Below are 144,179 nucleotides of genomic sequence, written 5' to 3' on the forward strand. Positions count from 1 at the left end.
ACTCTAAGGCCCCACTGAAGCGACGGACTAGGTGTTCCTGCAACATAACATACAGCTGCACATTCAAAACTATGGGCATTTAAAAACAGAGACAAGTCCATGGAAAGGCTGTCACAAATCTTTGATATAGAAAGGAATGGGCCTTAAATACTTAACGAATTTCTAACTTAGTATCCATCAATGCTCACAGTAACCAAAGAAACAAGAAAGCAAAGACTACAAAGGTTAAATAACTTCCCCAGGACCACCCAGCTTGTAAATAGCGCATTAGGATTTGAAATCAGGCCTTTGTGACTTCGAGGACTATTCTCTGGTCGTATGGTTAAAAGAAATGTTTAGAATATCACTGGGGGCTGAGAATAGTGACAGAAAACTGGCTTAGCATGTGTGCAAGGCTCTGTTTCATCTTTATCACCACACACACACACACACACACACACACACACACACACACACAGAGACAGAGACAGAGAGAGAGAGACAGAGAGAGAGAGAGAGACAGAGAATAATCACTCACATCTTTTGGATATCAGCAAGTCAATTTCATCACTATACAGGGATGAATGAAGGCTGTGGGTTTTTTTGTGGTTTTTATATAATATCAAATAAAATCTGGGAAACAGTGAGGAGCCAACAAGCTGTTTGTTATAGAATAAGTTCCAGAAGGGAATTTCTGAGGTTCACTGAAGCAGAGCCAGGAGTCTCTCCTGCAACCTTAACTAACATTGTCTTACAGACCGAATGCCCTGCAGTGAGCGGTGTCATACATGTCACTAGCTTCTCTGAGTGCTAGAAATGGCAACAGAGGTCAACGTACCTGTGTAGAATGCAATCGAAGCACAGCCTACAAAAGGAACTTTTTACACACACAGGAAACGCTCAAATCGTCTAACAACAGTTGTTATACTGTCTGTGTTAGACACAGGAGATCCTGATACTTATTACACCACTCCTAAGCTGCCTATTTGTTCCTAGTGACTTTGGTAACAAAATGATGTGAAGATAAAAGTTACTGCCAAAAAAATTAGGTGGAGATAGGGAAAGGATCTGCATAGTAATATACATCAATTTGAGGACACATAAACATACCCTCCCCACTCCAATGAACAGAGGGCTAGAAATGTTACAAGGCAGAAATTTAACTGACACAAACAAGCGACTACAAACTATATGCCTAACAGTACTGATACGATTATATACAATTTCCTCATATGTTTTCCCTTTAATACTATCTACACATATATTTTCTTCATTGACAATGCAGCAATAAAACAGGACAATGGGAAAACACATATTTAGTATGAAGGCATGCTCACATCTGTATTTAACCTGGCATATTAAACGGACTGAATTTAACATAATTATTTTATTCTACACATCCAAACCAAAACCACTTGGAGGCAAAAAGTATTTTCTTGCATAAATGGGCTCTTTATAGTCTCCTACAGAGATGTATGTCGCCCTTGGGAGGCTCCTCTTGTCTACCTGGTGATTCAGCCACTATTCTTTTGTACAGTTTCTATATGAACAATGGTGAAAAGTATGTTGCCATGTTAAAATGTCAATACATTGTAGAAGTTATAACACATGATCCAAATCTGTACTACTTTCTTGTCTGCCTAGTTCTGGATTGCCATATAATAGAAAAACGACGTTAAAAGTTTAAAATTAGGAATTAAGCACATTGTGGACTCCAGTTGACTCTGGAATTCTCAGAAACTTTTCATTCTGATGTATGTAGCTCATGTTTAGGTCTCAATACTGAATAGTATAGGAAGATACATTTTGGGCTTAAGGCCAGTAATAGTCATATTAGTTGAATACCTTGGGGTTGAGAATATAACTCAGTGCTTAGCCCTGGGTTGATTCTCAGGACACAACAAATACAACAACACACATGCACACACCACACACACCCACCCACCCACCCACCCACCCACACACACACACAGAGGAAGCCCTTTTGGTACAAGCATCACTAACCACCTCTGGTTATTGATTTGCAAAAGACACATCAGAGGACTGACCTGCTTTATTTTAGATTCATAAAAAATTTCTCATTATAGAAAAAGGATTTTTTTTATTAATTCTAAACTATGAAATAATAAATGTAGGATGCTCTGTGTTACAGAAAAAGGGAATGAAATAAGAGATTAGCAATTTGTCTTGATAGTGAATCTAAGAAAAAAGTCCTTTAGAATTTAGCCAATACACAAGGGATTATATACTGAACTTGCAATCAACACCACCTAAGGGATGCAGGAGAGTATAGCACTTTAACTTGCATGTGTGTATACATGTGCAATGCGTTTATGTGTATACAAGTGACTGTGGCCACACACATGGACCCCGGAGGAGTCATCTCCCTTGTTTTTTGAGACTCAGGCTTTCACTGCTGCTCAGGCTTAATGTGCCCAGGGATGTGCCTTTCTCTGCCTGTCTAGAGCTGGGATTACAAGCACACGCCATTACATGGTGGCTTGTCATGTGGACACTGGAGACCCAACTCAGGCCCCCAAGCTTGTGCAGCGAGCATTGTTTACTGCCCGAGCTACCTCAGCCCCCAGCCCTTTAATCCTTATTAAATGCTGTACTAGTTTTACAATCGAGAAGTAATTTCTATTGCTCATATTAGAAAAATCAGTGATGGTGGTGCACGCCTTTAATCCCAGCACTCGGGAAGCAGAGGCTGGTGGATGTCTGTGAGTTCGAGGCCAGCCTGGTCTACAGAGAGAGAGAGAGAGAGAGAGAGCTCCAGGACAGCCGGGGCTACACAGAGGAACCCTGTCTCAAAAAACAAACTCGAACAAAAACATTAAAGATGAACATTCTATATTTTTGCCAACTTGCTCATTTACTGGTACAAATCCTACTTATTAAACTTTCAAATGTCAGGGTGGCATGTATGTTATACAATGACTGCTCCGTTCTCAGTTTAATTTGTATGAGGAAGCTCAAGATAAATGTAGCTCCTAAGAGTCCCCACACTAATCTGGAAGTAGCTGTCCAATACACATTAATACTAACCTGGACAGCCATGCCAAGGACCGTAATTGTTTTCATGTTGTTATTTTTAGTGTATTAAGAAATAAAAGATTCACTTAAACATAATAGTTTCTGAGAGGAAAGTCATACAGAGGACTTGGGAATACGCAGAATGTACATGAGTGAGGGTCCCTCACCCTGAATGGGATACATTTTTTTAGAGAAAAAAAAAATACAAGCAAAAGTACTATTCTGTTTAAAAGCCATCTGTCTGTACAATGTCTAAGTAACTGGTTTTTACAATCAGCTATGCAGTTTTAATCCTCTGAAGAGCAGCAGGCTGCTTGAAGAGGCAACACATATACTTTGAACACTTCAATAAACACAATGTAAACATTCACTTTAATGATGTTTCCTTTGTCAACCCCAAACAGTGTGCGTTCCCTTTGCCTCTGGCTGAGCCATGACTAGGAGAGTAGCAACAGCGGAGCACTGCAAGAATTTTCAATCGTCATCTGCCTGTTCCAATTTGCTTTTCAAGGTTGATGATCAGAATCATTACACTGCTTGCAAAAAAAAAAAAAAAACCCTGTTTCTATGAATCTGATCCAGTCACTTCTCTTGTTCTCGTATTTAGCTTCCCCTTGCTAAGTTAATTGAAGTTCCAGTAGCACTGCAACTCTGCCGATGAGCTATATCTTAGAGATGAATCTGCTGTGCCCAAAAGAAAGGAAGCAGACCCTAAACTGAGGGACTCGTGTATACTCTACACCTCGGAGAGGAAAATGTTGCCTTCGACTAAAAATATTCTTATCAGTTGGAAATATCAAAGCAAGATTTGCTGGGTCCTTTTTAAAATTGAACCTTAACATGGCATCGCCAGATTACCTGTGCAACTTTTAATTTTTTAATTCATGAAATTATTTAACTTTATTAAAAGCCGTAAGTTTTAGAATTCATGTAATTTTACTTGGTACAAATTGAAAAAACAGGTCTTGCTATTTCAAATGTATGATTTTAAAAAAAGATAAAAGGGAAAGTGAAGCTATTCTCAAAGCTTTGAATAAATTTAAATCTATTTAAATATTCCCCCATATTTTCTTTCAGTGAGGGAATGTGTGCTATTGTAGGTCCAACATCTAAAGAGCCCTAGATAAAATTATGGAAATTTCACTGGTATGACATTCCTTGTACTGACCTCAACAATAAAACTATCACAGAAAGGAAATTCTCAATTTGATCACTGCCTATTAATTTGATCACTTCCAATTAACATTGAGCAATACAAATGGGATCACTTTTTTTTTTTTGAGATTTGAGATTTGATGTTTTTTTGAATAGGGAAAAGCCACAATTTTAAATTATACTCATTAATTATCTGCTTATAACCTGCAGAGGGCACTCAAGTCCCTTGAAGAAAAGGTAAAAATTTTAAGGATTACTATTTTTAATTTCTAAAATTATCACAAAATGAATTTTTTAAACAGAAACCATCATCTAAAAAAGGACATTTAAAGGAAACTTGCAATTTGGAAATTTTTACCTCCCATAGCAAAAACCATCTTTCCATTCCTGGGCATTCGGCCATCATCTGTTAGGGCTGGAGCATCAAACACTAATCCACACTGATGTAAATCACACAAATTATTCATTGCTTAAGAAAAACCTAGACCTCCGAGTATTGGGCATACAGGGAGGCTAGTGAATGAGAGTTATACCACTGTCCTTCCCCAGGCTACCCATATTACACTGTGTACATGTATAAAACAGGTGGTAAAGAAAAAGGCTTTTAACCATTTTCTAAGACAAATCTCATGGGACCCTTAACAATTTTCATTTTAACCAGTGTCTTCAATATTGTAAACTAATGCTGTTTGCAGAGATGTCTGAATAGACAACTTTACAATATTCTTCCTGAAACAATGCTGAAATGGCTCACAGGTAAGCTCAGCTACACAGGCATGGAACATATTGCAGAAACACACAAACACCTATGTTGTATATATGTATATTCCATAATTGCATATTTTAAATTAGAGTGAATACTTTATTACCTCACTATTTATTACATGGAGCAGTTAACTACTAAAAACAGGAGTTTCTTAGCAACATAATCATGGAATCTTGCCCTCCAACACTACCGTTTACATTTTTTTCTGATCTTCCAAAGTATTTGAAAACTGGTGATTAAGTTAGAACTACAGGAGGCCAGTATGTCACAAAATTACATATGCATTTCTTTGAGTTGTTTTGGTTTATAAATTAATTATAAAACGTTTGAGTAAAAAAAGCATACAAAATTATGTAAACCCTAACTTTTATTGTAGATTACTACTAGGATAATAAGCAGCTATACAACATTTCTTAGAATGTTTTGTCTTATTTATAAAGTTATTCATTAATAAAAACAATTAAGAAAATTTTGTTACAAATAATTGTGTGTACATCATGAACACATGATAAGGAATACATCTTGACAATTTGAAAAATAAATACTACTATTGATAAGTTTCTGAAAGTGAATTCTTTGAAAAGCAGCATAAAACACATTAGAATTTTTTTCTTAGACCTGCACAGACTATTTCAAAGTTTATATATATGGGAGGAAAGATAAAGTCAAAGGCTGGAGCCACTTAAGGGAATGACTTTCACGGAGTCTGGCGATGATAGCATTAATGGGAAAAGAAATGCAGCTATTATCTTAATGAGAATATAAGGCCCTACTTCCTCAAGAGAAGAAAAGCTAACAAGATTGTGCTGCATGCTTCCCTAACTGGGCTTCTGCACCATGCATGTATTTCCTAGTGGTGCCCGGGGTGGCGGGGTGATGAGAAGACATTGCAGACTCAGAAACACAGGCGTTTTCTCAGCATAACTGTGGCCACCCCCTTGAGTCCTGGGTTATCTGGGGCAGTCAGCATGCACAGCAGCACAGGAAACAACAAGAAGCTGTACTTGGGATGTAGCCTTTGTTTCCCTCTCTTCAAAGCCTATGATTCCTAATATCATTGTTAGGCAGAGCGAAAAAGAAATGTTTGTTCTCTTACGTAAGAAATAAACTTCATTTGATATTCAGTTGACTTTCTAACTCAGCAGACAGGACTTTGCATCTTCAAAAACTGAGTATAAATTGCATTCTTGGCCCTTGCTTTCAAAGGTTACCGAGAATACACGCACGGGCTGGTAGTGTTCTAGTGATCTCCCTAATCTCAGCTGCACTTTGTCACAACGAGGTAACTGGTAGTTAAGTGAAATACCCTAGATCAAAGGGGGATTAAACACCGATTGAATCCTTGCTGAATCAACCTGTCATTCAAGAAAATTATTTCCACGGAACTTAGCAGAGGATTGAAGGTATTTGCATAACAGCGACCAACGTACTTCAGCCAGGTTAAAAGGTTCAGAATTCATCCCATGTTTAGCTTTCTGCCTCCTTTCCCTTTCAGCAGCGGGCACAATGGTTTCTAATCTGATAATACAGCTAACTATCTAAATGATGTCGGAACAGGAAAGTATTGCAAAGTTTGGATGAGGGATGGATCAATTTCACTTGCAGCAACTCCTAAATCTGATTTGTTGGAATTTAAGATGTAATCCTAAAAAAGTCCCTTAAACCTGAGGACTGTTTATTAACATCCCTTTTTTGACCTTTGTCTTAGAAACAACGCCTCCGCTATGGTGACGATCCCTGCAGAGGAGCTCAGCCTTTCTACCTCCCAGGCGCAGTAGAGGGATTTTAAATATTGTAACAACGAAACAGAAAGAAAAAAACAAAACAAAACCAGCAATGGTTACTATGTGCGAAATGTCTGCTGTCAAGCATGGCACATGAAATCTAAGACCACAATATTGTAACAGTAGAAATACTGAGATGGCATGAAGAAAGAAAAAAGATTTTGAGATAGTCTAAAGTTTAAATAAAATTCTCCTGAGATTCCTGAGGAACCTGTTTGCTTACTTCCAAGTTGACAGGCTTAATTATTTTAACAGTATAAAACATCACCACTGTTTAATACTACACCGAGGGCTTTACAATATTGCTTAGTTAAAAAAAAAATGGAGAACAGGTACCCAAGATCATGACCCATCTTTTCTAGAGTTCATTCTCAGACATCTAAAACTTTCTTTAACCCTTTGGGTTGAGTAAGAATAATTAAGGCATATATACCAGATCTCCTAACTGCATTTTGGCACTAAAAGAGAATTTAGCAATGCTGGACCTAGAGCAGGTCTGACACCATCCGAAGCTGTCACAGGAAGTCGATGCTCATATTCACTGCAAAGCACCTTTCAAGTTAAAAAAATGCAAAGAATAGCTATCAAAGAAAATGAATAAAATCCATAGTGAGATAATTTTTTAGAAAATGATTGAAGTTTTAACCAAAGAAAGGACTCTTAGAGTGTCTTATAGCTTAGAATAAGAACATGTCAATCACGATTAAGCTTCTGGAATCGGAATCCCTTTGAAATGCAGCTGTTTCTTCTTTAATTGTGGCAGTGGACTCTGAAGAAAAGAAAGGTCCAGCCTTAAAGATGAGTAAGGAATACAAAATAGCTCAGGATTAGTTGTGGAGTTCAAAGGTCGCTAATTACACTAAGGAGTTCCCAGACACAGGGAAAACATTAAACAGGTCACCTACCAAACTGGGAACAAGCTTTGTCTTCAGAAATTATCCTGAAGTGACAGGTTTCTAGACAAAATCAAAAGCATCAGTGTGCCCAGCTGATCTCAATGGGATGAAATGTGGGCTGGTGTTTAGTTCCCTAGTGTCGTGTTGGAACGGAACGGCAACAGATGGCACTAGTTCGCCATCACCCCCATGCTTTTCTAGGAACCCCTAGGTTTGCCCCAGGTTTCTAGAAATGTCAAATTAGAGGTCACTGGTTTTTCTAATTTGTTTATGAAGAGAGTTTGCCTCAAGGATTATATACTGAATCTTTCCCTACTCAGTAGATGAATGTGTCTTGTCTACCTTAGTATAATTTGCTAAGCATTTATACAGTCAAAATTTCCAAACAGCTCCACTAATAAAGTAAAATGTTAAGCTTTGAGTTGAGGAGTGACAAAAACCCATTATGGAGCAGTGCTTTCTTCTCACAAAAGAACTTCTACCGCTGACTCCCATCGGGTGAAAAGGGACAGTAAGTTAATGTCCTGGTCAGGCAATTCCTCTCTCCTCTTTACTTAGGATGACTGTGAAAACAGAACTTTACTCTGTAGCAGTGCTCTGCAGGCAATGAGGGTTCATAATGAGGAGGACTGATCCTAATTGAAACTTTATTTCAAGTCCTAAGTTTATACACTTTGCCTCCAGTGACTGTGACTCTCCTTCAAAGGGTCAGCAGCTTTTTCTAAGCCTGTTTTTAGAAGATTCATAAAAAAAGACAAAAAGGAAATAGAACCCAGGGTAAATCTAATTAGATATTAATCTGTAACTTTTTTGGGGGGTTAGGCTTCTAACTTTGACATCAATTAAAGTCTAGGATTTTGAGACTTCTTTTTTATTTAAATGGTCACTTAAAGTCCAACTTGATGACAACACACGGCTCTCAAGCAGACTATGATGTGTGGGTAAAAATGGGTAGACGATAAAGAGATGGTTTTGAAAGACTCAAGAAAATGATAAAAGGAAAACAGCAGGGACAGACTTAAATACGTGTAAATGATTATTTTTGCCCATGAAAAGGCTTTTGAGCATTTACCTGAGTTCATTCATTAACAAATGTTAAGTAAAAAATAAAGAGTATAATATCTCAAATTATTTTTAATACTTTGTCCTAGGACACTCAATAATCATAGATCACCATGCTCATCTTCTGAGTTACTGCAGCCTTCTTAGGCCGACAGGCACCCTAAATGCACAGCATTCTGGCAGATTATTAAGTTAGTTAAAGGAGCCTGAGGGGGGTTAGCATCATAACTCAGCTGGTACGGTGCTTGCCTGGCATGCCTGAAGCTGAGTTCAATCCCTACAAGGGCCTAAGTTGGACATGGTGATACACCATTTTAAACCCAGCACTAGAGAGGAAGTTCAAGGTCATCCTTAGCTACACAGTGAGTCCCAGGCAGTCTGGGCTGCATAAGACTCAGTCTCAGAAAGCAAGTAGCTCTAGAACAACAAATAGAATTATGCAGGCTCTTTATTGGCCAGTAGGAGATGAGATGAAGAACAGGTTACTATTTGAACATTATCTGGCTGCTTTGAAAGAAAGGATTTATGATTATTTTACCAAGATCCTGGGTATTCTGCAATAGCATGATGCATGATGTCTGTGTTGCGGTTGGATAAGCACAGTTTACTTGCGAGTCGGCGACAACCCGCAGGACAGCTGCCTGAAGCTGCACTAGGAGAAGGCTGAGCTCTTGGTCAAGGAAGGCACTCAGGTTGATTAGCACTGTCTGCCCCACAGGACGCCACAGATGGACCTGTCCTGGCTGGGACTGAGCCGGATAGAGGCACAGGAAAGAACACATGGCGTGGAGAACCAAGCCTGGTCTTAAGTCAAAATGAATCACTACTTTTATGTGTGTGTTCTGAGTCATAATGGCATGAAGTCAAAGGGTAACAAAAAAATGGAGACATTAGCCTTGAAAATAGTCTTTCACACTTTATCAGACTAAAAACATTAGGTATGACTGCTTTGATAAAGGAATCACTCAGTGATTTTTCAGTCACGGGTTATACAAATACATGTAAAGAAATAAAAATACTAGGACTCTACTACTGAAGGTTACCATCATATAAATCCCATTTGAATATAAAAAAAGTCATGGTAACAATGATGCATATGTTACTGGAGCAGGTGCTTTAGAATTCCAGATAAAATAGTCAGAAGAAATTAGCCTCCGATCTACAAAGGAAAAAGAAAAGAAATTAATGACAGTAATGTTTAATCTTAGCAAAAACCCAATTAGAGAACAAAGCTATCAGTTTTTGAGTTTGTGGAGTACAGTCATGTCATGGTAATAACTTTGAAGTGTTAATATTTATTTTACTCTATTGAGGCTTTATTGCTACTTATATCCTATTAAAATGAGCTCATAAACATTTGAGCTAACCACACTACAACTTATATGAAATCTTTTATTTATACCAAATGTTTATTTTTCCCATATCTCTAACTGATTTTCTAATGAGCCATTACTTTCTTCTTGGTTTTCTTTTATGACCTCTACCAAGTCCCAAATTCTAGTCATAGTCATCACTCAAATCAGAGAGCTGGAAACACTAATCACCGGACTTTCTCACAACACTCTCAGGCTCATTTCCTGGTTTCTCATGGATTGGCTCCAATTTAAGCATTGTGTTTTTATCAGCTCTGCAACTCTTAACAAATGGCAACCTCCTTGAACTAGTTTCTTAGCTATAAAACTGATAAAACTATGCTTACTTAGAAACATACACATTTTTATTACTGTCACCGACTACATAATCAGCTTCTCTACCTTTCTTTATGCTCTTCAAAATGAACACAATAGAGGCTACCTTAGTGACACAGGGAGGCAGCATAGTACACTGTTAAAAGGACAGGCACCATGCCTAGTTGCCTGTGCTTGAATCTTAGGCATGCCATTTACTAGCTATATAACCCTTACCTCATCTCTGTTCCATCAGTGTCCCCAGCCATAAAATAGGATACCAACATAGAAGGTGTGACGAGACTTACTGAGTTAACGTACATAAAACACACACACAGTTGGTGAAAAATGCTACTATTAAAATTAACATTTCCACTAAACTATTTGCGGAACCAAGTTGTTTACTCAGTATGAGGCAAAATCAAAGTTTGAAGGAATAAAAGGATAGGTACAATGATTCATTTGAAATGAACTCTTACATTCAGTATGTTTGGATGAAGGGCAAGTAGAAGCTGTGCCTGGTAGTATGCGTCTATAATCCCAGTACTTGGGAGTCTGAGGCAAGAAGATTGTGAATTGGAGGCCATCCTGGGCTATATAGTTGAGATCTTACCTCAATAAACGAATAAATAAATAATCAGGCATATTACTGATGTATTAAAGAACAGGTATATTATAGGAACTTCCTATTCATTATTATGCTTTCTGAAACATGTGTTTAGTAAATATTAAAAAAATACTTCAACATATTTTAGTTATTACCTTAAGAGATAACACCTCTCACAGAAGATGAAAACTATTCACCTGTATTTAGATCAGTGATAATTGTTCACTATTACACTTCCATAAAAGAGCATACACACTAGGAACATGCCTTCACCAATTCATCTAAGAACAGCAAAAAGCTCTAGAGGACATCACAGAGATCACTATGGTGTTTATCTGACCCCACTGCACAGAACGCCTGCCACTCACAGAGACTGCCTAGACCCTGTGCTTCAGACGTGCCTACTTCTTTTGAAGCATTCAGGCACAAACTCTTGTCCCACCCTTCCAATTTTTAGGGACCTTAATGCTGAGTCTTAGACATCTAAGTCTGAGGCTAGGGGTGTAGTTCAGTGATAGGACACTTGCCAGGCATGCACAAGGCCTTGAGTTGCTTCCCAAGCACTGCTCAAACCAACCAACAAACAAATGTACTTAAATTTGAGAACTTTTACAAATGGGGTTATTCCTATCTATCTATATAATCTGACATTCTTCTCACGCCCTACCTTTACCTATCTACTTTTCTATGCCACCTATATGAATTAAATAATTTTAAGTTTTGCTTTTCATCTCCTGATGTATTCATCTAAAATATACATATTTTTTCACATAAAGTATTATGCATATGTACATATACATGCATTTTACAACCAAAAAAGTCAATGAAGTCAAGAAATCATCTTTCTATTGCTTGCCCATTGGTAGGGCAGATAAAGTGATAATGTTTATTGGCTATGGGATTTACTAAAAATAACTTACATTTTAAAATAATAATCACTTCTATTAATTATTAAATTTTATGTTAAGCTACATGCTCAATAAATGTAATTTATTCATAAATATTGTCATTTCTACTTCAGTAACTTTTTTATCACATTAAAAGAAACCTAGTATGTATGGTGTATTTGTGTGTATGTGTGTGTGTGTGTGTGTGTGTGCGCACATGAGTATCACAGGTCAACTTTTAGGAGTCAGTTCTCTTCCACGGTGTGGGACCCATGGATAGAACTCAGGCCATCACACTTGACAACAAATGTCTTTACACATGAGCCATCCGACTGGTCCTGTTGGAACATAGTTTAAGAATGGAGTTGTGTGATGGGAATTTTGAGTGAAAACTCCATGAAAACAAGACAAAAGTTTTGTGACCTCAGTTTCTTCAAAAAGATGGAATTATTCTTGGAATGTGTCTTTATGACACTCCCAGGTCTGTAGTGGATGAGTCGAGTTTACTTTGGATTATTCATGACAGTTGGTTATTACTGTTTATACACCACTATGGAAAAATAGGTTTGCCAATGTGTGGCTTGTCTACCACATGTGGCTGTCCTTGCGAATGACACTTGCGACTCCTCTTAACCTTAGCCTATCAGCTGTCTGATGCTCTGAATAAAGTTGGCTGTTGGGTGAGACTTTAGTCACCCTCGTTTTTAAGCTCTTCTCCTAGGTCCCACCACTTTTAGAACACTAAAGGGTCCCCTATTACTTCTCCTTAATAAAAGCTTAAGACATTCACTACAGCTCTAAGGCATTCACTAGCATTTTCAAAGTTACATATATTGGAGTCAGACGAGAGTTTAACATGACCAGAGCAAAGCAAATTCATATTTACTATATACTAAGGCCACACCAATTGGGTCCTGCTTCTCCAGACTCTATTTAAACAGAAGCCAGAGGTCAACATAAAGTGCATGAAGGGCCATGTGGGAGAGGACCAAAGCAGACATTTTCATCAAACGGGATTCGTTTCCAATGTCCAAGTCCCATTACACTGTGATTGTGCCATAGGCAGAGACAGTGCAGCACCGTTTCCACTCTGCGTAGTTTGGATCCGTACAACTTACATGCACTGATCTTTGCTTTTCCTGACGCAAAAACTTGAACTGAATGCTGATCTGCGTAACAGCCAGTGAGCGTATAATCTGAGATCCTAAAATGAAGCTAGGAAACGAGAGAGCCCATTGAGTGATTATTTGCAAGAATCCTGACCACCCTTTCCCTCACGGTGGTTAGAGCTTCACCCGATAGTTCACGAAGTTCAGACCCACACACTGAAGAACAGTAGTGCAGACACATAGTAACACGTGCATACCTGCTCTGACCAGCGCATTTCTTTGTGAGTGCCCAGTACACAGCACACAGTGAGGTACTTAGTGCTCAGTACACAGCAGCACACAGTGGGGTACTTAGTGCTCAGTACACAGCAGCACACAGTGGGGTACTTAGTGCTCAGTACACAGCAGCACACAGTGTACTTAGTGCTCAGTACACAGCAGCACACAGTGAAGTACTTAGTGCTCAGTACACAGCAGCACACAGTGGGGTACTTAGTGCTCAGTACACAGCAGCACACAGTGGGGTACTTAGTGCTCAGTACACAGCAGCACACAGTGGGGTACTTAGTGCTCAGTACACAGCAGCACACAGTGGGGTACTTAGTGCTCAGTACACAGCAGCACACAGTGGGGTACTTAGTGCTCAGTACACAGCAGCACACAGTGGGGTACTTAGTGCTCAGTACACAGCAGCACACAGTGGGGTACTTAGTGCTCAGTACACAGCAGCACACAGTGGGGTACTTAGTGCTCAGTACACAGCAGCACACAGTGGGGTACTTAGTGCTCAGTACACAGCAGCACACAGTGGGGTACTTAGTGCTCAGTACACAGCAGCACACAGTGGGGTACTTAGTGCTCAGTACACAGCAGCAGAGCATACATCTGAACTCAGAACTGTCCTTTCTGCTGTGCCGTCTGAGAGATCATAGTGTTTTCCCCTTAGAAGACTATCTGTGATAAATTTAGACCACGTTCTTCTTTTAATTAATTGATTTTTACGTATATTGGTGGCTTGCCTGCACTGGGTCCCTGAAACTGGAGCTGCAGCAAGTATGAGGCACCGTGTGGTGCAGGTGGGAATGGAACCCGAGTCCCCTGAAGGGTGGCAGCACGCGCTCTGTGTGACTGTGCCACCTCTCCAGGCCCAGTCACACTCTTTCACATGCAGGAATCTATGTGCTCTCTATAAAGCACATACATGCAATCATGACAAGAACTATCAGTTTATTTCATGCATGGGGAAGTGGGCTGCTCTACTTCATTTTTTTGATAGCCAAAATATACCTTTTACAGAACTATTATCGAGTTATCCCTTCCCTCATCTAGAAAACCTTTCTAAAATATAACCCACAGCTCTTGGATTCCATAGGTGATGCTGGGCTGTCAATCATGGTGAAGGCCAGCTCTACACTGTGCTGTGATGATGAGGTTCTAGTACCTTTCTAGCCAACTTTTGCTGTGGTCCTCATCTGTGTTGGTAAACACCTCATTTAGCAGGATCCTGCTATCTTTTCAACACCTCCATCTCCACTAAACCAAGAGCCTGGCACATTCTTGGCAAGCCCTCCATCTCTGAGTTACGTCCCAAATCATATACTTTTTCTCCTCTCTTCTCTGCAGATTTCTCCCATTTTGTGTGCATGCAAGTATAGCAATTTTTAGACTGTGACAACCTCTTTCTTACAGCAGTTCACATAGTTTGAAAGCGAGGAGCTTGTGCTTGCTTCAGGGTTAGAATTCTCAGTGCTGAAGTCAGGTCTATAAGGTCCATTTCCATATGTATGCTTTTATTATATATTATATGCCTTTGATTACACTGAAACTGGTTAAGTGAAAGAAATGAATAGAAAATTCTAAAAACTACCCTTAGTTTTACAATGTAGTAGCATTTCATTTTTTTTTCTGAAAAAAAAATCAGGATAATAAGCCTTAAAACAAGTAGTAGGCAAAGTCAAAGCTAACACAGGAAAAATTAATTCTTTGCAGTGTATTCCCAAGCTCACTACTGTTGCTTTTATAGATATTTATCTTGCATCTTCAACTTCTCTGAGAGCATCCTCTTTTCCTGTAAACTTTCTGGTTATTCCTTCAGTTTCCCTTATCGATTCTTCTAGATATTTCCTTTATTTCTATGATCTTATTTATTTCCTTGTATCAACCTTTTCTTTTCAATGGGTACTCCTAAATCCTTATACAAGGTGGATCTCCCATGTGAATCAAATTTTGGGGTTTTGTCTATCTGTTAGGCACTTACATTAAGACATGCTTCTATTACCAAATATACATGCATGCATGCATGCATACACACATATTCAGCAGGTATTTATGTACTAGGCACTGGACCAGAGTTGAGGATAAAACAAAGAACAAATAAGACTCATACAGTATCTGCGTCATGCACTTTACTTGAATCCATTGCAGATTAACTCATAAACGAACCATTTGAAAAACTAAATAAAATATCAACCAAAGGAATAGAAGATGCACATCATCTATACCCCCAACCTAAATCACTTGTCCTTCCTACGTAGAACTTACATTCCTAGCACTGGCTTCTGAACCCTGTTTACCTCTTTTCACTCTCTGAATCCCTTTAAAAAATATTTACTGTTTACAGGCATGTATATTAACACGTGCTGTGCTATGCGTAAGCACAGGCACAAACAGGCCATGTGTGGATGTAGAGGTCAGAGGACATTCTTTCCACTCTGCGTTCCAACTGAGGTTAATGCTTTGACCACTCGGCCATCCTGCTGGCCCTTAACCCATTTTCCAGATGAGGATATTAGTCAGCTTTCATGATTATTTTATTTTGTCCTAGAGTTTCCTGTGGTCAGGACTCATGGTTTCTCTGAGGCACCAAAAGCAGCGAGTCCTGACCAGTCAGTCACCAATCTGCACTATTGACAATGCCCTAGAGATCAAGGGCTGCATCTTACCTTTGAATACAAATCTAATCTGGTAACTAAGAGCTGGGTAGTTTAAATTGGAGTGCTTAGGTTATTCTTAACTACTTTCCTGAAAATTTGAGTATTTAATGAGACAGGAAAAGGACCACTACTGGTCAAGTGTGGTGTTTCATGATTATAATCTGAGGAGAGGCTTAAAGTCAGCTAGTGTTACGTAGAGATTTGGAGGTTTGGGCTAGGTTGGAGATTCTGTCTTAAAAAAAAAAAAAAGAAATTAAAAGAAGCACAGAACTGCCTCCCATCCCAACAAATGTTTCTAAAACGGAGCTTAGCTACACAAAAGGCACAGAATTTTTTAAAAATGCTAGAAAACACTAAAATTCAAATATACATGCAGTTTAGAAATGAATTCAGGGTTTTGATGCAGTGTCTCATAGTTTACCTTTACATATGCTGTATTTCCAATGCAAATGTGATCAAATGGCTGCTTGTTATGGCCCTTGACTCCAAACATTAGAGTCCCAGAAAGACTCATTTCCATTGATTTGGGGAACTTCTGACCTAAAACACAAATGTACCAATCAATTATTCTAAAACAGAAGATTCTACAGCAAATGAGAAAAAAAAAATCAATAAACAAAACCTTGCTCACCAATAATCCAGACCAATAAACTTTTTTCTCGAAATACCTCAAGTTGACCAAAACTAACTTTGTATTCCACATGGGTAATTGGACCTCTTTGAAAAAAGAAGAAGAAAACAGAAACAAAAAAATCTTAGACATAAATTTTAAAGTGATGAATCAAATCTTGTTACTTTTATTTACAGTAGAAAAAGCAAATGTGTATTCCAACTTCGGGAGAGAATGAATAATGAATACAGCTCTTAGCAAACAGCAGACATCACATGAACATTCACAGTAACTATGAACTACAATAGTATCTCTAGAGACAATCATAAAATATAGATTATATCCCTACCACAAGTATTGGTACAGCATTAAAATTGTAATTTTACTAATTAAGTGCACTTTGTAAAGAGCTACACTGCAGAATACATTGTAAAAATAGAACTGATTTATGCTCTAATTGGTGAATCCACCAGACTGTTAGTGGTTAAGACTGGTTTCTATGTAGACTTCAGGGAAACTGAGAGAAATAAAACCAGTGGCACAATAGTCCTTGAGGAAGTTACACTCACTTAAACTTGAAATTTACTTGAGAGCTTAAGTAGAAAGAATGAGGTGCCATTTAAAGGCAAATAGATTTTTTTCACAACTACATTTTAGTTCGGAATCAATATTCACTTAAATAACAAAACTATTTAGATTTTTAAAATATGCTAAGTGAAGAGACACTTTATTGTGGGGCAGTAGGATATACAGAGAGGACAGAAATCATGGTGTCATAGTGTTTGTCCCTACCTGTTGTAAAAAGGTATATGAGCTTCACAGATTTCAAAGTTATTTTTTACACTTTCATGAAGTTTTAAATTAACTGTTATTTTTAGTTGTGCTTCTTCTTCTTTCATGTGATAGGAGCCCAATATTGGTGGGACGGGGACCTGAAAACAGACGTGACTCTTAATGTAACTCTCATGCTACAGAGTCTGCGACACGGACGGTGGCAGGGGAAGAAAGGCCTGTCGTCATATGTTATTTACCAGATGCACACACATGTTAGAGACACAGAAAATGCATACTTTATAACGTATTTTAAAGTATAGTATGGACTTTGAAACTAGAGGGCTGCTCTGCATTGCTTTCACAGCAGCACTGGTGGGTCTACATTCATCCTGAGGGCAGACTCTTCTACCGCTCTGAATAGAGGTGAGGAAGCTGTCTTACAGCACACACTTGTTCCTGCTCTTGCTCTTCCGTGGAGCACAGGCTGTCTGTCCTCTACACATACTGATGACTGCTCGGCCCACAGTTCCAGACGCTCCTTTCCTATCCTGTGACTACTGTTTCTCCTTTCCAGGCCCTGGGTCAGTAACAGCTTAACTGGTCATTAACGACTGACTCAAGAGGCAATTGTCTGTTCGCTGGTGTGAGCTAATCATCTTACTGATGCATCTGAAACAAGACACAGGGAGATGCTGTCTTATATGTAGGTCCTAGAGCTGTGAGAGCATGCGCAAGCAGAGAAACCCAAAAGACAGGGAGCTCTGGGAAGGAGAGGCGAGACAAGGGAGCTGCCAGTGTAGAATGATTTTAACTTTGCTTCTAATTCTCAGGGAGCCTAGATCTATTTCTTCTCTTGAGTAATGAGAATTCTGTTGACCTTCCAAAATGAATTACTTCTAGTCAACTTGGCTTGAACAGGGTTTTCTAATCTAACTGCGTGTCAGGCTTCGGGGATTTGGAAGACCTGGGTTCAAACCCAGGCTCTGCCACTTATCAGAGGATTGTGTGCAAATCATTTAACTTCTCTAAGACTTTCACCATCTATAAAATGGAGATAATAACATCTATCTTACGATTTGTGGAAATTACTAGAAAAAGACACACAAAGAGTCCCGACCCTCGCTCCCACTCGCCCCAGTAAGCATAGATAGCTACTGCTAATATTACATGTTTAGTTAGCTAAGATTTCCTGGGGTTAGAGTTATTTTGTGTTTGTATTCAAAACCATGATTAAATCATACCAGGGTCTATCCTGTGACCTTGGATTCTTAGCTAAAGATTAAAAAGAAAAAACTTCATTGACTTTGAAAATTAATGCTGCTGCAGACATCAGATATAAGAAAGTAGCGTATTCAAAGAAGCAGACTTTTATCTTCACCCATCCCTTCCCGTCTTGTAAAAACTCATGGAAAATTCTCCTCAAGGAGCATTTGCCAGTGCATCAGCAAAGTCTCGACTTTTCCGAGACAGGTTACCTGAGAAGTGTAGTGACATAGGTTGAAGGACTCTAGAGGCGGAGTGAAGGGGAATTTATAAGGCCCACTGAATGCAGAGTCGTCCATTGTGTCAATGCTGCTGGAAGTCAGAATGGCCGAGTCAAGAGACGTCACACAGGGATGAACGATGATATCCTGAAGTGGAGATCCATTGGTGGGAAGATTCAGGCTGACGGTAACGTTTGGCATGATTCCTTCCAAATCGCACTGCAACGCAGGCAGAAACGGGTATTAGCAAGGTCTTACCACAGGGCCGCTTATCTGAGGCTTCTCTGCGTTCAAGCCACTTCCCCCATTTAACTCTTCTCTCTAGGCATTATTCTCTTTGCTCTGTTTTCTGATTATCAATTTGATACAGCTAGCCAAGTCAGTGGTGGGGGAAGCGTCACAGACCCCTTGGCTCACCTTTAAGCTCCTATAAAAGCCAGTTCAAATCCACTGGTCTCTCTCAGGCCCCTCTGCCACCAGGCCCTTACAGTATTACAGCTAACCTGTGAGTCACCACCCGCTTGGGGGGCAGAACAATGGCTTCTACAGGGGGAGCATATCAGATATTCTGCATAACAGATATTTACATTACGACTCATAACAGTAGCAAAACTGCAGTGATGAGGCAGCGGTGACAGTAACTTTATGGCTGCGGGTCAGCACAAGAACCCTATGAAAGGGACACAGCGTTAGGAAGGTTGAGAACCACTGCTCGAGTCCCTCCAGCCTTCATCAACGCCAGTCACGTTGACGAATGATAATTCAACCTTTGTTATGTTGAATCCAGACTAGACATTTCAATGGTTCCTCTTTCATTTGGTATACTTAAGTCTTTCACTGCTCGGTTCCCATCTAACTGCAACCTTCTACCCCTTGGTGTATGTCACAAACAGAAGTCTTGCATTTTTTCTGAATAAACCATCCACACTGTCTTGTACTTTCCCATGTCCCTTAACTCCAGTCCTTGCAGATGTGTTTCCTCCCTCCACGGTATTTCCCTTAGTCTGGAGTGATCACTTTCCGGGTGAGCGCACTTGCAGCCAATCTTGACCGTCTGAGTTTGATCACCAGGACCCATAGAGGAAGAGACCAACTCCCCCAAGTTGTCATCTGACCTCTCACACTTTTAACCCACACACAAAAACAGAAGGTTTGAAAGAAAGCCTTGCCCTCTTCACGCCTAGTTCATTTTGTGATTGTGTAAGCCTTACGCTGAGCCACAATGCTGATGTCTACTTTTGCCTGGAGACACAGGGTCTTCTTCCCTGTGTGTTGGGGTTAGTTTGCCAATGACAGGGTAACCAGGAAGGATCTCATTATCCTTGGAGGTCAGGGAAGGCAGGCAAGAGAGCTCCATAGGTCTTTCCATGAGCTCCTACATTACAGCCAACAGGGCCAGATGGAGTGCTTTTACAGCCCTCTCCTTAAACTCCTGCTTTGAGGCCCAACAGACTGAAATGGCAGCTCGCAGAGACTTGTCTGCGAACTCCTCTGCCTATTTCAGTCTCCAGAATGAAGTCCTGAGTGACTTGTTTCTGTGATCTAAAGAGATTTATTCCCCAGCTCCTCCGGTACTTGAGCAGTCTTAATGTCTTCATAAATTCCTTGTGTGCGTATAAATGTGGGTATAGGGAGAGGAGTCTTCCTTTGTACCTTAATTCTAACTTGACATTTACTTTGTTTTAAATTATGTTTACGTGTGCGAGTCTACGTGTGGGTATGTGCAGGGAGAACAGTGTCTGTGGAAGCCACACCCAGAAGACAGTGGATTCCTGGGAGCCGGAGTTACAAGCCATTAGTTGTGAGCTGCCTGGTGTGTGTGCTGAGAGCCAAACTTGGGTTCTCTACAAGAGCAGTAAGCACTCTTATTTGCTGAATCGTCTCTCCAGCCCTTATTCACTTTGTAAAGTACTGGAGCCAAGTAGGCAAATGAACCATAAAAGTTCAGTGGCATTGTTTGGTTAGACACACAAGGCATTTATTTAATAGTAGGCCTCAGCAGGCAGAATGCTTACGTCTAGATGTTATACGGTCTGCACCATGTAGTGACTACTTGTAACTATGCAATTTGTGCTTCTTTCTATTTGTTTCCCTCTTGTAGATTCAAAGCAAGAGATGTTCTGGGCTTCTTTGTATATCCATTGCTATTCATAGGAGATCCTAAAAACGTTTCCATTTTATACCCTTTTTAAATTTTTAGCCTTATTCTTTCCCAATGTTAACATAGAGTCTTTCACTTTGGAATGTTTTAAATGTGTGCTTAATTTTATGGTATGTGTGTTTGCCTAAGTGTATGTATGTGCACCACATACAAGCAGGAGCCCCCAGAGGTCAGAAGAGGGGTCAGATCCCCAGGAACTGGAGTTAGGGAGTTGTGAGTACCATGTGGGTGCTGGGATCCCCAGGAACTGGAGTTAGGGAGTTGTGAGGACCATGTGGGTGCTGGGATCCCCAGGAACTGGAGTTAGGGAGTTGTGAGGACCATGTGGGTGCTGGGATCCCCAGGAACTGGAGTTAGGGAGTTGTGAGGACCATGTGGGTGCTGGGATCCCCAGGAACTGGAGTTAGGGAGTTGTGAGGACCATGTGGGTGCTGGGATCCCCAGGAACTGGAGTTAGGGAGTTGTGAGGACCATGTGGGTGCTGGGATCCCCAGGAACTGGAGTTAGGGAGTTGTGAGGACCATGTGGGTGCTGGGATCCCCAGGAACTGGAGTTAGGGAGTTGTGAGGGACCATGTGGGTGCTGGGATCCCCAGGAACTGGAGTTAGGGAGTTGTGAGGACCATGTGGGTGCTGGGATCCCCAGGAACTGGAGTTAGGGAGTTGTGAGGACCATGTGGGTGCTGGGATCCCCAGGAACTGGAGTTAGGGAGTTGTGAGGGACCATGTGGGTGCTGGGATCCCCAGGAACTGGAGTTAGGGAGTTGTGAGGACCATGTGGGTGCTGGGATCCCCAGGAACTGGAGTTAGGGAGTTGTGAGGACCATGTGGGTGCTGGGATCCCCAGGAACTGGAGTTAGGGAGTTGTGAGGGACCATGTGGGTGCTGGGATCCCCAGGAACTGGAGTTAGGGAGTTGTGAGGACCATGTGGGTGCTGGGAACCAATGGCAGATCCCCTGCAAGAGCAGTGAGTGCCCTCAACCACTGAGCCATCTCACTTTGTAATAGGCACTCCACCATTTAACACACAATTCGTTAGCCTGTCTACTTCAGACGTAAGTATTTCAACAGTAAGCAGGCATTCTGAACTTGGCTGGGGTTCAATCAGTAGTTTAGAATGGTATTTTCTTCCTTCTTTGTGACAATTACAAGAATATCAATCAAATTTCAAATCCGAAAGTTAAAATGTCAACTCTTTTTAATAGTGAATTTAAAAATATGTGCTATATATTATTACATTTGCATATTAGTAAGAATAAAATATTTTGGTTTTTGTTACTTGAGACAATAAACACAGATATTAATAGTAAATAGTATTAAAATTTAAAACATCATTTTTGTTCATTAAATTATTCCCTAGCAGTATATCTATCATTCACAATGGGATCAAAGAAACTGCACCATTATAGAAAGCTTCAATAAATTGCCTACTATCTAGTCACTTATAATACCATAAGCACAGGTTGAAGATTGCCATTCTTGAAGGAATCTCTATACTGCTTTTTAAAACAGTTTCGCATCTGTGAATCTGGACCTCAGAACTAGGAACTATAAAAGCAAAAGGCACATAAAAAGTAATTTTACATTAAAAAAGATAGAAGATTTATAAGTTATGTGACTTTGTAAGGACATGGGACATTTAGAAATAAAGGACAACTTCAGAGAATATTTAGTGTTAGGTTGAGGTATACTCCATTGTCCCTCCCCACTTCAGAACAGTTTTTAGAAGATTACATTGATTTATCTTAGTGTATTTGAGCATGTATGTGTGTATATGTATGTGTATAAGCATGTTGCAAGCAGATATTGAGCCTTAGTCAGGTCTTCAGGTGATAATGGCTCCAACAACATCCTGACTATAGGCTCATGGGATTCTACACTGGAGGTTCCCAGCTAAGCTGCTCCTAAAGTTCTGACCCACAGAAACTATGAAGAAAATGTCTATTTTAGAGCAATGGGACAATTCATTACATAATAGTCATTAAGTAAACAATGTGTGAAAACTACAGAAAGATAACATAAAATTTCATGGCTGCTAAGGATAACAAGCATATCATTTAAAAATGTAAAATACAAGCTGCATAATGTACTATCCTTCGGTTAAATGGTATGACAAGGCAAATCTTGGAGAAAAGCTCACCTTGCAAGTGACTGTTCCGACAACCTGCCATGTGTCTGCTATATCCTGTTTACCATACTGCATGCATTTTACTTTTTCAGTGATAGAAATAGAAATCTGTGGTTTTCCTTTGTATGTTCCAACTTTCCAGGCTGGCTGCTTTTGTGGCTGAGTCACAGGTGAGAAATTAATACTAGTCAATGAATTCTGCAAGTTAGCATCCAGTAAAGTACCCAATGGACAAGCCTGGAGAAGCAAGTCAGGCAACTGACTCAATTTTGTGTTCAGGTCAGTGTCATTTTTCTGATTTGAGTAAAGAAAATCCTGTATCCCAAAGAGCAGTTCCAAGCCTTGTGAAACTCCACTAATACTAATTAGGGATGGACGAGGAGACAGAGCTCGCTCAACTAGTGGAACACTTGCGTATATCATATCATCCCTCAGAAAAGCAACGACTGGCCAGAGTTCTTCACCGCCCACTAAGAGCTCATAGACGGGTGACTTATTGATGTGCGAACAGCTATCACGCCTCTCCACAAAGTCTTTGTCATCATCCAGTAACCTAAGTTGAAAGAGTAATGCCTTAAGAAAGGGACCGTCTTCGGGTACAGGAACATAACTCTTCCCATTGAAGATTTTGGCTCTCTTTTCAACAGTAGGATATCGTCTGCATTAGGGAAACAGAAACATTACAAATGGCTCTTCCAAGTAAAATCAATGAGAGGATTAAAAGGCTTTCAAACAGAAGGCAAACAGTCATAATTATAAAACACAAAGCAACAAATTAGTAACATATACTACCAAATGAAAACCCCTGAACCATTAAACATGCTAACTTCTGACTGGAACAAGAGCTTCATATTTACTATGTTATCTCCAATGATAAGATGTACCACGTACTATGGAAAATGACTGAACCAATTTAATTAGTTTTTTAAACAGGTAGAGTACATGCTTCTAATTCAAAACCTTTGCTTTTTAGCCACTCAGATTCCCTCTTGGTAGATGGCATGGTTAACCTGAATGTCAACTTGATGGGATTTAGTGTTGTGGGATATTTGATTGCACTGTGAAACTCAGACTGTGTTAATAAAATTAACGTTGCATCAGGCAGCGGAGTCAGAGACAAGTTGACAAGAACTAGCCACAGAGAGTATGGAGGACCCAGGAACAGAGATAGAGAGAAGCACAGAAAGGAGCAGGGAGGGACTTTGAGATTCAGGGTCTCTGGTTTGAGGTGAGTGGAGAGACGCTTCTCTTGCTGGGTCTCCAACCAAAAGGGAAGGGCAGCTGGTTGCTTCTTGGCTTCTTTGATCCAGCAGGTTTTCACCCCAACATCTGATTCCCAAGGCTTTGTTAGTAAATAGAACAATAGAGACTTAGTTAAAGCCTTTATTTGGTGGCTGCAGCCAAGCTAGTGGACCGGAAATCCCGCCAGGCTGCAGTCTGGTGACTGCCGGATGGCAGGATGCAGAGAGAAGTTAAAATAGCGGTAGATTGAAGAGCAGCCACTACGCCAACAGAAAAACAGTTTAGTCTGCATAGAAACCTGTTCTAGATTAGGCTGAGGTTGGAAGTCCCACCCTGAGCATGGATGACCTCATTCCATGGGCTGGGGTCCTGAGCTGAATGAAATGGAGAGAGTGGGGAGATAGTAGTCATTGTTCTCTGCTTCCTGATTATGGGTGCAATGTGACCAGCTGTCTTAAGCTCCTGGACCATGACTTCTCCAACATGACCGATTGTACCCTCAAACCTTGAGCCAAACTGAATCCCTTTTTTCTCTTAGGTATCTATAGTAAATTTTTATTTTTAATTCCACTTTAGATTATCACAAAGAAGTGGTTATATGTAACCTTCTAAACTTTTAGAATCATCTATTGAGATACTAATTTACATAATGAATAACAGATGCTCTAAATGTTCTTACCAACCTGTGTAAAAATATGGAGGATTATTTTGGTAATAATGACTTATCTCTATAACCCTGGTAGATATTTAGACATAATAAAGAAGAAAATTAAATTAATCCTTTACAGTTTATGTGCTCTGGGTAGAATATAAATTTACTAATCTATCTGTCCCCACAACAAAATAGAAGATGCTCAGGCAATTTCTGTCATTTATAAGAGCCCATTAATTACATCTACACCTCCCTCCAGGGCTAAGGACTGAGTCACCAGCTCCTAAACAAAGTTTTTTTATTCCTTTTACTTTAAGGTCCAGAATAAAGTTACCTACTTATTTTTGAGTAAATAAGCAAACTCTGTGTGATGACTGTTCTTGGTTGTCAACTTGACTATATCTGGGATTAACTAAAACCATGTGGCTGGGTACACCTGTGAGGGATTTTCCTCCCTTTAATTAAATCATTTAAAGTGGGAGGATCCACTTCTAATTCAGATCTCTGAGGAGGGAAGACACATTCACCTTTAGTCTGGGCCACACCTTCTGCTGACACCATATATAAAGGTCACGGAAGAAGGAAGCCTGCTCTCTTTGCCTGCTTCCCTTCAATCCTGCTGACAAGTCAGTTACTTCACTGGCACTAGAGCTTACTTCTTGAGGATTCCAGTGTACAGGGAAGACCAGCTGAGACATCCGGTCTCAAGGACTGAACAACCAGTGGACTCCTGGACTTTTCATTAGTAGACAGTAACTGTTGGACTAGCTGGACCACAGGCGGTTACCTACTTCAATAAACACACACACACACACACACACACACACACACACACACACACACACACACACACACACACTCTGTTCATTGAATCAGTTCTATTCTTCTAAAGAACCCTGACTAATATACTATCCTAAGGTCATTTTCTTATTTATAAAATAAACAATATGTCAAGGGATATACGTTAGTGGAAGAGAATGCATTTCACATGCATGGAACACTAGATTTAATTTCCAGCACCAAAAACAAACACACAAACCTAGTGAATGGGTAGTAACTACTAAGACTTTTTTGAAATAATTTCATAACAGTGCTAATGTCTGATAATAAATAATGCATTAAAATGATCTATTAGTGGACCTTCCCTTAGATTCTTATGTATTTTCTGATTGAAAGGGAAAAAGAATTAGCTAGTACACCACTAGTGATTTGTCTTACTCTCATAGTCAACTATAAAGAAAATATACTAATCTGGGACCTTAATGTCTCGATATGTGTTCAAAATTTTTTTGGATGACTTAATCTGTCATTTCAAACTAATCTAGGTTTTGCTTCATGTTGTGGGAAAATAAAGTTATTCCTTGAATCAGGTGGTGGATCCAGTGACTAGTGGACCAGAATTGGCCATAGAGAAGCCAGCAATTTGGATAGAAGAGATGCACAGGAAGGAAAGGGCAGGGTCTGGAGTTTGAGTTCTCTTGGTTCTAGGACAAGGGAAGAGACCACGTATGTCTCTCGTGTCTCAAGCCAAAAAGCAAGATCAGCTAGTTACTACTCAACCTCTCTCAGCTAGTCTGTTTTCACCCTAGCCTTTGACTCCTGAGTCTTACTGATGAACAGAACTATAGAGACTTAATTTAAACCTACATATTGCTGCCATAGCAGAGCCGGGGCCGCAGGACCAGAAGCCTAGCCAGGCGAAGCCCTGAGTGACTGAAGGGGCATTGCCTGAGGGGCCATGGCACAGGAGACCATAATTAAAATGTCAGTAGTTCATAAGCTGACAGTTTCAAGCCAGGACCCAAGCCTTAAGTGTCTGTATAGCTATGGGTGTAATATTATCTGAGATGCACTTAAGCTGAGTCTAGATGGTTGCATTAATACGATTTGCCCTCCTGTATCGTAAATGACAACCATTACTCTTTGGCATATATGTAGAGAATATGCAATAGTGTGGCTATTTCCTCTGGGTTGAGGCAGAGTAGCTATGATGACCCAACTGAGACCCTGACAGGAACCTCTCAAGGCCTGTTCTCCCTAAAACACCAGCTGCTACCACACAACAGGTTAGCAACAAACTCGGGTGACTTTGGCTGGTGTGTCTTCTTGTGAGTCACCCACACTCCCTTAAGTAACTCCAACAAACATGCTGGTTTGTCAAGCTCAACTTGACTAGATTCCTTTGGTTGCTTAGTGTCCTTTAAATCTAGGATTATTATCCATTTCTTTACATCTTTCCAGGAAAGGTTAGTGAACATATGTTAATTCATGTCTATTAGCCTTAACAACAGCTCCAAGTGGTCAGAAATCTGAAAATGAAGAACTTTACAAAAACTAGTAATTTATTCAATAAAGCAGAGTTAAAGAGACACAAAGATGAATCATGTGACCTCCTAACTTGCTACCTCCATAGAGATGTAGTGATATTCACCTAACTATATCTGAATGTGTCTTCTAAAGTATATAATATGCACACGTGGGAAAGCATTCCGAAAACTAACATGACTTTTCTTTTAAAAATATTTGCTTTTGCCATCTTTCAATTACGTGCATATATAGAGGGATGGGAGTGGGTATGTACATTTGAGTGCAGTGACTTTGGAGTCCAGAAGCAGATGTTGGATCCATGTGGGGCTAGGGCTCGTGGTAGCTTATGAGCTGCCCCATGTGGATTCTGGGAAGTAAACTCTGGTCCTCTGGAAGAGCAGTGTATGTTCTTAATTACTGGACATCTCTTCAGCTCTGCATGACTTCTTCAAAGACTTACTTTTTCAATTAACAAAAGTCTCCAATTACAATGTTGAGATACAAGTATCTACACATAAAATCAGAACATTGGCACAAAAAAGACAAAGCCGTAGAACAGAGATAGACCAATGTTTATATGAAGGAATATAGCAGACATCAATAGTGAGCCAATGAAGAAAAGATATGGGACTTACATGATGATGTTAGGAGAACTGTCTAATAGTATAAAGAAAAAGTGAAATTCCCACTTAACACCATATCCAAAGCTTAAATGTAACAGACATAATTATACAGAACAGATAAAATGGTATCTTTGGAAAGTAAGGTAATTCATAGAAAAGGAAACCCAAGAGACTAACAAATATTGTTACAGAAAGACATACAAATTAAAATTAAATCTTCTTTGTTGGTAAAAATTAGAGAGTCAGGAAAGTTCAGAAATTCACTAATTTCTAATGAATGTGTTAGCATTCAGGGAAGCTGCTTGTCAATATTTTGTCAACCTCAGTATAGACATGCCCTAAGGCCTTATGAGGATGTCTTCTGTAACACTATTCTGAATGGGAGAGGCAGTGAATGTGTCATTAAGGAATGTGACTTAAGGAAACGATCTATTCCTACAGATCAAGTGTTTAGATCGACAGTGCAGTGTCCAATATGATAGACACTAGATATATGTGCTATTTAAACTTAAGCAAAACTATCAACTGAGGTGGGGCATGGTGGTTGCATGCCTTTAATCTCAGCACTCAGGAAGCAGAGGCAGGAGGATATCTATGAATGTGTGGGCTAGCCTGGTCTACATAGTGAGTTCTAGGTTAGCCAGTGCTACACAGTGAGGCTGTTTCAAAACAACGAAAACCTAACAACTGAGTTCCTCAGTTACACCACCCTCATGTGCTCCCGGGTTTATAACAGTAGCACGGACTTGGAATTCATCCCCTTTCTACCATGCAGGAAGTTCTAGTGTATGGCGCTACTCTCCAAGAACACAAGGCTACTCAACAAGACAGGGTTCTCAGAAGCACTGCCAAGAAACAGGAAACAGCCTTAAGAATGACAAATATGACCACATGAAATCAAAATGTTTCTGCAAAACAAATAAAACTACAAGCAAAGTGGCAAGACAGCTAACAGACTGGGGGGGGGGGAACTTAGCCAGCTATAATTTATAAAGTGGTTAACATCTAGTATAAAGAACTAAAAAAATCTAAACACACAGACACAGACAGACAGACAGACAGACAGACACACACACACACACACGAGACCCCCTCCCCAACTTCCAAGCAATACATGGTGAAATGAACTGAATAATCAGTACTAAACATACAGACACAGACAGACAGACAGACAGACACAGACACAGACACAGACACAGACACACACACACACACACACACACACACACACACACACACGAGACCCCCTCCCCAACTTCCAAGCAATACATGGTGAAATGAACTGAATAATCAGTACTAAACATACAGACACAGACAGACAGACAGACAGACAGACAGACACACACACACACACACACACACACACACACGAGACCCCCTCCCCAACTTCCAAGCAATACATGGTTAAATGAACTGAATAATCAGTTCTGGAAAGAAGAAACAAAGCAGTTAAACCATATTTTTAGAAGACTACATGATTGCCTTTCATATTTTAAGTTACTGTATTGTCCTCGCCATAGAATTATTTGGTAAGATACAGCAAAGTCTTAAAATGGAATCAGATCGCTTACATCACTTAGGAAAAAGTGATTGCAATTTAATTTTTCGTAGTTCCTTCTATTTTATTCAACCACTAAAAGCTGCAAACAACGATTTCTAGCAATCACGTATACTGGTAAGATGAAAACGTCCGTCTATTGCTCAAGGAGGAGTTTTTGTAGGAATTAATTAAAACATCCTGAAATAATGCCTCTGAAAGTTGAAAAAAAATCTAAAACGTGTACTGCTCAGTAAGTTTTTTTTTTTTCTTTCACCATTTCTGTACCGGTCTCAAACAGACGGAATTCATTTTTCAGGTAAAATAATACAGTCGGCTACGGTGGCCCACACCTTTAATCCCAGCACTCCAGAGGCAGAGACGGCCAGATCCCTGTAAATTCGAGGTCAGTCTGTTCTACACAGCGAGTTCCGGGATAGCTAGGGGTTACTTTTGCCTAACGACAACAGAAAGATCCAACAATAAGTCATGGGTTAAGGTGACAGCGTGCAAAACGAACTTGCCCAACCAGGCCTGAGGATCCAGCCTGGCGATTGATTACCTGGAGAACTTGACAGTGCCACCGAGTGCAGTGCCCGGCTCGTGACGCAGGAGCCACACCGCCCGCTGGGCCATGGCGAGCCACCCGAAGCGTCAGATCCTCGCCGGGACGAGGGTCGCCGGCCAGCCAGCCGGAGCAGATCCGCCCGCTGGACGGACTCTTGCAGCGAGCGTCGGAGCTCACCCCGCGCCGCCAGAGCTCACGGGAGAGGCTCGCGGCTCGCTGATTCCTCGGGTCTCCCCAGTCCCTCCAGCCGGCCAACAACGCACACCCCCGACGGCCCTACGCCCCGGCCCCCGGAACCTGCGCTCCTCCGCCTCCCACTTCCGGGACGGCGGCCCGAGAGGCTCAAGGCGCGCCGCTCGCTCGCTCGCTCGCTCGCTGGCTGGCTGGCCGACGAGCGTCTCCGCGGCCCGCCCCGCCGGTCGCTCCTCTCGCCCGCCCCGCCAAGTCCGCCGAGCGCGCGCAGCGCCACTTCCGGCGTGCGAGGCGGTGACAATGGGAGCGGCGCGGGCGGCGCCGGGAGGCAGCTGACAGGCGTCTGCGGCGGCTCCGCTTCATGGCCGCTGTCCCGCGCAGCCTGCGCGGTGTGGGGACCCGGGCCGCGCTCGGTGGTCTGCAGCCGGGGCCGGAGGCGGTAGGGCCGAGCCGGGACGCGTGAGCCGCGCCGCTGAGGCGCAGCATGTGAAGCGGAGACGGCCTCGAGCGCGGGGCGAGCCTCTCAGCCGGCCGGCATGGCCACGACGGCCGAGCTCTTCGAGGTGGGTCCCCCCCGGGGGCTCCGCGGGCGGCGGCGGGGCGGGGACGGAGCCGGGGCCGGCGGGACGGACGCTGGGGGCCCCGACGTTCCGGCCGCGCGACGGGGAGTGGGCTGGGCTGACTCGGGCGCCCGAGGTGGGCGAGCCCGGGTCTCGCTGCTGCTGCTGCGGGGGTGGGGGACACCTGATCGGGGGACTCTGGCAGGCTTCTCCCCGGGGACGTTCCTACAGGGTTAGAAGCGGCGCCGGGGGCCCTGCCTGCTCGCTCCGCTCACAGTCTGCGAGGCTGGGAGGATCGTTTGCAGGACCGTAAAGGCCTGCTCAGCCTCACCAGCTCAGCCCCGCGTTTAATTGCCCTCCCTGCCCCACCCAGCTGCTGGTTAAGAGATTCCTTAAGGGGCGACTGGCTGTGGGCGTTCGGATGCGTGTCCTGAGTGTTTCGATGTTTAAACTTGAAAATTGCCTTTGATGGTGTTCATTGTAAGGAGCTGTGATGTTTGAGATGGTGGGATGGGCGTTACAAAACAGTGAAACGGTATTTCCTTATGTGGGGGAAAAAATAGAAGTAGAGGTATGGAGAAAAATGAAGGATACGCCTCATCTCCTTCTTTGGGGCGTGACTACTTCGTGTCAACAGAAGTGTAAGTTGTGGAGAACCCTGCGGTTCACAGTTACGAATGTCACCACGGGTGAAAATTGTGTTCTTTTGGTTTGAGTAGATTGTGGCATGAAGTTTAAATGCCGTGGTTTCCATAACAAAGTAAAAATTTTTCACTGTTACTTTTTTGTTGCTATATCTTGGCTTGCAGTCATCCCTAACATGCATACTGCGTTTCGTCGGAGAAAAAAGTGTGCTTAAATTGTCAAGTTATAATGAAAGTGATTTGAGTGAAGTGTTATAATCCCACTTATGATCAATTTACTGCTTTTTCTCAGACATAAGTGGAGATATATGTTATTGTCTCTAGTCACAAAATTCTGCCATCTGTTTATTTACAGTAGGCCAGGGAAACATCTTAGTCCTCTGAACGTTTACTGTGTATCCTAGATCAAAGTACTAGGTAGTTTTGTAATCCCTTGTGTATATCTTTGCATCTTTACAGGATTTGGGATATTAACAGAAAACCACAACATTATTACTGTTATAATGAGTTCTCTTTGACATTCATAGTTTGGTCTTGGATCAAGCTCTATTTCCTTCTTTAAATGTATGACCAGATGAGTCCAGTAACTCATTTAAAAATGTGTTTTTCTTTCCCAGGGATGAAGAAATGTATGTTTGTTCTCTAGGTCTTGCCATTTACTAGACTTGTTAAAGTTGCTTAGCTTAGTGAGACTAGTTCTGAGGTAGCTGTTGAGGAAGCCAATGATGATACAGTAACCAGAAGTTTCTTAAGACAAATAAACATATCGATAGGTCTTATAACCGGAGTGACCCCTGCCCCTGTCATATGTATCTTGTCTCTTCAAAATTGAAAACATAATAATAGTTACACTGAAATACCAGTTGTGGATAACTAAGAAGTCTATTTGTCTTTTTCCTGGATGGCTGTGAGTCTAACCCTGTAAGGACTCTGCTGGTGAATAAGCCTTCATTCCCCAAGTGAAAAATTGAGAGAGGGGGAGATAACAAAAGGCCTGTAGCCTCTGCTGCCATTTCCTGTAGCTACTGCCATAAATACAGGTTGCAGATCTCCTACTTCCCTTTCTAAGTCACAGCTGGAGAATCCGGGGAAACGGGACAGGATGTAGTCAAGGATATTTTGTTTTTATGCATCCTGGTTTTCACGTACTATTAAATAGAATTGTACTTTCATTTACCATATTAGAGAAATGGAAACAAAGTTGAGCTCTGAACCCATGAATTTCATTGTTAACTCATCTTCTTGTAAAAATCTAATTATTGGTTTGGTGACTCATCTTTTTTACCAGACAACTTCTGACGATAAAATCAAACTTTAGAATCTCTCATCAGTTGACAGAATGATTTATTAAAAGATGACTCAGTAACTGAAATAATGTATGTCCTGGAAGTTACCCAGAGTTCCTTCTTAGTTTCATTTCTTGTTGACAGATCTTTCTGAAAGAATCCATCTGTTGTGTTTTTAAACAATAAAATCAGGATGGCCTAGCTGAACTGAGATTCCTCAGTGGTTTGGATTAATGATATATTCAGCGTATTTAAAAAATGGCTTGAGTGGTAAATATTTTTCCTGTTGCTGCAGACACTGCTCTTCTATTTGTACTGCTGATACTTTCTTATTCCTTTGATGAATGTCTCCCCTGTCGCTCTTACAGATCCTTCCCATTTCTCTGGGCAGGTTACATTTTATAGGGTTAAAAAGTAGGGTCAGTTATTCATTCAGGAAATATTTTTGAGTACCCATCAACTTCAAGATAAAGTACTAAAATTAACAACACTACATGTCTCATCAGAAATGCCACAGAAACTTCATTTATGCATTGATACAGCTGACATTCCAGGCATTGGGCTTAAAAGATCACGAGTAAAATTGTGGATGGGGTAGATAGATGTCGTGCAGAGGGAGGGCAGACTCCTCTGTCCTGGGATAATTAGGAAAGGTGAGTTAGGTATTGATAAGATGAATGGAAACTTCATGCAGGAGAGAGGAACTCTATCTAAGGCAGTGACAGAGATAACTCCGATTTGTAAGGTGAAGGGTGTTTAGGAAATACTGAGACAAGGGAGAGGGGTGTGTGTGTGTGTGTATGTGTGTGTGTGTGTGTGTGTGTGTGTGTGTGTGTGTAGGGAGTAGTGGCTCAAGGCAAGTCTTGGAGATGATAGGAGTTTGAGGAAGTTTTGAGAAAGCCTTTGTAGATCATGCACAAAGGAACTAATAACTTTTCCCTAGTAGGCTCAAGTGAGTCATATGACCATGTTAGTGTGAAGATTGGCTGGCCTTCAGTGGGGGTTAGAGATACACAGTCTGCCACTGTCGTCGACATCTGTCCTTGTCATTTGGTAATCCTTCCAGAATTGTCTGTTGTTGATTGACTAACCTAATTTAATAGGGACAGAAAAGTCAGAGGACTTAGGGAGACATTTTGGAAAGAGAATTCGGTTACTAAGAAGTTAATTCATGTCTGTGAAGTTGGGAAAGTTGGTAATTAATGATATATTAGCTGCAGCAAAGAAAACTGGTAGGACCCTTTCGGGGAGAAGACATAATATATTAACTTTAAGTATATATCAAAGAGAGAAGGAATGCATTTTTTAAGTATGTTAGGCTGCATCTAGTGGTACTTGTCAATAACCCCAGCTACTATAGAGACCACTGCAGGAGGATTGCTACTTCAAGACCAGCTAGGGGCCACTTAGATTCTTGTCTCAAAATAAACAAAGCAACAACAAAAACAGGCTGAGGATATGCTGAGTGCCCGACTAGCATACAGAGGGCTCTGGGTTCAATCCCCAGTATTTCAAAAAGGAGGGAAAAAAAGGTATAGATTAAAGCTAGGTGTTGTAGCACATACCTGTAATTGCAGGAGTCGGGAGATGGGCAGGAGAATCAGGAGTTCAGGATAAACCTGATTACAGAGCGAGACCCTGTCTGAAAAAGCCAGAAATAAACACAGCTAAAACAACAAAAAGTTTCAGGACAGCCTCCAAAACAACACAGAGAAATCCTGTCTCGAAAAAATAAATAAAAGAAAGGAAGGAAGAAAGAAAGGATTGCGTTATGTGGATAATAACTTAGACCTGGGATGGATGACATCTCTCAACTGTACATCTCAGTAGTTGGGTGGTCTGAGCAAGTTACCTGTTGTCTTTGTACCTGTTTTCTCATCTGTAAAAGAAGGTTATTTTGAAGATTTCTTTAAGTTTCTATTTCAGGGGGGAAAAAAACCCTGAAGACTTAACTTAAATTTGATAAACTACTTAGAAGAATGGCAGTTGCTTTGAATTTAAGTGGATTAGTAGGACAGGAGGGACCTGGCATGGTAGGCAGTACATACTTGTGATTCTGGTGTCGAGGTTGCAGAGCAGAAAGGGTGTGAGTTTGAAGCCAGCGTGGTCTATATAGCAAGTTGCCCAAGCCTTCCAAAGTAGACTGAAAGTAGTCAGGCAGAGTGATAGCAGATTACAAAAAGGGACTGTGGAAGGTTATATTACTCATGATGCCTACAACAAGGTCTGTCACCCCACAGTGTGACTTACACTCATCCTCTTGGGTCTGTGCTGTTTTGTGAATCTGAAAATTTGAAGAAAGGCATTTACAGGGGGTGCGGAAGCACACACATAGCAACAGACCAGACAAAAAGACTCTTCTCAAAGCAGAAGTGGAACTCGGAAAGCTAAACAAAAATCCCTCTAATGTATTAAAACTCAGTAATTTCAGCTTGATCCAACTGAAAAAATTAGGACAAAATTTTGAGCTATCTTCTATTGTCCTCATTTCTTGGAATTGAAATAAGAAAGAAATGAGATGAAAGAGTTGGGCTAGGGTGATATTTAAAGACCATTCCTGCTTTAAAAGTTATAAATCTAATTCTTTGATTCTATTAAATCATATAAAAGATATCATTTAATTCTGTTACTTTACTTTGGAACCTAAAACATCAAGTATTTTTCCGAAATAAAACATATTCTGTCATGAAAAAGAGATTTTACCTAATCTAACTAAGAAAATGATATAGTTCTAACTACTACTGTTGAGTCTTTTAAAGCCTTGATACCGCCTTCAAGATTGTATTGGTAGTTTCCAAAAAACTTTTTAAAGTTTGTCTTGGTTTTGTATCTTAATGTGCTTTATTTTTCTACCTTTCTATATTAATTTGAGATCTGTCTTGGTAGCCTGAGACAAAGGATTTTATAGTGCTTTACAAATTAATAGTTTATTAATTTATAGGAAATATACAAGGAGTATCATTAACAAATCTAATGGGGCTAGAGAGGAGGGCAAAATCATTTACTTCCAGTGTTATCACTGTAGTAGGCTCATATTTCTAATATATCTTTATTGATAGCACCATGTAATACCATTCTTTTTTCTGGTTCATGAGCTAGTAGTTTGGGGTTTGTATATATGGATCAGGGTATGATTTTTCAGGGGTATTTACACACACCCCTAGCTACCAATGTTTTGGCTTGTTCAGCATTGTTCTTTCACTACAGATGGAAAGGAAGATCAGCATGTGACAGAGCTGGCCTTGCTTTTGGTTAAAATATGGAGAAAAGAACAAAACAGGAAAAGTTGTTATGAAACAGTGAGACTGGGCCTGGAGTTACAAAACTGTGTGTGTGATCCCAGCTACTTAGAAGTCTGAGGCAGGAAGATTTGAAGTTCAGTGTCTGGTTGGTCTATACGTGAGTCCAGGGCTAGCCTGGGCAACATAATAAGGCGGGGTCTCAAAGTCAGCGGAGGGCTGGTAATACGGGTCTGTGGAGAATGCTTGTCTAATGTGTTTGGATCCCTGATATATACAGAACAGAACTCTTTTCCCTCATTCCCTTTCCGGCTTCTTCCCTGGTCTCATCATCTCAGGAAAAAGTACCATTATATATTTTGTTCAGGCCATAAATCTCTTTAAGAAATTTCTGTTTCTTACTGGCAAAGTAAATAAGTAATCAATGAAATGACTCCTAATGATACCCTTCTCTATTCATATATCAGAACCTAGTGCAATTGTCATCAGAGAGATTTCTTCATTCAGTACCTGCTAAGAGCAGAGCTTGGGGAATCTCAAGGAAGAGGGGGAGGACGGATTATAGGAATCAGAACGTCCAGGCATACCATAAAATGGCCCACAGCATCAACTACCCAGGCCTCATAGGGGCTCACGGAAGATGGAATGACAATTAGGGAGCCTGTGTGGGTGTGACCTAGGTCCTCTGCATGTGTGTTGTGGTTGTGTAGTTTGGTCTTCGTGTAGAAGTCCTAACAATGGGAGTGGGGCTGTCTCTGAGTCTTTTGTCTGCTTTGGGGACTCTCCTCCTCCTACTGGGTTACCTTGTAGAGTCTTGATATGAGCGTAACGTGCTTAGTCATATTGTAACGTGCCATATTTGCTTGGTATCACTGGGAGGCTGCTCTTTCCTAAAGGGAAACAGATAAGGAATGGATCTGGAGGAGAGTAGAGGGAGGGAGGATGGGACTTGGAGGAGAGGAGGGAGGGGAGACTGCAGTCAGGATGTTATATATGAGAGAATAATAATTAATTAAAAAGAAATTCCTGTTACCTTTCCTTTCTTGTCACTTCTATCTCTTCCGCAGTATTTAATACATCCCTTAAAATTATATGAACCCATTGTCAACACCCTGACCTCTGCTGCTTTCCTCTGAATTGCTGTTATCTCTTGAAAGTGTTGTTGGGTCCTCTGAGAAGCAGATACTGAGATTTGTTATGCAGCACGTTTATTAGGAGGCACCCTGGGGTGAAGAAGTAGGGTGCGGAAGTAAGATAGGACATATGCAGAAGCAGAACATCTGTGGCCGTGTGCTGTGTTGGTGGCACCTGTGTGGGGTTACGACACAAAACTGACTTGTCACTTTGTCGGGTTTTGACTATACGCATCAGGCCGGTATGCACCTGTCTCAGTCATTGGAGTCATGTTACACTGAGAAAGGTATGATAAGATAACCTGTGAAATGGCACTCGGTAGCTGGGGGAATCCCTGAAAATACCACCAAGTAAAAGCACTACTGGCGGGCAGCTCTGCCCTTTGTGAGGCAGAGCTGGAGGTACATCACTGACTGCAATAGGTCACCCTGTGTCGCTAGATTCTACATCATATTCATTTGATGATCCTCCAGCACTTCTGTTTGGCTTCATTATGGAGGAAAGCTATATGATAATAGCAGAGTAAATCTCTGGTCTCCCTGTGGTAGCTAGATGGTTTCATGTTGCAGCTGACCCTGTATCTTCTGTGATCATGCTAATTCCATCTTACTTTTAGATGTTAGTTTTACTATTCCTCCTGTCTAAGCTGGTTGGCAAAGTCTTGTGAGGCTATGGCTGTGACACTTACCTGTGTGCTTTCAAAATTGATAGAGGGAATCTTCCTAAGAGAATTATTTCTGTGACACACGAGATGCTAGTCTCTGCCTTGAGAATTATTTCTGTGACACACGAGTTGCTAGTCTCTGCCTTGGTATAACAGCACCTCTGCCTCCTCTTGAGGATCACAGTTGATTGCCTTCCCAAAGGTGATCATTTTTATTTCCTTTTATTCTCTGAACCCAAGTAGCTGGGCTTATCAAGCAGCACTTGAAGCCAGAACTTAATGCAGTTCTACTTTTTTTCTCCATAATGTTTTAAGTATGTGTGTCTGAGAGAGTCTATGCTACATGTGTGCAGGTGTCTGTTGGAGGGCAGAAGAGGACATCGATGCCTTGGAGCTGGAGTTAGAGGTAGTTGTGAGATCCCTGACTCAGCTGAAACTGAACTCAGGTCCTGTGGAAGAACAGTGAGCACTGTTAGCTGCTGATCCATCTCCCCAGCCCCTTTAATATACTGCTTACTTCCTTTGTACTTGGCAAAAGCATCCCCCCCTTTGATAGCAAGATCTCTTTAACTGCAGACATGAGACATGAACAGATTAGGAGATAGGGTGGGCAGGGCAGTTTGTACTTCTCGTTCCTAATCCTGATAGTTTTTCCTGTCTAGAAAACATTAATGGTTTTTAATTTGGAATATACCCTGCAACTTAAGTGGACAGAGCTCCATTTCTATAGAGAGAGTGCCACTTTTGAACCACACCTTCAGTGTAGGTTGAGGTAGTCTATTATGAGAACCCCGAGTCCTCTATTCCCATATTTATCTTCTCTCTTAATCCTGGCCATTATTGAGAGTAAGAATTCCTATGCTCTATAACTTTTTCTGTTTGGTTCTCTCATGCCAAGACACACTAGGTTAACACGTTAAAGATAACCTTAGGACTAAAGATAACCTCAGGACTCGTGTCAGTGTTTCATAAGAAATGAAAACAGAACCTTCTTCTTGGATTAATTTAACCAAGAATGAATCCAAATTTCAATTCTCTGCTTCTTCCTGTGTCTGTAGTCTGGTTGCTGACCTACTTATCTGTAATCTGTCTGTCCTTGTTGCCTGTAAGTTGTGTCTTGTGTCTGTTATGTCCCTGAATCTGTGCCTGTCCCTAACAAAGGGCTTTGTTCTGTATTTATTGAACAGCACAGCAAACATGGCATGTAAATGGAATCAGTAATCAGGGGTGCTTTACAGAAGTCTGTAACAGAATTTTACAAGAGAAATTATTTTACTGGCCCCATCTGACTCTTGAACAGCAAACAGTACTGCAGGCATCATCAAGCTATATCCAGATTGCTTCCAATTGCTTCTAACATTTATGGTGGATATTGGCTGCTTCCAGCCTCTTGACTGCTTTTAGCAAATGGTTACAACACACATAGGCAAATAACATTACTTTGGTCCAGGTTATAAGACATCATAATTTAAGATTAAAACTCTGTTTAGCTTGGATTGTAAAAGTTGATTGCCTGAAAATCCAAGGCGTAGTAAGATTGGTTACATTGTTCTCTTAAAGGCAGGGTAAATTTGGGTTTTTGTTTGTTTGTTGTTGTAGATTTTTTTATTGTTGTGGTTTTGATTTTTTCTTTTTCTTTCTTTCTTTTTTTTTTTTTTCTTAGAGACAGGTTTTCTCTGTGTAGTCCTGACTGTCCTAGAACTCACTTTGTAGACTAGGCTGGCCTCAAACTCCGCCTCTGCCTCCTGAGTGCTGGGATTAAAGGTGTGCACCACCACTGCCCAGCAAGGCAGGTTAAATTAAAAAGGCTGAGTACAATCTTAAATGATCTCAAGGCTCACTATTAACTTTGCTGTTGGGTCTGCCAAAAGTTAAGATTTTTTTGAATTAGAGATGTTTTCATAAAAGTGTATCATGACACTGTCAGTGTTGTCTATATGTTTATATGTGGTTTCTCATTAGGTACTTAAATGTTTGTATCTTCTTACTAATTGAAACCTTTATAGTTTCAATTAGTTACCTGTTTATAGTGTCTTTTGTTACCTGTTTTCAAATTTCAAGTCCTCCTTTTTGGTCGATACTATATTTACGTGGAATATCATCTCCTGTCCTTTCACTTTGCCGCTCTTGCAGACAGTATGTACTTAGATCATCCTCTGCCTGTCTCTGGGAAGTTTAACACACCTCAGCAGGTAGCTGCTAATGAAGATGGACTGATGGAGTTTGCTGTTTGCTCTCTTTATCCCTTACAGCTTTGCCTCTCATTTCTGACCTGTCTTCTCAGTTCAGTTACTAGTTTGTTGGGAAACATTTATTTTTGTGTGTATTCTGTAGAAGTGTGTTTGTTGTTACCATGAGGCTTGTGTTTGAGTTATCGAACTCTATCTTGAATTTATATCAGATTAAATTCAATAAATTAATTGCTTTATTTGCATATCACTTATTGTTGACATCACAAAATTACCTTTATATATTGTATGTACTAAGTATAAGCTTATAACTTTTAAAGTATATTAATTTCTTAAACTATATATAAAACAAAATGTCAAGTTACGGCCAGGTTGTTATTGTTTAAGACTACCTACCTATCTGCTTACTTATCTTTTGCGGCTCTGCTTCTTCCTTGGGATTGTTGGCTGTCTTGGTTCACGAGGGTGGGGAAGGGCTCAGATGGCTGAGGTAAGATGGAGACCGCCCTCCAGAGACAGACTTCAGTGAATCAGCTCAGGTTATTACAGAATATAGGACCATGTAGGATTGAGGACCCTGGAGACTAACTCTAGTTTATCACAAGGCTTCATGTGGCAATAGGGTCCTGTAGCAGAGCTTCTAGACTAACCCTAGTTTATCACAAGGCTTCATGGGGCAATAGGGTCCTGTAGCAGAGCTTCTAGACTAACCCTAGTTTATCACAAGGCTTCATGGGGCAATAGGGTCCTGTAGCAGAGCTTCTAGACTAACCCTAGTTTATCACAAGGCTTCATGGGGCAATAGGGTCCTGTAGCAGAGCTTCTAGACTAACCCTAGTTTATCACAAGGCTTCATGGGGCAATAGGGTCCTGTAGCAGAGCTTCTAGACTAACCCTAGTTTATCACAAGGCTTCATGGGGCAATGGGGTCCTGTAGCAGAGCTTCTAGCACAAGTCTTCTAACAGGAATCTGTGCCAAGGGTCAAGCTAAAGGCATCGGACTTAGACAGCTTTCAGATACGGTCAGTCCTCCCAGAGACAGTCTCCACATAAGGTAGAAGCAGGGGGGGAGGGAGTCTCCATGTCACTGAGCTTTTGGAAAAAGCTGCCAGACTCTGATAGACTGGCCGTGATAGGCTGCAACCTCTGACCAGACAACAAGGCTTTGCAACAATCTTTACTAGGATTTTTATTTCATATGTTTGTAGGTTATTGTACAGCACCTATTTATTTCACCTTATATCCTGGGTAGGTCTAGTGGTAACAGAGTTTCTCATTCATTCATTCATTCATTCATTCACTGATATATTTTAATCTAGGAACGTCTTAATTTCTCCTTTGGTTTTTGAATGCTAGTATTGCTGTGTATAGGATTCTTAGACAATTTTTTTATTTAGCACTTTGAACTTATTAGGCATCTGGACTCCAGTATGATAACAAACCCTGATAATAATCTTAGGCGATCCCATGTTTGTGACCATTCTTTCACGTTGCTTTCACAAGTCTTTTGCCTTTTAAAAATTTGAAAGTACATCATTTTGCCCAACATGCATATTTACTATTTTTGATTGGGCATTCTACTTTAGTAACTTAATAATAATATAATAATGCTTTGTCTGAGAAAGTTTAATATACTTGTTATCAAATATTGTTTACATATTTATTTCATTGAATGTTATTTTATGTGATTTTAATAGGACATAGCTTTGCGTATAAGTTTACCCACTTTTTAAGTGCAGTTTTATTGAATCTTTTATATAGTTTTCAGCATTATAAACTGCAAGTTACTCTGGAATTTTTTGTTCATATATGCATTTCCTTGCAATTTTATTTTTAATTTGTGTTTTGAGACAGGCTTGCTATGCAACCAAGAATTTGTCAGGATCTTGCCTCAGTCTCTGGGTAGTGGGAAAATAAAATTATGGGGTTAGAGCTGAGCATTTGTAGCACTGGTGATGTTGCCAAAAGGTTGCCAGCACTCTTCCTACAAGGCTACCTGTTGGCAGCAGTGCACAGGCAGATTTCAGCTTTCTAGCCTCTTCCCACACTGCACTCTGCAATTTAAATATAGTTCTCTCTTCTGCGGCTAAAATAGTAATGTGCTGGGGGTCGTGTGGCACAGGCCCTAATCGTAGCAAGTTTCAGGCCAGCCAGGGATATATAGTGAGACCCTATTTGACCTAATGCCTCTGTCCATGTGCCGTTGTGGTCACCCTGTGTGGTCCGCCCCCGCCCCCCAAAAAGATTATTTAGATTACTTGACTTTGTTTGATTGCTAGTGAAGCTATACATCTCATGTGTGTTTTGTTTTGGATTTGGGTTTTTTTGTTTTGTTTGCTTGTTTGAATAAATTGTCTTCTTATATCCTTTCTGCATTTTCTATTTGGTTGTTCAAACTGGTCAGTAATGCTGTTCTAATATTTTAGTATACTACTTTTCTTTTAAAAATTAGCTTTATTTATTGAAGAATGTTAAATAATGACAAAACCCTTTTTGATAATAGCAGACATCAATTTTCAAGTTCTCATGTAGTAAAACCTGTTTTAGACTTGTAAATTGTTCTGTAAAGTCTTGTTAAAACATGTTTATTCTGTGAACCAGGAGCCTTTTGTGGCTGATGAATACATCGAGCGTCTTGTGTGGAGAACTCCAGGAGGTGGTTCTAGAGGTGGATCTGAAGCTTTTGATCCTAAAAGGTAATCTATAAAACAAAATTTCCATAGCCCCAATGTGCTACTACAAATTGTGTTTAGAGATGACTGTATTGGGATTCCTTTTTGTGTTCACATAAAACTGTTTTAATTAACAGTTTTCCCCATCTCAAACAGTTTCTCACAACATTAGAAGTCTGAAATTGTGTTTTTACTTAAGCACTTTAGCTGATTGGATGAAGGGATTTTATTGACATTAAGAATGTAATTTCGCTGCTTGGCATTAAATTAGGAAAGTCTGGTTATACTTACGAAATTAAAACATGGCTGAGCGTAGTAGTGCGCACCGGTGATCTCAGTACTCTAGAGACTAAGGCAGAGTTCCAAGTTGGAGGTTAGCCTAGAATACATAGCAAAACCCTGACTCTAAACAAATAAATAATAATAATAAGTTGGCTATGTTCTTTTAAGTTAGTAACTGTAAGTCAGGGAAACAAAGTCACTGAAGTATGAAATGCATATTTTTTATTGTACATGTATCTTCTTGATTTTTAAATTCTAAAGCTTGTTTTGGCATTTAATGGGAGTTCTTTAAGGTTTTCATTTACCTTAGAGATAATCCATTGCAGAGTCAATAATTAACAACTGGCTGTATTTCCAAATGCTATGTATTTTTAAAGCCACGTGACCTGTTCAAAGTGAAAAGAAAATTATGACATTACCAAAGTTTTTTTTTTCCATTGAAGAAATTACAGCAAGATACTATAAAGAAAATGAACATGCTTGTCCCTATCTCAACAAGACTTTCCTAAAGTAATTTGGTTAGTTTCTTTTGGTTAATAATAGGCAAATTGATTGTATTATTACTTTCCTCTATTAGGTTACTAGAAGAATTTGTGAATCATATTCAAGAACTCCAGATAATGGATGAAAGGATTCAAAGGAAAGTGGAGAAATTAGAACAACAGTGTCAGAAGGAAGCTAAGGAATTTGCTAAGAAGGTGCAAGAGCTCCAGAAAAGCAACCAGGTACACATTTAGTTAAGGAATAGTTTCTATAAACTGTAGCATATTTTCACTTTTCTTAGGTTACAATATCTTCATTCCTCTTCAGCTTTAGACATTTGAAGAGTCAAGTCAAATTATAGCAACTTCTAACTCTGGTCCTGTGGAATAAAATAGTGTATTGTTTTTGCCTACTGTTGACATAGGTGTGCTACTTGGGTGGTTTAGAATCTCAGCACTCTCCTTTTCAGGTTAGATGCTTGAGTCTGACCCTTGCTTCACCTCTTAATTGAGTAAGCGTTCCCAAGACTGACTACCTAGTCCATAGACCTGTACTTGGAGGAACTCCTTATTAGAATGGATATTTAAGAAGTTATTCTAATTCTATTTAACCATAAATAAGATCTGGATCAAGTTATCCTCTTAAGCAGTGGTTCTCAACCTTTCTAATGTTATGACCCTTTAATACAGTTCCTCATGCTGTGATGACCCCCAATCATAAATTTATATTGCTGCTACTTCATAACTAATTTTGCTACTTTTGTGAATCATAATGTAAATATCTGATATGCAGAATATCTAATAGGGGAGGGGCCACAACCCACAGGTTGAGAACTGCTGCCCTGAAGAAATTTGATTTGCGTAGTTTCACGAAAGGTAGTAGGATATGTCTCAGTTCTACTGTAACTGCAAACCTCTCTTCTTCAGTTCACTTTTCAATAAAACCAAACCACTAGTCTGGCTCCCAGGGCTACACATCCAAACTTCTTAGCTCCTATTAGGTCTTGGTATTGATTTGAATGTCTGGGTTTCCTTCCCTGGCTTGGTTTAATTTGGAATTTGTCATTTCTAAGTGTAGTTTGAAGAATATTGTTGAACTTTGCTCACTCTCGGGAAGCAAGCTCATTTCTACTAAAAGTTCTTTCATGTCCTTTTATTTAAGCATATATGACTATGGTAAAGTATTTGATTAATAAAGTCAATAATTTAAGTATGCTTTTGAATAATCATAATGATAGTTTCCATATACTCTTAATGCAATTTTGCTTTGATTAATAAAAATATTATTTTTATTGATGTAACATACTTTAGCAGGTCTGTAGAGTTTGAATTGTAGCCCGACCACTAAGCAATTTAACATCTCTGAGCTTTGTGTTTTTGTGTGTAAAATGAGTCATGATAACAATAAGTAAACCATATTGATAGTAATATATAATTAATAAATGATAGAATAATATCTGAGGCAAAGCAGGTCCTCAATAAATGTTTCAGCTTTTCCCTCTTTAAGATTGAAACAAGAGTATCCTTACTGAGTTGTCCGCAGTTATCAATTGTCCTGATATTGGCAAATCTAAGGAATTGGTTGCATTCAATTTTCATGTAGGACAAGGGAAAGAAAATTTAACTTTGCTATAGTAGAATAATTGCTGTAGTCTATCCTGTTTTCAAAATTTGGAAAGAACAAATTTATCACAAATATTAGTATCACTTACATTTTAGTAGGGAGTATTAAGGAAGGCAGAGTCTTGATATATAGTACAGATTGGCCACTTGCAATTTTCTTCCTATTTCAGTGTCCCATGTGCTAAAATTACAGGCTGTACCACCCACACCCAGCTTAGCATTGCTTTTTAAGTATTTTTTAATGGTAATACTTTCTTTTTAATCAATACCCTTCAACTTGTAATACGGTTTTTTTCTAATCTTTCCAGTTTAGTAGCAAGTGTTCCATTGCAGAGGCTCTTTGTCCCAGCTGGTCCCCACACCCTTCAGCCCCAAATGAACAGATGGACGCTATATGTTAGTTATAAAACCATTGGCCGGTGCTAGCGCTTCTTATTGGCTAGCTAGGTCTTAATTATTAATCAATTTCTATCAATCTAAATATTTGCACATGGTCTTACCTTACCAGAGAAGAGTGTAGACCTGTTACTCCTTTGGCGGCCTGTATGGCGACTGTACTGGCAGGCTCCCTGTGCCTATCTTTCCCAGAATTCTCCTAGTCCCTAGTCCCGCCTATCTTCCTGCTTTATTGGCCAACAGTGTTTTAGTCATCAGGCAATAAGAGAAACATATATACAGAAGGACTTCCCCATCAGTGTTCTTCAAAAGTCCAGTCCCATGGAGCTGGGGAGGTAGCTGGGGGGAAAGTACTTGCTGTGCAAGGTTGAGGACCTGAGTTCCTAAAAAACTGGATTTGATAGCATTCATATGCAGCCTCTGCACAGGGATGGCTTAAGGGATGGTGAAAACAGAGACAGGATTTTTGAGCTTGTTGGTTGAAATGACAGACAGCAAGCCCCAAGTTCAGTGAGACCCTATCTCACAAATTAAGGTGTAGTGCAGTTGAGGAAGGCACTTGGTGTTGACCTCTGACCTCTAACCTGCATTGCATAGGCAAGTGTATGTCACACATATATACTCTCCCCTCCCCCAGGTCTAGTCCCTTTGATACTTAGTTGTTTACACAGTCATTATTAGGGCCCTTGGATGCTTATGGGATAAAAGTTGGAAACTTGGTTAAGAGTTTACAGATCATGTCATGCTAATGAGTATGAATTGTTTTGTGGATCTCATATATAAGTTCTGTGTTGTGTTAGAGAGGTTGGTACGTAAATATATTTTTTGCTGTGTTGGGGGGTCAAACCTAGGGACTTGTTCATGATAGGCAAGTGATCTACCATTAATTCCCTGGGCTGGTAGTTTTGAAAGGTATTAGCTTATAAACTTAATTCTCTGATTGTATTTTCTGTATGCACTTATTCCTAGGTTGCCTTTCAACATTTCCAAGAATTAGATGAGCACATTAGCTATGTAGCCACCAAAGTTTGTCATCTTGGAGACCAGTTGGAAGGGGTAAACACACCTAGGCAACGTGCCGTGGAGGCTCAGAAACTGATGAAATATTTTAATGAGTTTCTAGATGGAGAATTGAAATCTGATGTCTTTACAAACTCTGAAAAGGTAAGCATTGTAAGAATAAAAACAATAATCAATTTAAATATTTCCTTATGCTTTGACTTTAATATTAATGAAATTTATGTAGTCTTAAATAGTTATATGGTATAGGGTAGTAGATCTGACCTAAATTGTTGAGGAGCTGAAATGTCTTTTTGTAAAGGAATCCGCAAGTCCTAGTTTTTACTTGCTTGAATAAAGATCCCTTATAAAGAATTAAAGCAAATTAGACGGTGATCATTGGAAACTCTTGAGTTGGTTATGTTATTCTTTTCATAACATAGTCACTTCGTCTTCATCTTAAGATATATGGTATTGGCCATTCTACAATTGAGAGAAGGCAACTTAGCTTGCTTTCTTCCCCTTAGAGGGAAAAACCGCAATATACGAGAAAAAAAAAGATAGTCTCATGAATCATATGCTTGTTGTATTGTTACCCACTCATATGTTGAATAAAGTTTTACTGATTTACTCCAAATTTACTGCGTAGAACATCAGATTTTAAGATGTTAAAAACCAACTATTAATGAGGTTTGCTTTGAATTAAACAACATATTCTTATGAGTAGGACTCTTTAAAGGATTTATAATATTTACATATAAAAATGGTTACATGTTCTTCTAAAAAAAGACAGGGTTTTAAAGATTGAGTTTTAATAATTATAGTATAAAATAGTCCTGATAAATATCAAGAAAAGTGATATTAAGAATTTATTAAATATTGGTAGTATCATTTTATATTTATGTGGTTTGTATACAAGAATGTATATGAGACATGAACAGCAAATTGTATTTCAAGATAGTTATGGATGTTTAACCTTTTTCCCTAAATACTAATAAATAGAGTATGAAAGTACCTATTTAAAACATGAAAATTCTGTTTTATATAGAATGAATTGGATATAGTAAGACTGATTTCTTAGATTACTTTTGATTGTACCTATTAGATTGTATGCTCTAAGCAAAATACAACTGTCATAACTAATATGTTAGCCTGTTTTTGTTTTCATTTTGGAAATAGATTGTTTTTAATCTGATATATTGTGGTTATGGTTTCTCCTCCCCCAGTTCCTCCCAGATCCTCCTCACTTTCCCACCTACAATAGTTCATTCCATTTCTTTCTCACCCATGATACAAACAGGCATCTAAAATAATAATTATTATGGTTATATAATTATTAATAGAAATCCTCCGATTATATTTTCTGTGTGCACATATTCCTAGGTTGCCTTCCAGTATTTCAAGAACTAGAGGAGCACATTAGCTTTGTAGCCACCAAAGTTTGTCACCTCGGAGACCAGTTTGAACACACCTAGACAGCTTGTAGTAGAAGCTCAGAAATTATTATTATCACTAAACTAAAAACAAACCAATATAAAACAAAACAAACAGAAAAAAAACAAGCCAAGGAAAAGCTCAAGAAACATACAGATTCAAAGATATACACATTCATACATGCAGAAATCCTATAAAAACACAAAACTGGGAACCATAATATATATACAAAGGACCTACAAAGTTAAAAAAAAAAAGCAAAAAAAAAAAAAAAACCCCAAAAGCCCAAACATTATAAGACAAGGTTAAAAGCGCAAAACAAACAAACAAAAATCCTTACCAAGTGTTATAAAGAACCTTCAAAATGCCATAGTGTTCATTGTTGTGTTGGCCATCTACTGATGGGTCTTAAGAGTGGTTTGTATACCCAGTGAGACTCAGTTAGAGAAACCTAACTTTTCATTTGTGAGTGGTCATCCTTGGAGATAGCTTCTGGGCTAGGATGTGGGCTCATGTCCCCTTCCCCTGTTAGCACTGGGACCCCGTCAGGCCCAGACCTGTAGGCCCTGTGTATGCGGTCACAGTTTCTGTGAGTTCATATGTATGTCAGAACTGCTGTGTCTAGAAGGTCTTGGGGATTCTGGTTGTTTTTTTGGTTGGTTTTGTTGTTGTTTTGTTTTGTTGGCTCTTACAATCTTTCCACCTCTTCTTCAGGGTTCCCTGAGCCTTGAAGGGAGAGAAAAGTAGGACCGAGTGCTCTGAGGTCTCTCACTCTCTTCAGGGTCCAGTTGTGGGCCAGTCTGTTAGTTCCCATCTAGTGTAGGAGGACGCATATCTTACGATGACTGAGTGAGACACTCATCTGTGGAAAGAGCAGAATGCTGTTAGGAGTTGTTTTATTGCTGTGTTCCTTTTGAAGCTCAGGATAAGTGGAAAGTATCTATATTTAAATTGACTTTTTAAACTTGATTTATACTTATTTGAATGTTTACTCTTTAAATTGTAGAATTTAAAACCCTTTAGGTTTTAATTGAAAGAAAATCATCTTTACATTGTTAGTACCTTCTTGGTAACTAAGTCATTGTAATTGGACACTCACAGTATTTAAGTTAGTTTCTCTCCTTTGCTTTACTTTCATTGTATTCCTGTTGTCTTTTTTCTCCTGTGCTCCGTATACTTTATTCTGCGTTCCCATTTGCCTTGTTTTATTCTATTCACTTGGTTACTGTTTAATAATTAAGAGTCATCTTTGTTTGGCCTGGTACTATAACAGCTAGCCGTATGCCAAGAATGCAAATGTGGGGACTTGAGAGTTGTCTTAGTTAAGAGTACATTGTTTCTCTTGCAGAAGACACGGGTTCAGTTCCCAGCATCCACATGGGTGGCTGACAACCATTCTTATTTCCAATTACAGGAGATCCAACACCCTCTTCTGACCTTTATGGACACCAAGCATGCATGTGGTACACATACCTACATGTAGGCAAAAGTCTTACACATAATTTTAAATAAATAAAAAATTAAATTTATATGTGACAATAGATTGACAATTATCGAATAAACTTCTGGCTATGTTAGTTTCTGGATTTTTGCCATTTACTTTCCAAATGGAAAGAAAAGGAAAATCACTCACATAGCTCTAAGGAGATGTAATTGCAGGAGGAATTAGAATTAAATAAAATGCCAAACATATCATATAACCCTCCCTCCCTCCCTCCCTCCCTCCCTCCCTCCCTCCCTCCCTCCCTCTCTCTTTCCCTCCTCCCTCTTGTGTGTGTGTGTAAGTCCTGGGTGTGTAGTTGTGTATCACCACACTAGTTTTTATAGGATGCTGGGGATGGAACTCAGGGCTTGTGTATGCTAGGCAAGCAGTCTACAAAGTGAGCTTAGTGCCTTTTGTATGTAAGATCTGATGACTGGTTAAAACTGTTTGAAACAGTTCAAATTGCAGGCACTCTATCAGCTGTTGTATAGTACTTTTGTATTTATTCATGCATATTTTAAATGATACTGTAAACAATTCTTACCAAACAATTAGCCCTGGGGATTCAGCAAAACCACTTGTAAAAAACAAAACCATGGTATTTCTACTGTATCAAACAAAGTTTACAAACAGCATGCTTCCTAAAAGGACTAAAAGGAATAAGAGCAAAACCCCGATGGAAGCAGAGCCTGCTTGCTGTTAGCTGTGGGCCTTTGGTTTTTGTTTGTTTTCTTTTTTTTTTTTTTTTTTTTGGTTTTCTGGGACAGGGTTTCTCTGTGTAGCATCCTGGAACTGGCCCTGTAGACCAGGCTGGCCTCAAACTCACGATCCACCTGTCTCTGCCTCCTGAGTGCTGGGACTAAAGGCGTGCGCCACCACTGCCCAGCCGTTAGCTGTGCTCTGAAGTGGATATTGATGAGGAATAATGATGGGCTTTGCTAGCAAGCCTGGATGGCTTGGCTAGTAGTGAGGTTGCATTGGCACTTACGCTCACATGTATTAGGGTGAAGAGAGCATGTGGCAGCTGAAAGTGAGTCACCTGCTGAATCAGACAAGGACACGTCTGAAGCAGGAATGCTACTGTTCACTGTCACATGGACTAAGCAAGAGCAAGCCCTGCTGCTATCCCTTGCCAAGGAATCACAAAATAAATCTATAATAATGTTCTTAGTCCTTCCTTCGTGCTTATATGACTCTTAATGTGAAATAGTATGAATCATCTTGTGTCAAAATAAAAGTACTAAGTCGAAATTCATAAATAAGCATAAATGTCTGTATTTAAAGAATTTTATTTAAAAAAATCTTAGAAACCTTGCCTAAGTTCCATTCTTCAACTTGAAAGTGAATATTTGAAAGTATATACATATTTCTATACTATGTTTCATTCAAGATACTGCATTATACTATCTATTTTTATATACATGTTATAAATTTATATGGTTAAGTTACAACCATTTTGTTATTTTATTCATTCAGCTTAATATATGCAGCAGTATATTTTAAATCTTCTTAAGTATTGTCTATTCATAAACTTAGAAGAAATTTCTACTTTGCTTTTGACAAACAAGGATTTTTAATTTGCTCAGAGAGTGAAATTGAATTGCAGATTTTCTTGGGGGAGGAATTGTGGTATCAAAAAATCACAATATTTTAAGCACCAGGAAGATACATGGTTGTTATGTATTGCCCCTAATACTTTAAAGGAAATGGTGACAGGCATTATGACTGTGTATAGGGCAGTATTACTCATTTCAGCTATATTATTTTTGAAATCTAATAATTCATTTTAATTGTTGCTTTTACTTATCTCTAATAGATAAAGGAAGCAGCAGACGTTATTCAGAAGTTGCATCTGATTGCCCAGGAGTTACCTTTCGATAGGCAAGTTTATACCTCAATAACTTACTTGTAAATATATATCATTTATGGGATAAAACTGCATTTTTCCTGTATTTTTCTTGCTCATTAAGGCAGCAAGAACTTACTGTACAAGATACAATGTAATATAGTAGTATATTTAATATAATATTATTAATTATGTTATAGCTAGTATAATATAATTAATAATAATTTCATTATTTTTTGAAGAACAAAATTGATGAAGGAGATATTTTAAATTGACAAAGTAAGATTTTGAATTTTCCTATTTAGGACTTTTGAGAACCAGTGTTAACTTGGCTACTCAACACTTTTTGTATTACCAGACCAGGCTTAAATTTGGGGGTTCTGGTCACCTTTGAAAAGCTGGTGAGAGCTAAATTGTTTCTTCAAAAATTAAGAAGTGTACAGATTGCTGTATATAATTGTATGGGATTTTAGACTACCCATAGAACCTATCCTTGAGAATTTAAGTTAAGAATGCCTTTGTAATGCAAGGTCCTGGGCTACCACTAACTAGTTTCTACCCAACAATAAATTTTCCACTGAGAAAGAAATGTCCTTCATGATCACTCATAAGAAGCAGTTCCTGGGCCGGGCGGTGGTGGCGCACGCCTTTAATCCCAGCACTCGGGAGGCAGAGGCAGATGGATCTCTGTGAGTTCGAGGCCGGGCTGGTCTGACAACCTCCAATCCAAAACAGTACAGAGAAACCCTGTCTCCTAAAACCAAAAAAAAAAAAAAAAAAAAAAAAAAAAGAAGCAGTTCCTTCCGGTGACTATCTGAAAGAAATACAACTTTCTGCATAATGCAGGACATGGTTTTCATCTGTTGATACTTGAACATCTTCAGGTACAGATAGAATGTGGATGTATTTTGTGTACTTGAAGTTTGACTGTTAGTTTCCTAGCATACAGTTAACTACCCCCATATATTTATTTCACTCTCAACCCTGTATCATCATAAAAGATAAACAGTAATAGTTTTGTTAGTCACCCAAGAGTTGGGCCATTACTTAAGTGGATAAAATGTCCAGGTCAAGAGTAGGTGGATGTTAATGGTTGGCAGCATTCTCTATCCTGCATTCCATTCTGATTTTTCTACATCTGACTATTACTGTTCATGTTATTTATCTTTTCTATTCCTTGTGATGAGGGGTGGGGGGTAGGGGGGTGTTCTGAGTGCTGGGGAGTGAACTCAGGCTCTCATACATGTTTGACACGCCTCTAGCCAAGCCTTAAAGTTGAATATATATCCTAGTCAGATGTAATGTCTTCACATAGACCACTATAGCCATTCTGTTGTCTGCCTTGACTTTGTTATAAAATTTTATATAGTGCTTTAAATGTGAATTTCCTTCTTTGCCTGCTTTTAGCATCTTCTTCTGTCTTCAAATGATCAGTTGTATAGGATCTCTCAAAATCAGTTTCCCTTGATGCTTAATATTTGAAAAGTTTTTAGTCTGTTTTATGTTTTCCAGTTTGTAAAAATTGATGGTTATTTTCCTAGACTTACCTCCAAATTCTTTTATGGTTTCTTTAATTTTCCTGGTTTTAGAATAATTCATTTGTGGTTTTAATCATTTGTAATTGCTGTATCATATGTGATCATTAAAAAGAACTTTACATTGTGGTTATTCTCCCTGATGGCCAAGAGAACAAGTAAGGACACTAACCTAACTTTGAGATTGACTGGGTTGTTAGCGCCTCAGGTGGAACTCTTCCTTTAACAAAGGAATTAGTTATTCCTTGTAAATCTCCTGAATGAGAAATAGTCATTTGAATTGCCTAAATTTATCATCTGGCATGTTTTCTTTCAGTGGTCTCTTCCACAGCTTTGTTTTATTCCTTTTTTTATAGTGACATTTTAATTTTATGATAGTTTATATTTAAGAAAAAGTAGAAAGATAATCCAGAGGGTCCCCATACATCACTGCACCCATTTTCCCCCTTTGTATTGTCCTATGTCATATTCGTCACAACTAATGAATCCTGTCATTGATGTTCTGTTTTTTCAGGTTTTCAGAAGTAAAATCCAAAATTGCAAGTAAGTGCAATCTATTTATTTAGCATGTTTTTAAAAAGGAAAAAAAAATAGCAACAGGTGAGAAATGAGGAACAACATCATTGATCCATCCCATACTAGAGTTTGAGGCCTCTTTCCTCAAAATAACCATTATCAATGTCTGGGATGTTCTACTAGTACCTTGTGTGTATTTTGATGTACATTTTAAAATAATTAGAGTTTCTATATTTAACTGTATTTTTAGAGATTATATTCATTTACATACCTCTGAATAAAGGTTTTCTATTGTATTGGAAAAACATGAGCATTTCAGTTCCTATTTAGCTATATTATAGTTTGTTTTTTGGGGGGCGTTTTGTTTTGTTTTCTTGAGACATTGTCCTGTATATCCCTAGCTATTCACTATGTAGACCAGGAATTCTCTATGTATACTAGGCTGGCCTTGAACTCGCCTAGATTTTTATGTCTACCTCTGCCTCTTGAGTGCTGGTGGGATTAAAGGTATGCACCACCACCCCTGGCTTATTTATGTCAGTCTTTGGGTTGTGTTCTCAGCCATACCCATGCTTGATTGGGCGGGAATCCCTTTATTTTTAGCAGGCCTTACCTGTGTTCACTGTTTGGTAAGCCATTTCTCACAAGGCCTGTTTTTTCAAGTCTTAGAATAAGGACATATAGCTGGGCAGTGGTGGTGCACACCTTTAATCTCAGCACTCAGGAGGCAGAGGCAAGCAGATCTCTGTGAGTTCAAGACTAGCCTGGTCTTACAAGAGCTTGTTCCAGGACAGCCTCCAAAGCCACAGAGAAACCCTGTCTTGAAAAACCAATAAAAGAGAGAGGGAGAGGGAGAGGGAGGGGGAGGAGGGAGGGGGAGGAGACGAGAGAGGAGAAAGAGAAAGGAGAAAAGAAAAGAAAGAGAAAAGAATATGGACATATATAGATATTTGGATTCTCTAGGAATATTTTTGATCACTATTAAAAGTCCAAGGTTCAAATAGTAATTAAGAAATGTGATAACCTTGAGAATATGGCATTAATTCAAGGGCCACATACTATCTTAAGATAAAATTTGGTATTTAATAAGCTATTATTCTCAGAAGTATCTGAGCATTGGTAAAGGCTTTCTAGTTCTAATACTTTCCCTAGCTTTACATTAAAGGTTAAGGATTTTTTCCCCAAATTTGCCATCAAAATTGACACCTGAAAAGTTTTTTCCCCCCTCTCCTTTTTCATTTAAATATGTAGTCATCTTTTGGTTAAGTAATAATTATAAAGTGCTGTTATACTCTGAGGAGCTCAATTGTTTTGCTAGTTTGTACGTTTTTGTGTCTTGAAATAAAGATTTGTGTACATTAGTATATTGTATGAACTAGAGTCACTGTATATAATCTCATGTTTCTGTAATTCTTCCAAGAAGACAGACCCATAACCACTATAAATTTTGTAGTACTTGTAGATTTAGATGGCTGTTTGTAAGTTGTCTAGAGTACCATGATGCAGTTGGATGGTTTCCTGGTTTTAGGTAAATACCATGATTTAGAATGCCAGCTGATTCAGGAGTTTACTAGTGCCCAAAGAAGAGGGGAGATCTCCAGGATGAGGGAAGTAGCAGCAGTTTTACTTCATTTTAAGGTAAAGATTAAGATTTTAACTCATGATCAATCTTCAAGTTTCTGAGGATTTTATATTTATGTCCTTTGATTTTATATTTATTTCCCCTAATTGTTGTATAACGTTGATTGATGTTTGTTAAATGTTACTTAATATTTAAGATTTTTCTGGTAATATTAATGCTATTTCAAGCAATTTAAATAGTTGGGGAAAGAAAATCATGACATCAGCCTTCTTCTAGTATATAATTTTCAATCAAAAATATTTGTAAATAAGTAAAAAGTAAGAAAACTCAAATGTAAAAACTGGTGGAAGATGTGAACCAAAGAATCAATGCACTATGACTAGAAATAGGTATCTGGGAAATCTCAGGTCCTGAAGACAAACGTAGTTTATGGAGCTATCTTCCTGGAATCTGAGTTGTAGAGAAAAACCTCATTGAAAAATCCTATTAATTTAATCATAGAAATAGGACAGGATACCCATGTTAAATTACTGGATGGTTCGCTACCACTAATCTTATTGAAGTCTGATGACTGTTGATTATTCACTGGGAGACAAGCTATATTTTTATTGCATATAACACTTTCATTGAGGTTGTTACTATAATTGGAACCAGACAATAACATTGTTTCTTCTTTATAGGGTTATTCCCATTGTATTGATGTTTATATAAAGCAGTGCCAAGAGGTAACTTTACAGTATACTTAAGAATTTTATTTTATACTAAATTTTTGAAGCCATTTGTAAATAAAATATTAACTATCAAATATCTGTCATTTAGGGTGCTTACTTGAGAAATGATATATTTGACGACGCAGCAATACTCTGTCAGAGAGTGAACAAGCAAGTTGGAGATATCTTTAGTAATCCAGAAGCAGTGCTGGCTAAACTTATTCAGAATGTGTTTGAAATCAAACTACAGGTAACTTTAAACATTAATGAATTAAATAGTTCTTAGGTTAATGTGTTATTGTTTTTTCTACAAGATGTTTAAATTTTATTTTCAGTGTGTGTGTGTGTGTGTGTGTGTGTGTATGTGTGTTCATGCATATGAGTGCAAATACCTACAGAAGCCAGAGGTCTTAGATTCCCCCTGAAGCTGTAGTTGCAGGTGGTGTTGAGCCATCTGATGTGGGTGCAGGACCTTTGGAAGATTTTTAAATTAATTTTTTAAGTTAGCATATCAAGAATGGTGTTTGGTTATAGCAGCTTCATCTGTTCTCGTTTGTTCTCCAGCCGCTTGCCTGACCTGTACCCTTCCTCTCCCAGGAGGTCCCTTTGTTTCCTCTAGAAGCCCTGCTTTCACCCTTTTGTTTCTCACCTCCCTTAAGATCTCTGCTTACCCTCTCACCCCCTTTCTACAACATACTCATATGATTTTAAATCTAGGTTTCACAGACAAGAAAGAATGTGATATTTGTGTTTTTAAGTTTGGTTTATTTATTTATCATTATGGTCTTGAGAAGTTACACAACTTAATATTCCCTTAACAGAATGTTACTTTTATTTTTAGAGTTTTGTAAAAGATCAGTTAGAAGAATGTAGGAAATCGGATGCTGAACAGTATCTTAAAAGTCTGTATGATCTGTACACCAGGTATGTGGAGACAGGGCCTCACTGTACCTTGCTAGGTTGGAACTCACTATGTAGACCGGGATGACCTCAATTTCACAGAGAAGGTCTTCCTGCCTCTTCCTCGTGAGTGCTAGTCTTTGAAGACATGAGTGACCATGTCTTGCTGAGGTGTATTATTAATTGTTTTCTCTCTCTCAGTAGAAAGTGGGAAGTATTCATGCACTTTGTCTGCGGTGTCCCTTTTAGCATTAAATGCTTACCTGTATAGACTGGAGTTGCACAAGAGCAGAATTCTTACTGTACTAACAAAAGACCTTGTTTTTAGCTGACTTAAGAATTTTATTTGTTATTTGTGAGCTACTTTTTGTGGTGCTTTTTTTTCTGTTGTTTTTTATCCTAAGAATTAATACAGTTACATTTATCTGTAGTCTCTTTGTTTTGGGAGAAAGTTCATCCTAATAGCAGCAACACTGTCTTCCACAGTGTGGAATAATGGCCTACAGGTCATGGCCAAAGACAGAAGTGATGAACAGACAATAGAACTCTTAGAATCATTTGGGCACCTATGGTGGAAAGCTTTGGATCATACCTTAGGCTGCTCTCCATTTTTATCATTTCTATTCTACTCATTGCTTCACAGCTTTTTTCCCCAGGTCATTGCTGCCACTGTATGTCATTTTAAAAACTATAATGTTATTTGTAATGTTCTATCGTGTTCTGCATATAACTTTATAAGCTGCTCTCTATACCCTAGTTTCCCAACATTTAAGAAATGAGGGTTTGATGTAAACCATTAAAGTCCCATTATGAGTGTATAAGATCTTTAGTGTGTTGCTGTGTCTAAAATACATATTAATCTTTTTCTCTCTCTTTTCCATGAAAAGAACTACCAGTCTTTCCAGCAAATTGATGGAGTTTAACTTAGGTACTGATAAACAGACTTTCTTGTCTAAACTTATCAAGTCCATTTTCATTTCCTATTTGGAAAACTATATTGAAGTGGAGATTGGATATTTGAAAAGCAGAAGTGCTATGATCCTGCAGCGCTATTATGATTCAAAAAACCACCAAAAGAGATCCATTGGCACAGGAGGGTAGGTCTCTAAAAATTAAATGTAGCTAAATTTGGACATGTTAAAAACATTAAGTTTGGGCAAAGTTGGTAAATATTAGCTGTTGTTAAGGTTTTCTGTGAACAGACCGTCATACTGTATGTGCTACTGGCTACCTTCTCCTCAAATCATACACTGAAGTGACCTAAACTAACATGATGAAAATGTAAATCAAATGCTTGTCATCAAAATAATGTAAAGATAATACTAGTAATATACAGAAGTCTGTAGTTTAAGTTCCTTTCCAGAGTTAATTGTTCTGGGTTATTAACTATGAATCACATGTCTGAGATAATTTGCATACTAGAAGAAGAGAATTTGCTGTAAAGTTGGTGACATTTAGTGCCCAGATCTTTCCAGATGAGACCTAGCAGATCCTACAAGGAGGAAGGACTAGCCCCCATGGTGCCGCCCATACTGTGAGTCCCCTCTTGTACAGCCAGACCACTCTTGTTGTGATTAGAGATTATAATAATAAATGAAGACAAGATCTGAATGGCATTAGTAGAGGAGTGAAAATCTCGGGCTGGTGACATGGCTCAGCTGGTAAAAGTGCTTCTGGTGCAAACCTTAATAACCCAAGCTCCATCCCCACAATCCATGGTATCAAAACTGACTTGTGACCCATGTGCACCTGCACATGCGCATGCAACATACCTAATAAATTAAAAAAAAAAGATCTTGAGCTGTTTTCATGCTGAATCAGAATCTTTTTGTTTCATGAGATAAACCTAAAGAATAATTCTAAGACTTCAAAAATGAGATCACAGTAGCCTGAGCTGTATGTTCCAGTAGCAAACATAGTTTAACCTAGAGATGTCTACATAATAAATGTTCCAGGTGATCCTTACTCAGCAAGAAAAGCTCAGTTATACTTGATAGATCAAATTTATTATAATGAAGACATGAGCTGTTGCGGGATCCCACCTGGGCCCCATTGCCGCTTTAGCCCCCAAATAACACACAAGACACTATATTAATTATGAAACTGTTGGCCGTTTTCTTGTTTCTTATTGACTAGCTCTGACTTGATTATTGACCCATAATTACTAATGTATACTTTATAAGGACTTATCTTTACGAGGACGCACTCCTAAGGCATCCAGTCCTCCCAGGAGATCACATGGTAATGACCCTCGTCACTATATTTCCCAGAATCCTCCTAGACTCCTACTCCTACCTATCTTGCTTCACTATTGGCCAACAGTGCTTTATTCATCAATGAGCAATATATTTAGATGGTTGTGTTTTAAAAAGAAGCACTAAAAATTTTAAGGTGTCTTTTTATGCAAGACTTCTTTTAGTTACTTGTTATTTAGAATAGCTTCTTGAGTTGACAGTTTGAAGCTGCAAAATGTCTTTAAAAACCATAACTTTAGAGACTGGGGGCATGGTTTAGTGGGGAAGAGCACTTGCTATTTAATCTTAATGACCTGAGTTCAAATCCTTAGTGCCTATATAAAAAGCCGGATGTGGCCATGTGCACAACTGTATTGTCAGGACTGGGTGGGTTGAGGGAGCAAGCAAGAGGGTCCTTAGTGTTTTGCTCATTGTTAACCTAGCTTCAAGTACGAGAGACCTTGCCTTAAGGGAATAGGGTGAAGAATGATCAAGGTATGACTCCTGACCACAGCCTTACATGGGTTCTTTGCAAGCAAACAGGTGCATGTACCCAGACACACTTGTGCACATACACACCAAAGTTCAGAACTCCAAATTTATCCTTTTTTGATGAAAGTCATTAAAAATTAGTTTTTGTAATTAGAATTTCAATTTCTTGGTTATTGGCTCATTTTGGGTTTATTTTTTTCTTTTTTGCTGATATGCATTAAAGTTGAGAGTATTTGCAATTAAAATCTATAGTAAACTTCTTTTTTGTCTTTATGATGTACTAGTATTCAAGATTTGAAAGAAAGGATTAGACAACGTACCAACTTACCACTGGGGCCAAGTATTGATACGCATGGAGAAACTTTCCTGTCTCAAGAAGTGGTAGTTAATCTTTTACAAGAAACCAAACAAGCCTTTGAGAGATGTCATAGGGTAAGAATAATAAATTAAATTTTAAGCTATAGCTGTATATTTCAAGTTTTACCTCATTTATCCAAAGACAGAAATGTACTTCCTGATTAGGACCAACTTACTTTTTAATGTTAATTTTTAATTGATACAGTTTATAAATTGCATGTACTTATAGGTACCATATAAAGTTTTGATAAAAGTGTATGTTCAGTAATATTCAAATCAGGATGAGTATATGTGTCCTTAAATAGTCATCATTTCTTTGTAGTAAAAACCTTCAAAATCTATTCTAGCATTTAAAAATATAGAGTACATTGTTAATCTGTTGTCATCCTACTGGTGCAGTAGAACACCAAAATTATTTCTCTTCCCTTTTGTCCAGCCTTTCCTCATCACTCTCTGCCTTTCTCCACTCTCTCCTCTGCTGTTAGTGACCATATTCTACTCTTGCCATCTGTGAAATTCCCTTCTTTAGTTTTGACCTATGAGTGAGATCATGCAGTGTTTGTTCTGTGCTTGGTATCTCACTTAACAGAATGTCTTCCAGTTCCTTCCCCATTGTGTAGACAACAGAATTTCATGGCTTCGATGCATGAAAAGTATTCCTTTGTGTGTGTATATACAATATTTTCTCTACCCATCATTTAGTAGACACTTAAATTGGTTCTGTTTCTTGGTTGTTGTGAATATTATTGCAGTAAATATTGGGATGCAGATCCCTCTTCAACAAGCAAATTTCCTTTCCTTCCTTTCCCTTCCCTTCCTTTCCCTTCCCTTCCTTTCCTTTCCCTTCCTTTCCTTTCCTTTCTCTTCCCTTCCCTTCCCTTCCTTTCCCTTCCGTTCCCTTCCCTTTCCTTTTATACTCAGTAGGGAACTACTAGGTCTTATGCTTTTTAATTGTTTTGAGAAAACTCTATAATGGCTGTTCCCATTCCCACTGACAGTATAAAAAGGTTCTCTTTTCTCCGTGTCCTCACCAGCTTCTGTTACTTTTTATCTCTTAGCCTTTGTAATTGGAGTAAAATGATAATTTGCTGAATTTTTCTTTGGCATTTCTCTGGTGACTAATGATAATGATCATGTTTTCATTGTGTTGAGTTCCCTGTATGTTGTTCTCCATATGAATCTACAATTAGTAAATTGTGTGAGTATTTTCTCCTTATTCTGTAAGCGTTCTTTCATTCTTGGCTGTTTCCTTTGCTGGGTAGAAACTTTGTGATTGACTATAGTTTTATCTGTTTTTACTTTTGTTACCTTTGCTTTTGGAGTCTCATCCAAGAATCATTTATCCATTCCAACGTCCTGAAGTATTTCTACTATGTTTTTGTTTTGTAGTTTCATAATTTGAAGGGTTACCTTTAAGGCCTTAATCTATTTTGAGTTAATTTGTGTCAGTTATTAGATACACATAGTAGGTATCCACATATTGTCCACACACCAACTGAACAGACTGTTTCTTTGTGATAAGATTTGTGTCAGATCAAAAAGAAACTTCTTGTATCCAAGGCTGAGACAACACTAGTCTATGCATATAAATGTAACTGCTTAGGAGATAGTTTGATAGCATGTCCATTTATCCAGACAGAAGCAGCAAAGTCACCACTAGGGTCTATGATTTTCCAGGCCATGTACCTTTGACCAAATTCACAGTACCAGGCATGAACTCACTCATGTGGCACAAAGTATCACATCCTGGAGTTGGATTTTGGGTTTTGTTTGTTTGTTTGTTTTGTTTTCTAATCTTTGCTCTTTGGCTCCTTTAGGGACCTGCCACCCAGCTCCCAAATAAATACACACACAGAGGCTTATTCTTACTTATGATTGCCTGCACTTAGATTGGCTTATTTTAGCCAACTTTTCTTCTCTGGGCTTTCATCTTTATTCCTGCATACCTTTCTTTCCTTTATTCTGTGGCTTGCTGGGTGTCTGGGTGGCTGGCTCCTGATGTCCTATCTCCTTCTTTTTCTCAATCCTCAGTCTTTATTCTCAGATTTATCCTGTTTATTGCTCTGCCTTCCAGCCCCATCTCTCCTTTCTCCTGCCTTGCTATTGACCGCCAGCTCTTTATTAGACCAATCAGCTGTTAGACAGGCAAAATAATGCAGCTTCATAGAGTTAAACAAATGCAGCACACCTTTGATCATTGGACAAATGTTCCACAACATGAACAAAAGTAATATATCTTTAACTAATATTCTACAACAAAATCCCCTTAGAGCCTAGTTGGTTGCTTCCATAACAGGCATATCACTGTTGTACCAAATCAGTAGTCATTCTTGATCTGTTTAGGTTTTCTGTTTCTTCATGATAAGGTATGTGTCCAGGAATTTATCCATTTCTTCTAAATTATCAAATTATTCATAATAATCTATGATCCTTTGTATATTTATGGCATCCATTATAATATATATTTTTCACCTCTGATTTACTTATAGAGAACTTTCTTTTTTCCTGTTTTGACATAGTCTCACACTATAGCTCAGTTGACCTGGAATGCACTATGTCACTATGCTGACGAAGCTGACCTGGAATTCATAGAGACCCTCTGTCTCCTGAGTACTGAGAGTAACAGCATGCATGGTCACATCTAGCTCTTAGTCTTTTTGCTTTCTACTCTTCTTTTTCTTTTCTTTTCTTTTGAGTTTATAATATAATTACATCATTCCCCCTTCTCATTCCTCATCCTTCTTTGGTCCCTTTTAAATTCATGGCCTCTTTTTTCATTAATTGTTTGTTGCTATATATCTTTATGTATATAAATATATATTCCTAAATACATTAATACAACCCTTCTTAGTCTGTATAATGTTACTTGTATGTATGTTTTCAAGGCTGATCATTTATATTGGTGATAACCACATTGGTTTGCCATTCCCTGGGGAAGACTGTTTCTCCCATCAGCACTCCTTAATTGCCAGTAGTCTTTTGTGTAGGGCTGGACCTTCAATCCCACATTAGTATATCCATTGTTGTCTTTGTTCTGCTCATGTTTTGGTTTTACTGCTGATAAGACTTTATGGGTGTAGCTTCTGACATTTCTAGGAGGCATAATCTCATAGCAAACTTGAAATCTAAAAATCAAAAGTAGTATCAACTACAATAAATGTGGAATGGTACATTTTTTAAAAGTCCATGTTCCTGGCATACGAATGAACTCTGGGAGCCCATTCCACTTGGAGGGATGCTCTCTCACTCTGGACACATGGGGGAGGACCTAGGCTCTGTCCTGGATGAAATGACAGAAGCTGGAGATCCCTCCCTGGGGAACTGTGTGATGATTGGGTAGGGGGCTGGGGGACTGGTGGAGGGACGAGGGAGAGGGAGCTGGGATTGCCATGTAAAGCAAGCTTGTTTCTAATTTAAATAAAAAATTATATTTAAATGTCCATGTTCCTATGATTCTTATAACCTTTTTGCCCCCTCTTCCATAGCCATCCCTGAGACTAAGGTGCAGGAATTGTCTTGTAGATATATCTACTGAGACTAGTCTACTTTTTAAAAACATTATTTAAACATTATTTGTTGCTGTAAACTTCTTGCTAGTACTGCTTTGTCCACAAGGCATTGGTTTGTTTTATTTCCATTACCATGTAGATCAAGAAGTTTTTAAATTTCCTTTATTAATTCATTGGTGATTTAGGTATTTAATTTCAATGTATTTGTATAATTTCCAAAGGTTTTATTGTTACTGATTTGTTGCTTTATTTATTAAAAGATACTCAACTTTTAAGAATTTGTTCAGATTTATTTTATGTTTCTTACCATCTGTAACTGCTCTACATGCAGTTGAAAAGAATACTTATTCTGTGGCTTTTGTTTGAAATGTTTTATAACTGCCTGTTAGGTTCATTTGGTCTAGGGTTCAGTTTGATTCTGCCATTTTTTTTTAATTTTTCTGGCTAGCCATTCATTGTTGAAAGTGAAGTATTAAAGCCCTTCTAAGGGACTTACTGTATTACAGTACATTTTTCCCTTTAAGCTTGTTAATATTTCCATATATATTTGAGTGTTCTAATATTGAGTATGTATATATTTTCAGTTGTTAGTTCCTTTTGTTGAATTAGCGCCATTGTTTTATAATGACTTATCCTTGTGTCTTCAGGTTTTCTTTTTTTCTGATTTAAATGACTCCTGCTTTCTTTTGGAGTCTATCTCTGGCATATCTTATCCTTCTCTTAAGTATAATGTACATTTGTCTTCAGAAGTGTGCTAGGTTTTTTATTTAAGTAATATGTAGTTGAGTCCTTTTATAATTCCATTTATCCACTCAGACAATTTAGTTCATTTACATTTAGCAAAATCATTGATTGGTAAGGTCTGACTCAGCCATTTTGTTCCTTGAGATTTTTGTTTTGCTTTGTTTATTTGCTTTTTTATAGTTTCACCCTCTTAGAGTTTTACTTTGTGGTTAAGTGGTTTTATCTACTAATGTATAGTGATACTTTATTATATTTGATGGGTCTACTAAGATCTATGCTTTATTTTTATGATGATACTTAGACATCCTTTAGTTATAACAAGCTGTTTTAAACTGAAAGCAACTTTTGATTGTAATGATGGTGAAAAAAAAAACCTTTGTACTGTACTACATTCCTCTCCACATTTTGAGTTTTTATACTGTCTCACTTCATTTCTAGTATAGTGTTTACTTTTTTAGATTTTATGAAAATGATATAAATGGTCTATATACTATGTTTATATATAGTATTAAAGCATTCTGAATTCACTTGTATTGTCAGCTCTTAGAGAGTTCTGTACCTGCAGGTGTTTTCATCTTGTCAGCATCTCTTATTTCAGTTTGAAGAATTCCCTTTAAGCATTTGTTCTGGGGTTTGTCCCCCCCCCCTTGTTTGTAGGAGGAATGTGTTAGTGATAAATATTCTCAGTGTTTGTTTGGAAATGTCTCTTACCTCTTGTCATTTCTAGAAGCTAGCTTTGCTGGGTATAGTTTTCCTTTTAGCTAGCTCTGCTGGGTATAGTATTCCTGTTGGCAGACTTTTTGTTGTTAGGTGTTTTGTTTGTTTGTTTTGCTTTGGTTTCTTCTTTCTTCAACATGTGAATATCTCATCTTAGTCTCTTCTGGCCATTAATGTTCTTCAATTCTCCAGTTGAGTGACTGAGTAGAATTAAAAAAAAAGAAAAACTCAGATACATACTACTGGAAGGCAATAGAAGAAGCTACGTTTCACCTCTAAGGACAGATGTACATTCTTGACCCCTTTACATACTACTTGTTCCTTTTTTTTTTTCTTCTTGTTGCTTTCAGAGTCTTCTGGTCTTTAAGCTTTGAAACTTGGTCATAATGAATCTTGAAGTATAAACTGTCTATTCTTGCTTTGCTGTCCTTCCCGAATTCTAGTAGCCCCGGATATTTGCTCTTTTTAATGCTTTCATGTGGTTTCTATAATCCTTAGATGTCTTATTCCTTTTTCTTCCCCTATACATACTTTTCCCCATGACTTTAGTCTGGTTTGGGAGGTAGCAGATTCTTTAGTTTGTCTCTGCTATTGATGCTTCCAGTACATTTTTCATTCTGCTTACCATGCTTTTGGCTCTAGGATATAAGTATTTCAACTTTCTTTAGCAGATTGCAGAATTATTTGCATACATTTTCTTGAGGTTTTTAGAATTTCTTTAAACATCTACTTTGAGTTTTCTGTCTTCAGAAATCACTTATTTTAGGTGGTTCCAATACCTTGTTTTGTTCATTATTGGGTCGCTGAAAACTGTGGATGCTTGTTGGCTTACAGCACTGTCTTCATATTGAAAGTTTAGATGTTTATTACCATCATAGTAATCTGTCCTTTTTAAAAAATACTCATTCTTCCACAATAAGTTGTTTATTATTTTCACCAAGACCCTGGCCACTGTCCTTGTTTTAGCATTAAGTCTACATTTTTGCCAACTCTGTGCTTCCCCTGATGTCATTATTTCAACACTAGAGAGTGACTTGAGTGACAGCCATCCTATAAAGCTGATATTTGTTGATAGCAGGAAAGATGTAAACATTAGGAGCTCTGTAGGAAGGTACATAATGCTGTTAATACATCTTTCTAATGAGAGCCCAGGTAGGCCCAAAAGCTGTTTCTACAGTTACCGACCTGTGGTCAGCACTGCAGGATTCTTGCCAAATACTCTACAGCTTTACTATAGGAGGTCTGGTCTATACCTCCAAAGAGATATTTTGCATCTGTCTCTGTCTTTTGTTTCCAAAGTTACTCTGTCTTTGCTGTCACAGTTACCATAATACTTGGTCTTACTCAGAGTTCATAGTCCAGCAAAATGAGTGTAGCACAGAGGTAGGAGAAAGGCTACACTGTTGTGGTCTCTCCAGTCCTATGGTTTGTTTGTGGCCTGAGACCTCTGCAGGTCTACAGGTACACATGGCTGACACACTCAGACTAGTTTCCACCTGGTGCTAAGATGGGTTTACAGGTTCCATCCATGGGCACCAGGCTCAAGAAAGGGGCTGTTGTGTTCTGTCTCATGTTAACTTTTACCATGGTAGGCCTGGCTTTCAGTTCTGAAGAAAACTCATGTGGTTAGTTTCCTGTCCTTCCTTTAGCAATGAAGTACACATTGTGCTGTTCAGGTCCAGAGTTGCATGGTAAAGACAATCCCTTGGTTGCCACAACTGATCCTAAGATGACCCGTCCCTGAGACTTGTGGCTAATGGACCTGGAATTGCCCTAGAGGTTTACTTAAGGCCCAAGCTGCAGCTGGTAGTGGTGTGGCCTGAGCACAAGTCTGTCTTGTCTCAGGTTTCTTTGCCTGGTACTATATTTTATAACATGTTCTGGTAACAAATCTAAATACTTAAAGTGTTATATATTAACTCATTTAATCATCATAAAGACCTAGTGAGATGATTCTTACACTTTTATGGTGAAGAACCATAGCTCTTAAATACTAGAATTAAGAACTGAGGAAAACTTAGTATTTTATTTATATGTATATTATTTATGCATTTTGGATGTTAATAAATTAATATACAAATTAGGAGAAATAGTCTATATACATATAACTTAAAATATAAATTACATATTAATGGGATGTAAAATAGGAATAATACCATTTAATTTTTATTGGGTGGCATAAATTAAGAGCTATAATCTTGTCATGTGTTGGTAACAAAGTGAGGTAAAAGATACTTTCATATACTACCAATGACTTTGAAAATTGTTATAGTGAAGACTGGGACTGCAGCTCAGTGCTATAGTTACTTTGAAGAACAATTTGTTAAATTTTTTAAAATTCTTACTTGCATGTGGTAGTCTAATGTCATTGCAGCATTCTGTATTTTGACAAAACACTAGAAGTAAACATAATGAAAAAGAGAAATTAGAATAATGGCATTGTTCACACACTAGAAAGCTATACCAATTTAAATGAATCAGCTAGAATTACACAAATCAGCATGAATTAATGTCAAAACTACTTGGCAGTGATGTGGTCATAGGGTATTTCTCCTTAAGAAAGAACTGACTGGTAGAGTGTGAAGTACTAGCTTAGGCTTTTAATACTCCATTTTCCTAATGACTTGATGGCTTCACGCTGGGCATCCTTTCATGGCTTGTTAACTGGATGTCTTCTTTGATGGAATATTTCATTCACATATTTAGTGAATTTTTAAAGTCAACTTGCCTTTTGAACACTTTTTAAGTTCTATAATCTGGCTATAGTTGGTTCATCAGATATTTGATTTTGCAATTTAATATTTCAAAGTATAGAAGTTCTTAATTTTGATAAAATACATTTGAACGCATTGGTTGTAGATGGCTTTTTTTTTTAGTTAAAGGTACAACTTTGTTGAGCTAAGAGTTATAGGAGTTGCCTTTTAGATTTTCTAGTAGTTTAATCATCTGCAGTTTTACTTATTAAGCCTATAGTCAGCTCTGAATTAATTAGGAAATCTCATATAATTATGTATGGGTTGAAGTTTATATTTTTGTTTTACAATTAGGTTTCCATTTATTTTGCCATCATTTATTGAAGACTTCTTTCTCTAAAAATTACTTTCAACTTTGGTTAAAAATAAGTTGACTGCTTATTTATGGTTTGTTTCTAATCTCTGTTCTGTACCATTTATCTTTCATGCCAATATCATGCTGTTTTAGCTGTAATGATGTAATAGGCCTTGAGTCAAGTAGTGTGTTCTCTGACATTTCCATATGAACCTTTTTATATTTCGTTTATGTCTAATAGCTTATCAGTTTCTATTGGGGAAAGATCTGGTTTCAATTGGAATGACAGTAAATCTGTGATTCTATTTGGGAAGAATTGCTGTATTTTTGTTACTATGATATAAAAGTATTTTCAATTTGGCATGCCTATAATCATAGCACAAGGGAGACGTAAGGCAGAAAGAGTTCAAAGCCAATCAGGCTACATTGTGAGTTCTAGGATAGCTTTATCTACAAAGTGAAACCCTGTCTCAAAAAAAACAAAAAATTAAAAAGTAATTTTTAAACTTGTATTTAATTTCAAGTTTTACTTGGTATGTAGAAGTGTGTAGTTGGGTCTTTATGTGTTAAGTTTACTCTTCTAATAATCTTTTTTTATAGAATTAGTTAGGCCTTCTACATAAACTTTTATGTTATTTTGCCATTGAGACAGTTTTACTGACTCCTTTCCATATAGATGCCTTTTATTTTGTTCTTGTACTTTGTTGCTCTGGCTAGACTTACAGTACAGTGTGGAATGGAAAGACAACAAATACTTGTTGTTACACCTGATCTTTGTGGCACAGCATTTAATCTTTGACTATTATACGTGATGTTGACTATAGGTTTTTCATAAATACTGTCTTAACTTGAGGAAAATCTTTTTGTTTTCATTTATGTATTTTTATTTTAAGAGCATTGATTGGTGTTTTGCCTTCATGTATATCTATTGTGAGGATATCGAATCCTCTGGAACTAGAGTTACAGACAGTTGTAAGCTGCCATCTGGTTACTGGGAATTGAACCTGGGTCCTTTGGTCTTCCAACCAACATTCTTAACCTCTGAGCCATCTCTCCAGCGAGGAGTGCATACTAGTGTATTAACGTGTTCTATTAAGTTTAGGTGTTAGTAGATCTAGTACTTGGGAAGTGGAGGTGGAAGGTCTTGAGTTCAGGATCACCCTTGGCCACATGATGAGTTGGATTGAAGGCAACCGTGGCCATAGGACACTGTATCACACAGATAAACAAGAAATAAAGCAAAAATTTGGGTGTTAGATATAATTAAATTTTTTCTTTTCATTATTTCAGGAGAGTCAGGTTAGCCGATATTTCAGATGTTAGCCTTGCATTCCTTTAATAAACCTCCGTTGGGACCTACTCTGTAGACAGAGAGCTGATTGACGTCGCTAAGTTTTCCTCTGACCTCCAAAATGTCTGTCCTGGCACAATAAATAAAGGCAGTTTAAAATAAAAAGGTTTTGTTTTGTTTTTTATATTTAGCAACCCTGTGTGCTAAATTTTGTTAAGAATTTTTGCCTCCGTGTTTGGTGTCTTGTCTTGATTTAATAATGAAGATAGTGCTGTACCCATAGAATGTCATGCAAAGTACTTCTGCCTCCCCTTTCAGTTGTTTGTGGGTTTAGGTGATGATCTTTCTGTCTTGACATTTGCTATAATTCACAAGGAAAGGTACTTGGGGCTGTGGTTTTCTTTGTAAGGATTTTTAACTAAAATTCAGCCTACTTATTGTATACAGAAATATTTAGGTAATCTAATTTTAAGTGAGCTTTGGCAGTCTTCTTTTGAGACAGGGTTCGTATACCAGGCTGACCTGAACTCATAGAGATTCATCCATCTGCTTCTCCCTCCCAATTGCTGGGACTAAGGGTGTACTGCACCAATACGTTGGCCTAGTTTGTATCTTTTAAAGACTTTCATATTTCACCAAAATTGTATTTATTAAAATAAATATTTCAGTAAATACTCATATTATTCAAGTTATTCATGTTGTTCAAATTATCCATGTTATTCATGACATTTTTCTTACTATGTTAACATTTTTTGTAGAAATTGTTGCAACAATTGCTATTTTATTCCCAAAGTCAGTAATTTGTTTCCCAAACAAATTCTTTTCCAAACAAATCTTGAAAGGTATATTATATTATTTTTACTGATTTTCCCCAAGAACCACTTTTTATTTCATTGATTTTTCTCCTTTTTCTCTCTCTCTCTTAGATTTCTCTGATTTCTGTTCTTTTTTGTTATTGTTTGGTTTGCTTGGTTTGTTTCAAGGTAGGCTTTTAAGTGTAGCCCTGGGTGTCCTGGAACTCTCTCTTCACACCAGGCTGGCCTCAAACTGAGATCTGCCTGACTCTGCCTCCCAAGTGCTGGGATTAAAGGTGTGTTCCATCACTGCCCTGGTTTCTGTTCTTTATTGTTTCTTTCCTTCAACTTAGGTGTTATTAGCCCCTTTCCTATTTGTTTTTTGTCTTAGTTTGATTTGATTTTTTTTTTTAGGTAAAAGCTGAGTTTCTGGACTTTTTCCAATGTGTGCATCTACTTTATTTCTTATTTTTAGTGTATTTTAATTCATTTTGAAATGCTCTTTAATTTTTTTTTGATTTTTTTTTTCTGACTCTAGAGTGACTAAGAAGTTGTGCTATTTGGTTGCTAAACATTTGGAGACATGGCTTGATGCCTTTCTGTTAATAGTTTTAGATTTTATACCATTGCAGTTAGTGGGCAAACTTTGCATGATGATGTCTGTTCTTTTTAAATTTATTGAGATGCAAGGTACAGGTCTACTTGTGGCCTTAAAATTAGGTTTTAGTAAAAAATACTGTCTTAAGTGGTCCTTAGGCTGTTTGTATAAGGTATTTATAAAACATAAATGAATTTTATGATTACACTTGAGTCTCCAAAGATATGTCATTATATGTTTGCAAATATTTCAAACTAGAGTCCAAAATCCGTAACAGTTCTAGGATCCACTCTTTTGCAAAAGGAATTCTCACCTGTAGTATTACCCTGAAAATCATATGGATACTATAAGTAGCTTTGACAGAGGCAGAAAGCCATTTATAGTTAATACAGAAAGCAGTTAAAAGAAGTTGAGAATAATTTCTTTCCTTTTTAAGAATTAATTTTTCTCAGCATAACTAACAAAAATTCTTCAGTCTAGCAGCACCAACATCAAAATGAAAATTGTGAGCTTAGTGTAAGTCAAGTTCTGTGCTACAAACACTTTGCAGTCTGCCTATTTTATTCCAACCTTAAGACTGAAACAGAATACTGTCAATGTTAGATCGTCTTATACATGAAAAAAATGAGACTTAGTAACATTCTAAAGACATGATGAGTTAAAATTTGATCTTGTTATATTTTCACTATGCATATTGATTGTATTCATATCCTAATTCCATAAGACTCTTTTGTTTTAAGTTTTACTAGAACACATCTCACATGGAAACAGAGTATGCACACATACGTGTGTCTGTGTGTGTGTTTCTTGAAAGTATAATTCGATTTCACTTATGGGTTATAATCTATATTTGAGGAAACTGTTTTTGGGTCAGGAGAGTTACAGACCAATCCAGTAATTGTGGGGACAGTGGGAGGGGAGCATTGATGTTGTGTTACCTGAAATAGTTTCCTATACAAAAAAAGATTGATTTAAATAGGTGCGTTTTTTTTTAATGTAGACCTGAAGAGTAATGCTGTCTTTCCTTATTTTTAAAGCTTTCTGATCCTTCTGATTTACCAAGGAATGCCTTTAGAATTTTTACCATTCTTGTGGAATTTTTATGTATTGAGCATATTGATTATGCTTTAGAAACCGGGCTTGCTGGTAAGTATACTTCTGTTACCTTTCTGTTAAACTCCTTTGGTCCTGTTTGGCTGACCAATACTCACAATGCTGGTTTATGTATGACTTCTTGTGAAGAATTCAGTTCAATACACTGTATTTTGAGCTTCTATAATACCAGGATGTGCAAGGCAATGGAAACTAAATATCCGCATAATTCTCTCATTGTTTATATCCAGTAGAGTAAGGTTGCAGACTACAAAACTTGACACAGTGTATTGGCAGAATGTATAACAATGCTCTGTGCTGTAAAATGTCAAGGAGCATAAATAGAGATAAGAATAATTCTGCTTAAGAATGAAGTAATGAAATTTGGAGAGAAAATATTCAAAAATAAATCTGGAAAAGCATAAATTATATTAATTTTTTTGGCCTCATTCTTTTGGATTTGCTTCTTTGTATCTGTAGTATAATGACATCTTCCCTGACTTCTAGTCTCCTTAACCTAGTTGATAACCTAACCCTGTGACCTGATAAGTGGGTATCTCAGATTTAATGTTTCAAAAATGAAACTCCTCAGCCAGGCATGGTGGTTCACGCCTGCAGTCCCAGCTTGCAGGAGGCCAAGGCAGAGGTCACTATGAGTTTGAGGCCAGCCTAGAGTGTATGATTCTGAATAACCTAAAGGAACAAAACAAACTCAACTGTTCTTTCATGATTTTAAGGAAGTCGTTATTTACCAAACCTAGCAACTGCCTTAACCTTCCTTTTTTCCTTGCTGATAGCTAGTTCATCAGCAAACCCTGTCAGTATATATTCAAACAGAACTTGTTTATCTACTTTGCTTCATCTGCTGATACAACCCCACCTTAAACACTATCGTCTCCTTACTGGTCCCTGTGTCCAGTCTTGCCTCCCCAAGTTACTGTGTAATAGCCAGCTTAATTATTATTTTCTTGTTGAAGACTCCTTGGTGATTTTTCCATTGGGGAATGAAAAGAGCTGCTTAGAACAGCATGGTCTGTGGTATGGCTCCACGTGTTCCTCTGCTGCCTTTCCCTTGGCTCTGTACACTTGTCCTTAGAGCCTGACCTCAACTGAGATGCCGCCTTGTCAGAGACACTGGTGCTGATCACCTTAGAGGAAGTAGTGTTCTACTGCAGCATACTTACCCATTATTGAATTTCCTTTTTATAATAATAAAATCACAATGACATTTCTATTTGTTAATGCCTGTCTCCTGTCAGCATTCATTTAGCACATACTTTTTACATGCCTAATCATGGGGTTCATGCTCTTGTAAAAATAATAGACAAGGAATTAAGAAGTACAGCAAAGAAAATCAGTACTGGGTAAAGGGTAGAGAATAGTGATGGGGAGGATTTACAGGCAGGAATTCTTTTTCTTTTGCATTATTTATTAGTTATGTTGTGTGTGTTCACACATGTAGACGTCAGAGGACAACTTGCAGGAGTTGGTTCTCTCTTTCCACCATATTTGTTCCAGGGATCGAACTCATGAGGTCAGGCTTGACAGCAAGTACCTTTACCCACTGAGCCGTCTCGCCAGCCCCCAAAGCTTTTTATGAAAGGGTAGTCAGAGAAGGCCTCTGAGAAGACTCATGAGTCAGAGAGCTCATTAAGTGGTGAGTAAACTGAATACTTGGAGTAAAACTATTCTTAGAGACAACAGCATATAAGTTCTTAAGGAAGGGTTGTAATCCCAATTTGTTTAGTGTCTCTACCCCCAGCAATATACTCTGGCATGTAGAAAGCATATACAGCTCAGAAGGTCTCTTATTGGCTGCGCAAAACACCATCCTAGGAACCTTTAGTAATGAACCAAATTTAGCCATAAATCAATCACTTTGGCATAACTTCAGTTTATTACCTTCATAAGCAACATTGTCTATAAGTGTATTTTACGTTAGTTATAGCAGACTATTGATATCAGTATTTAACCCATGCAGGTAGTAAATGACTTAGTGTGGTCATTTTTATTGAAGTGATTTAAATCTTCAAAGATGTAATGATACAGAAGATATTGAATAAAAATAAGGGCCAGCAAAATGGCTCAGCAGTAAAATTGCTTGCTGCAAGGCCTGACAAGCTGAGTTCAGTACCTGGATCCCATGGTGGAAGGAGATAACTGACTCCTGAATGTTGTCCTCTAATACACACTACACACACACTCTCTCTCTCTCTCTCTCTCTCTCTCTCTCTCTCTCTCTCTCTCTCTCTCTCTCTCTCTCTCTCTATCTTTCTCAAATTGTTCATTTAAAAAGATAACAAAGTATATGAATTTAAATCCGATATGAAGACCTTATTGTTTATCTAGTATGGAAACCTTCCTATTCATTTTAATAGCAATATACCAAAATTCCGAACGTGAAAATGTTTAGGAAAATTTCATTTGAACTGGGACTATTCCTCATATAGTTAGTATTTACTGTCATTGTTATTAATGATTATATAAAATCCTGTCAGGTAACAACAGAGAATGCTGGAGTAGCATTGTAGAGTTTACCCTTTACTTTAATTATTTCCTTTTGGTAGAATCCCAAAAGAAGTATATTATATATACATATTTTAAAATAATTTTCATTACTGAAAATTTTTAATTAAAATTTATTTAAATTTTTTGTTATTTATTTTAAATTAATTTACCTTTTTCCCTACAAGACTTGTTCCCTACAATATTCTTCAAATTTTTTTATATTATTGGTTAAATGCATTCACTGGTACTGCCTTAATTTTCATGTTTTATTTGTGATTAGTATTTTCCACATGTGTTTCAGTTTTTTTATTATGTTTGTGTTAGCACCTTTAATTTTCCTACCAACTGATTGTTTCTTTTGTACAACACAACACCTTTGTTTTCCAGTTGTAAAGTTGAAGAATCATTATATAAAGAGCTCTAGTTGTATGCTATCATTAGCTGTGGGTGTTTCTCTTAGTCTAGTCTTAATTTTGGATAGAAACACAGGCGTGTAGAGCTGAAAACAGCAAGGAACCTTGAGTCCCTGGGTTACTTTTTATGAGAGGGGGAACAGATCCAGAGGGGTTCTAGTTGCATCTTTTGGTGTCAGAATGTGGTTGACTACCACACAGAATAGTAGGAGATGTTCAGGAAATATGGCTCTGGGGTGATGAGATTTTGAATAGTTTTGAGGAAAGAGTGGAGAACATGATGGATGCTATGTGTAATTGGCAGGAGTCTGTAGAATAGAGGCTAAATCTGAGCTAGAGGACCACAGGGAAAACAACTTTAACTGTCAGAGAGAGCAAAGGTGGGAGACTGCTGGAAGTGTTCATGTGCCATGATCAAAGGCTTGGGGAAAGAGGGAGAAGGTAGAGCCCAGGCTGTTGTAATTTTTTAAAAGTGGCTGGAGAGAGAAAGACCATGCAACAGAGTTCAAGCAGAGGGCTTTTTTTTATTAGGGGAAAAGGATCGTTAAAAGTGGATCTGCTGCCCAAGGCCCCAGTAGATTGCCTGGGCCTCCTCACTGACACCCACATTCAGGGGGTCTTGATCAGTCCCATGTTAGATTCCCAGGCATCAGCCTGGGATTCAAGAGTTAACCCTTGTCAGGTCAGCTGTTTCTGGGGGTTAAACCAGCCCAGTCTTAATCCCTTTGCTCATCAGTCCTCCCTCTCTGTCACTGGGTTCCTTGAGTTCAGCTCAGTACTTAGCCATGGGAGTCTGCCTCTTCTTTCATCAGCCACTGAATGAAGGTTCTGTTTCCCAGACACTCTGGCAGTAGGATTGTAGGCTGGCACTCCCCAGATCTATGTCTAAATTCCATATATGAGAGAGTACATGCCATGTTTCTCTTTTTGTGACTGGGTTACCTCACTCAGGATGGTTTCTTCTAATGCCATCCATTTGCTTGCAAATTTCAGGATTCCATTGTTTTTTTCTGCTGAATTGTACTCCATTGTGTAAATGTACCACATTTTCTCTATCCACTCTCCAGTTGAGGGGCATCTAGGTTGCTTCCAACTTCTGGCTATTACAAATAATGCTGCTATGAACATAGTGGAACAGACATCCTTGTATGAATGGGCATCTTTTGGATATATGCCTAAGAGTGGAGTTGCTGGGTCTTGTGGTAGGTTTATTCCCATTTTTCTGAGGAATCTCCATACTGATTTCCAAAGTGGCTGTACAAGTTTGCACTCCCACCAGCAGTGGAGGAGTGTTCCCCTTTCTCCTCATCCTCTCCAGCATAAGCTGTCATTGGTGTTTTTGATTTTAGCCATTCTGACAGGAGTAAGATGGTATCTCAGAGTTGTTTTGATTTGCATTTCCCTGATGGCTAGGGATGTTAAGTACTTTCTCAAGTACCTCTCAGCCTTTTTAGACTCCTCTATTGAGAATTCTCTATGTAGTTCTGTAGATCACTTTTTAATTGGATCCTTTGGTGTTTGGGCCTTGGGTAGTAGATCAGTATTTATCCCGGGCATACAAATGGACTTTGGGTGCCCATCCCACAATGAGAGATGCACTCTCACCCTGGACTCTTAGGGGAGAGTCTAGGCCTTTCCCTGGATGAAATGACAGACTATGGACACCCCATGGAGGGCCTCACCCTTCCTGGGAAATGATGGGGTGTTGGGGGGCTGGTGGCAGGGTGTGGGAGGAGGGGAGGGGAAGGGAGAGGGACCTGAGATTGACATGTGAAGCAACCTTGTTTCTAATTTAAATTTAAAAATAAAAATAAATTTTAAAAAAAAGTGGAAAGGGGAGGCCAGAGACCGGCCTCTGGGGTCAGGAGCAGTGGAGAGAGGAAAGAGAGACAGAGAGAGGGGAGGGGGTGGGAGGAGAGAGAGGCCCAGAGACAGGGAAAGAAGGATGGAAAGTGGGCAGGACCTTTTAAAAGAGCACAGGTGGCACCTTTAGTGGCAGCAACTGAGGGCATATCCTGTCAGGACTCCAAAGGCAGGCCGGTACAGATGGCTGAATACCTGAATACTAATACTAATACTAATACCAATGCTTTATTGATTCATTTTATCTAAATGAACCATGAGGATGATTAACTTTGGGGTATAAAAATAGCTTTGAATGAATTTTGTTAAGCTATTTAACAAAATATAGAATCATTGCTGATTTATTAAGTGACAGTTACTTTGATTTGTGTGATATATATATAAAATCATTCTTTTGCCCAGTTTTTTTCAAGGTTGGTTCTCACTGTGCCTTCCAATTTTAGGAATTCCATCGTCAGATTCTAGGAATGCAAATCTCTATTTTTTGGATGTTGTACAACAGGCCAATACTATTTTTCATCTTTTTGACAAACAGTTTAATGATCACCTTATGCCACTAATAAGGTTAGTTGCATTGTCATATTTTCATTGGTATTTCAATGAGTATTATATTTTTATTATTTTTTAAATAGTTACATGTTCATGAAACATCAAACAGGACAAAAAGTTTGAAATCAAAGTCTTTTCTTCCTTCCTTGAATTTGTTGAATTCTTGTTTTCTCTTCCCACTGTGCTGTTAATTTTGATATATTTGAAAAGTTTTAAGTATCATAAACCAAAATTGGAAATCTAACATGAACAAGACCTTCCAGCCTAGGGCAGTTCAGTAAATTCACATCCTTCAGAAGACAGAACAGGTACCAGGCATGGTGGTGCACACTTGTACTCTTATCTACTCAGGAGGCTGAGGCAGGAGGATCTCAAGTTTGAGGCAGTCTAGTCAACATGATGATTTCAAAGTCAGCTCGGACAACTAAGACCCAGTCTCAAAGGTGCTTTCTTTTGTTTGTTTTTGGTTTTTGTTTTCCTTTTTTCTAAGGGCTGAGGATAGGAGGGGTATATAGGAGGGCTTTCAAGGAATAAAGAGAATAGAGAAATTGTGTAATTATATTGTAGTCTAAAATTTTAAAGTTATTTTAAAAAAAAAGTTAAGGATGTAGCTCAATGGTAGAGCTTGCTTTAGTATCTACAAGGTCCTGGGCTCACTCCCAAGTAACACACACATGAACACCAACAGACAGGATACACTTGTTATAAAGACCTACCAAAAACATGAATCAACAAATTTTGATAACATATTTAGATTTTATTCATACCTTCATATTAATTTATATGGACTTCTAAAGCATTTGTTACATAAAGTTGTGTCATTAGCACTATTATCTGTACAGGAAATGTTCAGGTAAATGAGAAAATTTGATAGTTTTTTATAAACAGTTCTATGACATGTCTAGACCACAAATAAGCTCACAAATCACTTGTTATTCCTGAATCATACTTTGAAAGGAAATTTACTGTTTTGCTGTGTAGCTTAGGTGGGTATTACAGGCATGAGCCACCAAGCCCAGCTTAGGAAGTTTCCTTAGTGATTTACTTTGTAAAAAGCTGCATATCATAACAGAGAATTCACAGGGGTATTAGTGTTGTGTATTCCTTAATATCTTAATAGTATTCAGAAGCCTACCATGATTATTAGGTTTTGTATCTTTTTATTTAAAAAAAGCTAAATGTAACAGGATTTACTTACTACTATCCACATTTTTATTAATAGGAATATCTGCTACTTTTCTTACTATTACATCAGATATTTAGATACAGAAGAAACTAGTTTCAAAATTTCCAAGTGCTATCTCCTCAGTGATCAAAATAACAAGTCTGCTTTTTCTTTGCTCTTAATGGGTTAATTTTTCTAGTAAGAATGAATCGGGTATGCTAATGTCTAATGTACATAATTGTGTATAAGATTTATTTTGTAATTATTGTGTATGTGAGCAAATAAAAATAATGGGTGTTAGAATATATTTACAAATATGTATTCATGTTATACATATTAGAAACGTAGAAAGTAGGCTATTAATGGGAGTTTGTTTTCCTCTTTAATAAACAATAGCTCTTCTCCTAAGTTATCTGAATGCCTTCAGAAGAAAAAAGAGATAATTGAGCAGATGGAGATGAAATTGGATACTGGCATCGATAGGCAAGTTAACTGTTTTTCTCTCTTTTTTCTCCTGCATTTTTAATAATTGTAGCAGTGCATTTGCATTGCAACATGAACATAGTTTTTAGAAAAGAAAGTTTGTTTTCCTTTACTCTTCTGGCTGTAAAGTTGACACTTTAACACATTGTTCTTAATTATAGGAGAATGCTATTTTTATTAATTCCCAAGGTGTTTTTTATATGCTTTTCTTTTGAAAGTTAGTATGTTTAGATATATTTTCAAATCAAAACAGTTACAAAACCCTTTTAGGCCCCATAATTTGCACCACGCATGTACAAATTCCTTTAAAGTGAGATGCTGGCCTGGGATGTATCCAGGGGTAGAGCATTTTAGAGTGTGGGGAGCCCTTGGCTCAGTCCTTAGTGCTGCTGAAGCAACCAGGTTATGCAGTGTTTATGCATATTTCTATTTAATGTGCTCTGGCTTGTCTATGAAATATTTTAATAATTGTATTGGTTTTGTACATGTAACTTCTGCTGAATTTTAAAACTTTTTATAATCTTTACTGGAGATTATAAATACTATTACTTTCCAGATTTCTGTTTTCAGAAGATGGTCTTCTTATAGTGATTGAAAATTAGTATAGCCCCTGGTTATCAAGTATTTGCTATATAGATCAGGCACAGGTCAAAGACTATGATCCGTATCCTTTGATCTCACCATCTTATGTTGTTCTCTGTCATTTTGTAACTTGACCTCATAATTGTTGTGCTTAATTATGTGGTTTGTCTTAAATATAACATAAAGCTTATCATTTTGACTGTCTTGCAGCTACTAAACTCTGAATTAGTGTAGTCTCTTTTTATCCCCATAAGCTTGCTGTTGGATAATATCACATAAGTTAGATACTATTGGTGCCTTCTAATCAGTGCCGTTACTCTTCAGCTGGGACTTAGTGACACTTGTCCATCTTCCTGATTGCTCTTTGACCATGGGACTCAATGTGCCTGCTGCCACAGCCATTCTTTTTAGGACTTTCATCTTCCTAAATATTCTCTGTGTCTGACTTTGACTTAGATCCTTAGTTATGAAGGAAGTAGCCAGTTGTTGCTTTCCAAGATCCTTTCAAGGGAGAAAGATGATAAAGCCAGGAGCCCTTTGATTTGATGAAGTCATAGAATGACTCTCCGCCCTTCAAATCTAGTTTACCAATACCAAGTAATTTTGTAATGATAGGAGATTCAATAATTTAACTTAATTAGGTATAATACAAAGGTAAAATTGAGCAAGTTAAATATATATTATGTTCACAATCCTTAGGACATTAAATTGTATGATTGGACAGATGAAGCATATCTTGGCTGCAGAACAAAAGAAGACAGATTTTAAGCCAGAAGATGAAAACAATGTTTTGATTCAGTATACTAATGTAAGTGGAACTATTCAGCTTGCTAATATATTATGTCCTTTGTCAGTGCTTGAACACTCATTAGTGTGCATAATTGTGCTTTAAGTTTTTTCTCTTTTATTTAGAAATTGAAAAGCTGTATTTTTCTTTGCTAAGCTGATACACATATCTGTTTAATAAGTGTAGAAAAACTTTTTACAGGCATGTGTAAAAGTCTGTGTTTATGTAAGAAAGCAAGTTGAGAAGATTAAAAATTCCATGGATGGGAAGAATGTAGACACAGTTCTGATGGAACTTGGAGTACGTTTTCATCGGCTCATATATGAGCATCTTCAACAATATTCCTATAGCTGTATGGGTGGCATGTTAGCAATTTGCGACGTAGCTGAATATAGAAAATGTGCCAAAGACTTCAAGGTACGTATAAACAAATATCAAGGTTGTAAGTAAGACCAGGAAAACAGGCCATACCATTAAAAACCTATACTGACTTGTTCAGAAGTGTGTGGTTTCATTGGCATCATAAGGAGGGCTCTAATATAGCCTACCTGAAGGCATGTCATTCCAGTTACATTTCAATATTAGCATTTCCCTCCTAGGGATTTTATTTTTGATAAGGTCATAAATCCAGCACATTCCATCCATGTGTCTTCTACCACCCATGAAAAATGATGTTTATGTCACAAATTAGGAAAATACTCTTTCTTCATGTGTGTTTCTTTGAAATCCATTTTCCCTCATGTTTATTTTTAAAGGTGTTATACTAATGGTAGTTAGTTCTAGTGGACCAAATTACAAATTGTTGAGAAAATTGAGTAATAGGGATCTTTCCAAAGATTATTAAGAGTTTTAACTATGGAAGCTCCTGAGTTTTAGCTCTTCAGAAGATTTAAAAATTCTAACATATGGAATGTCTCCCATGCTACCAAGTTCTGATTAGCAGTATGTGAGAAGAATTTGTGGAAATAAATTGTGCTTCAACGCTGTTTTTTTTTTTTTTTTCCTTTCTCAATTCAGATTCCAATGGTATTACATCTTTTTGACACTCTGCATGCACTTTGCAATCTCCTGGTCGTTGCTCCAGATAATTTAAAGCAAGTCTGCTCAGGGGAACAGCTTGCCAGTCTGGACAAGAACATACTTCACTCCTTCGTACAACTCCGTGCTGACTATAGATCTGCTCGCCTAGCTCGACACTTCAGCTGAGTTCAAGTTGCAAAGGAAATGTATTGTATTTCAGAAGGCCTCTGATGATAGAAAGCACAGGAGATTCCTATGACACAGCCAATATTTTATGTGAAAAAATGACTGGAAGCAAACAGCAGCCATACTTACCCAGGAATTTTATTTGAAATTTGGACACCACTATCTATATTTTGCTTTTTATCTTTTCCCTGTTCACATTGAATTCCATACTTTAATTTATAAATTTCAAATTCTATAAACCTATACGTGACTGTTATAAATAACCCTGAAAAACATTGGTGTCGGAAGATGAATGAAATTTCACCAATGTTCTGGTTCTTGATCTTAATGTATTATATCTGGAAATCTTACCATCCTGTTTTGCATTAAAATAGGTGAAGTGCAGTAGATCTATATTTCTTATTTATCAGTTTCTCAGTTAACTTTCACTGGTGATTGTTAATCAAGTTATTAGATTTTCCTAAACAACCTGTTACAACTCAAAAAGACCACGGTTGAGCATTGTTTCTGTAGATGGTTAGGGGACTTTTCCTGAGGTGCTAGTCCAGGGAAAATGTTATGAACTAAACTAAAATGATGACCTGTTTTCAATAGACATTAGGAAAAGATCAGAATGTATCTGCTTTCTGGGTAAAACTTTAAGTTTACTATTTCTTACTTGATAAATAGATTTTAAGCCAATTAATTAGCAAGAAATTAATGAAACTACCTTGTTTTATATTTAGTTTAAGGTGGAATACTTTAAAGGACCATTTTTGTTATTTTAGTTCTCTGAGAAAAAGGTGACATATAGTGTAAATGGTGTTTATGAGAAATAGCAACATATTTAGCAGCAGTACAGGCAGTCCCTTAAGGCCAATTTTGAATGAGATGGGATGACTAAACATGCAGTAGTTTTCTATTTTAAGAGGAATTGAGAATTTCAGGTAATAAATAGTGTATATTCAAAATTTGGAGGCAAGCTTACAGCAAAAACCTGTTTTTCAGATCTGAAGATTCTTTCACTGTCCATTTCCAAGGCACTTCTGAATATTGGATATTAATAATTGAATTGGCTTATTAGTAAGGTAAAATAATAAATCACTCACAAAAATTTAAACATCAAATAAAATTTAGAAAGGCCATTGCTCTATAGACCCTACTAACTTACTCTGTGGGAATATATTTTAAGTTATATATAGTCCATTATATTGTTCATGGTCTTCTAGGACCCAGGTAAGCTGTAACGTTCAGCTCATTCATAGCATTGTTTTCTCTTAACATGGGGTTTGGCGTAATTTGGGGGGAACTGTTTTTTAATTCTGAGAATTAAATAGCTGTCAGCATTACTAAGCTGTCTAGTCCAGAACTAGCTACTGTACAAGTTACTGTTGACTGGATTTTCCTTTTCTGTTAGCCAGTGTGACTAAGGTAAGCAAGGGCAGTCAGAGAGCATGCCAACCTTTGTCACTTTCGTAGGACAGTGGCAGTTTTAGAGGCTTTCTGGATACCTAGCCTCTCAGACCAGGGAGAGCCAGAGCAGGCTCTCGATCCCAGAAAAGCTCCATCCTTCACCACTGCCACTGTAGGAAGTCCTGGTGTGAATTCAGATTGTACCTCTGTTACTTAAAGCCAACAGTTTTAAGGCAGTACTTTTACTGGCCATTTGAACTCTTTGTACAGTGTCAATTTGTAAAAAAAAAAAAAAAAGAAGAAAAAATATCACATAAAACATGAGATAAATTTTAAGACTTCCAAATCAGAGAAGCACTTCAAATTATTTTCTTTGGATTAATTTTTTAAAAATGTAAAGCAGTTACTTGTTGCTTAGATATTTTGTTAATTATTATTTCCATGCTTGAGTTCTGTGCAATATTTTCTATTATGTCCACTGACAGGACAAAGAAAATTCAAAGTGAGTACCTTATTTAGAAGTGTTAACTTTCATGCTCAATAAACAAATTCCCTGCAGTTGTTTTTTTTTTTTAATTTTCACCCTAATTTTACATTTTAAGAATATCTATTCTGTAAAGAGAAGCTTTTTCCTTGAGAGGAGCCTTCCTGCCACCCTGGTTCTAGAGCCGCATCAGTCCTAAATAAACACACAGGAGGCTATATTAATTATGAAGCTGTTGGCCTTGCTTGTTTCTTACTGGCTAGCTCTGACTTAAGTATTTACCCCATAATTGTTAATCTAAGTATGTCTCTTACCGGAAAAGTTTCCGGGCTTCCTACCCCATGGTGATTACATCTCGACTTCCTTCTGTTTCTCCTACCCAAAGTCCTTCTGAACTCCTAGTCCCTCCTATCTAGATTCCCTATTGGCCAGACAGTGCTTTATTGACAAATGCACAGGACTTCCCCAACAATCTATAATGAATTATATATTTGATTTTTTTCACTAAAAGTATTCTTTATTTTTCATAGCTTAGGTCTCCCCCTTTTTGCAGAAAGGAACATGATTATATAATCAAGATTTAGGAATCTAGCTAGAATAGGGTGTTTCTCTAAAGAAATAAAAGTGCGTGTTGTTTCACTTTTAAAGTATTTATATATGTGAGCATCATAAAATGTAGTTCAAAATGTATAACTCAAAAGAGTTTATCAGTAGATAAAATGCTTTTATAGATATATGGGAAATTTTTAGTTAGACATAGTTGAGCTTAATAACTTTTACCAAATTTTAAATAAGAATCTTTATAATGGTCCACAGTTCTGTGTGAATTGTACATAATATTTAGGTATAAATATGTAATTTAAAAATTTCTCCAAAACACCGAAAATTGTTTACTTGAGTGTCTTAGTGTGAAATACAGAACATGGGCTAAGAAGGAAGAGTAGCCCCTGAATTACTGAAAGTGATAGAGCATACACATCCTTATACATAGGTTTAGAATGACCCCTGAATTACTGAAAATGATAGAACATACACGTCCTTATACATAGGTTTAGAATGGCTCCTGAATTACTGAAAATGATAGAGTACATAATGAGTCCTTATCAAGAATTATTAGATAATAGTTAGGTGGATGGATTTTTAGAATATGACCATGTAATAATCCCAAGACAATTACTAACCTCACTTCGGAGTGCCATTGTTGTGAGTTCTCTTGTGTCTTCCTTGGGGGTTTCTTTGTTTTGTTTTGTTTTCTTGCTGCTAATATAGGTTAAAGGAGGTTAAATTAAAGTTTAAAGCAGGTAATTTCTGTTTTTTTTTTTGCTCTTTCCATTTTTCTTTTACTTCTAAGTATTTCACTTTCTGAATACTAGCTTTCTCATATACAGTGAAAAGCTATCAGTTCATAGATTGATTCAAAGTAAAGAATTTACTGATTCCTTGAGATGTTTCTGTCTACATTAGCACACATCCAGATGAAGAGAGATTGGCTCCTAAAATACTACTGAGTCTCATAGTGGTCATGTTTATAAAGCTAAGACATGCTTGAATCGCTGGTGCAAAAGAAGGGGCACTCACATTTATGCCTTGCTGTGACTAGCAAAGCTTATATCTCCTGATTAACATGGTGTTCTTACAAAAATATTCTGCCATTGCTCACATACTGTCCTCTGATTCCTCAGAATGTGAGAAATTTTCTATAATCCCCCCTTACTTTCTTAATTGCTAACAGAGACTTTGGTACGGAAGGCACTTTGATTTATTTAGTTTGTTGAATTACATTCAGTTCCTTTACTACTCTACTGGAGAAGGCTTATCCTACAATTTACTACATATTTTGGGAAAGAAGACTAGTGTATATCATTATGCCCAATAATTTTGCATGAAGTAAAAATAGCAATTTAAAATTTTAATGCATAGTAAAGGTAATTATACCCACATTTATTGGACTTAAGTCTCATGGACTGTGCTGTCCTTTGCATATGTTATTAATTCCAGGGTAACTGTCATTTAGGTACTGTTCTTTTTGTTTGGCAGGTGAAAAACCTAAGGCACAGAACAGGTAAGGAAACCTTGAAGGCCTATATGCTGACACAGGCTCAGACTTAAATCTCATATAATGGGAGTGAATAATGCCTTTTTTTATTTTTATTTTTTTTTTTTTGGTCTTTCGAGACAGAGTTTCTCTGTGGCTTTGGAGGCTGTCCTGGAACTCGCTCTGTAGACCAGGCTGGTCTCGAACTCACAGAGATCCACCTGCCTCTGCCTCCCAAGTGCTGGGATTAAAGGCATACACCACCATAATGCCTTTTTATAATTTATGTTGTATTTTTCTTATTTGTGTAACATAAATATTACTTATTTTGATAGCCTCATTAATTTTACTTAATTTTCTTTTCACTGGCTTCTCACTGTGAAGTTTAGATAATGAAGTTGGAATACAGAATCTGTATCAAGCTACTGCTGTATTTTTAAAAATACATTCAGTGTGCGATCATACTTTCTCAATTGATGTTTAAAGTTATATAAGTAGTCATGAAATTTTAATTGAATATTAAGTTTGTATTTAATGGAAACCTACCCATCACAGAGGTTTCCCTTAGTGAATATATTACACAATCATATTGATTCTGCTTAATGATTTTAACAGTAATGTCAAGTTTTGGGTTTTTTTTATTTTTTGAGATTATAATGTAATTACATAATTACTCCTTCCTATTCTCTCCAAACCTTCCCTTTTCCCCTCCTTGCTCTCCTTTAAATTCTGGTCAGCCCAGAAAACATGCATACAAAGAACATTACTTGGATTGAGTATGTTATAATTATGAATTTAGGAATATGTGTATCCACACATGCATATGCTCATGTAGTTTTTTTATTGCATGGGAGAAAAAAATAACTCCCCCTTAGGAAACACAAAGAAATCAGTATTTTTGCATTCAGAAATAGAATGCTTTAAATGTCTTAGGCTTGTTGATTCTGTTAGCTGTTTAATGCATCAATAGTCTTGAAATAGCTAGTCTAGAATGAAAATGTATGTAGGACAAAAGTAGCTTATTAATAATTTATAGTTCTGTGAATGAAGCTGGTGTCCCTGGGCTTATCTGAGTACATAGTTTTAAACTAGGCACTGCATGTTTATCACTGCTATTTGGTGATATTATTTGGTGTAGGTATCAATAAACGCTCACTCTTATAAGCAAATATCCATTTGGAGCGAAAAGGACAAACAATTAAACACAGTTACTCATTTCCTCAGTGGCTAATAGGTTGCCATCTGCTGTAACGTACAAAGCCAATTTAAATAGGAATATATCATATTATTCTCCAAACAGCAAACAACCTCAAAAGAAAGGCATTATTAGGAAGGCGTAGGTTTGTGCTGGACAGCAATAAAGCATTACAAATGTATAATTATTTGCACTAATATTTGCAGATGGAAATGGATTAGAATATGGTCAACATTATTTTGCTGACATGTATTTTTCTGTTAGTATGTTCTGTGCAACATGTTAAAGCTGTCAAAAATTCGTTTTAACCAGGATACTGATATTTATATTACCACGTTTAAGAGGCAGTAACTAACTGAGCCACTTTAATTAAAAATCTGAGACCAGAATTATGTTTACATTCCAGAAAGCACTTAACTTACCTTATAATCAAAAGATCAGTAAAGCAGACATACCACTGCTTTCGAACAAGAAAGCTAAAGGTTCATTTACACTCACAACTTTTATCACTATTGGTGATCTTAAATGAAGACAAGACCTCTTCTATAATGTTTTTATAGTAGGAAGCTAAGTGAAGATTTAGAACCTGTTCAATAGAACTGATCTCCTAGGAGGACTTATAAATTCTAGATTAAACTTGGCAAGTGGGAAACCTTGATGTCCGTATAATCTTAAGTAGGCAGATGCCCTTCATTGAGGCCGCTCTTTGTGCCCAACAGACATTTCTATCTTTGTTCTATGGTAATCTCAAGTTTCTTTGAACTCTAGTCTTTTGTTGTAGCACTTCTGTCAAATGTGCGGCTTTTACTATAGAGGTGTCCAACTAGAAATTCAGACGCAGAGCCAACCTAAAGAAAACTGGGACTACGTCTGCATATATTTTTTTGTAAATATCATTGGGAAAACACATGAAATTGTGTGAAGATACTTTATAAGTATTTTCCTAAGTGCCTATTAGGATTCTCCAGTAGAATGTAGTTTCAATTTTTACCACAAGGGGGTGATGTTATTTTTATGGTGATAACATTTTTATTTTAAAAAATAGAATTCATATAACTTTACTGAACAACATCTGTGAGCACTACTGTCATACACTGCAGGTGAGTGCGTGTGTGCGTGTGTGTGTGTGTGTGATTCAGAAAGTCATTCATGAGAAAAAGTCTAAGAAAATTAAGAACACAAAACCCAAAACATGTTTGTACAGAGATGGAAGACTTGAACTAAATTCACCACAATTAAAATTGTTTTTAGAGTTTTATATGTTATATCGAATTTTTTGTCTGCTTTTTAAAAATAGGGATAGTCATTTACTTTTTAATGGGGAAACTTGAAATAAACTCAAGTGTAAAAGGGTTTTAAGGACTGTGCAAAACAAAAGCTTCCTCTTTGGGGGTAAGTTGCTCCCATGGTGTTTTCTTGCAATTCTTTTGCATTTTCCAGAAGAATTCTGTCCAGCTGTAACTGTCACACTCAGGAATCTGCTTTGACATGTAACAGTCCTCAGACCCCACTGCGGCTTCACAGGTTTGTCTATGTCTTACTCTGGGATCCAGATGAAAATCGGGCACCGCCGCAGGTCATCTGCCGTCATGTGATGGGACGTCTGTTGCCTCTGACTTTTCCAGCCCTCCACACACACTCTGGATTACAGGCTAGTTACTGTGTAACACCCTGAGTCCGGACTCCTGTCTGCTCGTGGTCGGATCCGGTCATGTTTCTCTGGTACCGTCCGTGGTCCGTCACAAGGCTATCTGCACTCTCACCCTCCTGGTGTTCAAGCCCCGCCCGCCCCCGCCACTCACCCCACCCCAGCCACTCACCCCGTCCCAGCCACTCCTGAAGTGCTCGTTTAACCATTTGTTCCTGGATCAGGCCTCTGCACTGTGTAGAGCTGCTGCTTCCCCTTTAAAATCATGTGGGGAGTTCTTTGTATGTATCATGGTCTAATGGTGATTTCAATTTATTACCAGCTTTCTCTTCCAGGAATTCATGAGGATTGTCTCTAGTTAGTGGGAGCCTCTTCAGGACGGCTCTTAGGCATTCGTGGCATTTTAAAAGCACTGTCTTGCACTCAGTACAACAGAACTTCCTAAGTTCCTTTTGCACTGTCCACTCTAGCTCTCCCATCCAAATACTAACCAGGCCCATCTGTGCTTTGCTTGCAAAATAAGTTAAGATTGGGCACCTTCAGGGTGCTATGGCCATAGATCTGCTGCAGTTTTCAAATCAATTTTTAGTGAAAATTGGTACTTGGAAGCCAAGGTATGTGTGCTGGATAAACTCAATAAAATGGAGATGCTGCTGCTTGTGTATAGTGCTGGGGAGCTTTATGTGACTGTAGATACATATACTCATTTTTAAAATACATATTCATATGTGTACACTCCTGTTCCCTCTTCCCCCCCATCGCACACAATCCCATGAGATTTAATGCCCATACTAGACTACCCAATCCCGTGCAGAGGGAGGGCGTCCTCATCCTACTCAGCTACTGAAGTATTGACCTAAGGACCAAATTCAAGAACAAGAATGGTCATTTTATAAATTGTGTAAGCTGGGTGGTGGTGGGGTTGTACACCTTTAATCCCAGCATTTGGGAGGCAGAGTCAGGCAGGTCTCTGAGTTGGAGGTCAACCTGGTCTATAAAATGAGTTCTAAGATAGCCAGGGCTACACAAAGAAACCCTATGTAGAAGTAAAACGAAATCATGTAAAGATTTTTAAATTCTAATAAATTACTCATAGCTTTATCACTCAAGCAACTATATGGGAGATGCAGTGTAGTGAGAAAAATAATAAAGCTGAATTGTGTATACAATGTTACACTAAGAAGTTAAATTTTGGAGGCAAATTTAAAATCAATAGCATGTTTTTCTTTTTGTTAATGTAGTTGCTTATTTAATGATAGAGTACATCATGGGAACTGTGAATGAAATTTTAGCTCTTAAATACTGGATAAGATAATTTTGTTAATAAATCTCAAAGGAAAAGTTGATTATAGAATTGTTGTTTTTGTAGGCCCTTAAAAAAATACATGTTCAGATGAAACTCCATGTGAGACAGGAGTCTGTTAATGCTGGGTCTCATACATACTGAGGTCAACTTCATGTGAAATGATAGGTGTCAGCCAAGTCATATTTCTAAAGGATGACACAGAGTTCAGACTTTCCTCGGGCTTGGAGACTTGAGCACCTATTTGTGTTATTCATAGGAGGAGTTCACAAAGGTGGCCATGTTTCACCTGGTCTTTACAAATGCAAGCAGGAGATGGGACAGAGTGACTGCTTGCAGATGGGTAGAATCTGAACCACTGCTGTGTTCACCAAATGGAAAGACAGCTTGGAGCGTAGAGTTTGGGGTGAGAAGTGTGTGTTTTAAAGCAAAGCTGGAATGGTTGGGGTTAGCTTATTAAGTCTTCAATGTTAGGCCAGTTGATTTATTATAGAAACAACAAATCATTAAAGATGAAGTAGTTGGTTTTAGACAATCCAGAATAAACTTGAAAGAAGAGAGAACAGAAGCTAGACTCCTGCATTAACATGGGTGGTGAAGGCCTGAACTTGGGCAATGGTATAGCGGTGAAGTAGGTCTTGGGTTCAGAAGCCAATGAGAGACCAAACTAGTTGGTGGGCAGTTTGTAGGAACAGAAATCAAAGGTGATGCCTGACTACAGCTCTTGATAAATACCAGAGTATTGGCCTGTTTATGTGTATTAGGGTTAGGCTTAGGAGGGACATCCCTGTTTGCTGAAAGCTCACCAGAACTTTCACCAGAACTTGGCTCAACTGTGTAAAACATTGAGGTTGGAAAAGGAAGCATTCCTTTTGTGACTTTGATAAAGGAAGGAATTTTTTGAAATTTCGTTTGGTAGCTGTTTATATGTTTGAAATTCCTTTGCTTAAAAAGGAAAGCAAGTATACGTGTATTTCTGTATTCCCGTGCTAGCTGTTGTGGGGAGACTGAGGGGATAATACAGTTGTCCTTGAAGTCACTGCTATAAATAGAAGTACAGCCTGGAAATTCTGACTATCTTTGTGTTGAAGTCACTGCTCATACCTTTAGTAGGTTTTACATCCTGAATCCTAATTCTAAGCCCAGATCTTTCACTTTTCTCAGGATATCTGGTAATCGATTCTGGAAAAACACTCCAGCTTTGGAACACAAATCTCCCCCACTGTACTTCACTGCGTGTTTATCCAAGTAAGGTCACCAAAATGACCCCTTGGCAATAGTGTATAGTGTAGTCAATCAGCTAATTGTCCTTGCTGCTTTTCAGACAGGGTTTTGAAAGCACATTTTGTGATCATTTGCAAGTTTGACATGGTGAGCTGTTTCATTTGGACTGCTGGTCCACCAAAGAGTGAGCCATCCTTAGAGTACGGACTCTCTAACCTGCTGTGAGAACTTTACCAACACAGTGAGATGAAATAGGTTTCCCTTGCATTTCTAACGCTGTAGACCAAAAGCACATTGCAGAATATTGAATAGTTTAACAATTCAGAAAATTATAAATATCTTTTCATTAACATTATGAAATTACATTTAGTAAATAACGTAGTGCATATAGTTCTCACCAGTGACTTTAAGACATTTTGAATTTGATTCTTTTTGTTCCATGAAGGAGACTATAAAGCACTGCATGTCAAATGTAGCAACCAGAAAGTCATGTTTATTTCAAGTCTACATGGAAACTCACAAAATTGGCATGTGCTAGACCATGTCCCAAAGTTTTCAAATATTTGAAAGTATTTAAAATGTGATTTGTTGCTGCAGTAGAACTAAGTAGAATGATTACCAAAGATAATTTGTACTTAAAAAAAATAGTGTAGTTCTAAATGACCCAACGGTCCAAAAGGTTACAACGAAAGAAAATATTTGAACTGAATGTTAAAAATTCTCTTATCTAAATGTGGGATGTATGCTGATAAGATGACCCAGCAGGTTAAAAAGCTTGCCACCAACCCTGACACAGCTAAGTTCAATCCTCAGACCCCATGTGCTATAAAGAGACAACTGACCTGCACGTGTGTACAATGGCATGTGTACTCCCATACACACACATGCATGCCTACAAATGAATTTTTAAAATTTAATAAACTTTTATAAAAAGTTTGCAAATAAGACCCATCACACACCCAATTTAATCAGAGTGAAAGTCTATATATCTCAAAGCCAATAGCCATGCTGGGTTAAAGTGTGAGACACTGTCTAAGAAAGAAAATAAAAAAACAAAAACAAAAAAAAAAAAAAACAAACAGGCTCTGGTGACATTCATGAAAAGTTCCTACAACAATTAAAAGGAGAAGAGATACCAGTTTTGTACAGACTTCCCACGGTATAGAACACCTAACATATAGTCAGTATAACCTCCATGTCAAAAACTAACAGGAGGAAGGGGAATTACAGAATCTTTCTTTTGCATGTGGAACAAAAATCACAAAGCACTAGCAACCTAACCCCAGTGATCGCTAAAAACAGAACTGCATTATACCCACATATAGTTTATTTCAATCTGCCATGTTTATTGTGAATTCAAAAGAAATCACAACAAAAATGGTTAATTAAATTCAGAATTCATTGTTTTTTAAGCAAATTAGAAATAAAAAATTCTTACAGTAGGTACAGAAAGTAGCAAGGCTTATAATAGTGTTAAAATGTTGAAAACTTACTTTCTGCAGTCAGCAGTGAGACAAGGAAATATGCTACCATTTCTGTTTAATATACTGGAGATCCTTGCCAGTATAATAAGGCAAGAAATAAAATTGTGTTGTTTGGGAATGTGTGTACACAGAAAGTATAAGAATCTAGCAAGATTGCTGGGCACAAAGTCAATATATGAGAAATTAATTTTCCTTTACGTCAGCAACAGCAATTTGAAGATAAAGATTTTAAGACAATACCAACTACAAAAGCACCAGATACCTTAAGAGTAAAGACAGTGAGAGAGCCTGTGTCTAACACTTTAAAGCATTCTTGGGGGAAGGTAGAATACAAGGCCACCATGGACCAGAGGATTCTAGGGTGATATTTTGTTTATGATCTAACAAAGCTTGCCTGAAGATCAGAGTGCAAAGCTCGCTACACTAGTCAGCCATAGAGGGCAAGCAGTGGTGGTACACACCTTTAATCCCAGCACTCCAGAGACAAGAAGCAGATGGACCTCTTGTTAGTTCAAAGCTACCCTAGGAAATTGATCAGTCTAAAAGACAAACAGCTCACACAAAGGTGATCCCAGCACTTGGAGTGACACACCTTTCATCCCGCTAAGGAGGAGGGAGTAGGAGTGATATGGTGGAGAGGGAAATATAATGCAGGAGGAGATGAGAGAGATGCAGTCTGAGGAGCAGTACAGGCTCAGCAGTCTGAGGAGGCAGTCAGTTTGAGGACTGGATCACCCCTTTGGTCTGAGCATTGGCAGATGTAAGAATTCTCTAGTGGCTGGTCAATTTGCTTCTATGGTCTTCAGCATTAACGCCAATGTCTGATTCTGAGTTTTTATTATTAATACCTATTTAGAACTCATGCTACAGGACTCAGTGTTATAAAATGATCTCTACATTTAACAGAACCCTAACCAAAATACTTGAGTTTTGAGAACTCATTCTGCTGTGATGGAACCTGGAATCCACACCGCTTAAAGTGGGAATTGGATCATTATGCAGGTTGGACAGAGCATTTCATCTGGAAGGAAGGAACTATTTCCAATCTTCTTTTGCTTTTTCATTATCTCAAATCCTAAAAAAGCTTGCCAAGACTCTTTATATCTCCAAATCCAGCCCTCCAACTACCTGGACTCTATGAATGTCTCCCATCACCATCCTGCCCCAAATCCATCTGTTTTCTGTGCAGACAAAGAATAGGGAAAAATACCTGCAATTGTTAATAAAAAATATCTGCAAAATATACGATCCTGAAGAAAGATTCATATAGAAAAACAGGCAAATATATTTGAAACAGCTATAAATGAAGACATTTAACAACCAATAGAAATAACAAAAGGTGCTCAGACTTCCTGCTCACCAGAGACACACACCCCGTGAGATTCCCGCAGAGCAGCTAGCGTTAAGGCCAGACAACTTCATCCCAGAGCCGCGTGAAGTAAGTGGAAAGCACGCCTTTCTGATGGGGATGGACATACTGCAATCTGGGTTTCTGTATTTTTCAGTTTCATATCCCTATAGGAAACTTCCATTTTCCTTTAAACAGACAAATTAATGTCCGAGAAGAAGAGAGGGAGTATCTTAGCACGGTTAACACAAGTGCTTTTTTTTTTTTTTTATTTTACTTTTTTTTTCTTTTCTTGAAGATGAAGGGTTTTCTTTCCCCCTCATACAATATTACCCCGCTTACGGTTTCCCTCCCTCCCTCTACTCCTCCAACTCCTTCCCGCCCCTCCTCCCATGTCAGTCTAATTTCTTTCTGTCTCATTAGAAAACAGACAGACATGCTTACCTGGCAAGGGAGACACCATGATCGAGAAGGTCGTTTTCCCAAGGTGAGGCTTCTCCATTGCACTTGAATGTGTTGACTTCTGGGACACTCTCCCCACAAAAGAAAAAAAAATCAAAACAAACAAAAAGCCAGGCATCTAAGGGATAATAAAAATGCAGTAAGATAAAATAAAAACGCATTGGAATAGGACAAAGCAAGAAGAGGAGAGCCCAAGAAAGGGCACAAGGAACAGATACGGACTCAGATTCACTAGTTTGCACACTCATAAAAACACAAGACTAGAAACCATAATACATGTAAAGGACTTATAGGGTAAAAGTCAGAAATAAAATTTAAAACTTAAAAAAAAAAGTTTTAAAGAAAAGAAGAGGCCCTTGGCATGATAACATGAAACAAGGACTCTCCAGAGATGTTCAGTTTGTTTTCTGTTGGCCATCTGCAGCCTATACTTGAGTAGTTTGTTTCCCCAGTGAGACTCATTTGCAGGTGGTTATCAATTGGAGGTAGCTTCTGAGTTAGGGATGGGGGCTCGTGTCCCCTTCTTTCAGCTCCAGGACCCCAGTTTGTGCAGGCCCAGTGCCTGCTGCCTCAGGCTCTGTGAGTTTGTTTAGAAGGCTTGGTTTCTTGGTGTCCTCTATCTATCCCCTCTGGCTCTTACACTCTTTCTGCCTTCTCTTCCTCAGAGTTCTATGAGCCTTGGGAGGGATTTGATGGAGACATCCCATTTAGGACAAGTGTTCCAGTGTCTCTCGCTCTCTGTAATGTCTGTGGGTCTCTGTATTTGTTCCCTTCTGCTGCAGGAGGAAGCTTCTCTGATGATGGCTTAGCAAACTCTGATCTGTGCGTATAGCAGAATGTCATTAGGAATCATTTTACTGCTGGTTCCGTTAGTAGAGCTATTATTATTTAGCTTTACTGTAGGTCCTAGGACTAAGTAGCCTTAGGTGCCATCTCTTGGAATGGGCCTTTATTCAAATCAGTTATTGGCTGGTTACTCCCACAGTCTTGTGTGCCTTGCGGGCAGGACACCATTGTAGATCAGGAGGGTTTGTAGTGTTTACATCTCTCTTAGGGCTATGCAGAGTACCTTCCAGTACCGAGAACACTAATCCAGAGGGGTGAAGACTGCAGGTAAATGGCAGCTTGACGTCTCCATGTTCAGTGAAGTGTGTAGATGCTGTCTTCAGGAATAGGATCTCACCATAAGTTTGTGGAGAGCAACCTATAGTTGTTTGGGGATTCCTGTGAAGCCCCTTGGGCCAACAACTCAATTAGATGTAACCCAAGCCAGTGCTAGAAGGTTCATTTGGTGACGAGATATGGCCCGTTGGGGCTCTGTCTCCTCTATTATTTGTTGATTTCATTTAGGTCACCTTCATATATGTAATACATTTTAGAAAGCTGCTACTACATTAGGTTTCCATATTACCCCTCAAATGCCCTTAATTTTAGCTGTCCCTCCTTATATTCTCTCCCCTCCCTGTTTGATCCCCACCCACCTTGTCAATCCATAGCTAGATATTTTATTTCTCTTTCCTAGGAAGATCTATCTGCCTTCACCCCCCAGTAGAACTTCTGTAATTCAACAGATTGCAGCTTTGTTTTCAAAGACTTAGCAGCTAATATCACATATAGGTGAATACATACCATATTTGTCTTCCTGGGTCACTCAAGATGATTGTTTAGCTCCCTATTTACCTGAAATTTTCATGATTTCCTTTTTTAATGGCTGAGTATTAGTCCATTATGTAAATGTCCCACATTTTCTTTATCCATTCATATGTTGAAGAAGCCTAGTTGTTTTGAAATTCTGACTATTATGAATAGAGCAGCAGTGAACTTAGTTGAGTAAGTGTTTCTGTGGTATGAAGTGTCCTTTGGATATATGCCCAAGAGTGGTATAGCTGGATCTTGAGGTCAATCAATTTCCATCATCCTGAGGAGTTGCCGCACTGGTTTTTCATAGTGATTATACAAATTTGCACTCCCAACATCAATGGTTGTTCCTCTTACTCCACATCCTGGACAGCATGAGGACAGCAGCATGAGCTGTTGCTTGTTTTGTTGATCTTAGCTGTTCTGGCAGGTATAAGATGAAATCTCAAAGTAGTTTTGATAGGCATTTCCCTGGTGACCAAGAATGTTGAACATTTCTTTATGTGCTTCTCAGCCACATGAGTTTCCTCTTTTGAGAATTCTCTGTTTAGAACTGTACCCCATTTTTTACTTGGATTATTTGTTTTCTTGGTAACCAGTTTCTTTTAGTTCTATAAAATTTCAGTATCAGCTTCCTGTCAGACATGTAGTTGGTAAAAACCAAAAATCCCATGTGTAAGCTTTTGAGCCAATACCATGCTGTTTTTATTACTATAGTTCTGTAGTACAATTGGAGATGGTGATACCTCCAACAGTTCTTTTAAGAACTGTTGGAGGTATCACCATCTCCAATGTTTTACCAATCCTAGGTTCTTTGTGTTTTCAGATGAAGTTGAGAATTGTCCTTTCATCTTCAAAGACACTTTGACTTTTTCCTTTCCAATTCGTATTGCCTTGCTCTCCTTCAGCTGTCTTATTGCTCCAGATAAGACATCAAGTACTATGTTGAACAGATACAGAGCCAGTGGACAACATTGTCTTGTTCTTGATTTTAGTGGAATTCCTTTTAATTTTTCTCCATTTAATTTGAGGTATGTCCCTAATCCCTCCAGGAATTTTTTTTTTCCAAGACAGGGTTTCCCTGTGTGGTTTTGGAACCTGTCCTGGAATTTGCTCTGTAGACCAGGCTGGCCTTGAACTCACAGAGAGCTGCCTGTCTCTGCCTCCTTAAAGGCATGCGCCACCCCCTCATCTCCCCGTAGCCCTCCCCCATCCCCAGTCCTCCGTCCCCTCCAGGACTTTTATTATGATAGGGTATTGGATTTTGTCAAAGGTCTTTTCTGCATCTAATGAGATGATCATGTGATTTTTGTCTTTCAGTTTATGTATATGGTGAGTTACATTTATTTATTTACAAATTTACCAACCCTGCATCTGGGATGAATCCCACTTGCCCATGCTGGATGATTCTTTTGATGTGTTCTTGGATTTGGTTTGCAAATATTTTTTTGAGAAATTTTGCATCTATCTTCATAAGGGAAATTGGCCTGTAATTCTCTTTCTTTGTTAGGTCTTTATGAGATTTGAGTAGCTGGGTAACTATGGCCTCTTAAAATAAATTGGACAATGTTCCCTCTGTTTCCACTTTGTTGAATAATTTGTGGAGTATTGGCATTAACTCTTCTTTGAAGGTCTACTAGATTCTGCACTAAAACTACCTGGACCTGGGCTTTTTGGGTTAGTAGACCTTCAGTGACTGCTTCTATGTCCTTAGTGGTTGTAGTTCTGTTTAAAATGCTTATCTGATCCTGAGTTAATTTTGATAGGTGGTATATATTGAGAAAATTATCCATTTCTCTTAGATTTTCCAATTCGGTAGAGTACAGGATTTTAAAGTATGTTTTTGTGATCCTGTGGATTTCCTCGGTGTCTGTTGTCATGTGTCCCCCCATCTCTAGGTTATTAGTTTGACTCTTCCCTCACTTTTAGTTAATTTGGCTAAGGGTTTGTCAGTTTTACTGATTTTCTCAAAGAACCAACTCTATCACATTGATTCCTTGCATTGTTTTATTGTCATTTCTATTTATGGATTTCAGCCCTATGTATAGTTGTGATATTTTTGCTCTTTTTGAGGGACCCACCACCCAGCTCCCAGATAAATCACACGGGGAGTCTTATTACTACTTATGAATGCCTGGCCTTAGCTTGGCTTGTTGCTAACCAGTTTTGTTTTGTTTTTTATCTTAAATTAACCCATCTACCTTTTGTCTCTGGGTTTTTAATCTCTCTCTTCTGTAAATCTTACTTTCACTTTTCTTGGTGACTGGCTGTCTGTCTGGGTGACTGGCCCCTGAGGTCCTCCTCTCCTTGTTCTCCTGTTTCTCCTATTGTCTGCCAGTCAGCCCCACCTATGCTTGCTCGTGCCTTGCTCCTGGTGACCTGGCTCTTTATTAGGACCACCGGGTGCTCTAGACAGGCTCTAGTGGGGAGACATTATCTTGGTTTTGGGTTGTGCTTTGGCACTAGCATCAAGGTATCTGAGTTTGGGGTGATTGTGGTTCTAGGTGCTGGTATCTGGTCTTTGTTGGGTGGGTGTTGTGTTTCTTGGTTTCTGTTGCTCTCTCTGGGTTTTAGGAGGGTGTGCATATCCTTGTTTTGCCTCACAGAGAATTATTCTGGGATCCTGCCAGGTGTGGCCACTGGGAGTTCCCAATGAAATATGTTTCTGTGTATTGGGAGCTGACACTTAGGGATGGGGACAGAATAGAAGAGGGGGGCTATTGACAGGGGGTCCACAGGAAGGACAAAAGCAGGGTGTGCCACCAGGATCTGCTTAGTCCCTGGGGAATGGAGGTAGGAGTGAGAAGAGGCCACAACAGGTGGTCTACAGAGCTCGGATGAGCCCAAGGGATTGGATTTGAAGAAGAAGAGGGAGACTGAAGAAAACCGGAAGCTTGCCTACCTGCTTCTCTGGCAGGCTAGGCTGACAAGTGTGCAAGAAATGCGTGCTAGAGTCCGGGTGAGACAACGGGGTGAGTGGGGAGGAAGGTTGGAGGAGAAGCAGAGAGAAAGGGAGGCCACAGCACGTGGCCAGCTTCAGAGCTAGGGTGAGACTGGGAGATTGATTGGAGACAAGAAGATAGAGGTGAGATCTGTGGTCACCCTTCCTGCTTTCCTGACCAGGTGGTATGTGGCTTCCCAGGACATGACTGGATGTCTTAAGAGCACACTTTCTGAGTTTGTTATATCCTAATAAAAATGTTATTTAAAACAAGTGAAATGTAACTCCTTCCTTTTGTTTTTTAATCCAGAACTCTTAATGGTACTAGTAAGAATACTACAGATGCCACATGGCCTCTCTTAGAGCATCCTGAACATAATACAGCTGTGAGCTTACTGGGTTTGCTGAATAATTTACATCATTTTACCTGATAAGTTAAAATCTATTATAATAATTCCTGGATAGGTAAATTTACATGTATGTATGACCCATTCTTCGTGGTTTTAAAATAACATAAACATGCTATAAATACCCACAACTGAATTATACAATGTATCATGAGCAAGAAAATATTTTTGCCATGTATTACTGCATATATTGGCTGGGCTAAAAAGCAACCAACTTAAAAAATAATACAATACCTTGAATCCAATGCCAAGTCTAAGGCTACCATAATTAATGAACCCTGACTGCACGCTTGGAGCTTGAACCTCTCCCCCAAGTGATTGACTGTTCTGATGGCTGTGAGTTTTCTCATTTATGAACCCAAAACTCAATATCAACAATCCTGTAAGGCTTTTCTCAGGCTCCAGATGTTGGGGCCAATTTAATGCTGTTCAACAAAACTCTCCAAGAGTATCCATCCTCCAGATCAACACTCAGAAAAGTTATCCCTGCTCCACACCCTCACTCCTGATGCCAAGGCCCATTTACCTTTTCTTCTTAAAGTGCATGTTTCTAATACAAGGTTAGCCTACTAACGCATTCACATAGAGACACTGATGCCCCATTTAAATCCATGCGTAGGGAAGCACTTATCCAATGCGTCAATAGCCACACAGCCAATCCCATATTTATGGAACTCCTAATGATAATAGTTAAAACTCAGAACACCTTTGTGGCAGGTGCTGTTTTAATATGCACACAAACGCTACAGCAGACACTGCTGATTGTTTTATGTAACTAATGAGTTATGGCATGGAGAAAACCACACGAAGGTAGAGCCAGGATCAAACAAGGCACTTCCCTGTTGGCATCTATGTTCATGGAACATTTCCTTTAAAAAAAACAGCTGCTCACATTATAATACCTGGATTTGTGGTTTTACATGATTCACATTCCCAAAAATCAGTAGCTGAAATGGTAGATTCATTTTGTGTGGCAAAAGAGCTTCCTTCAGGCCGGTTTTCTCTATAAGGGAATGAATCAAAATGTAACGAAATCATCTACTACCAAGAACACAAATTATCTAGCATCCCCACTGAAAGACAGAACACTCCATCAAACAACCAGAAACTTGCAATAGTGAAAAATCCCAACCCACCCCTCTTATCAAAACTCTGCTTATAATAATAGGTTTTTACTAATACAGCTTTAGATAGCTTGATCTCAGATAATCAGTAGTTGTGCAGCAAGCACATACATCACTAATGTGACCTCTTACTGCCTGAGCGAAGCCTGCAAATACATACACCAACATGTAAACTTTAGGTAGTGTGCCGCTTTGTAATTCTGAACAAATAGTTAAAATTCAAGAGTTAGCTGATGGTAGTGTTGTCTGAGGTCCAGGCCAGCACCAGAGCCCGCTGCAGGCTTTGTGTGATGTAGCTCGCTAGATTCCAAGGCTGATTCAGCTTCAATGATGAGTAATGAAGACAGTATGAGCCCATTTGTAGGTTTTGTGTGCCCAATTAACTACACCAGTAAATGGCAACCATACAAATGTGTGAGTGGTATGTCTCCCAATGTCTGTTTTGCTCCTTTCAGAAATCAGGGCAGCATATTTCCAGGGAAGAATTGCCACAAAATTCTACATCATGGAATCTGAGCCCTGGGTAGATTGGGGCCCAAGCAGCTCTGTAGGCTTCATCAAAACCACTGAATGCCCAGTAAGTACCGGGCATTCATTGTAGGCAAAGGGATGAAGTCCCGTCGGTGAGCTTCCATTCCAGTCACTGAAAGCCAAACAACACAATTAGAAAACAAACTCTGTCATACTAACAGGTGACAGAGAGCTAGAAAGATCCTAGGTCAGACCATAGAGGAAAAGCAGTGAGCGCGGAAGATGGTCAGCACGGCGCCGTCAGGTCCTGAGACCTGTGCAACTGCTCTGGACCAGCTGTCGAAAGGGCCGACACTTGGCTAGCATCAGCTTGAAAAATCCACATACGTTCACCCTCGAGTCTGTGTATTTAAAGCCAAAACAGTGTCGGCTAGGTCTAGTGAGAGTCCAATTAAAAAGGAGCTCTTGACAAGGCCAGCAGTGGTGGTAACAGATTGTCCTGAGCCGTCACTTATAGCTGTGGGTGTTAGCAAAATCAGTGAGAAGTAAGCTGAGAGGCCATCGACCTTGTGGCCTTTTCAGTGGGACCCACACATGTGCCCCTGACACCGATGGCCAATAAGGAACGCATGCGCGCAGCAGCACGCACAAGGGCTTCGGGAGCTGGTGTGACCGGGCTCCACTCCCGACTGGTGGGAACCTTACAGCAAACTACAAAGGATACATTAAGTCAGCACATGTGACTTCCTAACCACAGTGTGAAACATGCCAATGTCCAGAGATGGAGAAGCTAGATTAAAAAACAAAAATAAGAGCAGCAAAGTGAAATGGCATGAAATCATACATACATGAAGACGCCATAATGAAATTCATGACTTCATAAACTAACTTAAAAAAAAAAAACAAGGTGGCTAACAACCGTTTACAACACCTGTTCCGGCAATTTGATGCCCCCCCCCTTCTGTCCTCAGTGGTTCACAGACATGCATGCAAGCAAATCACCCATACACTTAAAATTAAGATAAAAAAGCAAATGAAGGCTCCATAGCTCAATGGACAACCCACTGGGCTTCTAAGGACAAAAATAGTACAAGAGGATATAAAGCTAATTGTTCCTCTAGCTTTAACTCTGTCATTAATGTGTATGGTGGCAGATAAGCGTATAAAATATCCACGGAGAGTCAAGTGTAAAACCCAGTATGAAGCACCATGGTTCGTTCAGAATGACTATGCTAACTGTATAGACGTTTTGACATGGCTTTTGCTTGAAAGTTCTTTACAATGAAATTTTTTTTGGTTGTCGTGCTTGTGTGTGTGTGTGTGTGTGTGTGTGTGTAGTTTTTTGAGACAGGGTTTCTCTGTTCTAGAACTCACTCTGTAGCTCAGGCTGGCCTTGAACTGAGATCAAGTGCCTCTGCTTCCCCTCCCCAAGCTCTGGGATTAAAGGAGTGCACCACTACCTCCTGGCTACAATGACGTTTTAATTATTTGTATGATTATTATTAGTAGTAGTATTAGTAGTAATAATAAAAAGACATGGACAGGATTCTGGCCTGAAACGAGGTGAGGACAGAGGTGTTTATGGTGCCATGCTGTTTCCCACTCTGCTGAAGACTCCGTGACTTGCCGAACATTCAGTTCACTCGTATACCCGAGAGGAAGGAAGGCAAGAGAAGGGAGAGTGACTCAAGACCAGATTTGAGAACGAGATTCCATCCAGTCTGCAAGGGAGTCCTTATGCTTAGGGAAAATACACGGAGAATACTGAATTAGCTGTGCCTAAACCAACTACTTAGTGGACCTAATGTCATTTACTCAGCTGCATGTTCCTTACCAATCACTCCCCCCCCCTTTTTTTACAGTGGCCCAAGAAATGTACACTCATTCCTGAAATAAACAAAGGGACCGTCTGTGCCAGCTGACTGGCAAGGGACACCAAGTTCCTACCGGGACACAGGACTGCCAGGCTCCAAACAGAGAAGACCACTGCCCTTATTTGGTTGGTGGAAGGCTATTGTTTGTATCCAGAAACAGTGATCTGCATTTGAATATTCGATCTCTTCCTAAGCTCTGAAGGAGCCCTGATCCAGGAAATAGTTAACTGTGTCAGACTGTATGCACGAAATAAAAGGGGGGGGGGCATATCACCAGCAAAGCTTTAAACAAAGACATGAAAACAGAGGCTCCTTGGGTATGGGAAAAATTTCCCTTTTCATCCATATTGACAGCCAGAGGGGGTTATTATTGAGAATATGTGTAAAGTTACTGCCAGTTTTCGCTGCTACTCATGTTTAAAAAGAAACTATGGAAACCAAGAGAAGGAATATTAATTAAGTTCAAATTTGGAATGTCTTTGCCAGGCGTGGATGAATGAATTAAACGAAGCAACCTGTTGGGTTGAAATTCAGTGTTTTGTTTGCAATTTCAAAGAGTGCTGAACTTTTCATAGCTTAACACTTTTTTTCAGTAATCTTATTACAAGGTTATTTCTTCATAAGATTAGTTCTGGAATGTGACTTGTTTTTTATTAAAGAACCAGTAGATTTTTTTTCCATAAATTTAAAATAGCTGCATTACTAGGTATATCCCAAAAATGTTTACTATGCTTACAAATGTTAACACACTTACTTGTTTAAAACAGCACCAAACAGCACAGACAAGCAAGTGTCCAAACGCCCTATGGAGTTTTCCTGCACCTAACTGAAGAAACCTGTTACCAGTCTTGTGACTGCTTCCGAGATTTGTTTTTGAAAAAAAAAAATCAACTTCTCTCGTCTGTAAATCCAAGCAACTTACAAGTTACTGGGCTTCTTCTGAGCTCCTGTACTAAGAAAAACCATAACCTGTCCAAGGCTCTTGGATGGTGACACCTCTAACTTTTATTTCTAGCGCATGACTTTTCAAAGGCTATTTCCAGTCCTGAAAGACAGAGGCCCAAGTGAGTAATGCTAATGAGAAAATCGGGAACGGGGGAGGCCGGTGGTGTTCTAAATACATCTAGAAGAGCTCGCTGGACCACCGCCGGGTTTAACCGAGGCTCCCACTTTACAACGCGAATTAAGTTGTGGTCGTCTTAGTTCTCAGACTAATTTGCTGCTTTCTAGTAGGGGGAGAGCAACGCCGAGGAAAACACTGACTAGACTGGAAATCAGCTCGCTTTTGTAAGTGGGGAGCTGCGTTCTACACACAGGCAGCAAGCATCCTAAGGTCTCAGCACGCGCGTTAAGCCGCGTGCCTGGCTGATGGGCCGCGGCAGCGGCGAACAATGCACTTCTCGTAGATGGTAGGAGGGAGGCAGTCTTGTTTCAAGTAATACTGTTTCTGGGCGGTAATCCAAAATGCGCAGTAGGCAGAAGTTAAAAGGAAGCGCTTGCTTTTAGGTTTTTAAAATATATCCCTTAATCCCGGGTGATGATTGACAATCATGATTTAGAGTATGAGGGGCCGCTCTTTAATCCAGTAAGTTTGATGTTATTTGTGTATCTAGTAGGGCTTTTATTCGACTAAAACTAAGTGGAAGCCTATGCAATTGATGCCGCATTTCAGAATTGATTCTTGGCCTGCGCTCTATTTACAGATTAGTAAACACTCGGGATCCGGCCTCCTCATCTTTTTGAAATTTAAAGGTCCTGAAAGGCACATTTACAATTAAAATGTTTCTTGCTGTGTACGAGTGTGACCAGGAAGTGACGTTCTCTCCGCCCCCCCCCCCACAGTGATTTAATTTATTTTTAAACCAATAAGAAGCAGTTTGTAAGATTTTTCTAACCCAATTATCAAGATAAAACATTAGCGTTTGTGTTTACACAAACGTCGAAATATTGCCACTGCTGCCTTTGTGCAGTTCGCTGGAAGTTACGTTTGAGAAATTTTATAGAACTGGCCCCAAGCCTTTTGTTCCCGCTGTAGGTCTCCAGAAAAGCTTTTTAGAGAATAGAATCACCACGCAACCATCGTGCATCTATTATTTTCATCAGCTGTGACAAGACTTATTAAAAGGCTCACATGATTAAACCGTCATCTTGGAATCATGGAGTCGAAAACTAAGGTACAACCAAACAGGGCTTAAAGGAATGAGACGGTGTGCATTACAGCAGGGACAAGGCCTGGTCCTCTTTGACACATCCCTCTGTCTTTCCGAATAAAACAAACTGGGCTGTGGCAGAGTTTTGTCTGTGTTCCAATATTTTTAATTGGGAAATTCTTAAAAGCAGAACACATTCATTGCAGAACATTCGGAAACTATTGAAGGGGGCGGCGGATAATGCTATCAACCCCGGCTCAGAGGCAGTCCCTGTAGCGGAGAAGGTCTGTATTGTTTTTTTTCCTTGCTGCATGGCAAAGGGTCAGAACACCTCTCTGGAGACGTCCTGGCTGCTGGGGGTTGTGTGGAAGGAATCAAGCAGCAGTTCCTGCAGCCTCTGGAGTGTAAGGTGGGCAAGAAAAACCATGGGTTTGCTTTGTGTTTGTAGTAGCGTGAGCACAACTTTCTGTTATAAAAGGAAAGCGATGGGATTCTTTGTGTCTAGTATATATTCTAATGTAATAAGCAAATGTTTACAATACTGGTTTCTGTTAACATTTCCAAAGCCCTATTATTGGGTTGGAGGCAGGGAATTGTGCAATTGATATTTCAAAGCTATTAAAAAATGCAAGTGACTGGAAAGTCCTGTCAGAATATCTGCTGGAAATCAAAGTCCATATTTCCTTTTTGCCTTTCAGGTTCTTGTCATGAATGGCCAAGTAACTGCTGTAAAGCGTTACTTGCCTCAGCTCTGACCAATTGATTCATAAGAACTTCGAAGAGAAGTCATCACATCTTAACAGGGATTTCTGAGACCTGTGATAGGTGGAGCCAAGTCTAAGCGCAAGGATTAATCCAGGCTCCTTAGACTGCCAGGGAAAAGACAATTCGTCCTCTGCAGTCAGAGACACCCTTCATCCTAGAAACCAGACCAGTCACGTGGCTTTTCCTTTGCCTAAAGGATACTTTCTCCCCTTGTCTTCCGTGCTCATAGCATCTTCTCCCTTGAGGGTGTGTCTTAAAAGGCTCCTTTGCCTGCTAGCTGTAGTCCCTCCTCCAAATTCCCAGCATCTCCCTCTGCTTACAACAACACCAACACCACACACACACACACACACACATATGCACATACACACATGCACGCACACACATGCACACACGTGCACATACACATATACATGCACACACACACACACCCCACTCACCCCTTCAGTTATCATCACTTCCAGTTTCTTTATTTGCTTCCTGTCTGCCCTCCCTTTTACCACAGCCTAGACAACATTATGGTTTACTGACTGAGTGTATTGCTCACCAGACGAATACATAAATGAGTGGTGGGTTTTCTTCTGAGACAAAGGCGCTAGATACCCAGAACCCAACCCTCATCTAGCACATAGCACGTTCTGGAGAAATACCAATCTCAACCCTTTAATACTCTTACCAAACACTCATCAGTTTGTGTCTAATGCTTCAACGAATTCATTTCTCATGGTGATCTTATTTTTATCTGTATTTTACAGAAGCAGCAACTCTGAAGTTTAGAAAAAATAAACCACGCATCAATATATCACTCATGTTAAAGATCAGTACCCACAGGGCAGGCATTCAAGCTTACACCATCTCATTCTAAACCAAACACTGCCCTTTCTCCAGCAGAAAACTAGTGGTCATCATATGAATAAATGAGTGTGCTCCCTATATGAAAGGAATTATAATAAAAGATGACAGTAAGCCGGGTGTTGGTGTCGCACGCCTTTTATCCCAGCATTCGGGAGGCAGAGGCAGGGGGATCTCTGTGAGTTTGAGGACAGCCTTGTCTACAGAGTGAGTTCCAGGACAGCCTCCAAAGCTACACAGAGAGAAACCCTGTCTCAAAACCAAACCAAACAAAAGATGACAGTAAGTGCTAGATGAATAGCAAATGCTCAGCAAACAGTGATGCTATGGCTTTATTATATACCGCTTGCCCAGAAGCCACCAACCCGAATGACTTCAGTAAATACATGATGCTATATAAGGGCTTGATTGGGAAGGTTGCTGGAAAGAAGAATTTAATGTTTATTTAGTGGGAATGGGTCAATCCTGCAAGGATGCTGTTTCTTCTTCTTCTTCTCCTCCTCCTTCTTCTTCTCCTTCTTCTTCTTCTTCTCCTTCTTCTTCTTCTTCTTCTTCTTCTTCTTCTTCTTCTTCTTCTTCTTCTTCTCCTCCTCCTCCTCCTCCTCCTCCTCCTCCTCCTCCTCCTCCTCCTCCTCCTCCTCCTCCTCCTTCTTCTTCTTCTTCTTCTTCTTCTTCTTCTTCTTCTTCTTCTTCTTCTTCTTCTCCTCCTCTTCCCTCTCTCCCTTCCTCCCTCCCTCCCTCCATCCCTTCCTTCCTTCCTGCCTTTCTTCCTTCCTGCCTTTCTTTTAAATTCATGCCTTTAATCCCAGAATTTAGGAGGCAGAGACAGGAATGTTTCTGTGACTTCAAGAACAGCCTGATCTACGTACTGAATTCCAGGACAACCAGAGCTACTTGGTGAGACCCTATCTCTAGATAAATAAATAAAAAACAAGTTTTATCTGAAAGATTTCCCTATTGTTTGTGCCACATGCAATTGTCTGATTTTTCTGCCTAGTAGTTACCCCTATACGAAGAGTGATGTTATGATAGTACTGACATATGTCCCCAGCACTAGATGAGCCACAGGACCCAGTGGCCCTCAGCCTCAGGTGTGAATCCATTTAATGGGGAGATTAAAGAATCTTCAGCCTCCCAGTGCACAATCTCCGAGTTTCCTTGGGGGTTGAGGATTGCTGCAGTGCAGCCCCATGGGTTGGCATGTGCAGCCCATGTCCAGAAAGGAGGACACAACACACATTAAACCACCCTTACCTTGACCTCCTAAGCAACACAGTAGACAGAAAAGGAGGGTGTGTTTTCAACGAGTCCAGAAGAAAGATCACTCTGACTGTGGAAAGGCCAGTTGTTCTCAGAGACATGGTTCACTGGTTCATAAATGTGAGTTTCCACTGGAATGAGCTGGGATATGTAAGAAAAAATAATAATCTGGAGTGTGTAGATGTACATTTCTGAGGTACATGTAGCATGTACTGATGCCAGGAGATCTCACTGGGAATTCTGAAGTAACTGGGCTGGGGTCTGGTCTAGGTGTCAGGCGCTTTGAAAGCTCCTGTGTGGGTCTAGGGTGCAAAGTTTGAAGAACACTGTTCTGCTTGAAGGAATGGCACCAGCCATGTGATAACAGCTTCCTTTTGGCAATATCTCTTCAGCCAAAATGTCCTGGAGCTAATCCCCCTGTCACTGCCCAAGTCTAGTTCTTAGAAAGGCCTCATTTGATTCAAGGGGAAGGGGTAGCAGCAGCAGGGAACAAGGCTGGTGTCTTGGTGTCAAGACTTCGGGATGGGAAGCCTGGCAGCCTCTGCTGTGGTACACACCTTTGCTGGCCCTTCAGTGCTTTCGACCCCATTCCCTCAGCTGAACAATAGTTAGTCTGGCTGTCAAAGATCTAGGTGAGCACGTTGTAACTGTGTGCCCATGTGGTAGACTAGAGTGAGCCATTGCCGTGACCTGGTCAACTTCAGGAGCAATGACAGGGCTGGTTCAGAGCCCTCAGAGCTGGGGTTTTACCAGCCTACCTCCCCGTGATGCCCATCCCGAAGGCAGAGCCAGCTTCTGCCCACCTCTTGTACATGGTCACCTGAGAACCTCCACCAGGACACTGAACTCCCTTAGCTGAAGACCGAAAGTCATGGGCAGGTGTCTGTCTCAAAGAAAACAATCTGCCAGTGTGAAGAGCAAATCATAACAACTGAAGGACTCAGTGCTGGTGACAGAAAAGCCAATCAAAGTTTGGTGTGTGGGAGGCCAGCTACGGCGGGGTATGATGAAGTCAAATTTAGAGTCTGAAGGACGCTCCCATAGTTGGGACCATGCAACTCATTAAACCACAGGGCAAATTGTGGAGTGCTAGCCTAGAAAGTGCAATGCCCGGGTTTGCTCGCCAGCACCACATAGACTGGGCAAAGTGACATATACACACCTAACCCCAGCCCTCAAGAGGTAAGGGCAGGATGATCCCAAGTTCAAAGTCACCCTCAGCTACACAGCAACTATGAGGCAAAGCTACTGGCTTCCCCTCCAAACCCTGCAAAAGGAACTACCCTGCCCAGGGAACAACTTCAACACAGGGGTGATTTCTTCCTTTAGTGTTTCCTTTATGCTGTATCAAACTCACGACCTGCCTGGAAAAAAAATCTCACTGCCATGGCTCCATTATGATATATATATAAAAAAACCACAAGTATTTCCAGAAATGGTGACATAATTAGCCTTTCATTAACGGATATACTATGGCTTATGGCTCTGGCTGCGTGTGGGGCTCACAGGGAGTGTGGCTCCGTTGCTTTTGTTCACTACAAACCGATAACCAACACCAGAGACTCCTGCAGTTGGTCAAGGACAGAGTGGGTTGGGTCCCAGGCCTTGGTATATTTTAAACAAACAAACAAATAAATAAATACACAAATAAAATATGACTTTAATGTGCAGCTCAAGTCATGTTCCACCGGTTTGAGTGTGAAAAATTTGATCATCTCTTTTCTGGAGGGCAGGTTTTGATTGGGAGGGACAGAAAATGGAGTTTGGCTGAAAGGAGGCAGGGAGAAGCACCTGGGGTCGTCACGGGGAGGGGGAGTGCAGATTAGGATGGGGTTGGTGGTGCTGAAAATAAACTTCTATTTGTCGGATTTGCCTAGGGCTGACTCTGACCCAGGACGTTGAGAGAGATAAGAAGCAAGGAGGAGACTGGGTTTAGGAGGGACACGCATCTTCATAAATACATATTTAAAGCACTCTCTTGGAATTCTTCACGCCACTGGGTCCTGGAAGTTGACCACCTTTAACAAAGCCATTGCAGTTCCTGCTGCTGTGGTTCTTTCTGGCTTAACCCTAAAATAAAAACCAGCCAAACTGAGGATTTAAGTCTATCTATGGTCCCTGGTGAATGAGGTGTGTGCTTACAGATCATGCGGGTGGTTTGGATGGGAAATAAGTTTTACTGTGTTCCTGGGGAAACCACCATACAGATGTTTTTTTAAATCTAATTCTTCTCTATTGCTTTTGTTTGCTTCTCTGTCTTTGCTGGCTGAACAGCTCGCTCCTTGCCCTGCTCTTTTGTTGTTTCGTTTGGCAAGAGTGTTGATGAGCTGTCTCAAGGCTGTGCTGTACCTCTACTCTGCTACCTCTGAGAGGCACTGTGGCATCGTGCATTGAGCTCCTGCAGCTTGGTTTGGATGGCAGTTCTCAACCTTGGATGAAGCTAATGAGATTTCTGTGTCCCATCTGTAAAATGGGAACCCCATGAGTACCAATGCAAACCTGGAGAGTTCAGTGAGGACCTGTGTGAAATTGCTCTGTCAATGCCAGCAGTATGGCAAGGAAAGGACTGAGTTACTTGGGGAAAATGCATCTGCTCTTGGTTTATGCATCGATTCAAACAGGTGTGCTGAGTGATCCTCTGGCCTACCTGAGGTCACAGTTCAAGGTCGGTCATCACCATGGTACCTGGGAGCATCATTCATTGGATGTTCTTCCTCAAGATCTGGACCAGACAGATTGGCATGATGGATAACTGGGTTTGTACTCCATCCTCGGGTATCAGGCCAGCATTTCCTCTCAAGATCTTCATCATAACTATAGGTTCACCAATCTCTCAGCCCTTTGGGGGAACAGTTTCTTGATCCCTAGCTTCCTGGAGACGTGAGAGTCTCCCAATATACACAACCAACACAACCTCTAGGTATAGCAGGGGCTCAACCAGTGGGCTTAGGGTTGTCCATCAGAACTTTGTGATGGATCCCAGCTCGTGAAGAACACTGAAGAAGAAATATGTTTCCAAGATTGCCGTACTCTTGATCCAGGACATAGGTTCTCAGAGTATGATATCCAGACCAGCAGTGTAGGCATCAACATCATCAAGGCAAGTTGTTTAAATGCTAAGACACCAGTAGCCACACCCCAGAACTCTTGAACTCTAGTTCAAGTGGAGATAGGACCCAGCAGCCTGCCTTCAGCAAGCCTTCCAGGGATTTGTGATGTTCCTAACAAGTGAGAACCATCGTTTTACAAGTGAACGACTCAGGAAGCCATGGCTACCTGTTTCCTTTGGCTCCGGTAGAAATAGAGATGATAAAGGCTAGGGTAACTCATGGAAGAGCTCATACTTAGCAGTACACAAAGCTATGAATTCAATCTCCAACACCACACCCCACTCTCTCTCTCTCTCTCTCTCTCTCTCTCTCTCTCTCTCTCTCTCTCTCTCTCTCACACACACACACACACACACACACATGCACCCTCTCTCTCTCTCTCTCTCACACACACACCCTCTCTCTCTCTCTCTGTCTCTCTCTGTCTCTCTCTCTCACACACACACACACAGTGGAGAAGATGGCTTCTAGACACTTCTTTGAAGGAAGTGGCTTTATTTTGTATGTATCGGCACTAACTGTACTGAGGAAAGTTGAAACTGTTGGCACTCATAAGCCATGCCTTCTCTTAGAGTGTGCCTCCAAGTAAATGATGTTAGGGCAAAACGCTTAGCCTGGTGGGTATTAATGGGGGAAAGAAAAGACAGGGTTTGGTTTGAAGGGGAAACTGAGAAATCTTTTGATGGAATTCTAATAGTCCACAGGTAGGATTGACTCCAGGCGGATGGCTGCAATGCCAGGGAGGCAGGAAGAGTTGTTGGTCCTGTCTACCCATACGGATGGTAGGGGCATAGGATGGATTTCATTTAAAGTCACAGATTTTTAAAAAATGATTAATTATTATTGTAGGTTTGCAAATTATCAGTGTATATATTTGTGGGATGCAAAGTGTTGTCATTAATTATGGATATGGTCTATAATTAAATCATACTAATATCTGCCATCTCAAATACTTATTTTTGAAGGGAGAACATGCCAATTTTACTCAACAATTTTGAGACATACAAACCCCTATTTTTAACTGTATTTGCCATGCTGTGCAATAGCTCTCATATACAAAAAGCTCTAGCCTAGTCGTAATGCCTACCTGACCATGACACTCCATTCCTCCAAACCCCAAGCCTGCTCCATGTGAGAACTTGCAGTATTCTCTTTCTGTGCCTAGTTTATTTCCTTTTCCTTAATGTTGTCTAATCCTACTCGTATTGTCACCAGTGGCATTTCTCTTTGTAAGGGCTGAATGGTATTTTGTTATGTGTCTGGACCACATTTTATTTCTTTCTCACTGACTGATGGATGCTAAACCTGATGTCCCAACCATACTGAAAATCTCTTTAGTGACATCCTCATTTCAGGTCTTCTGGGAAAATCCCCATAAGGGGCACTCCTGAGTCCCATGGTAATTCTAGATTTTGTTTTTTGAAGAGTTAGAAAACCAGTTTCCAGAATGGCCATATTAATTAATTCAGATTTGGCTGAGAGGTTTGGGGATGAGGGAGCTGTATACAGGACAGAAGCCAGAGGCAGTCAGCCTAGTAAAGTCCCTTCTTATCTGGATGCCACTTCTTTCCTTCTCTTCCTGGACCAGAGAGTGCCGTTCAGGTGAAAGAGAGCCCACCTATGGGCAGGCACAGCCTTTGCTTCAGTCCCAACCCGCTCTGTCTTGGGCAAGACAAGCATCTGGATCTCTGTTCCCAAGAGCGTAAAAGGGCGGTGGGGAGGATTGGGGATGACAGCACGATCCCTTAGGACTCTCAGCTCTAAAACTTACAAGTGACCTCCCATCCCAATAGCATTCCATACCACTCCAGTTATCTGCTCCTTCCTAACCATCGCGAGCCTCTCTCTCTCTCTCTCTCTCTCTCTCTCTCTCTCTCTCTCTCTCTCTCTCTCTCTCTCTCTCTCTCTCTCTCTCTCTCTCTCTCTCTCTCTCTCTCTCGCCTCCATCATTTTTCTTGCAAGGAGTCACGTTTGGAATAGAAGGGAAGAAAGCTTCCCCAGCACCGTGTGCCTCCAGGGCTGGCTTCATCCCTGCAGCTTTCAGTGAGCATGGCTACAGGGGCCAGAACGGCCAGTAGGAAGGAGTTCCACAGGCCTGGACTCCGCACTGCTCTGAAGGCCCGGCAGCTGCCATGGCTTTTCTCCCTGCAGCTGTGGGTGTCTGAGAACTCCGCCACACTCAGCACCTGGGCTCGGCTGCTTTTGCTTTCAGGATTCCCAACCTTGGGAAGAAAAGCTTGTGATTTCTCTCCCTGGGTAAATGTGCGTTTTGTTATCTGACCTCAAGAAATAGCATGAAATTAACTTATTTCCCTTACCCTTGGTTAAAAGAAATGTAATTTTTTTCCCCTGTGGCTCTCCACACGTTTAGTAATATCTGACCATAAATAGTTTTAGGACTGGAGAGGGCCAAGCAAATAAAACAGCCTTGCCCATGGGCTGGAGAAAAAAATTCTGCCCAACAAATTTAAATTGCCTTTTCCCTTTGATCCTACCGCTTATTGGTGGCCTGAAGGAGGACAGCGCCAGTGGGCTAAGGGCTCAAATTTCCATTTCTATCACTTTTTCTTTACCCACTGCAGTGTCTATCTGGACTGCTGGTCATGTTCTCTAAGTGAGCTATGTCGCTTTCTGCTCCCAAATGTTACGTGAGAGCTGTGCGGGCCAGCACTTCAGTCTCCGTGGTGAGGAATTCTGGCCTGTTTCACACAGGATCACAATTCTAACACTGATATCTGAGAAGGCACACCAGGGAGCATGGAAAATGTCTTGTCTTTACTTTTTAAGATTCTGAACCTGGAAAGGATGACTTCTTAGATTCTGATTGATGAGTACGACAGACACTGAGGCCTATACACCAAGAGGTTTCTTCTTGGTGTTGCTCAGTTCTGAGGATCTGTAAATTCAGGACTAAAGAGCCCCTCTTAGGCTAACCCCGTATTTAGTGTCCTACTATGCAGCAGTAAGCCCTTTCCCAAATGTCGGTGGAGTTGGCACCTCCTTACCCCAAGAAGATTTTAGGGAGAAGACAGTGATGTTTCCCTACATCTTAAGTCTTCCTTAATATGGAGAGTGGGGTTGAAGAAATTAATTTGTAGAGTCAGGCAGTGGTGGCTCCCGCCTTTAATCCCAGCACTCAGGAGGCAGAGGCAGGCAGATCTCTCTACGTTCGAGGCCAGCCTGGTTTACCAAGTGAGTTCTAGGACAGCCAGGGTTACACGGACAAACCCTATCTTTTTTTTTTATATAGGATATATATATAACATGTCTGTATATATGACATGAAATGTAATATTGTCTAGGGAAACAAAGAGCACCAATGGAAGGGGAGGGCTGAGGGAGGGCAAGGTGGAGAGTATGGAGAGGGGACCACTGCTCGATGGGCACTACACACTTGTGCGAAGATGTTACACAGTACCACGAGTACAGATGATGGGACATGTTAAAGGCTGTAACAACAGTAAAATAAAACAAGGTATAAAGCAAACCTGACAATATAGCAGCATTAAAAGAAAAATTAACTGACTGAATATGAATTCCAGGGCGTAAGAGCGTGAGCAACGGGAACTTGTTCCCCAGCCACGGGGCATGGGGAAATGAGGCGGCCCCCAAGACCATCTCTTTGCCCACCTTGGCTTCCTCTCCAATGACAGTAATTCTAAAATCATCCTGATAATTACCTGTCCTCTCTTTAACGCAGTAAAGACAGTAGGCTGGGGGAGAGATGGGATGGGGAGCTCCCCTCTGCATTCCAGGTTTCTCCTGAGGTCTTCCTCCTCATACCCGGCGCCATCACAGAACCAGTCTGGGGAGGACAGGACCCGCTCCCGTCGTGGTATCTCTAGATTAGTTAGGGGTTGCTGTAATGAGACTGCCTCTTCACTCAGAGGAGGAGGACGTCTGCTATATTCGATTAATTAAATAAAGCAGAATCGACGTGTACACACCCCTAGGAGGGAAAATGATAGTTTTTATGACATTTTTAGCTTTCTCCTCAGCTTAATTTTATCAGTGAAACTTTACATCGTGGTACATTGGGGCCTTTTTAATGATCTACTTTTTGCGTGTGTTTTTTGCTTTGTTTTGCTTCCAAATGAAAGACTGAGATACAGAGTGGCCAGCGACTCGCCCAAGATCACACCAGGCAACAGCAGTTGGTAGGAGGCCTGACTGCAGCCTGGGATACCCAGCCCAGATCTGTTCCCTCCTATGCCTGGAAGCAAGAGTGGGCAGGTGGCATGTCAGTTCTGTTCAGAGATGCTTGGAGCCTCATTCTCCTTGCCCCCACCAGCACAGTAATCAAAACAGCAGTCGAGGAACTGTAGCATAGCTGAAAAACTCTCGCTTGGCATGAATGAGACACTAGCTTCAATCCCTATCCCCATATAAAAGGCAGCTACCATCAATAAAAACAGAAACACTTTTTCATAAGAGAATAAAAATAAACAAAATGACACTTGCACTCACAAGAGGACAGATTTTTACATTGCTCCAGTTTTAGGGACGGCTTTACTCATAGAGATGTGCTGGGTACTTATCTTTGTTACATTCCCAAGCTAAGCTTCAGTGTTGGGATAGTGTGTGCTAGAAAGTTCCCCTTTGTATCTTCCTTAAAATCACAGGTATTTCTGTACTTGACTTTGCTATCGGTGTATGTTTTGAAATTAATTTCTGTGTCCATTTTTTTGTTTGCTTGTTTGCTTTTGTTTTTGAGACAGGGTTTTTCTGTGTAGCTTTGGAGCCTGTCCTGGAACTCACTCTGTAGATCAGGCTGGTCTTCAACTCACAGAGACCTGCTGGTCTTTGCCCCAGAGTGCTGGGATTAAAGGTGTACACCACCACCACCTGGCCTGTGTCCATATTTTAGAGAAGCAGAAACCACTTTTAGATTCCTCTCATTATTATTGAACCAAATACTATTTAAATAAGAAATTTTTAAAATTCATTGGAAGCAGCTTATGTTTCCTCTGAAAACATTTTTTTTGAGATACAATTTCATATGGCCTCGAACTCAGTATGTAACAGACCTTACCATCTGATGCTCATGGATTCGGGTAAAGGCCTGAGGATTGAAATGAAGACAAAAGACAGCGGGTCATTCTTGCAAGAGGGGAGCCATTTATTGCAACAAGAGGTGAGCATTATATATCAGTTAGCAGGCACGGTGGAAAACTATCAAGGTCAGAAGTTCATGTTCCCAGGGCCTTCTGGCAATAAGGATGGGCAGATAACAAGAACTTGAATTCAGACAATAAGGATGAACAGAACACAGGAACTTGCATTCAGGCTTTACTGAGAGGAGGGAATAAGAGAAGTTCCTAGTCACAAGCTGGTCAGCAGATCCCTATGGGGGAAGGGTTCAACAACTACCTGCCTTGTGCCAAGACTGTAAGAGCCCACCGCCACACCCAGCTTAGAGGTACTGGGATTTGAACTCAGGGCTTCATGCATGCTAAACAAGCACACTCCCACAGAAACAGAGACTGTGCAGTCACTCACTGTTACCTTCTCCCCACTAGTCTGCATCATTAAAGTCAACTAGGCAAGCACACACCCTTGCTGGTCTCAGACGAAGGGAATAAAGAATGACATTTTCATCTTGTAATTTCGATGTCTTCTGGGGAAAGTTAACTGGTAAACTCGTCTTGCATTTAAGTTCAAGGTTTCTTTCCATGATGGAACCATGAAGCATGTGCACAAAACGTGTGGTGTGGAGAGAGGGCTACCCGTATTCTTTACAACACATGTGGTCTGGTTTGTTTTGGAATTAAGACACCCATTTGCAGGAGTGAGGAAGGGCGTGGCTGCTCGCCTAGAGTTCTAGCCTTGGAAGTCAGAGGCGGTCTTCCCTGGAATCAGCTTGCTGGCAACGGAAGTCAAGTTGATGAAACAATCTAGGTTTGACTGAGAGTCCTTGCCTCAAAGACTAGCATTACAGAGACTGCCACCACCTCACCCTGAGTGGACAAAGATATCCATGCTTCATATCAAAGGCCCCGCCACACACCCAGGTATGATAATGTTTGGGGGCAGCCATTCTATTGTCAAGGGACATGGGTGACTGTTGAGTTGATTTGTTTGAGCCAAGAATTTGTCTTTACCAAAGGAGGGAATCTCCTTGAAAAAATACAGATCTGAACTCCAAATGCCTAGAAGACTCTTGTTCCCCGAGTCAGCCTGTTTCTAGTCGTAAAGAGCCAGCTGGGGACCCAGGACATAGAGACAGAACTCTTCAAGCAGGGAACTGAGACATTTCCCGAGGGGGAAACTGTGTTTCTCATCACTCCAGATGCAGATGGAAAGGAGGGCACTAAATCCCCATTCTAGGGCTTCCCTAGTGCTAGGGCAGGGTCAAACGTAATGGGTTTGCAATAACTTTACATGGGCTTCCTGAAAAAAAAATAAATCAAAGGATAAGGTGGAGAGTGGTGAGGGGCAATTTGCCATATCAACATCTGGCCTTCGCATGTGTAAACACACACACACACACACACACGTACATTCATACCCATACACATGGAAAAAAAACAAGCCTATGCTGCAAACTGTGACCCATATTGTTTAGCTAGAACGGGCCTTGCACATTCGTTCTATGAAGAATCAGATGGTAAATGGAATAGGTTTCTCAGACCATAGCATCTGCCAAACTGTATCAAGAGCTGTAGACAACAGGTGTACACACTCACATACACACACACACTCACACACATGCTGACACATACACACACTTGAGCATGCATGTCTCTGTTCAGTAAAACTTTATTTACAAAGGCAGCCATGTGGGTCATAGTTTGCTGACTTACTGTCTGAGAGCTTCTTGAAATAAATTTATTGCAGTGGAAAGATGGAGAGGTTAATAATGGAAAAAAGGGGGGCAGTTAGCTGCAGATAAGGAGCTCTGTCTCGTGACTCCCACTCCTGTGACTCAGTGTCTGGCACCACACTTTTAAAAATGACTCCTATCCTCCGATTAGAAAATAGGCTTTCCTTTCTGCCGCCGCCATGCCATCCAGACTGAGGAAGACCCGGAAACTCCGGGGCCACGAGAGCCATGGCCACGGTTGCATCGGTAAACACTGAAAGCATCCATGAGGCCTGGGGAATGCTGGAGGCATGCATCACCACAGGATCAACTCCGACAAACACCACCCAGGTTACTTTGGTAAAGTTGGCATGAGGCATTACCACTTAAAGAGGAGCCAGAGCTTCTGCCCGATTGTCAACCTGGGTAAGCTGTGGACACTGGTCAGTGAGCAGTCAGGGGTCAACGCTGCCAATAACAAGACCCAAGATGCTCGCATCATCGATGTTGTACAATTCAGCCGCTACAAAGTTCTGGGGAAGGGAAAGTTCCCTAAGCAGTCTGTCATCATGAAAGCCAAATTTTTCAGCAGAAGAGCTGAAGAGAAGATAAATGGTGTTGGAGGTGCCTGTGTCCTGGTGGCTTGAACCACCCAGGGAGGTTAATTAAACGCTAACATTAAAAAAGAAGAAATTAGAGTGAGTCAGTGGAAAGCTTGGAGCACCTCATTCTAAAACATGACTTTTAAATGAGGTGTGCGCCTTAGAGAACAATATGTCTCATGTGTGCATTATTCCTGTGTGCAGTTTGTGCAATGTATCTATAAAATAAGTATACTTATGTAACTGTGGCATGCTATCCATGAGGATTGCCTCCAAATCTGTGGGTACTCAAGTCCTTTCTAAAAATATCAGTGTTTACACACAACCTATCTAGCCTCCCTTATGTCTTAAATCATTCTAGCTTACAGAGAACACTTATTCCAATGCAAATATTTTTATACTGTAATATTTAGGGAAATGATAACAATAAAACTTCTGTATATAAAATTAAAGGCATGCATATTATATATATTATATACATACATACACACATACACACACACATATTGGTGCTGGAGATTGAACCCAAGGCCTCATGATGCTGGGCAAGTGCTTTACCACTGAGCTGTAGGACCAGCCCTCCTGTATTTTTTTCTGTCTAAGTTGGTTAAATCCATAGAAACAGAACCCAAAGATCCCGAGAATCAACTGTATGCCATGACATTCAACAGCCCAACTTCATTTTCAGTAGTTACTTTCACAGATAGTCAAACTGGGTTGCTGTATGACCTCCAATTGAAACAGGCATCCCAAGTTCACACCGTGTCTCTTTGAGATTCAGGGTTGGTCTATCCTAGGTGAGCATGAGCCACAGGGGCAGGTTGGGGCTTGTGGCCCCCTGGCTGCTCCCATCAGAGGGCTTGTCTGTCAAGTTGATAGAACACTACCAAGAGTCCTGGAGCCCAGGTCGTGAAGACAAGGGTGAGAATCTGAGGTCATCGTCTTGACAGGTTTGGCAGGTGGACAGGAGACATTTAGTGAGCTGGAGGAGAGACAAAACGAGCCACAAAAGACAAGAGAGCAGCTCAGAGTGAAGTCTGGAAGCCTTGAACTTCACATCTGCCGGGAGGCCCTTTCCAAAGGTCATCTGATCCCATTTCCTAGCTGCAGGCCATCTCTCACTCTGATTAAATTCTGTGTGTTGTGCAGTGGCCCATTCTGGGGAATCTGCAGAGTGGTCAGCTCACCTTGAGTCCCATGGCATAAAATAGATGTCCCCCAAGGAGGGTCAGTAAGACTACCCTCTTGCCAGTGTAAAGCACAGGTTACCCTGCAAATGCCTATCAGCAGTATTTCCAGCAGGAGGTAGAGGTTGACTGAGAAATCTTTGCAGGCAGTCAGGTTTTAATGCCAGGGCTTTGAAGTTCATCTTTCAGATTAAAATGCCTGATAGATCAGTTATGACTGTTATAGTTATGACTATAATGGAATTATGTAATTAAAACAACCTAATCTCTATAAAAGTAATTTTGTAAGGTAATCTATTCTTCCTTCTGGAATTCTGTAGGCACTCCCTACCCACTCCACTGTCCTATTCCCCACTCCAAATCTTTTCCCCTGGCTGCCACAACTGGTGGATAGACAGAATCGTACGAATTCTAAATTACTTTTAAAAATTGACATTACTTTGCTGGAAGCCAACTACTTTGTAAGCTGTGTCAGCTAAAGGTCTCCCACCAGTTACTCTGAAGAAGTTACCGCTGTCATATCTGTCCTGCTAATTTAAGCAGAAAACTGTAATTAGATGTAAGTGGTCCTGTTTCCACAGAATTGAATGGCAGCATCTATAGAGAGAGCCAACCGTTCCAAACCCTTTTTGGCTACCGGCACTCTACAAGTTAGCAGTATGGAGTGAGGCCCAGATCCAGACTTCTGTCGGCCTAATTTCGTATCTGTGGATGCACAACACTAAATCCAATCTTCCAACGCCTTGCTGTGATGGGTGCAAAGCCAAGCACATTCCAACTTTTATGCTGGTGGTGTCTCCTGAGGAGAGCACTCTGTGTGAGCGTGTGAGCATGTGTGTGTATGTGTGAGCGCGCGCGCGTGCGTGTGTGTGTGTGTGTGTGTGTGTGTGTGGTGTCTCCTGAGAAGAGCACTCTGTGTGAGCGTGTGTGTGTGTGTGTGTGTGTGTATGTTTCTCAAGCACTTGGCATTAGGAGGATAAAAAAATAAGGATAAATTTGGGCATAAAATCAAAAAAGTAGAAAGCTATGCCTATAACCAAACAGTGGACATTTAAGGATGGTTTTGATAAAGTTTTTGTTGTTGTTGTTGTTGTTTCTTTGTTTGCTCCTTTGGGAGAGGGTTGTGCTGCTTGGGTCTTGAAAGTCCAACCAATGATAGTGCCCCTGTATGAAAGTCCCCTGATTGCAGGGGGTGTCTTTGGGGGAGGGGCATTAGGCTTGTCTGTTTTCAGGTAAGCAGTTAGAGATATTCATATGGGGCAAGAGAGGTCGTTCTGTGGGCAACATGCTTACAGTAATTGCCTAAAGAGCTGAGTTTGATTCCTTGATCCCACATAGTGTTGACAGGAAGGAAAGAACCAGTTCTACAAATTTGTCCTCTGACCGAAACATGCACGCATGCACACATAATAATTTAGAAGACATCAATATTAAGATATCACATCCGGTACTACTGTGGGAGGGACATACACAAACCATAGATGATTCAGTTTCTCCATGAACAGCAATATGGCTGGGGGGAGCCAAACTATACAAACTCAAAAACAATGTTGTGTGAAATGAGGCCAGTAAAAAGAAACACTTGATCATAATGGGGAAAGTGTGATCCAAAACCTTCACTTACTTCAAACCTGGAGCCACATTGTGAGATGGATGTCGGGACCAGACTGAGGTTCCCCACCGAGCTAGTCACCTGAGAACTTGGGGACCCGTGCCATCTCAATCCATTCCAACCACAGTGCTTTAGCGCAGTGTTCTATTGCTGTGGAGAAACACCACGGCCAAGGCAGTGCTCCTAAAAGGAAACATTGCAACGGGGCCTTGCTCGATTGCAGTTTTTAGAGGGTTACTCCGTGGTCATCATGCTGGGAAGCAGATAGGCGTGGTGCTCAAGCAGTAGCTGGGAGCTTTGTACCCTCATACGCAGGCAGCAGACAGAGAGAGAGGAGGTGGGGAGGCTGGACCCGGCATGGGCTTCTGAAACCCCGAAACAAGCAAACAAACAAACAAACAAAAACACCAAAAAGAAACCAATATAAAGCAAAAACCAGATAAATAAATAAATAAATAAAACAACCACAAACAAAAAGCAAAGCTTAGTGAGGAATCGTTCAGTACAAATTGTAGCAGCAAACTTTCTTGAAAGATGACAACCCTAGGCCTTAAAACTTGAAGACTGGATTGTCCCAATGAATAGTGATGATATTTCAGGAAAGCTAAACTCTATGACACCAACTCAAGAATACCCCTCTTCCTGACTTTGCAGTTTCCCAGCAAACATGTACTTGGTTTACTGTCTGATCCAAACAGGATGTGTCTGCAGAACTTCAGAATCACTGTGGATGGCAGGGAGGGACCAGAATCTATGCTAATACCATAGTCTTTTCTTGGCATGTTGGAGGCCAAAGGCGGGAAAGCTTCTTTTCTGAGGCAGATGTTTACTGGTCACGCATGATCATCAGCTGTGCCATATTTAAATGTGAAGATCAGTGTGTGTGTGTGTGTGTGTGTGTGCGTGTGTGACAGAGATAGAGAGAGAGAGAGACAGACAGACAGACACAGAGAGTACACACCTTAAATGCCACCTAAGAACTAACTTACCCTGGATTTTCTCATTTAAAAAATGGATTGGTCCCATATAAACAGCAGCTTTGCCTGGAATTTTGATTTTAGTTAAGTCTCAATCAGGGAGCTACAGATACTCAAGGGATCAAGACAGGCAATCTAAGTTTATAGTAATCGCGGAGCTCATTTTTAGCAAGGCTTACTTGCCTTCTGTTCCATTCTCTTGTTGTTGCCTCTTCTCTTAGTGACTTTCCCATTCTTCACTATAGCTAAAGCTTTGGTTCTTTTAATGTAGCCCGTTTTAATCTTTCAGTGCCATGTAGGCAAGAATTAATCTCTGGTGGAATTTTGCCATTTGGCCAATGGAAGAGATAGTAGAGGAACACTATAAAGTGGCAGAAATAAATTGCCATGAGTTCCTGTGTCTAAAGCTGTTGTATTCTAACAAGGCCCTTTGGAATTACTGGGAAAGACTAAGAAAGACTTGGGATTTTGTGGGAAGCCCCAACCCTAGAAATCCTGAACAGTACTCATATTTCTAATTGTTTCCGTAATAGAGATCCTCCTGGACCAAGTGTGTGTGTTTATATGCTGATGGGGAAAGGAGGGGACAAGTCAACAAAGGATACAGTTAGAATAATATATTCTCACTTGGTTCAATTAACCAGTGAGACTATAAGAATACCACTGACAACATCTGGCATAAAATAAAGAAAGCTGGGAAATCACTTTACGCTTTTGAGTGGGATAACCCCCGCGGATACCAACAGAAACAAGACAGCATTTCATACTGAGCTACTACTATGAATTGTCAGGATCTGATGTGGGCATCTTCATAATAGTCACACATTTTCCCCAGAGTCCAGTAACATAAAAAATGAGATTAGAAGAGACCTCACGGGTGCTCACTGTCTCATAAGACACAGCTGATCTAAGAGGTCCTTGTTTGCTATGATGTCATATGATCCCATTATGGTTAAGAAAGGGCAATTCAGTGAGTCCAAGTAGAAAATAGAGAGTGATTAAAATTTGGATCTTGGGACCAGGGAAATGACACAGGGGGCCAAGGCACTTGCCACCAAGCCTGATGACTTGAGCTTGATCCCCAGAACCCACATGGTGCAAAGAGAGAACTGACTCCTGTAAATTGTCCTTTGACCTCTGTACATGACCCTCAAAATAAATAAATAAAAACACACACACATGCTCTCTCTCTCTCTCTCTCTCTCACATACACACACACATACACACACACACACACAGACACACACACACATTTTTTTGTTTGTTTGTTTGTTTTTTTAACAGACTTAATTCACTTTATTTTTCTTGTATGAAAACCCTTATGTGGTGGCCACAGCTGGAGCCTGGGTCCTCTGAACAGAGACTCTGGTGTGGGCTTTCACAAGATGGTCCGTGAATTCCTGATAAGAAGACTTGGTGAACACAGTCTCTTTCCAGAGGTCAGGGGTCAGGTAGCTGTAGGTCTTGGAGATGGCATCAAAGGTGGCCTTGGCAAAGTTGCCCAGGGTGGCAGTGCAGCCCCTGGCTGACGTGTAGCAGTCATCAATACCGGCCATCATCAGTAGCTTCTTGGGCACAGGAGCAGAGACGATGCCAGTGCCTCTGGGGGCAGGGATGAGACGCACCAACACAGAGCCACAGCGGCCCGTCACTTTGCATGGGACAGCACACACACACATTTTAATGCAGATCTTTGCAGAAATGTTGCAAGGTAACATCAGAAATTAAAGACAGAGTTTCTTAATTGTGATTCCTCATCAGCATCTCAGGCAGGGGACTGTTAAAAATGTCTTGATGCTTCAGTTAATGCCCAGACAGTTAAGCAGGGGAAAAGGCCACCAGTCCAAGTTACTCCAAAGGGCCGGAGTAGAATTTACTGGCTCTAGATGCAGGAATTCATGCCAGTGAACTTCTGTTTTTTTGGACGTGATCTCGTACACCAGCTTCCCGTCTTCCACATCTCTTCTGTTTCCACTCTTGCAAGTAAAGGGGAGGAGAGCCATGATGGCGCTCCCTTACCGTTTACAACACGGTGAATGCTGTCGGGGTTGGAAAGAAATAATTAATAACAACAGGCTTACACAACAAACGCTGGCAACAGGCTTGTTCCTGACAAAGACTTAGCGGTGCATGATCATGACACGGCAAAACATCAGGCGGGAGACTCCTCACGCATGACCGGCTCAGATCGTGTTGCCAGCAGGCTCTCGGGAGTGGCTTCCACAGAGAACAGCTTCCCAGACAGAGCACGGTGACTCTGCTTTGTGGGGGAGAAACAGAAGTGACGTGCAATGTCAGAACGTTCCCATGTTCTGAATGACCCAGTGCCATATGGGATTCTCTGAGCTAGAAAATAGGTGATTAAAATTTCAGACACTTAAAAAAAGCTTATCCCCAAATCTGGCATACTTAAGCCAAGGCTACTTCTAGAGTTGGAGTGTATCCTCATGAAAATTGACAAGGTCTCGCTCTGAGTTCAGTCCTCTGCTTTGGGATTTGATCTCACACTCTCTGGAACATGAAGAAATATGGAAATTATAAGAAATATCCAGACCACGTTATGTTTAACACACAAACACATTTTCCATAGGAAAGTGAGACAAGGGAGGCCGGGTAACATTGCATACATTATTTCTGGGATTTCCCCATGATATGCATGTTCAAAGAGCCAGTCTTTTCTGGATGTTCTTAGCTGGATGAGAGAATTAGTGAGGGTGAAGAGTCAGGATCATATCATACAAAATGTCAGGATAATGACAAAAAAAGCAGGCAAAGCTGTGACTCACTGAGGACTGAAAGTTGGCAAAATGCCAAAGACAGCTGCTCTTAATCATAATTGCACATGTCTGGGCATTCTGTGATGGGTTGGCGATCAATAAAGGTGTGTGCATGCATGTATGTGTGTGAATGCATGCATTGTGGATCTGTGTGCATACGCGTGTATGTCTGTGTTTGCGTGTGTGTGCACATGTATGTGCATGTGTGTCTGTGTATGAGCATGTGTGTGTCCGTATCCGTGTGTGTGTGTGTGTGTGTCCATGTCCCCGTGTCCCCGTGTGTGTGTCCGTGTGTGTGTGTGTGTGTCCATGTCCCCGTGTCCCCGTGTGTGTGTGTATGTGTGTGTGTGTCCCCGTGTGTGTGTGTGTGTGTGTGTGTGTGTGTGTGTGTGTGTACAGGCATGTATTTCTAGTTAGATGATAAAGGCTGTGATCCGGTGCAGCTTGGGAAGGAAACCCCAAGTCCACTCCGCCACTAAGGGAAGTCAAGGGAGAACCTGGAGGCAGGATCCCAAGCAGACGCTGTGGAGGAGAGCTGTTGACCGGTTTTCTCGGTTCGTTTTCTTAGACAAGCCAGGACCATCTGCCCAGGAATGGCACTGCCCAGAGTGGACCGGGCCCTTGCACATCAATCAACAATTAAGGAAATGTCCCACAGGAGACATTTCTCAGCTGAGGCCCCCTCTTCTCAGACCATCTTACCTTGTGTCAAACAGACACAAAACCAACCAGCATACATGCATATACACATATTTAACAAGTCATGTGTGTATGTAATATTTATTCTTCTTGTCTTCTTTTTTAGCAAAATCACCAGCTGTGTTGTTATAGCCAAGAATCTTACATGATCTGTATTCTATTCGTAACAGCAATTTAAAAGATTACAAAACAATATGTATGGTATTCAATAAAGCAAATTGAACATATTTTCAGCAAAAGGTAACTGGAAATAAAACAAAACACTGAAAAATGTGTTTTCTTTTTGAGGCAGGATGCTATGTAGTGCAAACTGGCTTCAAACTCTCTATTTAACTGAGGATGACTTTAGATTCTAATCCCCCGGCTTTCAATTCCTGAGTGCTGGGATTACAAGCCTGCACCACTGCTCAAGGCTGGGGATTGAGCCCAAGTCTACATGCATACAAGACAAGCACTCCACCAATTATGTTCTGTACTCAGCCCTTCAAAATTAAAAATGTTGATAAATATTAAAATTACATTCAATGTATCTTTTAAATTTCCCCTCTAAAATAATTAAATTTATACAACACAGTTAAAATACAGATAACATTGAATGTCAACATTTCAAAGCAAAGTTACTTAGACAAACTTCTTTGAGAATAAAACTTTGCATTTGTTTATCTATGCAGTGTATACATGTGTGTGTTATATAACAACTGTGGGGGTCAGAAGACAACTTGCAGGAGTAGGCTCTGTCTTTCTGCCATGTAGGCTCTGGGTATCAAACTTAAGCGTCAAATATATTTGGTATTGTGTGCTTCTACCTACTGAGCTAAACAAACTTTCAATTTTGATTTACCTTTCTCAGCATTCATTCATTAAGCAGTTTTATTAAAATTAAACTGCATAAATATCTTTACTACTTGGATATTTTATTTAGATCCTCTAACGTAAGAGCAAGGTTAATTTTTTAGTATTGCAATGTATTCCTCGGGTCCCACTAATTCGTGAGGCCCCTGAAACCACGAATAGAAACGCAAAAAGAAACAGGAAAATGGGTTTTCATACTGTAGAAGAAAACATTTTTCTTGTTATGCAAACATCACTTCTTTTCTGCTGAGAGAAGGCTTTGCCACGTGTTAAGTGCTGGGTAGTCAATATCGTTTGTAATTTTTGAAACTAACCTCCCGCTACTCACACCTGCCAACACTCCAGACCAATCACTCCCATCCTGGCTGCACTAACTAACATAGCAGTACTAACCACACACCTTCCTAGCTGATGCCTGCTGAAGCTTTGGGGAGAGAGAGGCAGGAAGATTGGGTGGTCAAGTCCAACCTTGGATCTACTGTCAATTGGCAGTCAGACTGGACTTCCTGAGGTCCTGTCTCTAAAAACAAAAACAAACCAAAAAGGTGGAAAGGTGATTCTTTAGGGCCTAAGGGGTGGATGTAGTTATTAGTTGCATTCTGCCATAACCCTAATCCTCACCCCTAACTCGTAACCCTAACCTGGTACTGGACCTAGAAAGACACTCTAGTTTTTCAGAGAATGCAACAATACTGAATTTTGGTGACATCTGGCACCTGTTGATAGTTTGGAGTCCGGGGCCTTCTTGTCAGGTGTCTTTTGTTTGTTTTTGTTTTATTTAACATTTTCTCTACTCATGTATTTATTTAATTAGCATGGACTCTGTCCTGATACATTCCTTCGTCTTCATTCTGGTTCTTATTTTGCACTTGCCGTTGAAATAGTCCTAACTGTCTGTGGGTATTTCTCCTGTCACCCCATCTAAACTGCATGAAGATGAATTTTTCCAACATTGTGTCCTACCGTGCTACTTCCTGGCCTATGAGACTGCAGTGGTTATCTGCGGCTGTGACCGTTTGTCTTCAGGAGAGCGGGCTCAGGGTTCTCCGCTCACTGACTTAATCTCCTTTCTTGTTAAGGTGTTCCCTTTGCTGGACTGATCAGCTCTCTTTGGACTCCTCCAGACTCTCAGCTCTCATTCTTCACTAAGTAACATTAGTCAGATATGCACCAGCTACTCTGTGCACCTAGAATTATCTAATGTGATGGCAAGCTTCTGTGGGCTTGCAAACTCACTTTCCATTGGGTGCTTTGTGAGTCTTTCTCTGGCTTAGTTATAGTTTATCTTCTTGTATGAAGATACAGTAATTTTATCTCTCACAGTTCCATTGAAATAATATTTTAATTGCACACATCTATAAAAAGTTAGAAATGTAAAAACTAAACTGTGAAATTCTTTGAATCATTTCAACCCTTATTCTCCTGATGAAAAATTTGATTAACTGGATTTATCCCTTTTTTATCTATGAATACATGTTTGCAAAGGCTTTTGTAAACAGTTTTGTTTCTTTTTCTGAGATAGGGCCATTCTATGTAGCCCAGGCTGATCTGAACCTCCATATTTAGCCCAGGTTGGCCTCAAACTTGAGATCCTCCCAAATTTTGGAATTACAGGCTCTGTGCCACCACAAGAGGCTTAAGGCATTCTTTTTCCAATACTGGGCATCTCACTGTCCTATACATGCTTGGCTGAGCCTTAGTACTCTCTGAACACACAAAAAAGTGGCCTTTCTCAATGCCCTCTTCTGCGGTTTTGCTTTGCTTGTGTTCCAATGTACTATGGGTACTATTCCACACCAGCCCTCTTTGAATACCTCACTCTTTTAATATAAAAACAAGCAAGATGTGAATACAACCAACAATTGCATTAGTGCAAAACAATAAAAACCCAAATGTAGTGAGTGTTATGTGTGCACAATTGCTCAGCTGGAAACAGACAGTCAATTTTGATTGTCAACCTGACTAGATTGAGAGATGACTCAGAAATTAGTAAAACACACCGTTAGGTGTGCCTGTGAGTGTATTTCCAGAGGTCATTAGTGGCTGAGTCGGCTAACTGAGTGGGGAACGCATGCTTAGGCATTGCTGTCTCTGTAAATAGTCTGTGGGCAAGACAGAGCAAACAGCGGAGGAAGGGGGAAATCTGAGAGGTGGTAGATTCCACGGTTCTTGAACACACGCCCTTTTCCCTTTTCTCTGTCCTTGCCTGTGGATGTAGGACTCTGGGTTTCTTTAGCCTCTGAATGTAGACCTGCAATGGTGGCCCTCGGTAGGAGCTGCCTCATTACCTCATCTTAACCCCAGCAATGCTTGGTTCTCACTCTCCAGCCGGAAGTTGGCCAGGATGGACTGCTCAGCATCTTGTCTGCTCAGTAGACATCACCAGTCCCTATAGACATGTTTGTCCTGTGGCTCTAGAGAGTCCTGACACGCACACACAGAACTCAAAGAGGTATGATAATGTTTGCAAAGTCATGAAACTTGAAGTTCTCTGAATCTATCTATCTATCTATCTATCTATCTATCTATCTATCTATCAATCATGTAAGGGCCAAGAGATGTCAGAAACTTGGTAACAGCAACAATAATAATTAACACACTAGATTTATCATAATTGCTAATTTATTCATCCACTCTCCTATTGATTTTTTTCTAAATCTTTACTTTCTCTGAATAATGCTATGATGAGGCCCTGACATAGCCTGTATCTTCACTTCCTAGATGATGCCTGCCACTGATTTATCTCTTCAACAACAGTGTAAAAGGCTCAAGAAACAATAGTGAAAGTGCTTCTGATTAGGCAAGAAATATATATTTGTCCCAGAGAATTTGAAAAAATGTCAGAAACAACCAAAACGTTTGATTGTGTCACAACTTTGCCGTAATTCAGAGACAGAAAGGTTGCTAATAATTTAATGTATTGAATTAGGGACAATTTTACTGAATAAGGTTATGTCCTCTTCCTTCATCAATATGCTATCACAAACATTTTACCCGTGACATTAAGTATGTAATCACATGAACATGATCTCTTATCTAAAATTTCCAATTAGTGAACATTTATGCCATTTCCACTTTTTTTTAACCATATACATACATTTTCAGTTAGTTTTTTTTGGAGATGCGTTTTGTTTTTACTTATGTGGATGTGTGTACAGGTGCCTATGCAAGCCATAAGAGGGTGCCTGCACGTATGTCGGTGCACCACCTGTGTGCAGGTCACGGAGGCCAGAGCACAGGATCCCCTAGAACCAGAGTTAGAGCTGTGAGCCACCATGTGGGTGCTGGGAATAGAGCCTGGGTTTCTCTGGAAGAGCAGCCAGTGCTCTTAACTGCTGGGCCAGCTCTCCACTCCTACAGTTAGCTTTTGCATATGTTTTCCCCCCACATTTCTGTTTCACTTAAAACAGGAAACACATAAACTTCTGTTGTCCTGGAGCTTTTAGAGACGGCTGTCAGCAATGTTACTGCCCCCGTTTCAGGAGCAGGGCGGAAGTCAGCCTCTGTTTCCATCTGGAAACATGTACTAGTCACTGTTTCTCTCCCTTCTCCAGCACAGACCTCAGCCACAGACCTGGTGCTAGACACTCACCACCGCAGGCCTCAGTCATCCCTACACTGGAATCTTGCTCTATGGACCCAGCTTGCCAAATACTACAATCTGGTGCTTTTTTGTAATTTTTTCCTTCCAAATTCTTTACGACAACTTCATATGCATGCGTGTGAGAGTGTGAGTGTGTGTATGAGAGTGTGTGAGTTTGGGTGAGAGTGTATGTGTATGTGAGTGTGTGCATGTTTGTGAGTGTGAACATGTGTGTAAACGTGTATGAGTGAATGTATGTGTATGTGTTGAGTGTGTGAGTTTGTATATATATGAATATGAGTGTGTGAGAATATCTATGAGTGTGTCTGAGAGTGTGCATGTGCATAAGTGTGTATGTGTGTGCGAATGTGTATGTGCATGAGTGTGTATCTACATGAGTGTTTTTTGTGAGTGTGTGTCTGTGTGTCTGAGAGAGAGAGATGGTAGTGGAGAGCTCAATGGACCATGTGAGACTGGAATGCCATTGAATCTGGATTCTGTTTTTTGCTCAGGCAGGTGCTGTGTGGTATTGGGTAACTGATGTATCCCCTCTGTGTCTCAGGGTCTTAACCAGAAAGCCTGAGGTGCGCATAACAGGCCTCCTTACAGTAGTGTGGTATTTAGTAGTGACACACTGAATGAAATTAAAATAATTCAGGCGATAGAAATTCATCTGTAAGCGTGCCTAGGACGATAGTGTGAGGCTAGTTTGTTGACTTGATTAAAGAAGAAATCTCATTTGTTGATCATGCTGAAGTTAGTATTTCCTTCTGCTCTGAGGGAGACAACCAACACTGATTTTATTCTATAATGCAACCTCAGAATAAAAGGCAGTGGAGGGTGTGTGCGTGTGCGTGTGTGCGCGTGTGTGTACGTGCATGTGTGTAAAGGTGGGTGTGGGAGGCAATGACTAGAGTCAGAGGTACATTCTACCTAAGTCAATAGATTTGGTCAAGAATTCACATGGAGGAAGTCGGGCACAAAATGCCACCATTTCTGTAGCCACAGGCAGAGAGTTTATGTCAGTTTCGTTTTCCTGCTTTCATCCATATGCAAGCAAGTGATAACATGTACCAAGTTAAATAATGCATGGTACTCCAACTATTCTTATTTTTTGTCCTTTGGTTATTGTAATTACATGTAATTTTGCGATGGATTTTCTATTTTTTAAGAAATCGCACTTTTGTACTTGATCCAGCTAACAGGATTTTCTTACATTACTTCATAAAGAGACCATCTTTTAAACTTCTAATGTTATTTCCTATTCATTAGTACATTTGCCTGTGGGGTATGTTCATAAATGGGTTAAAGTTACAAAGTTATGCTTATAAAAGCTCATGGTAATTGGAGTATCAGGAGGATTTATTAATTTTGAAATCTTAAAAGAGCAAAAGCTAAAATGAGATTGGATTAAGTATATTCTTGCATGCAGTTATTCTAAACACCCTTAAGGACCAAAGACTAACTTACAGAGGACATTATGCAAATGTGGATATATCTCTAAGTGCCTTGTAGGCTTGCTGATGTAATATTTTACATGGTTAGTTAAGTACATCAAGAAAAAGGTTTGACCTTGATAGGGTATAAAGGTGCTTATTTCAAAACAACTGCTTTATTTTCCAGGCCGCTGCCGTCCAATCAAGAAGGCAAATGGAATCAAGAGCCTTCTCATTAGCCTTGCCAGCCGAGCATCTGCGGCTCTGCAGGAAAGCAAGCATATTCTTTATAACACACCCATGTCTCCCATTATTTGTGTTCGCCATCTAAATATCACATGTGCGTGGATGATCCTCAGAGACCACACTGTTGCAATATGCAGAAATACTTCCTAGCCACGAATGATCCCAATAATTCTCTGGGGAAGTTTTTGTTTTAAACAGGTCTCCGGGTCTCTTAAGGTTTATTTCAGCAGATTTTTTAAAAAAATGTGTGGGCCTAAGAATTACAAGTTTAGGGCGATTCCAGCTTCAGGTGAGCTTGGGTCTCCAGGGGGACACTCCCCATCCTCCACCCAACACCCATTCCCTCGATCTTCTGGGGGCTGCTCCTGGCATCCAGAAGACCCACCCACACAGGAAAGGCATCAGCCCCTACAGGCCCCAACCTCCGGCGATGTCAGCTTCAGGTGAGCTTGAGTCTGGGGGGGAGGGGACACTCACCATCCCCCGCCCAATACCCATCCCCTCGATCTTCTGGGGGCTCACTCCTGGCATCAAGAAGAACCACCCACACAGGAAAGACATCAGCCCTGCCAGGCCCCAACCTCCGGCTGACCCCAGCTTCAGGTGAGCCTGGGTCTGGGGGGGTGGCACTCCCCATCCCCTGCCCAACACCCATCCCCTCCATTTTCCAGGGACCCACTCCTGGCATCCAGAAGACTTGCCCACACAGGAAAGGCATCAGCCCTTCCAGGCCCCAATCTCCGGAACCCCAGCTTCAGCTTCAGTGTCAGCGTCCCCAGCTTCAACTTCAGGAAAGAAGGAGACCAGTGGAGACAGAAAGACCCCACCAGCACCCACTGGAAGAAGAGATGGGAAGAAGACAGAATAAGAGCATACTCAGCAACAGAAAGACCAACATGACTCCGCCAGAATCTAGAGAACCAATGCCAGCAAGACCGAAAAAGCACTACATAGAAGAAGCAGAGGAGACAGACCTTAAAAATTATTTTATGAAGATGATAGAGACCCTCAAAGAGGAAACGAGGAAATCCCTTAAAGAAATAGAAGAAAAAACAAACAAAAAAATCCATGAAATGGGGGAAAAATTCAAGAAATAAATAAGTCTCTCAAAGAATCTAAAGAGAACCAAGAAAAACAACCAAACAAATGAAGGAAACAACTCAAACAGTTGAAGGACTGAAAGCTGAAATAGAAACAATAAAGAAAACACAGAACGAGGGGATACTGGAAATAGAAAAGCTGGGTAAACGATCAGGAACTACAGATGCAAGTATCACCAATAGAAACAAGAGATAGAAGAGAGAATCTCAGGTGTTGAAGACTCATTAGAGTCGTCAACCAAAGAAAATCTCAAAACCAACAAATCCCTAACACAAAAATATCTAGGAAATATAGGACACCGTGAAGAAGCCAACCCTGAGAATAATAGGTATAGAAGAAGGTGAAGAAATACAGCTCAAAGGTACAGAAAACATATTCAACAAAATCATAGAAGAAAACTTCCCTAACCTAAAGAAGGATATGCCTATGAAAATACAAGACTCTTACAGAACACCAAATAGGCTGGACCAGAAAAAGAAGTCACCTCACCATATAATAATCAAAAGATCAAACCTACAGAATAAAGAGAAAATAGTAAGAGCAGCTAAAGAAAAAGGCCAAGTAACATATAAAGGCAGAGCTATCTGAATTATACCTGACTTCTCAATGAAAACTATGAAAGCCAGAAGATCCTGGACAGATGTCCTACAAACACTAAGGGAACAAGGATGCCAGCCCAGACTACTATATCCAGCAAAGCTTTCAGTTACCATAGATGGAGAAAACAAAATATTTCATGCCAAAGCCAGATTTAAACAATATGTATCCATGAATCCAGCTCTACAGAAAGTCCTAGAAGGAAAACCTAGACCCAACGAAGATAACTACACTCACAAAGACACAGGCAATAGATAATCCCACTTTACCAAACACCAAAAGAAGAACGGAGGAGATATACACAATAACTCCACTACCAATAAATCAAGCACAAACAAGAATCATCAATCAATGGTCATTAATATCCCTTAATGTCAACGGTCTCAACTTGCCTATAAAAAGATACAGACTAGCAGAATTGATGCGAAGACAGAACCCATCCTCTGCTGCATACAAGAAACACATCTCAACATCAAAGACAGAGCAAAGGGTTGGGAAAAGATTTTCCAATCAAACGGACCCAAAAAACAAGCAGGTGTAGCAATCCTAATATCTAACGAACTAGACTTCAAATTAAAATCAATCAAAAGATATGAAGAAGGACATTTCATATTCATCAAAGGAAAAGTCCATCAAGATGAATTTTGAACATCTATGCCCTAAATACAAAGGCACATTCGTGAAAGTAACATTACTAAAGCTCAAATCGCACATAAAATCTCACACACTACTAGTAGGAGACTTCAACACTCCGCTCTCACTGCTAGACAGGACCTCCAGACAGAAACTTAACAAAGAAACAAAAGAACTAATAGAAGTTATGACCCAACTGGGTTTAACAGACATCTATAGAACATTCTACCCAAACACAAAGGGATATACTTTCTTCTCAGCGCCACATGGAACCTTCTTTAAAATTGACCACATAATAGGAAACATAGCAACTCTCCACAGATACAAAAAAAATTGGAATAACTCCCTGTATCTTATCAGACCACCATGCATTAAAATTAGAATTCAACAATAACACAAATCGCAGAAACCCTACAAACTCAATGGAAATTGAACAGTGCACAATTGCACCATCCCTGGGTAAAGAAAGACATAAAAAAAAGAAATTAAAGACTTCCTGGAATTCAATGAGAATGAAGACACAACATACCCAAACTTATGGGACACTCTGAAAGCAGTGCTGAGAGGTAAGTTCATAGCACTAAGTGCCCACATGAAGAAACTGGAGAACAGTCACACTAGAGAATTAATAGCACAGCTGAATGTTCTAGAACAAAAAGAAGCAAAATCACCCAGGAGGAGCAGACACCAGGAAATAATCAAATTGAGGGCTGAAATCAATCATGTAGAAACCAGGAAAACACTGAGAAGAATAAATGAAACAAAGAGTTGGTTCTTTGAGAAAATCAACAAAATAGACAAACCTCTGTCCAAACTAACCAAAAGACAGAGAAAGAGAGAGCATGCTAATTAGCAAAATCAGAAATGAAAAGGGGGACATAATAACGGACACTGAGGAAATCCAGAGAATCATCAGGGCATACTTTGAAAATCTGTACTCCACAAAATTCGAAAATTTAAAGGAAATGGACAATTTCCTGGATAGATATCACTTGCCAAAACTAAATCAAGAACAGATAAACAATCTAAACAGACCTATAACCCTTAATGAAATAGAAGCAGTCATCAAAAGTCTCCCAACCAAAAAAAGTCCAGGCCCAGATTGCTTCAGTGCAGAATTCTACCAGAAATTCAAAGAAGAGCTAATTCTAATACTCCTCAAAGTATTCCACACAATAGAAGCAGGAGGCTCCCTGCCAAACTCTTTTTATGAGGCTACAATTACCTTGATACCCAAGCCACACAAAGACACAACTAAGAAAGAAAACTATAGATCAATTTCCTTCATGAACATCGATGCAAAAATACCCAATAAAATACTAGCAAACCAGCTTCAAGAACACATCAGAAAAATCATCCACCATGATCAAGTAGGCTTCATCCCAGGAATGCAGGGATGGTTCAACATTAGAAGATCTATCAATGTAATCCACCATATAAACAAACTGTGAAAGAAAAACCACATGATCATCTCACTAGATGCTGAAAAAGCCTTTGACAAAATCCAGCACCCCTTCATGATAAAGGTCCTAGAGAGATCAGGGATAACAGGAACGTACCTGAACATAATAAAAGCAATATACAGTAAACCAACAGCTAACATCAAACTAAATGGAGAGAAACTCAACGCAATTCCTCTAAAATCAGGAACAAGACAAGGCTGTCTATTCTCTCCATATCTCTTCAATATTGTACTTGAAGTTCTAGCTACAGCAATAAGACAACAAAAGGAGATCAAGGGGATACAAATTGAAAAGGAAGAAGTCAAGCTTTCACTATTTGCAGATGATATGATAGTTTACATAAGTGACCCGAAAAACTCCTCAAGGGAACTCCTAGAGCTGATAAACACCTTCAACAAAGTGGCAGGATACAAGGTTAACTCAAAAAAAATCAGTGGCCCTATTATATACAGATGATGAAGTGGCTGAGAAAGAAATCAGAGGAATATCACCCTTTACAATAGCCGTAAACAGCATCAAATATCTGGGGATAATGTTAACCAAGGAAGTGAAAGACCTGTATATCAAGAACTTTGAGTCTTTAAAGAAAGAAATCCAAGAGGATACCAGAAAATGGAAAGATCTCCCATGCTCTTGGATTGGTAGGATCAACATAATAAAAATGGCAATGTTGCCAAAAGTAGTCTACAGATTCAATGCAATCCCTATCAAAATTCCGGTGCAATTCTTCACAGACCTGGAAAGAATAATAATCAACTTTATATGGAAAAACAAAAGGCCCAGGATAGCCAAAACAACCCTATACAATAAAGGAACTTCAGGAGGCATCACCATACCTGACTTCAAGCTCTATTATAGAGCTATAGTCCTGAAAACAGGTTGGTATTGGCACAAAAATAGGCAGGTACACCAATGGAACCAAATTGAAAACCCTGATTTTAACCCACATACCTACGAACACTTGAGTTTTGACAAAGAAGCTAAAACTATAAAATGGAAAAAAGAAAGCATCTTCAACAAATGGTGCTGGCATAACTGGGTATTGACATGTAGAAGACTGCAGATAGATCCATGTCTATCACCTTGTACAAAACTTAAGTCCAAATGGATCAAAGATCTCAACATAAATTCAACCACACTGAAACTCTTAGAAGAGAAAGTGGGAGATACTCTTTAACGATTTGGTACAGCAGACCACTTCCTGAACATAACACGAGTGGCACAGACACTGAGATCGCAAATTAACAAATGGGACCTCCTGAAACTAAAAAGCTTCTGTAAGGCAAAGGACACAGTCAACAAGACAAAAAGGCAGTCCACAGAATGGGAAAGGTATTCACTGACCCCACATCTGACAGAGGGCTAATCTCCAAAATTTACAAAGAACTCAAGAAGCAAGTCTCCAAAACACCAAAGGATCCACTTGAAAGGTGGGGTACAGAACTAAACAGAGAATTCTAAATAGAGGAGTCTAAAATGGCTGAGAGACACTTGAGAAAGTGCTCAGCATCCTTAGCCATCAGGGAAATGCAAATCAAAACAACTCAAAGATACCATCTTACTCCTGTCAAAATGGCTAAAATCAAAAACACCAACGACAATTTATGCTGGAGAGGTTGTGGTGAAAGGGGAACACTCCTCCACTGCTGGTGGGAGTGCCAACTCATACAGCCACTTTGGAAATCAGTATGGATATTCCTCAGGAAAATGGGAATCAATCTACCACAAGACTCAGCAATTCTATTCTTAAGCATATATCCAAAAGATGCAAATTCATACCACAAGGACATCTGCTCCACTATGTTCATAGCAGCATTATTTGTAATAGCCAGAACCTGGAAGCAACCTAGATGCCCCTCAACTGGAGAGTGGATAGAGAAAATGTGGTACATTTACACAATGGAGTACTATTCAGCAGAAAAAAACAATGGAATCTTGAAATCCGCAGGTAAATGGATAGCACTGGAAGAAACCATCCTGAGTGAGGTAACCCAGTCACAAAAAGACAAACATGGTATGTACTCACTCATATATGGATTTTAGACATGGATCAGGATAGTGACAGTCTGCACTTCCAATGACAGAGAGTCTGGGAAACAGGAAAGAACATAAAAGATATGCATGGTACCCAAGAGAAGAGGAATGAGGCAAGATCCTCTGAACAGATGCGGAACACGGGGAGGGGTTGGGGGGAGTGGGAGCTGGGAAGAAGAGAGGGGGAGAAGAGGAAGAGAGAGTAGGTCATGGGGGAACCGGAAGGTTGATTGGGGGGGGTAGAATAGGGGGAAGAGGAAATCATAGGTTAGAAGACAGATCAGGCACCAGAGTGACCTCTAGTGACCTAAAGGGATGACAACAATTGGCAAGACCACCTCGAATGCCCATTCCTGATAATGAACTTGATGTCTATAACCATCCGGGAGCCTTCATCCAGTGACTGATGGAAGCAGAGGCAAACACACACAGTTAAACTCTGAACTGAACCCAAGGAATCCAGTGACACAGAGAGAGGAGCGATGAGCAAATTGGCAAAGAATGGGCTGGCAAAACCAGCAGAGACAGCTGATCTGAACAGGGGGAAGCTCTTGGACCCCAGACCGACATCTGGGAGGCCAGCATGGAACTGAACCAGACCCCCTGAATGTGAGAGTCAGTGAGGAGGCCTGGGCAACCTATGGGGCCCTGAGCAGTGGATCAGTGTTTATCCCTGGCATACAAACAGACATCGTGTGTCCATAACACAAAGAAGGATGCTCTCTCAGCCTGGACTCCTAGGGGAGTGCCTGGACCCTGTCCTGAGTGAAATGACAGACTCTAGATATCCTCTATGTGGAAGGAAGTGGGGATAGAGTGGGAGACTGGGGGGGGGATGGTGGGGGGTGCGGGAGGAGGGGAGGGCGAGGGAACTGGGATTGGCATGTGAAACAAGCTATTTAAAATTAAAATAAAAAAGAATTACAAGTTTAAAAATATGTATTTTTGAATTATATCTATGGGGGGTGGTGGGGCGAGCGTGTACATGCTCGTTCAGGTGCCCTCAGAGGCCAGATTGGATCTTCCTGGAGCGGAAGCTACAGTAGGTGATTGTGAGCAGTCGCGGTGGGTGCTGGGAAGCAAACTCCCGTCCTCAGGAAGAGCCTCGCATACTCAACCACCCTGGTGCTCTTTGGCTCACTGGTTCTCTGTTTTGTTTTTTAATTAAATTTTGTACGTGTCGTGTTAGTATTTGTTTTAGACGGGGTCTCTGGCTCTCCTAGAACTGTGTAGAGCTTGCCTCTAAGGCACATGCCTCCACAGCAGGCCCCGATCAATCTTTCCAGGGTTAGCGCACAAAGTGATGGGTTTCATCCTAACATGCGCACATACACGTTGCCACACTTTTGCCTTTTTGCCCTTCTCCTTCTGACCGTACCCCTTCCTTCCAAACGACCCGCCCTTCTGCTTTCAGGACACTGGAATTCCGTCCCTCCCTCTGCTTCTGCCCTCCCCTCCCGTTAATCTCTCTTCCCCCTCCTGGACTAGAGAAACCGCTCAGTGCCTAAGAGCTCTGGCTGCTCTTGCAGAGGTCCCGGGGTTGGCTCCCAGCACCCACATGGTAACTCACAACCGTCAGTACCTCCAGTTCCAGGGGACCTAGCGCCCTTTTCTGACCTCCGTAGGCAACACACAGTTACGCTATGCAATACGCTCATGCAGGTAAAACACGCATAAAATAAATGTTTAAAAAGAGATCTCTTTCTCTCACGGCTCCCTTTCTGTGTTCATTTACACCCCCACCCCACCCCCACGCTTAAATCTAGAGACTATGTATGAAAAGAACCACACGGTGTCTACATAGCACTTAAAAAAAAATCCATTCATCTTCTGATGGATCTCTGGACTAGTTCTTGTTCGCGACTCTTGGGGACCGTGCAGTGGGCATGCCGACTAAGAGCGGCATAGCTGGGTCATATGAAATGCCCACTTTTGGACTTCCAGAGTGGGTGTTCCACTTCTCCCCTTTGCCCCCATCTTTACGTCCCTGCCAATGCTTGCTGCCTGGCACCACTCCCATCCCTACCCAGAGACTGAGCCAGGACCTGGATCCTCTCTTCCACGGACGGGTATCTCCAGCTCGCTGTTTTCCTGATGATGCGAGTGGGGAGTGGGGGGTGCGGGGGGACGGGAGGGGAGATGGAATCTCAAGCAGGTTGCAATTTGCATTCCCCCATTTGCTAAGGATGTTGAACACTTTTCACATATTTACATTTTGTCATTTGTAATCGTATATTACATTTGTCAGCACATTTATTAATCGGATGGCGTGGGGGTTTTCTGGTGTTTAGTTTTTACAGTTCTATCCAATATATTAGTCCCCTGTCTGATATATAGTTGTTAAAGATTTTGTCCTGATTCTGTTAAGTTTGTTCCTACGAATTTTACAGTTTTGGAATTGTTATTCCTATTTATTTTATAGTTTTGGAATTACACATTAGGAAGGATGGCTTTGTCCTGATTTTTTTCCCTCAGGATGTTCGTTATTGGTATACAGAAAGGGTTCTTATTTCTTGTACATGTTGGTTTTATATCCTGTTGCTTTCGTTATTAGGTCTAATGGCTTTCTGATGGAGTCTTTGCAGGTTTTGAAGTACAGGATTACATCATCTTCAAATTTCCTTGTTTATATCCTTCCTATTCAGTTCTCCTGACTTGTTTCCACTAAGGCTTTGAGCATTATGTTGGATAAGGAGTGGGGAAAGTGCACGTCCATGTTCTTAGCTTTTCCCCATTTAGCATAATTCTGCCTATAGGTTTGTCAGATGTAGTCTTTATTTTGTTGGAGTATGTTCTTTCTATTCTTAGGTTCTTCAAGGCTTTCATTCTGATGAGATATTGAACTTTGTCAAAAGTGTCTTCTGAATCTACTGAAATGAGTTGTGTCCTTAAGTCTATTGAGTTGTACATGTTAAACCAACCTGCATACTTGGAATGAAACCATCTTTATCTTGGTATATGGCCTTAATGCAGTCTTGAATGCTATTTTTGTTGAGTTTTTGAATGCCTGTTGGGGAGGGGGGGGAGCTGGCCTTGAATTCACAGAGATCTGCCTGTCTTTACCTCCTGGGTGTTGGAATTAAAGGCGTGCATCATCACTGCCTGGCTGATCTTGTTTTTCTAAACCCTTGAAGTGCATCATTAGGCTATTTGAGATGTCTCTGGTGTGTGTGTGTGTGTGTGTGTGTGTGTGTATGTGTGAGTGTGTTGTGTGTGTGCATGCACACAGGTATACCACAACACGTGTGTGAAGGTCAGAGGACAACCTATATGAGTTGGTCTATCCTTCCACCACTTGGGTTCTGAAGATCAAACTCACATCATAAATCTTGGTATGAAACATGTATTTATTATTTATTTATTGTTTATTATTTATCTGTGTGTCACAGAACATATTTTTTAGGTCATAGGACAGTTTGTAGGAGCCCATTTTCCCCTTCTACTATGCATATCATGGGACTGAACTTACCTGCTAATGTTTCTCACTGGTCCCCATCTCTGAATTTTAAGGAATTTATTTTAGAGACCGTGAGAGAATACCGAGGTTCGGTTTCCAGCACCCACATGGTAGCCCATAACTTCTATGACTCTAGTTCCAGAGGATCCAAACTCTTCTTCTGGCTCCTGTAAGCAACAGACATGCACACCTGATGAACACACATACATGCACTCATACGCTTAAAATAAAAAATAATTTCTTTAAAAAGAGTTAGTCTTTGTTTAATTATACGTTTATTTGTGTGTGATTATATGCACATGTGAATGCAGATTCCCATGGAGTCTAGAAGAGGCTGTCAGATCTCCGGGGAGTTGTGAGCCACCTGATGTGTGTACAAGGAATTGAACTCAGGTCCTCTACAAGAGCTGTATATGCTCCTAAATGCTGAGCCGTCTCTCCAGCCTCCATCTCTGACTTTTTTTTTAATTTAAGCACTTATGAGTATTAACTTTCCTGTTAGAATTGTCTTCATTGTATCCCAGTAGTTCCGGTAAGCAGTGCTTTTATTTTCATTTTATTCTAGGAATTTTAAAATAGTCTTCTCAATTTATTTAATGGCCTACTGGTCATTCAAAAGCATACTGTTCAATCTCTAAGTATGTATGCTGCTACTGTTGTTACTTATTTCTAGTTTTATTCCACTATGGTCTGATAATAGACTAAAAAGTTATTTTTATGTTTTTGTATTTGTTAAGGTTTTGTGACCTAGAATGTGGCCTAGTTAAAAGTCCTGCATCTATTAAGTAGAGTGTTCTGTAGACATCTGCTAAGTCCATTTGACTTACAGTGTTGTTTGACTTTGAGATGTCTTTGTCAATTTTTAGTTTGTATGATGTATCTAAAGATAGGGTGTCTTCTTACTGAGTGTCTTATTCAGTCCCCAGTACCTGTCACCGAGGAGAAAATAAACTGTTGTAACAACAACAGCATCAAGACATAGGCGATACAGAAGTACACTTAAACTCAAGCAAAGCCCACTAATGTATCAACAATGGAAAATGACAGAATGGTCTATGAAGTTAAAAAATCATTAGGCTGAATGTGGAGACAGTAAATAAGTTTGATGATAGAGATTGAGAAAGGAGAAACAGGAGAAGCAAGGATGGATGAAAATGAAAAGGCATGGAGAAAAATGTTACGGAAGAGAAGAGAGAAGACAGAAGTTCAGAGAAAATAAAAAAAAATAAAAGAAGACCCACTGATAATTAGAAAGTTTAAAAGAAAAATTAAAGGTAAGGGGAATAAAAGCAGAGATGAGAATTTCTAAACCAAATAAAGTCAAAGTATCACATGAGTTATAGCAGAGACGGCATTCAGAGGATGAGAGCGCTTGCTGGGTGTATTAGACTGCTGGCTATGTTTGCTTGGTCTGTTGGTTCTGTTTACTAGCGGAACAAAACTAACAGAATAGATACATATTAAGGGGGATTTATTAGATTGTCTTACATAATGTGAACTGGGCAGTCCAATGGTGATAATCTTCACACTGAACAGTCTCCCGAGGCTGAACTTCTTAGTACAGCCAATCTGGCACTTAAAACCTAAAGAAATCCTGAAAGCCACTGGTCTTCATTGCATATTGGAAGGCTGGAGAAACTGGGTTTTTCCATCAGTGAAGAAAGGTGGTGGTGGCGGCAGTAGCAGCCGTGGTGGCAGCTAGTGTATGCACTCACCAGCAAGAGGTGTAGGCGAGCAGGCAAAGAGGCAATGGTTTTCCTTTCAGACCTCTGTATATCTGGGGACCTGGAAAGTACTACCATTGTTAGAAGAAGGTCTTTCCCACTTGGTTCATCCCTCTAGGAAGTACTTTAACAGATCCACCCAGAGGCATGTCTCTTAGTTGATTCCAGATCTAGTCCAGTTGCCAACCAAGATCACCCATCAGAAATCCACCCTTCACGTCCCCTATGTCATGCCTAACTTCCAAATAAAGATAGTAACGAGGCCACAGTTCTACCTAGCATGATGTGATTGCCCCATGAACAACCACAGCACATTGTTGTTCCCCCCAAGTAGGTGGCAAAGTCCCTTGAGGAATGCTTAGCCTTTTAGTGTCCTGTAACTTAGATATGATAACTTAGAGTTACAGTACTTAACTATTGATATTACCTCAATTGATGTTACACTGCATAGTAAAGACATAGAGGAAAGAAAAATATAAGTATCTGTTTAATGTGTGCGTGTATGCACGAACATATTACTCACAAAATAGGACAGAAACACTCGGGGCAATTATAATCTTCATTTCTGTAAACAGTCACATGGCCTTAGCTGGTGTTTAAAACTGCTTTTTTTCTACTACCCATTCTGCATTTTCTCCACTCTCAGCAAGTACCTCATCAGGTCTTGGTAATTTACCTGGAGGGGTAACGAATACCTCCATCCATAAGGAGTCTGAGCCCTTTGTCATCTTTTGTAGAGAAGAAATCCAACCTCCCCCTCCCCACCCAGGTAATCTGGATCAATTGTCCTTGCTAATGCTGTGTCTCCTTTCTTAGTTTATTGACTTGGCCATCATGAAGTAGCCAAGCAAAAGTCTTCACTTTCATTTCAATGTAATATTTATTGTGCCTCTTGAAACACCTACTTTACTTTCTGAAACCAAAACTTTTAGGCTAACAGAGCATAAGGCTATGGGATCAGGAAATAAAAGTTTTGCTAAAGGGTCGTTATGGATGATAGGAAGTGGTACCATTCTCATTTCCACCCCTTGAGTTCTGGACCCATGGATTCTAACAATAGGACAGCAGAATCATATATGCTTATTTGAAGACTATTCAGCCGTCCCAGAGACCACTGTCTCAGCCCCTCGAAACTATTGCCACTTTGCTGGCCCTGTAACTGGGTCTTAAAATGCTGTGCCATCTGTGGGCTACCACCATGAATGCATCTGATATCATCTGAGTGCTGTAGGAGAAAGGGGAAGAGAGAGAGAGAGAGAGAGAGAGAGAGAGAGAGAGAGAGAGAGAGAGAGAGAGAGAGAGAGGGAGAGGGAGAGGGAGAGGGAGAGGGAGAGCGAGAGGGAGAGGGAGAGGGAGAGGGAGAGGGAGAGGGAGAGGGAGAGGGAGAGGGAGAGGGAGAGAGGGAGGAAAAAGGAGGAGGAGAAAGGGATATGGTGAGATGATGGGGGAGGCTCTTCTGTGTGTATGTTTCTCTTATTGGTTAATTAATAAAACACGGATTGGCTGGTTGGCCAGGCAGGAAGTGACATAGCTGGGCAGAATCAGAATATAAGCAGGGACAAGCAGAAAATCGTGTTCTTCTTCTCTCTTCACTGCTGAGACGCTGAACAGTCAAGATGTAGGATGCCAGAGGAGTAAGAGACCCCTAGACCTTTCTCCAGTAAGATAAAGCCACGAGGAAATAAGTAGATTAGTAGTCATGGGTTAAGAATAAGGTGGGCGGTGGTGGCACATGCCTTTGATTCCAGCACTTACTCTGTGAGTTCGAAGCCAGCCTGATCTAAAAGAGCTAGTTCCAGGACAGCCTCCAAAACCCTGCCTCTAAAAAAAAAAAAGAATAAGAAGCCCCAAGTCACCAGTCAATAGCTTTCTAACATATAGCATCTGTGTGTTTCTTTGGGGCAGAGAAGGGCAATGGGACCTAGCTGGGTCAGAGAAAGCTCACGCTACAAAATGGTGCGCTCAATGTGCGGCCTGAATTTTAGCTTGACAAAGCTTAAAAGGGGATTTTAGAAACAAAGTAACAAGACAAGCATGGCTTCTTGGTAGCAGTATTTTCTTGGGTGGGCTCTGTTTTGCTAGAGACAAGCAGAGACTCACACGGCTCCTTTAAAGGAGTCTTCCTGACTCAGCATAAGTGGAAAAAAACTGCAAGGCTTTTTTAAGTGACCCTGCTAACAATTGAATGGTGTGTATGAGCAGATGGCAGTGGCAGTGACCACATCTCCAAGCCGGCAGCATACTGCTTGATGGCAGCATAGACCAAGGCGGTGAGCAGAGCTCTCAGTACTGGTGGTAAAAGTACCTCGGCCAGTTTGGAAAGGCAGCAGCTTAAACAGTTGTGACTTTAATTTTAGCAATGTTGTTTAGCAGTGGATAGAAAAAGATAAAGATTTACAGTAAAGACAGATTCAGATGAAGTAAAACCTCATAAAGGTTTACAGTGTGCTTAAAAATATATGT

At 39.9% G+C, this 144,179-nt stretch overlaps 3 protein-coding genes across 4 annotated transcripts; 2 read left to right on the forward strand and 1 right to left on the reverse strand.

Moving 5' to 3' along the window:
- Window positions 1–9,108: 9,108 nt before the first annotated feature.
- On the reverse strand, window positions 9,109–30,223 carry Ap5m1 (adaptor related protein complex 5 subunit mu 1). 2 transcript variants are annotated; one of them, XM_005085744.4, is made up of 8 exons: window positions 29,962–30,218; window positions 23,051–23,696; window positions 18,741–18,968; window positions 17,284–17,423; window positions 16,513–16,598; window positions 16,303–16,421; window positions 12,958–13,054; window positions 9,109–9,837 (listed from the first exon to the last, which is right to left on the reverse strand). In XM_005085744.4, the coding sequence occupies exons 1-8, from the start codon at window positions 30,033–30,035 to the stop codon at window positions 9,755–9,757; spliced, it is 1,473 nt and encodes a 490-aa protein (XP_005085801.1). In that variant the 5' UTR covers window positions 30,036–30,218; the 3' UTR covers window positions 9,109–9,754. The 2 variants fall into 2 exon arrangements, with proteins under 2 accessions (XP_005085801.1, XP_012980451.1); XM_013124997.3 differs by lacking the exon at window positions 12,958–13,054 and having other exon boundaries at window positions 29,962–30,223.
- A 282-nt stretch (window positions 30,224–30,505) lies between these two features.
- On the forward strand, window positions 30,506–82,717 carry Exoc5 (exocyst complex component 5). The gene is made up of 18 exons (XM_005085743.4): window positions 30,506–30,722; window positions 42,477–42,571; window positions 43,407–43,554; window positions 46,300–46,494; window positions 51,063–51,127; window positions 53,142–53,170; window positions 54,672–54,781; window positions 55,406–55,450; window positions 55,545–55,685; window positions 56,277–56,359; window positions 57,223–57,432; window positions 59,346–59,493; window positions 71,157–71,265; window positions 76,439–76,559; window positions 78,106–78,192; window positions 79,474–79,582; window positions 79,763–79,978; window positions 80,579–82,717. The coding sequence occupies exons 1-18, from the start codon at window positions 30,696–30,698 to the stop codon at window positions 80,765–80,767; spliced, it is 2,127 nt and encodes a 708-aa protein (XP_005085800.1). The 5' UTR covers window positions 30,506–30,695; the 3' UTR covers window positions 80,768–82,717.
- Window positions 82,718–116,927: 34,210 nt separating this feature from the next.
- Window positions 116,928–117,390, forward strand: LOC101835378 (60S ribosomal protein L27a-like). The gene is given in 1 exon segment (XM_040735728.1): window positions 116,928–117,390. A coding segment is annotated over 1 exon segment (447 nt). The 5' UTR covers window positions 116,928–116,936; the 3' UTR covers window positions 117,384–117,390.
- The last annotated feature ends 26,789 nt before the right edge of the window (window positions 117,391–144,179 follow it).

This window comes from Mesocricetus auratus, unplaced genomic scaffold, assembly GCF_017639785.1.
Source record: "Mesocricetus auratus isolate SY011 unplaced genomic scaffold, BCM_Maur_2.0 Super-Scaffold_100048, whole genome shotgun sequence".
In the NCBI taxonomy this organism is placed as follows: Eukaryota; Metazoa; Chordata; class Mammalia; order Rodentia; family Cricetidae; genus Mesocricetus; species Mesocricetus auratus.

Bases quoted from the DNA above. Each gene is read 5' to 3' on its own strand.
- Ap5m1 (XM_005085744.4), bottom strand. From the start codon at position 30,035: ATGGCCCAGCGGGCGGTGTGGCTCCTGCGTCACGAGCCGGGCACTGCA. The intron at 23,697-29,961 runs GTAATCAATCGC...TCCCTAATGCAG, and splicing joins GGCACTGTCAAGTTCTCCAG to ACGATATCCTACTGTTGAAA. The intron at 13,055-16,302 runs GTAAACTATGAG...CTCGTTTCCTAG, and splicing joins GAAATACAGCATATGTAAAG to CTTCATTTTAGGATCTCAGA.
- Exoc5 (XM_005085743.4), top strand. From the start codon at position 30,696: ATGGCCACGACGGCCGAGCTCTTCGAG. The intron at 51,128-53,141 runs GCAAGTTTATAC...CTGTTTTTTCAG, and splicing joins CAGGAGTTACCTTTCGATAG to GTTTTCAGAAGTAAAATCCA. The intron at 76,560-78,105 runs GTTAGTTGCATT...AATAAACAATAG, and splicing joins CACCTTATGCCACTAATAAG to CTCTTCTCCTAAGTTATCTG.